A 131839-nucleotide genomic window follows, 5' to 3' on the forward strand; every position below is an offset into this window, starting at 1 on the left:
CCGCTGCTGCTGTCGCCGCACCATCTGCAGGTGTGCTTGCCTCTGCGGACGGGTTGTGCCAAAGAGGCCAATTATACGGTCTCGCATGGCTCTACCACGCAGGTAGGTCATGCGGGATCCTGTCCCCGCCAAGTACCCGGCAAGCAGAGGTGGTCCATTGTTGTCAGGGTCATCAGTAGTGTCGTCTTCGTCTGCAGCCAGGGCTTCTTCAAGACAGATGTTGTGCAATGCAGCACACGCTGCAATGATGACCACCGCCCGCTCCGGCTCGTAGTGGAGTGTCCGGTACCTTTGAAGGCACCGGAAGCGGCTTTTGAGAACAAAAATGCAGCGTTCCACAACACATCGCATTGAGGCGTGTGCTGCGTTGTACTGCCCTTCTGCAGTGTTTGCACCAGGATGCCCTGACACTGGTGTGAGCAGCCACGGCTCCAGTGGATATCCACTGTCTCCTGCACGACCAAAATTTGCAGTGAAGTGTGTTGTTGCCTATGTAATAAATGATTCGTATCAAGCAGCTCAAAGCCAGTATGCTGAACCAGAATTTATAGGCATGCAGAAGATTCATGACTAAGGGGTACCTCTGTAAGCACAGCCTTCTAGGTTAATGATGTACTGTGATATCCTACACGACAATAACGATGTGCACACCTCTTCTGCCTTGGTGTTTTACGCTTGAAATACGATTCACTTTATGACAATGTTTCTTGTGCCTCTGCACCAGCAGTAACAGTAAATACACAAAAATAAATACGATACATCATACTGTTGCATGTCATCCATGTTATAACCCGCCTCATTTAGGTATGAGCCACTGCTGTAGCTTAATACGTGCTGTCGAAGTGGCCCGATGATCAATAGGCTGCTTACCCAGAAGAAACTCTCCATCCTCCAGCAGCCCGTGCTCCACCTTCCGACGCAGCCGTGAGTAGCGCCAAGAAAAGGCATCGTGACAAGACCCCGGGCAGCGAGGGTCGACCGCAAGGATCTTCATGTCTGCGTCGCAGATCTGCGAGAAACACAGGCAGACAATCTTGGACGTGAACTTCCACTGTCGAGGTCGCGGCTTTCGAACCCATGCGGTCAGAAAGCCAGTCTACTCACGATCATGGTGTTCATCGCGTAGTATCCTTTGCGGCTCCAGAATGCTGCCCGGTTTGCTGGGTCTCCCCGCGGCGCTTTTATGGCAATCAGCGTGCCGTCGACGCAGCGGACGACGCCGGGGATGGTGCCGCGGGGAAGGAAGGTCGCGTCGCCTTCGCTGCCGCTTTTTCCTCGGGGTGCGCCGGGAAAGGCACCCATCCCTTCTGTGCGCCGACTTTGCAGATGGCCTCAGCCACACGCCGCACGCACTTGCTCACCGTCGGTTGTGCGAGGCCGACGGTCTGCTCGTTGCCGACGCACACTTGAAAGCCCCCGGAGGCAAAAAAACGGAGAGCGCACAGCGCCTGCCGCCGCACCGACAAAGCGCTCGTCCGTACGCCTCGCAGTTCGTCTGCAAGTTCGCCGCACAACCACTCCACTTTCTCCTTATCGAGTCGAAATAACCGATGGAACAGCTCGTCCGGCAAGTCATACGCGTCCTCGTACACCGCCCTTCGTCGTTGCTGGCGCCGACGTTGCCACCTCCGCCACCAATAAACAGCAGACGACGCCGCCGCCATTTTCCCTCTAAAACTCTGTAGACCGACTCTTCGCGGTCGCAAAAAACAGTCTAAAACCGCGGGCATAATTAGGTGTTCAACGACATGCGTTTTTTCTTGTCCGTGACGCCATTGCAGCTTCCCGTGACACAACTTTTCAAAATGGCGCCGGCGACCAATAGGAGCGGGCATTTTAGAGCGCTCTCAATTGTAGAGCGGTCGGAGCGAGTTCCGTAATCCGGGCCCTGGGCAACCTCCTCTTGGATGCTCCACCTGGAAGTGTTGCAGCTGTAGCGTATGCCATCCGGGACAAAATTCGGCGAGCGGTGCAGCCACCACCGGCCCCACAGCCGTAGCGGTACTGCGTGAGCTACAGCGAAGCCCTACGGACACCAGAGCCGGAGCTGTACATCATGAGCTACAGCGAATCCCTAAGAAAACCTGCGTCGGTGCCGCATCCATACCGTCATGCTTCTCAACCAATGCAGGGGTAGCTTCCCCCTGTCGATCTGCTGTACCAGCGCCCTGTTCTATGAAAAGTGGACGTGTGGCGCACACCCAACAACTGGCCGCTCTGCTACCACTGCGGGGAGCCAGGTCACGTCCTCGGCAACTGCCCATAACGACGGATGGGCTTAAGAGGATTTTTACAGGGCGCACCTTGACCGCGTTATGGTAAGAAACCGCGGGACATTGAACAGTACCAGGCCGATCATGTGCTGCCCTCAACGCCTCCGCGACGTCCGTCTAGGTCGCCGTCTCCAAGAAGGCAAGAAGGATTCCTTCACCCAGTCGCGTATCATCCTCCGACCAATTCAGTGCCACGTCCCCACGCCGAGAAAATTGAATACGGCGTCTTCCGAGGGTAGGACTGCCGCTTCCGCAGGGAGTGAACAGCCTCCATCCGACGATTTGATGCGACGACCCGAACGCCGACGGCCTCACACGCCGACTTGCTGCTGCTGTCGCGCCGTCAAACTTGAACATGGGAGCCGTATTGTTCGGACAGCGAACTGGCCTAACTGCCCTGAAGAATCCAACCGTCAAGTTTTATAGGAATGTGTTGTGGCCTGCGTTTTTCGGAGAGCGGTACATGGCAAACTTTCAGGTCTTGGAGTGCGACGATTTTTAACGAGTAGTTGGTTTCCTCGTGGCCACTTTGCTCGTCTCGTGATAGTTGATGGTGCTTTTGTTCTCTGGCGCAATCGCTATGGGGCTGTGGTGTCAGAACGTCGTCGCCGTCATGGGCACCTACGTGGAGCGCTGTTTTCCTTGGGGAGGAAGAGTTTCTTCGACAGTGGTCCTGCCCTTCCTTGTCCATTTCAGACTGGCGTTTAAGGGTCATTTTCCTGCCCGCCTGGTTCGTGTAGCGAGGTCGTAATTACTCTCTTTTACCGCATATTGTGATCACACATGATCGCTTTGGGAAGTGGAATCTCTTTAAGCCTAAACCTAATCGCTACCATAGCGATCACTATAGTTCCTTTGCATTTCGGTTAGGCTTCAGCGCCACTCTTCTGAATCGCTCTCACAGCATCATCACCATGCTACCTCTGGCGCGCTGTGTGCAGTAACTCTAGCCCTGTGCACACGAGAGCTCCGCCCTCTGCCTGAATTACCTAAACCGCGCAACCAAACTCATTTTTTTAATGAGTGTTTCACACCATAGAAGAGTTCGTATACATTTGACGGGACCTGTCCGGCTGCCAAAATTAGCAATATTTTCGTATTAACGGGGGTCGAATTAAGAAGCTTATAGACAGTATATAATTGTGTTAGCGCTTAAATATTAGTCATGCAACTTCCGGTTTCTACGTAACGAAATGTCCTTATTCGTCCATAAAGGTCATGTGGCAAAGTTACGTCATTACAAGCAGCCAATGGGGCAGGCGCCAACCTGGCCACCTAAACCTGAACTTGCCGGGAAAAATGACATTTTATTTAGGAACGGAAATAAAGAAGTAACTGCCTTACACATCTCCGTGGACACCCGAACAGCGCCGTAACGGATGAGATAAAGCTCCGAGTGAAAGAAAGGAAGCAGGACGATCTGGGAATCTTACGCGCACTGACACCGCACAGCACACTGGCGCCACTTGCGTTTCGCCTCATTCTCAACGCGGCCGCCGCGGTTTGGTTCGACACCGAGTACACCGGCTCGGAGCCGAGCGCTCTAACCGCTGGGTCGCCGCGGCGGATCTCCACCTTCGTCCGTTTTCTGACGGCGCTGTTGAGATTTCCAGTGGCTGTGAACCAGTTACTGTGTCCTTCTTTTCCTCGTGACCACGTTTTGACTTCACCTTTTCTTGTATTCCCGCATTCGCAGACTGCAATCAAAGTACACCTAATTGATTGTGAAGGAATTCGTCCTCCGGTTAGTCCTCGCCGGTATTTGGGGCCTTCATAAATTTCGGAATTATTCAGAAAGAAATGAAGTAATGAAAGAAGAGGAGAAAATTTTTTTGTGGAGTGAAAAACTAGATGATAATTTTAATCGCCCACTATACCCCAAACAACATTACGTTTCAGCACAATGACCGCTAGTGCTGAAATAACGGAAAGCAGCATTTCTTCGGCTTCCCAAAGCGCATGATAGATGTCTTGAGGCTGCTGTACACAGACCTATAAGCTGGGCTTGCAGTCAACAACCAGCTAACTGGCCCTATCCCCATGAGCCATGGTATACGGCGGGTTGCCCGCTGTCTTCAATCCTCATTGTCCTTTGCAAAGAACCTTTGTTTCAAGAGATGCAAAGTGTCAAGTCGATACGTGTTTTCCCTCTCCAATGCCTGGGCCTGGTTAGAGTGGCAGCTTATGTTGATGATATCCCCCTTTTTATTTGGAAAATTGTGAGTTTTAGATCACTCCTTTTCGCACTCACAGCTGCCTGTAAGGTGCGCGCCTCATCCGGCTAAAAGACAAGCGTTAGGCCTTGGATCCTATGAATATGAATTCTCTGATGGTGGCCAATGGGTGGACGGAGTAGAGCTTCTGTCAAGTTCCTACCCTCAGGAGGAGCATTCCGTACCATCTGCAACGAAATAAATCGCAAGGCTTAACAGCGGATCGCAGTCGCAAGAACTTTTCCCTACCTTTTTCTGAACGAACATACCATATTTGAACCAGTAATATAGCATCTCTTATATGTCGCCCAAAATTTCACGCCCTCCTCGCCCCGTCTTCCAGAGGTCACCCACCGCGTGTGGTTATTTCCTATGGGACACTCTGGCAGAGTGCGTAGTAAGGGATTTTGTTCACATGTCAACAAACATCGGTGGTTTCAGTATTCCAGACCTCGAAATATGTGTCGTGTGCTGGCAGTAGGAGCCATGTGGGATGTCATCTTGGACACAATGTACCGAGGCAGAGAATTTACTGCATACCTAATGAGAACGACGCACAGTTTCTTTGAACTATACCCTTAGAGGGCTCGGCGGCCAAGAACCTACCGGTGTTTTACACGTATGCGATGGGATCATTGCGTTTTCTAGAGATTACCCGGCCTGAATGTGAATCGAGCGAATTATCCGCGAGTGAAACTTGTGAATATGACGTGTCTCACATTCTATATGAAGACCAGCGCAGGAAAGCACGGAAAAGAAGGCGGAAACACAGAGTTACTGCCTCCCTCCCTCCCTGCAGATGTCTGAAACTTGACTTGCTTTCGAAATTGGGAAGCGCTGCACAGCCGACCGCAGGGGCGTGGCGCCCTCCGCCTCATGCCCGTTGTGCGGTGAAAATAAAATTTTAGGTCATGCTGTTTATAAATTACCGATCACACGCTACTTTTGGCGTTTGGTAACGCGAATGTTGGAAGGGCGTATGCAATGGCTGAGTCTGCCACAGAGATGTCTTTAACCAAAAAAATGTTTTTTTAGGAAAGCAAATGACGCAGTAACTGTCTCACATATCTCGGGGGACATCCGAACCTCGCCGTGATAGAAGGGATAAAGGTGGGAGTGAAAGAAGAAAGGAGGAAAGACGTGCTGTAGTGGAGGTCTCCGGAATATTTTATACCATATCAGGTTCTTTAGCGTGCACTGACATATCACAGCACACGCATGCCTTTGGCGTTTCGCCTCCATCGAAAACATTAAGGTGCATTGATGCATATTTGCTCTTTAAAAATAAGGTGCATTGGTGCAGATTTGCTTTGGAAACAAAGGGTTCGGCTTTCTTGCGGGGACGCCCGAAGATAGCTGCATTTCCCCCACTGCATCATCTATGAACGTAATTACTAAAACACTTGAAAAAGTAACTAGTACTAAGAGAAGAAGGCTGCCTACTGCACTGGTCGATGAGGTTCATTGTCAAAAATAGAAGAGCGACCACGCCCATACTCCTGTCTGGGAAGGTTTGTGAGCGTTTCTCTTTTTTCCCGGTATTGCACATAAGCACGTGATGCAGCTGCCTAGAGACAGCTCGTGCAAATTTACACCACTGAATTGACCACGTTGTGATGTGATTACAGGTAGACATGGGCCATAGTGCACATTTGTACAAATATTGGGAATGTTATATTGTGGTATCCATTGAAACCAGTCCAATCTTGAGAACGAGATGAGCATATGTCCATTGTGCTACGAATTTTTTGTAAGCGATAAATTCTATTAACGAGAGAGTCCGATGATGTGCCCGTCCACGAGCAGAAGTCTCTTCCAGGTTGCAGTCCCGACGTGCCCCGGGATCCCGCTCCCAGCGTCCCCGGACGATCCGCCTGCTGAGCCGTTGTCCTGCGCCGCGTCCCAGTCATGGCTGCCCGGAATCCCCCCTCCAGCATTGAGCTACATGTCCAGGCACAGCGCCTCACTTACAGTCTGCAGAAACCCGTTCCGGTCGACGCCCTCATCGAGGAGGTTGTCTGAGTTTGATGGCTGCAATACTTGCAGTTCCTAAAGGGCTAGTGTTTGCCTGGCCGCATCGTCCATGGTGCAGTGGACAATGCCTGTGGCTAGGGGCGTCCTGCTCTTTGCCGGGGAAGAGGTGCTGCTGGAGCAGATGGGAACTCCGGTGGTATACGTGACTGTGTGCCGTCTCTGCCGTTGCGTCAGCGACGAGGCCCTCGCCGCGGCGCTTTCGTGGTACGGGAAGGTGCGCTCCGTCTCGAAGGAGGCTTTCTAATAGCTTTCGAGTCCAAGAGCCACGTCCATTACGCGACACGACTGATCAAGCTCGAGATGATGCGGTCGCCACTCAACTTCCTCATGGTGACCGGGGCACACGCCATACAGGAGTACCGATGGATGAAGAGGGTGTGTACCCGGTGCGGCAGTGAGGGCATCCTCATCGCTGTGCGCGCGGCCGTGCGGTGCTGGCGGTGCGGCACTTACGTCGAGATGTCTGCGAGCTGCCGCGCAGTGTGCAAGCGCTGCGGCTGTGGTGACCCGACGGCGGACTGCGTCTTCCCACGCTCTTATGCGGCGGATGCCAAGACGCGTCCTCACAGCCTAGTGCGCATCCCAGGCCGGTCGAGACACCCGAGGCGCTTGGCAGCCCTGAGCAGCCCGGCAAGGAGACGGCGGTAGACGAAGACAAGTCCTCCAATTTCACTTTGGAGGCTATGTCCGATGCTGCACCTACGGGTCTCATCCCCGACGGAGGAGTCAGCGGAGAATGTGTCAGGCGCTAAGAAGGACTCAGAATCCTCTACTTCGGACACGCCCGATACCGAGGCCTACACTTCGCAGCCGGTCGCGGGCCAACACGCACAGCACGATGTGCAGCGCACGGTGTCCGCCCCCACGCGACTTTCAGCAAACCTCGAGGCCCTGCTGAACACTCCTCGCCGCCTGCACCCCGATAGCGTCACCCCGCCCTCCAGAGCAAGGAGGGCCCCCGCCGTTCACCGTCGTGTTCCAGGACCGGTCTTCGTTGGTCGTCCAGCCTCCCCTCCCCCCTCCTCCTCCCCACCAGCACCTCCGACGCCTCCCAAGGCGGATTACGTCTAACGCGTAACGCCTGAGGGCGCTCCCAGTCACCACGATGTCGTCATTGACACCATCGAGGATGCTACCGGTACCGACGGCGTGCTGCACCTGCAGGACCTCGACGGCTGCAAGTACTTGGTGTGTGTGCGGTGCCAGGTGAGCGCCAGCAAGTTGCCTATTTCTGGGGCCGTGAATCTGGGAAACCAACGTGTCGCCGTAGATCCATTGGGCCCGCCAGTCGTGTTCGTGACCATCTACCGACTGGCCCCGCGCGTACCTGACGACATCTTGGTTGCTGCTCTGGCCCCCTACGGCAAGGTGTGCGGAGTTCAACAAGTAACCTTCCGGGACAACAAGCGCATTTTTACTGGCACACGGGGGGTGCAGCTGGAGATGCGGAGTCCGGTTCCGAACTTTATGACCATCCAAGGCGACAAGGTGATGTTGAAGCACCAGGGGATGCAGCGCGTCTGCGACTGGAGTAACCAGGCGGGCCACATGTTGGTGGGGTGCAAGACGCTGAGGTGCAATCGTTGCGCGGTCGTCGGACATGCGACCGAGGGCTGCGCAGCGGGCACAAAACGGTGCGGTGGGAAACTCGACGCCATGAACTGCACCCAGCGTCGGTCCTACGCGACTGCAGCTCAAGTTCGGAACATCGCCCATGGCGACCAGACAGGTAACGCGAGCCCCATAGTCGGCACAGAGGACGCGGGGCGTACAACGCCTGCTGTGAGGGGTCCTGGCGCGGCTCCTCCATTCGCCACCGAGTCCCTTGATGGCCCAAGGCACAGAGCATGCCATCGGACGAAGGCTCCGCTGTCACGCCACCCGATGAGACAGCGCAAGCAGACAAAGCGACGGCTGTCTTATCTGCGACATCATCTGCTGGGCTGCCGGAGCAGCTGGCAAAAAATTAGCAGTCGCTTAGCTCGGCTGTGCCAGGATATACGTAGCGTGAGCTGCGCTGAGCCGCTGAGCAGCAATTTCGCTCTCCTCCGTGGCTATACCACACTGGCAAACGCCCAACTATATGTATACCCCCCAATGGTACCTCTGCGCATGCGCACAAAATGAGAGGCGCTATCAAGCGACTCCGGCGTAGCGTCAGACTTGGCTACTGCGCAACGGAGGCTCACAGCTGGGTACGCGCCGTCGCCAGTGCGTCTGCAGCGGCTATGGCGTCACTCCTCTGGAATGCGCAGACCTGCAGGGCGCGCGCGCGGCGGCGGTGGCGCCGGCGCGCCAGCTGTGCGCCCTGTGACGTAACTGCTCCTCGCGCACGCGCAGCACGGCTCTCCTGGAGCCACGCGAAACTGGTCAACCTCGGCCAATTAGCTAACGCTACAATGAGAAGCTTGCTTCTGCCCCAAACAACACCCCTGCGCAGCGGGGCTTGCCGCTGCATCACCGGTAACCGAGGCTGCAACGGCAGCCGGAGAGACGGACGTGGAAGAGAGGACCTATCGAGCATCTTTGGCGGAGAGAGTCTTTAGTCGTCCTGCAAGGACGACACATTTGCGGGGACTCGAACACCCTTTTTCCGGACTCTCACTTGCTAAGGGACGATGACCTCTTCAAAAGCCAGGTGACCCGCGCTCAGTGTACCCCACGGAGCCAATCTTCGCTCAGTGACACTGATGCTTCGTCACCCATACCAACAGGCAAGAAGCCCCGAGTCGGGCATCGTGAACCGGACACGGACCGCGGCTCCTTCGACGACGAAATGTACTTTTAAAATACTCGAGAGGCAAGATAGCTATCACCACGTTTTTTCTTTCAGTTCCCATTTTCTTAACCCTTCTTACGCTCAACGTTCAGGGCTTCCATTACCCAGACAAGCAGTGTGACGTAGTGCATTTCCTCAGAGCACAGAAAGTTGATTTATTGTTTCTGCAAGAATGGAAACTTCGTGCTTGCCGGAATGTAAACGCTTTTATCGACTGGTTCTCTGTGAAAGGTTATTTCTGTTTTAGTTCGCCTCGCAGCCGCTGCCTGTTCGACACTGAGGGACGCGTTGTCGCGTTTGAACTTTATTGTGATCAACACTAAATCCGCGTTTCCAATGTATATGCGCTGGCCGACCACTCTCAGACGAACGACTTCTTCCGTTCTTCAGCACCGTTTCTTTTGGATAGCCACCAGTTCTTTCTTATCGGGGATTTTAATTGCGTGCTTGAGATTGACCTCGACCGGGATTCGCGTTAAGTTGGCTAGGTGCGGCGGTCTTGAATGCACAGACTTGAATTGCGGTGCATCTTATGTCAATATAATTTGAGTGTTGCATGGAGCAATTTACACGGCGCCGCGTTCTCGGGCACTTGGCACGTTAGGGTGAGTAGCAAGAGGCTTGACCGCATCTAAGTTACGTTGAAATTTTTGCAAGCCGTCCTTCAGTGCCATTTCCTAAATTTACACAGAGAGGCAGGTTTCGTGTCGGACCACGCCCTCTCTCGCTTGTTTTCAACCTGCGCGGTCGGTCCGGAGACCGCAGCGATATCTGGCGACCAAATGTATTAGGGCTGAAAGATCCAAGTGGTCTGAGAGAAGTAAAAGATGCGGTAACAGAGTTGCTGGCGCGATCAGAGTTCCAGCCACGAGGCTGGGATTCTCTGAAAGAGTAGGGGCGGGGCTGTAAGGGGCCGATATTAAAGAATGTCGGCGGCGCGAACGTATTGTGAGGCTGGGAAGATCACGGACTCCGGAAGCGCGCGCGCACCTTCAATTTCAGCGCGAACGGTAGTCGCGACTGATGTCAGCAGTCGCGCACCGTGGTAGCTTCGGAGGCCCACCACCGCCCGATTTCCGACCCAGAATATCTTGCGCCTTGCACGTGATGCAGGTGCGACGGAGATAGTGTTATCACATGTTTCATCACTGTTCCGCGAGGTCGGATGGAAAGCTCAGAACGGTACGACATAGAGCGCATGTTTTGGAATTTATTCTAGGAACTGGTTTCCCGCCAGCATTCTGATCCTGGCCTCCAATTCGCAGAGCGCGTGGCAAGTTTCACTTCCGCTCTTCTGCGGCTTCACGACGAAGAAGCGCAATCAATCATGCGCCCAATCACAGGCAGCGAAGTTTGGGAAGTTGTGCGCGGGATGAACTCTGATGGCATCGCAGCAGAATTCGAAAGAGCGGTGTGGCCCCCATCCAACATGCTCTTGTAGTGACTTTGACTGCTGTGTTGAAAGGAGAGTTTATACCGTGCTCTTTTGACCGCGGATGTATAACGTTCCTCCAGAGATCCGACGCCGGCAGGTGCTATACGTCAGGCTGGCGTTCTATTACGTTGCTTAACGTAGATTATAGAATCCTCACAGCCCTGCTTGTAGCCCGAGTCAACCGCTTTCTTCCGAAGCTAATTAGCTTCCACCAATTTTGCTCGGCTCCGGTCCGCAGTATCTTTGCTCAACTGAGCCTATCCGTGACCTGATCACTTAATTACACCACGAATCATGAGGATAGCGGGATTATAATACGCGTAGACAAAGAGGAGGCGTTCGACCGGCTAGAACACGCTTTTTTTTCGAAGTACTCACGGGCTATAACTTCCCCGCTGCTTCATCACTCTGTTAAGACATCTATACGCGACAACAACTGCCACGCCGAGCTTTTCCGTCACGCAGAGTCCGTTCTGTTCACCCGTGCGATAGACCTACTGTTGCGACGCGTGCAGTGCTCTGGTGGGATACGCGGACTGCCGCTGCCGGGCGCTGCGCATGTAAATGTAGTTGCCTATGCGGATGACGTAACCCTGCTGCTACGCGATGCAGACAGCCTGGTGGGTTCCTCGCGCGAGTAGTCTGAGTACGCCCTCCTCTCTGGCGGCCAAGGCTCTGTTTAAGACGCCCTGATGGCTCGTCGCCGGGGGCCTTGCCCTCACCGAGCATGTTCCCATTCTTGTCGTGACTTTGTGGGCGGGCGGCGTTTCTCTGCGCAAGTAGCAGTGGATTGTAAGCACCGTACAATAGCAAGCGGGCGCGGTAACTGCGTCTCCCTTGCCGCTGGCGGAGAGCGCGTACTTTGTGAAGAACGTCCTGTGCTCTAAAGTCTGGTTTGTGGCACATGTGACAGTTCCTCCTTTTGAATGAGAAAGTCGCTCTACTTCTACAACACATTTCTTATAAAATGCGCTCTATTTCTCGTCTTAAAGGTTCCTGCATTATCTTGGCCAACCTGGCTCCGCTAATAGCCGTAAGTGTGTGCAATGCGAAAGCTGCGTCCTGGCACATCAAGTAAAAAAGCTGCTGCCCGGAACTACAAGCAGCCTGCCCCTTCCTTCGTCCATCTGTCGGACACTCAAGTAGAATGTGCCGCACTCTGAATTCCGAATGGTGGTGACAGGCACGACACTTCAGAGATTGCCTTCGACTTTCGTGTGAACGAGTCAGTTGCCAGGCAAATTGTGGTCGCCTTTTCCGGGAATGGAAGAGGACCGCCGACTATAGCGGAATTCATCTAGAACACGGTGAGACCAAGACTTCCGATGAAGAAGAAGGCGACAGGGATCACACGCGACGACGTGCAACTCTTCGGTAGCCAAGAGTTACCAGAAGAGATAAGGAAAGCTCTTCAACCAAGACCGAAATATGCCCTCCAGCCGTACCTTAGCGCAGCAGATATGATTGCTGTTTCCAGGTATCTCGCTAAGTTAGTACCGGAGGAAGACAAGAAGAGGGGCATCAACGAGTGTGTGTCCGTTTCTCAGAGTCACAAGGAAGGAACAAAGGAGCGCTGTCCAGTGAGTGTTGTTTCTGAGTGGATGTCTTCATGCAAGCTAAGAGTTGCATTATCCGACAAGAGGGCTACCTCACAATGCTCTATGGACATACGTTCAAAGCAAAGGAAACAGAAGAAGTCGAGAAGAATTTGAGAGCAGTATTCGCCAGAGAGACCGCGGTAAAGAAGCAAGCACTTGCACTGCTACCAAAACTAAAGTTGAAAAACTTTCGCGTACAAGTGAGCCGGGCCAGCGATCTTCACCTTGTAATTTTGTTTGCAGCCAAGACACATAAGGAACAATTCCCTTTTCAAGCAATTGTCTGCGAAAAGTGTGCATGGCAACTGAATGCCTCCAAGTACTTGTAGCAACACCTGTCAAGTTTACACACTGATGATCCTCTAGTCATAGCGAACTCGCTAGCCCTTGTTCTTAAGGACACGAAGCTGACGACATGCGGTCTTCAGCCTGAACATGGAGGATTTATACCATTCTCTGCCTCAAGACAGTGTTTGTGGTGCGTACGCAACTGAATCACAGAGGACAACGACGAGCACGCCTTTATTGGCAAGTGTCAGATTTCTACAGAGTTTTCTATAACTACTGCATTTTTATCTGCGTTGCGCATTCCTTGGCTGGGATGGGGACCTGTTCGCACAAAAAGCAGAAATTTGTGTTGGTTCAAGTGTAGCGCCAATCCTAAGTGCAGTTTTCTTTAGCTATGTGGATATATTCTAGGAAGTGGCATTGGATGGGCTTCACCAGAGGACGTTTAAATTTGTTGATGACTGCTTAATATTTACTGAAAGTTCATCTTTAAGCAACAAGATTATTAAAATTTTATAAGTTTTCAAGGAATGGGGCTCCGGGCTAAAATTCACATTTGAGACCACCAAAGACAATTTTATTCAATTTTTAGACATACACATTAAACTGGAGAAATATCATGTCTCCTGGCGTTACAACACAAGCTCCAGCAAGTCAATCCTAAGTGTTAAGTCAGGGCATCCCAAAATAGTAAAGAACTGCGTAGCCAAATTATGCCTCAAAAATACCGCAAAGAAGTAATTGTTCACATGATGAACACCAGCTTTTGATGCCTAGGTCACGAGATTGAGGCAGGACACAGGCAACAAATGATAGCGCGCATCTCCAGAGAACTGGTTAAAGCCCAGAAAAACAGCATGGATAAGAGGAAGAAATTCAAAGTCATTCCTTATGTTCGCCCCCCTTACATGGTCTAAAGAATATGGCTAAGCGATATAAGGTAGAGGTATTTTATCCGCCCCCATAAAATTGGCCCGCATCTGCCCATCCGTGCATCGCAGGATCGGCACATAGAATCGAGCTGCTCACAACGACTGCAATACACGCCATGAAGCAGCTTTTGCTGAGTGCAACAAAGGCGTCGTGCACCTGTTTCATTTTTCCTGTGGCGCTCAGTACATAGGACAGACTGGACTATATTTTAACGCACGCCATTTTAACGCACGCATATATTTTAACGCACGTCCAAAACAACGACAAAAATTCACACGCTGTAGCCCACTGCATCTCGTGCGAGGGGTGCTCGCCAAGCCTCACTTCAAGAAGAGTGTTGCACAGGAACTTCAATAAGACAGCGCGAGACCAAATGCCGAGGCATGTGCATCATCAAACTGAATATTTATCTAATTGATAATGAAACTGCAGTTCTTGACACCTAAAATTAGGACAGTGTCATGTATAATCGTGCGTTTTTGTAAACATTTCATTTCTTACCTTATCCTCGTGATTTGAGCCGCTCGTGAGTATAAATTGTGCACCATGGCGAATAAATTTTGTTGAGAGTCAGCGCTCGTCCTGTGTTGTCGTTTTTTCGGACTATTTTTTCGCGCTGTTTGCTCCAATGAATTTAAGTTACCATTGTGTCAGTGCCGTTGCAAGCTGTACTTGTCGTAAAAGGTTTAGGAGTCTCTTTTGAGCAGCATTTATTGTGGTCAATACAAGCCGATGCGAAAACCTGGCAAGTTATCAAAAATTGTCTGCATCTTGAGTTAACAGCGCTATTTTCTACCAGAAAACATAAAACTCGTTCTTTATAATTCGATGTTCGCTTCGGCTTTAGACTGCTGCTTTACTGACTAGGGAACTACAACACTCTCTGATCTAAGCAGGCTTCATGTAATAAAAAAAGCGCAATAAGAAGGATTGCTAACATTCCGCGCGACGTTACGACTTAACCTTTCTAATTCTTTCAACACAAAACCGATACCTTTATTGTATAAAAAAAGCCTAACAAAGCGGTATCACAGAAATAATACCCATCGAAATTTTCTTGAAACGTCTCACGTAAAACGCAGAGCACACAATCACACGCGACAAGAAATCACGGCGAGTGGTTCATTCCACAGATAGGAACCAATCACGGAGGCTAAATGCTCAGCCATTACTTGCCATAATTACTGAATTCCTTAAGTTAGTCTCGTGAAATCCTTATTTCCGTATTTTATTGTTTTAATGGTTTATGGGGGATTTAACATCCCAAAGCGACTCAGGCTATGAGGGACGCCGTAGTGAAGGGCTCCGGAAATTTCGACCACCTGAGGTTCTTTATCGTGCACTAACATCGCACAGCATACGGGCCTCTAGAATTTCGCCTCCATCGAAATTCGACCGCCGCGGCCGGGATCGCACCCGCGTCTTTCGCGCCAGCAGCCGAGCGCCATAACCGCTCAGCCACCGCGGCGGCTTAATTATTTTAATGCTTTTTTCTCTTCAACAGTGTCTCTAGCTTACTTTTCTCGAATACAATTACTTTCTTATGAATTTGCCAATGCATGATATTTAACAACATTTGTGATCTTGTACAAGGGCGCAGGCGCGCAATCAAACTCCAGAGTGAGCTTTTTGTCTGCGCCGCTGGCATCTGGATGATGTAAATAAAGACTTGATTGATAAATTTATTGATGTGCGAGCGACTCATTATGCGTCTGAGGCTAGCTGATGTCAGAAATAATTTCCTGCAACTAAATTAGCACCGTTCCGAGTAATTAAGACAGGGAAAACTCCCTGGTTTATGGCAACATACTGATTACCAAGCTTCAAGTGCGAAAATTCGGTACATAAATCATGAATATGGCCATAACAAGAGAGAGTTTTTCGAATGTTACACACATTTATGGACGAGAAATACAAACTCAAGAAAAAATTAAATGTGTAAAATTGTAGACATGGGAAGAAAAAGCACATTTAAAGAACCCGAAAAAATTTTGCGGAACTGCTTCGCGCACTTGGATGACATCCCGAGAAGGATTTTTCCAAGAAGTGCTCGTGCGCGCACACCAAAACAGGGCGTGCTCTCGAAGAACTCCTGGAGAAGCATCCCTGTTTGCACTCTCAGCGGCCGTCTGAACACAACGTCGACTACGGCGCATGCTGCCATTTGTGGAGACAGCGCATGATCCAGCCGCTGCAATCTTTTGAGGCAATCAGTGCGCCTGGTGTCGTCTGGTGGCGCAGTTGTCCACGCGGGAGATTTCTGCATGTGCCGCGCAGCCAACGTCGTCGGTCCCCACAGGCAGAGCCGGCGTACGGTCGGCATGACCTGGGAGGGCGTAGTGTCCCGGGCACGCCCTGCGAGAGTGTTGCGTAGCCAGTGTTGAGGCGATACTCCGCCGTCACTTTTTCTGGTGCAGCGAATTACATAAAAGCATGCGGTGAAAAAAATTGCCAGCTTTCCGTCACGATAGCCAAATTACTCAAAAAGAGCTTCAGCCTTGAAGTGAGTATACCCTCAGATATTCATTTTGGGAACCCCAGGAAAGGCACGCGTTTTGAAGACTGTAGTTTCAGGCCGTTTTGACTGAAGAAGGGCAGATTTGAAGCGTATACGTGTTTAAAATCCGCAGGGAGGTCGGGAAGAGGGAGAAAGAGCAGGACCTACACATTGGGTCGCTGTATGTGAGCCGCAGGGGTAAGGGAAGTACTGAAGTATGAGGTTAACAACAACAAAGGCAACAAAAACGCCAGAGCCACCGATCACGTAAAGAAGTTCTAGGTGTCGCGCTGTCTGAAATCTGGCTTGCATCTAAGCTGACGTTATGAGTATGAAAATATACATCACCATGGGGCAGCTCTCCGGACTTAATACGCCTGTTGTCTTACAGGACTGCAGTCACTAACTTCAGCTCCTTCGCTACGGGCCTATCCCTCGTTGGCGGTACATCTGTTTGCACTGGTCTTTGCAGCGAAACGGGAGGAAACAGAGATGAGCGAGCAGGACAGGGCTGCAACAGGCTTTTCAAAAGACTGCACTAACAAGTCCATTTTGAATTTGTGCTGTTTCTACTCACTGCAACCCGCGCATCATCAGAGACATAAAAAGAACTGCATGACTATTTCCGAAGCTGCACCTAGGCTTTACCCTAGAAAACTTACAAGGTGGTCCTTAGGAAAATAATGTAGTTCAGGACACCCCTATTACGAATATTATTGTCCGTGTTTTCTTTTTGGGTGCCGAAGTCGATATAGAAGCGGTAAAACGAGTATCCTGGCGGTGATGCCATCGCAAGTACCCATTTTATTTGGCTTTTATTCATGACACTAGTCACAACAGCGTCACTGCACGGCTTCAGCGCATGGCGGGAATGTCTTGCGGCGAACGTACAGGCCAGACTGAAAGTGTTTTGATCACGGTCGCCTTTTGCCCAGCAGGAAACTTCGCGCGCTTCCGTTTTCCGCCGCTGTCGCTCATCATGGCCTTGTGAAACCAGGGGGACGTCGATACTGCCAAGCTGAATAAACCCACTGCTAAACGATCACATCACGTGACCAAGCTACCGCGCGGCGTAAAAGGCGCCTAAATTTCAAATGACACTTTAGAAAACAACGCGCTGCCAGCCGACAGAACATACCGCGCTGCATCACATCGTTCGGCAGGATTCCTACTCGTTTCCGGCGAAGATGGGTGCACCACCGTCAGTATTTTGTCACGCCAAATCAGCGCCGACGAATCGTCCACGCGAGCCCCACTTCCCATGCTGGAAAAGCTGTACACATGTTTCGTGCTTGTTTTGGACAAGGCGGGTTATGCGCAATGCTTTCAATTCTCTTCTGCACATGGACACATGGAGTTGTTTCGCCGCATTACAAATTTTTATCTCAGCGCCAAATCGCCCGTGGGATTCGTTTGGGGCTCATTATGTCCCTTCACAGGAAGATTTTACTCCCTAAGAAGGAGATAACAAAGACATGGCCTTCTAAGAGAGCTTTCAGAGCTGTTCATTTGTTGTATACATTATTTCCTTATAAACCGTTTCGCCATAGCGAGGTTTGACTGTACATGCAGTCTGTGCTTACTGTGCACTCACCTTGGTCTGCATTGAAAGATGCCAACCAACTTCTGAGAAACACTTATTCTAGCTGTCATCATGGCAAAAGAGCACTGCTGTAGAGATCGGAACTAGTGTAAACGATTGCTGGTGTCCGGGAACAGTTTGAGAACTAAGAAAAAGTGTTTTTTTCCCGAGGAAAGAAAGAGTGTTGCAAGTGTGAGCCTTAGAGCACATCAGGGGTTTGCAAACTGTTACTAACATCTGGAGTACCTCTTAGAAATTGCTGAGCAGTTCTGCAAGCTTCCTCCAAGCGTGTTGAAATCGGCGGAGCTAAGGTGGCGCAGCATGAGCGCCTGAAGTGCTCCCTTGTAGCAACAGTAAAGTGTTTCCGGGCTTGGGATAACAACGACTCATGAATACTCCGGGATGATGAATAGCAGTTAATCAATATTCTTAGAAACATCGGGCGTTCGTAATTATTCGATACACGTATGTATTTCAGAGGCAATGAAAGATACGTTGGTGCGGTCTCTGCGGGTCATGCTGCAAGTGGATTGTACGGCATTGCGGTCATTATTTACGTGAAAGAGTGGAATTAAATGTTGATGAACTAAAATTAACTAACCAACCATTTAATATTTAATATTAGGTCAAAAGATAGCATTGGGCAATTGAAAGCCCTCAATATTGAAAGTAAGTACACGTAATAGAATATCCAAATCGACAACCTTGTTCGAGATATAGAGCATGAAAAATATGTATTGGAACACTGAATTGGCTTTCCCTAGTTGTACATTCATTAAATGGAGTGACTGCATGTGGTGACGGCATGGAAGTAAAGTTAACATCTTGAATGTCACAAAATACTTGAAGTGAATCAGCATTCCTGCATTAAAGAGTCAAGTAGCACCATACGAATAATATGTAATGTGTAAAAGTCAACAGGAGTTTCTCAAAACCATGTTTTTCATGTTCAATAACTCGAACCATAATCGCAATTTCGATAATTTAAAACCTGGCTCGCATTCCATGATGGCGGTGTAAATTTTCACAATATTGTAACCTAAAGACAAAAATTTTATAGTTGATTATACATTTTACTTGTTTATCGTGTTAATAACTGCGCTCAGTCACGCAAATAATGGCCGCCATGTCATATAATTCATTGGCAGAGATCCCACCAAAGTCATTTACAAGACTTTTATAGCAAAACATCGCTAGCAGGTAGTTTGAAACACCCCAGTATGTAATTCTGCTCTGTCAGTGCTCACATATGGATGGTGGGGGCTTGACAGAAGAGGCTTGATATTAAATGAAGGACAATGGAGCAAGTTATGTAAAGGCAAGTGATGAGGGCAACAAGACACAGGAAGAGGGGCGAATGGGTTGGAGCGGAAGGATGAGTTAAAAGGAGACTAAGGACAACCCTATAAATTGTTTTTTGTTAGCAAAATCCGATAGCAGAAAATTTCGTGGTTCCGTTGTCACTTGCACAGCGGTGAAAAATGCATTTATCGCAAAGAGATTTGGATTCAAAGTCGAAAAACTTTTCCACCTTTCTGACTCAAACTCAGGACTCTCTGATGACCAAATAGCCGAAATGTGGTGTAATATAACTACACCCGGTTGGACGTCGAAGGTCTCCACCTGCCGTCGCTAAGTCACTTCGTTTAGGTTTGCAGTAGCGTTAGGATGAATCCCGTTCCCAATCCTGACCACTAAGTTCTCGTAAAGACCTGTGCCCAGCACATCAGTTATCTCAACCCCGCACAGGGGGCTATGCTTATGAGGGACGAGGCGGCGGATCTGTGAGGATAGTCTGAGCGCCGAAGAGTCGACAGCGCCAGCAGCTGTCACCGCCGAGCCACGGTCATGGCTGATGACTAGGGAAGGGACGAATTTAAATTCCGTAATAGTATTCGTAGCGCTGGTTAAGCAGCTCGGCGTTTTGGTGCTTTGAATAAGTGAATTCAAAGTCGAAAAACTTTTCCACCTTTCTGACTCAAACTCAGGACTCTCTGATGACCAAATAGCCGAAATGCGGTGTAATATAACTACACCCGGTTGGACGTCGAAGGTCTCCACCTGCCGTCGTTAAGTCACTTCGTTTAGGTTTGCAGTAGCGTTAGGATGAATCCCGTTCCCAATCCTGACCACTAAGTTCTCGTAAAGACCTGTGCCCAGCACATCAGTTATCTCAACCCCGCACAGGGGGCTATGCTTATGAGGGACGAGGCGGCGGATCTGTGAGGATAGTCTGAGCGCCGAAGAGTCGACAGCGCCAGCAGCTGTCACCGCCGAGCCACGGTCATGGCTGATGACTAGGGAAGGGACGAATTTAAATTCCGTAATAGTATTCGTAGCGCTGGTTAAGCAGCTCGGCGTTTTGGTGCTTTGAATAAGTGAATTCAAAGTCGAAAAACTTTTCCACCTTTCTGACTCAAACTCAGGACTCTCTGATGACCAAATAGCCGAAATGCGGTGTAATATAACTACACCCGGTTGGACGTCGAAGGTCTCCACCTGCCGTCGTTAAGTCACTTCGTTTAGGTTTGCAGTAGCGTTAGGATGAATCCCGTTCCCAATCCTGACCACTAAGTTCTCGTAAAGACCTGTGCCCAGCACATCAGTTATCTCAACCCCGCACAGGGGGCTATGCTTATGAGGGACGAGGCGGCGGATCTGTGAGGATAGTCTGAGCGCCGAAGAGTCGACAGCGCCAGCAGCTGTCACCGCCGAGCCACGGTCATGGCTGATGACTAGGGAAGGGACGAATTTAAATTCCGTAATAGTATTCGTAGCGCTGGCTAAGCAGCTCGGCGTTTTGGTGCTTTGAATAAGTGGACGCGCCGAGCGGTGCGCTTGCTAACCTGGATGCTCGGGCATTATTAGCTGTAGCCACAGGTGTTTTCCTCGTCTCAAGGGTGTGCTGCAGGGAGCTCTTAGAGGCGCACTTGGAGGTCCTCTGCCGCACGGTACTTGCAAATCGAGGCGCGTCAAAAGCGAAACCACGCGGGCAAGCAAAGCGCATGGTCACGAAGCACCAAAATACACAGAAACTCAGCTGGACGCCTGCTGCGCCGCCAAGTATAGGTTTTATTGAGCGTCCTACATTCAGGGCGTCTTTTTTCAGTCTCCCTCACGTAATAAAAGTACACTAGTGGTTTGGAAACAACACTTATGCACTTAAATATCCAAACGCGAAACCTTAATTGATGCACATTTGACAGCTTCAGAGATCCATGGCTTCGTCTACTTTGGTGATCGCGCTTTTACTCGCGAGGTTTCCATGTGGCGGGGATGCCTGTATTTTAATTCTTGCATTTTTCTATCTTACAAGATATTTGTTTTCAAAAAGAGTGGCCTCTTTGTGGTTAGAAATTGATATTATATCGACACAAGCAAACTTTAATTTTTACTGAGTGTACCTATGAAAAAATCATTGCTGAAATGAAAAGCAAAGGAACATTGACAGGAGGTACGCTGTGCTGTAGAGCAAACCGATGGTTATTTAGGGTAAGGAAGGGGATTCTAAGAAAAGGCAAAATACAGCGGGGGACGGCAGAGTGTCGGTTGAGCTGCCGATATTAGGAAATCCAAGAGGATTGGGTAGCCTCAGCTGTGTAAGACTGTGCAGATCGGAGATAAATTCGAGATGTCTTTGTCCGTCAGTCAACGTAGATCGGTTTATAGAGATATTAGCTGTGCCGTATGTCTCTATTCTGCAACAGGGCTCAGTGAAGGCCCAGCTGATCGCGCGACCTCTACAGGAACATTCTTGAGAGGGACTGCAAGAGGCCGACCTAGACAGCGTCAAAAGCCATGGGTTGATCTGAGCGGTGGCATTCCATGGCAAAACCGAAAAATTCTCTCAGTTAGGCAAAATAATGCCTATTTTATGCGCCCGCTTCCCTCCAGGAGCTTGAAAACTCCGCTGATTTGAAAAAAATGTGAAAAGGAGATCAATTCTGAAAATTATCAAAAAAAAGCGAACAGTCCTACGAATGGAACATCACTGGGTCTGCGCACAGTATTTTTGTTACGACGTATCGTGGCAAAAAAAAGCCATTAGCCTGGAACAAATCTCGTGTTCAGCTATCGTGACGTCTTCTTTCCCTCGAAGTCGCTTTGCACGGCGACTGATGTTGATTTGTGGAGCGTAGATGGCCCGTTTACTGGCCATGAATGAAAGGTATCGCATGCAAACCTTTTGCACTGCTCTAAGGGTGCGACCATGGGGAAGAGCGTTCCTTGCTTATAATCTGCGTGGTCAAAAAGTGCCAATGGTTATGTGCCTACCGTCAGATGTTCTGTCAGGTGACCCACCTTTCTTCACTGCCTTTCCTCCTCGCCAAGCCAAACCACATCGCTCACCTGCTCCTTTTATCCGCCTTGAGCTATGCACAGTCATCTGCCTGGCAGGGCTTGTGCACCTGTAGGCGCCGATGCACTGGTCGCGATCTCTTCGTGGCCGTTATTCGCCACCAGTGTCTTGGCAGCAATAGTGCTCGTGCGTGGAGTCCAGAATTCACTGCTGCGTAGATGTTTCAAATGACACTCTCCTGAAGTAACTGCCCACCATGCATTTAAACGCGGAGTCAGCAGGAACACATGTTCCGAGGAACTTCCATGTGTTCTTTTTGGTACAAGGATAGCCCTGTTCCTTCATTGGGCAGTAACTCAAACGTACACACAAGCAGGAATTCATTGAAGACAATATTTTACTGCCCTACAGTGAAAGAATGTGTCGCGAAAGCACTTTTGCAGGAACAATCGGGAAGCAGAAGGCTGTCTCCCTAAAAGCGCGTCATACAAACAGGTGGCAAAATACTCGCAGTCGCACTGATAGATGTTTAGTTTTCAATCTGTCGGAGGGGACTGAGGAGCAATTAGCACCCTCTATCGTTTTCATTCCTTCCTCTCTCCCCCTCCCCCAACCTCGCATGCTCCTTGAGCAGAGAAGTACACAGTCGGAGAGAATATATATGTAAACATAATTTTTATTTGTTTTTATTCGAGCGAATATACTCAAAAGATTGAGCGGCATGGTTCTTACGATAGTAAATAAATAAGTGAACAAAACAAACAGAAAATACGTAAAGTCTTGTTAACATTCATAACGTTCTTAGTCGAAGTGAGAGAAAACACCAGGCCACCAAACATTTCCACAACAAGCTAACAATACGGGTATTATAAACTCTACGTTTGTAAAAACCATTGGGCAGTACTAGTATCTCCACAATAAGCTCTCAATTCATGAATTGATCTTTTCGGGTCTAAGAAACACTGAACAGTGGAAACATTTCCACAATAAGCTAATTCTTCAAAATTTAAGGACATAGGTACTTTGTCTTTCGAAAATGCAATGAACTATCAAAATCGATACAAAACAAAAAGAAAGAAACAAGAGTCACAGAACAAAGGTCAAAACGAGGAAGGGGCCACACAGGAAACCGAATGCCTATTTTAGGGGATAGATCAAGGTTAGGGGATTTGACAGCTTGAAGTAAGCTGGCGTATGTTACAGTGATGAAGTTCACTGCGCTTTATTTTATATGAAGGCTACTGCACAGTCAAAAATGTGGTTCTTCGCACAGTTCATCTCCCAATGAAATCGTACGCGATGTCAGACATTTTGCGGGCGTTGGGTCCCTGGAGAACACCTTTAACCTCACTTGTAGCATTGTTGACCTCAGGCACACTTTCGCGAGACGGAGGCATGAAAACCATTTCTCAGATTCGCATATATGACGTGGCAACTCGACAAGCTTGGTCACCTCTGGAAAAAGATCGCGCAGCTGCTCGCCGTTATCAGTGGGGATCCCTTGAATTGGATCTAGAACTCTTAGCGTTGTCATCCTTCACATTTGCTGGTGGGATACTAATAATTTGGTTCGGTTTAGCGGGATTTAACGTCCCAAAGCTCCTGAGGCTATGAGAGATGTCGTAGTGAAGGGCTCCGGAAATTTCGACCGCCTGGGATTCTTTAACGTGCACTGACATCGCACAGTACACGGGCCTCGAGAATTTCGCCTCCATCTCAATTCCACCACCACGGCTGGGATCGAACCCGCGTCTGGGTCATAACTACTTAGCCCAGTGTCATAACGGCTGAGCCACTCAGGGGGCAAGAAAGAATAATAGTCGAAGGTCTGAGTTGCTTCGAAGGCCTCCTACAACCCAACAGTTAAGCCGCGTTGTGCGAATATCAACACACACTGTTAGGCGTGACTAGTGACGTATGCACGTACTACGTGATGTTGCGAGGAAGTACGGCATGGTGGTAGGGACGACCAATGCGGCAAAGTCGACGGCGCAGGTAACGCGGTGCGGAATGTTCCAGCGTAGCAAGTGGTCACTAGCGCGCCAGATGTGCCTCGCAGCTTATCGAAGAGCGTGGATCGGAAACGGACCAGTGCTTTGTAGGCGCCGTGCCTTGTGGAGCGCGCACAGCTGCACAAGCCCATCGAGACAGATTACGCAAAGGGCGCGAATAACAAGTGCGGTTCACTCTGTGTTTCGAGTACTCTGTGTTGGCCCCAATGCTGGCTATCTCATGAGGATTTAGCCCTGGTAGCTGGACCCCTCTCGTAAGAGTGAAGGAGGAAACGTCATTGACTCCAGGCACGTACAAACACATTGTCAGTTTCCAAATTATTGTTACGGTGTCATCAAACCGACAACGTAGAGATGAAATGACGTTGAAACATTATGGCGATTACGAAAGGGTGAAGAGATACTGCTGGGCACCAAACTAATGCGGTGCACTAGAAAAGGGGCATTGTGATCCAACCAGGCACTTTGCATTTCTGCCGATGCGTCAGGGAGGGGAGGGGGGAAGGGGCAACTATCTTTCTATAAATTACGCAATCGTCAGAGAAGAGTTGTACTTTAGATAATATGTTAGATGTTATGTCATTGATATAAGTTAAAAACAGCAAAAGTCCTGACTCCTAAACATATCCCTGTGGAACTCCCGATGTGACGCGTGAACTGCTAGACGAACTCTCTTTAATTTTGACGCGTTGGGAGCGATTACTTAAAAATTCTTCAACCCAACGCGTGATGTCGTGGTGCAGTTTGAGGTTGTTAACTTTCTTCATTTGTCTTTTACAGGGAATGGGATCAAAAGCTTTTGAAAAATCTTTAAATATGGCGTCAGTGTGCATTAATTCGTGTGCCGATTCATGAAGATCTGTTATGAGCTAGAATAACAGTGTTTGACAAGACTTCTTTTGCCTAAAGCCATGCTGATTTTCAATAAGCACGCTATTGTCGTTTAGATTGATTATTATGTGAGAATAAAGATAATGTTAAAGCAGCTTGCAGCAAATCGACGTTAATGACATGGGACGATAATTTTCCGGATACGTGCTGTCACCGGATTTAAAAACTTGCTCACGTTTTCTGTTGTCCAGTCATCTGGAATGCATCCCGCATTTAAAGACTGTTGAAATATGAAAGTTAGTAACGTAGCGGACACGTGTGCGGTACTAGAAGATTAGTGTTGCTACCGTCCGGACCGGAGCTACAATTAAGTGGCAGTCGCTCAATAGTATGGGCAACACAATAGCTGCGTTAATAACGAGCAGCTTTGATGGGTAAAGAACTTACGGTTTTAGATGTTCAGGAAAATTAAATGTCAGCGATTCGGTTGTAAACTTTGCTGTAATATGCTTGTTAATATGCTGTAATATGCGCCTTAGCGTTTCGCTTCCATGGAAACGCAGTCACCCAGCATGCGAAACTTTGATGCGAATGGGGCGGCTGCCTAAAGTGAGTGAGGTGGGAGGGTTGGCGGAGTCGTGAGGCCTGGGGCGGTAGAAGTGTTCTTATTTAGAAGGGGAGTAGGCTAGGCTGCGCACGCGAGCGTATGAGTCGATGATGTTGAGGGCCTATTGTAGGTTGTGTTCCATGTTGGCATCACTGCATCAATTAGCCCAGAGTGTGATGTCGTCAGCCAAGAGGCTGAAATGTATTTCGGGTATTTGGGCGAGCTGGGGGGGGGGGGAGTTGGAGAAGGGCTATATAAAGAGGATAGAGACAGTACAGCACTCTTGAGAAGTTCCCGCGCTCTCTGTGAGACACCGGAAAGCCGCCCTCAGTCACCTGCAAACTAACGGCCGCGGAACCCCACTAGTGCCGGAAATTCGCTCGCGTATCGAGCGCCTCGCGCAGAGAGGATGTGCCGTGCGTGCACAGTGGGTGCCCGGTGACTGCGGCATCGCCGGCAACGAAGAAGCTGACGACCTCGCGACCGTCGCGCATCAACAACCTACCAGCGATCTGCCCCTTGCGCTGGAGGACGTGCATGCGGTCATCCACGACCATCTCCGAAAGCAGCACCCCGACCCACGCATCGCAGGAGGTGAGCGCTTCTACAGTATCACCGGCTGTCGCGCACTTGCACGGTCGCAACGTGTAATGATGATCCTCCGCGCGCGCATTGGCTGCGTGTGGCCCGGGGAACGACGGGAGCGTCACGGAATCGCGACGAGTGATGTGTGTGACGGACGCGGTGCAGTGGAAACACTAGAACACCTGCTCCTTGACTGTGCCGCGTTCGCCGATGCTCGTCGCGATATGCTTGCGGCCTATAGGGCGCTCGACATGCTGCCAGACTCCCTAAAGACGCTATTGTGGCCTCAGGGCAGTGCGCGCACTCGTGAGCGAACCTTGGTGAGCCTCTGTGCATTCTTCGAACACACGGGCTGGACGTGCCGTCTGTTCTCCGTCAGGTAGTTACACGCAGTGACCGAACGCTCCGCGAGTTCTACCTTGAACGATTAATAACTGGACGCCCAGTCCAGCTGTAGTCAACATAGTGCTGTGCGCGTGTGTTTTTATTGCTCCATCATGAACTAATCACGCGCACAACCTGGACCCATTTCTTATTGTCTAAATAGTTTGTTTTTATTACCTCTCCTCTGTTCCTGTCACCTTACCTCTTTCATTTCTCCATTCTGCCTGCTATCCTTTATTTCCGCTGCCCCACCTTAGGTGCTTCAGTACCGATGGCAGATGCCGGGGCTAGTAAAAATCTTTTACTTCCTTTTTATTATTATTTTAATAAAACCCACCCACTACTACTACATCCACTACGGCAGCTCTTTCTTCCTTTCTTCTTTCACTCCCTCCTTTATGCCTTCCCCTAAGTTTCGGTTTAGGTGCTCGCCGAGATATGTGAGTCAGTTACTGTGTGACTACCTTCCTCGAAAACAAATTTTTGCATTTCACCAACACCCGCCGCGGTGGCTCAGTGGTTAGGGCGCTCAGCTACTGATCCGGAGTTCCCGTCGGCTGCGTTTTTACGGAGGCAAAGCGCTAAGGCGCCCGTGTGCAGTGCGATGTCAGTGCACGGTAAAGATCCCCATGTGGTCGAAATTATTCCGGAGCCCTCCACTACGGCACCTCTTTCTTCCTTTCTTCTTTCACTCCCTCCTTTATCCCTCCCCTTGCGGCGCGGTTCAGGCGTACAACGATATATGAGACAGATACTGCGCAATTTCCTTTCCCCCAAAACCAATTGTTATTACTATTATTTGCCAACACAGCTTCAGTGTTGGACTTTAGTGCGTTAAATACGGGAGCTTCAGTTGTTTACATCGGCGTGCTCAGCAAATGTGGAGAAAACCAAATGGAAACATCCGTGGATGTTTGTCTTCCGGAAACATACCTTCTAAGTAGGGTGCCTGGATGCGCGCCCATCGAGGTATACCCTACATGGATGGATGGATGGATGGATGGATGGATGGATGGATGGATGGATGGATGGATGGATGGATGGATGGATGGATGGATGGATGGATGGATGGATGGACGGACGGATGGACGGACGGACGGACGGACGAACGGACGGATGGATGGATGGATGGACGAAAGGGCGGAAGGATGGACGGACGGACGGACGGACGGATGGATGGATGGATGGATGGATGGATGGATGGATGGATGGATGGATGGATGGATCTGAACCCTTTAAATAGGGCGGTGGCTCAAGCCGCCTAGCCATGACTTATGAAATTTTACTCTTGTCTTGATTTTAGCCACGAATCAGATAACATTGGCTTAGTTACTTCTACCCGCTTAAAATATACTTTCCCTTCAGTGTCCTTAAACCCCAATGCCTTGGGTAAATCAGCTCCGCTGCTTTCCACTGTAGGGTGTAGCCCTTTACAGAAAAGTATCAAGTGTTCAGCCATTTCCTCCTCCTCTCCGCACGTAACGCACATTGTGTCTATCTCGTGGTACCTGACTTTATATGTCTTAGTCCGCAAAACTCACGTCCTGGCCTCAAACAACAAAGAGCTTCCCCTACAATTACCATAGGTATTTTCTTTGGCAATTTCCTGCTTAAAGATTTTGTATGTTCCCAGTACCGATTTCGTCAGCATCCCTGTTTTACACAGAGCTCTCTCTGTTTCTTTAATCTTTTTCGTAACCGATATTTGCTGATTTGCCCCCTACTGCTGTCCAGATATTTGCTTGTCAGTTTTCTAATTCGGTTTCTGCATTTCCTGTCAACATTCCTTATATACAGCTATCTGAAAACTTTCCTAGCCCACTGCTTTGCCCCCATTTTTCTCAATCGCTCCTCAAATGCTATCTTACTGCTATCTTCTCGGCTATCGAACCACGCCCATTCCATATCTCCCTGTACCCCTTGATTTGGTGTATTGCCATGTGCTACCATAGCTCGCCTCCCTAAGCCACGTTGTTTAATTTCTAAGCTTGCTTGAACATCTGGTCTCATGTACAGGACCGCACTACCGAAAGTCAGGCTAGGAACCATCACCCCTTTGCAGATCCCTCTTACCACTTCATACCTTTTGTAATTCCACAGTGCCCTATTTTTCATGACAGCTGCATTTCTACTAGCTTATTTCATTATATATTTCATTATTTATTCATAATCGAGCGTCTCGCGCAGAGAGGATGCGTCGTGGGTGCACAGTGGGTGCCCCGTCACTGCGGCATCGCCGGCAACAAGAAGCTGACGACCTCGCGACCGCCGCACATCCACTACACGCCAGTGATCTGCCCCTTCCGCTGGAGGACGTGCGTGCGGTCATCCACGACCATCTCCGAAAGCAGCACCCCAACCCACGCATCGCAGGAGGTGAGCTCATCGAAAGCATCAACGGCTGTGGCGCACTTACGCAATTGCAACGTGCAATTATCATCCGCGCGCGCATTGTCTGCGTTGGCCCGGGGAATGACGGGAGCGTCACGTAATCGCGCCACATTCTCACAGCCGGCCTACTATACGGCGCGGCGGCGACGGAGCCGAAAACCGCGGCAGCAACGGAGCGGCGCGGTGTTCTGATCGAAAGAGGCGCCGGACACCGACAAACCAGTTGTGGCGGGCGCTGTTGTGCTCGCGCTTCCTTCCTGCTTGGAGTTCGGCGAAGTTGGGCATGGGGAGGATTTCCTGAAGACCACCGCGAGGGTGGGTGAGCCCTCTGGGGGAGACGTGGCTGCAGGAATGCCGAAAGCAGCGACGACAATAGCGTCCCCACGTGTTCGAACAGGAACGCCGGAAGCAGCGACGACCATAAGCGTATATGTTCCGGTCCTCAGACGACGAAGTGCGGTATCAGTGTGGTCCCCTTCGGTCACGCTGGGGTTGAACAATTGCCCGAGTGCCGCACCTTCGACAGAGCTTCCACGTTCCGGTCACCAGTACAAGATCTTTCAACCCCTGCTGGGAGACAGCCTGCATTCCTGTGTCATGCAGGCGCCTTCCGGGTCAACATGGGCACGGTGCGGACACGCGTGCGCGCCCACCTGGAGGCCGCGTGGACGACAACATGACCGTGTCTTGTTCCCTTTCCCTCGACCGAGCTGCGAGGAAACATCAGGACCACCATGCCGTGGGTGCTACAATCAGTGTCATCGTGTCATTGGACATCATTGTTCGAACTGTATTCCCTAGCTAGGGATGTGATAAATACGAAGAGTAAGGAGCTGCTGGTTTGGTACCAGAAGAGAGCCCCCTTCTTGAGAGATACCAGACTCTCCCGTCTTCTAAGAAGCTCTCTTTACTGTGAAGCACTCTCAGTTGCCCGTACTTGTACATTACGTAAATAGTCCTTGTATAAAGTTTCCTAAGTTCTCTTCCTCCGATCGTCCTCGTCTCTTCTCCGGCCCAGTCACGCTACCTGAATACCAACTGATGGCAGCGGTGGGATGCTGCTACCTGAATTCCAACAGCGCTATCTTCTCACAAGTGACTCTACGCCAGTGCCTTATTTTTTTTTCTCCCGCGTGGAAAAAAAATACTCAACAGCGGCAGCGTCGGCGGGGTCCCCGAAGAAGATGCCGAAGGTGCGGTGAAAGTCGTCTGCATGTGCTTGCGTTGCTTGACTTGACTATTATCGCAGAAGAAACAGTGCGATCTCGCAAGCGGTGGAAAAAGTTTGAAGTTAATTTAATAGCTTTGCTTAACTCCACAGTTTTTACAGCGAAACACCATGCGTAGAGCACCAAAACATATTTACACGATTATAGCAAGCTACTAATAAAGGGCTGCGCACACTGCAGTCACATTATTCTGGCCAATATGAACGAAATCGAAAGTATGTAGCGGGTAATGAACTCTGTTAACAATACAGGAATGATTTTCCGGGGCTTGCTAGATTTGTCTTTATACCAACGTTCGAGAATTAGGCTAACGAAACAGATTGCAGAATATCATACCAGTATCGGCTAATACACATGCAAATTTTCAGATTTTGCTCGATAGCAGAATTCAGTGAGTGTCTGAAAGAGATAAATCCGTCATGCTAGTAACATACATTACCGGATCGTTTTGCTGACATTCCTGTCTGTTTTAATGCACTTTATTCTGATATGCATCTTTGTGTACAACCATGTCTATCTCAAATGCCTGTATTTTACTGTTGTGTATTTACTGTCTTATCTCAAAACTTAGCCAATGTTATGTTGAGTAAAGGGATGAATTCTTGCCCATCATTTCCCTCTCTCTTTCTATGTAAATAGAACAGGTGTCCAGTTAAATGTAACCACGTTTTTAACAACTCAAGGAGTGTCCTACTGCTGTGCTGTGCGATGTCAGTGCACGTTCAAGATCCCCATGTGGTCGAAATTATTCCGGAGCCCTCCACTACGGCACCTCTTTTTTCCTTTCTTCTTTCACTCGCTCCTTTATCCCTTCCCATATGACGCGGTGGGCAACGTCGCATGTCCAACGATATATGAGACAGATACTGCACCATTTCCTTTCCTCAAAAAACCAATTATTATTATTAAGCAATATCCCTGGCGCGTAAAATTTGTTCAGTACTGCTGAGGGTCGTGTGGCCTTCTCTGGAGTATCTAGATATTCAAGGCATAATAATAATTGGTTTTGGGGGAAAGGAAATGGCGCAGTATCTCTCTCATTTATCGTTGGACACCTGAACCGCGCCGTAAGGAAAGGGATAAAGGAGGGAGTGAAAGAAGAAAGGAAGAAGAGGTGCCGTATTGGAGGGCTCCTGAATAATTTCGACCACCTGGGGATCTTTAACGTGCGCTGACATCGCACAGCACACGAGCGCCTTAGCGTTTTTCCTCCATAAAAACGCAGCCGCCGCGGTCGGGTTCGAACTCGGGAACTCGGGACCAGTAGTCGAGTGCCCTAACCACTGAGCCACCGCGGCGGGTAGGTATTCAAGGCAAAACTTGAGTTTCAGTCCGGTGTGCGTATATGACATTGAAGTGACCTTCGCACTTGGCTCATTTGATAGCAACAGGCTGAAGAAGTTGGCGCGGGAAAAACGAGGACAAGCGAGACAAAGACGAGCGCTTGTCTCACTTGTCCTTGTTTTTCCGGGCTCACTTCTTCAGTATGAACATCAACCAACTATCCAAACTTTCTGCTCTCAAAGCAACAGCTTTAAGCCGGATGACAAGGATATTTTGACTATGGCCTAAGCGATTGTGTCTCCAAATTAGACCCGGGTCGTTTCCGAAATGTTGCCCATCTCACCCCCGAAATTTGACATTCATTGATTTGGACCAACATCTATTTTCAGGCTAATTTCTATGTGCACGATAAGGTGGTAGTTTCTAAATGTGACCCGGGCCAGCCCCGAAATTTGACCTCGGCCTATTTGGACCAACCATAACTAAGTGTCCAACCTTATTGAGCGTGCAACCATAAGTGAGCGTGGCCGACACGATGACGACCTCGAAATCTGGTTCGGGCCATTGCCAAAATGCTTTCACTCGACCTTTGGTATAACCATGATTAAACCCTGCCTAACTTTCTTTTTCGCACTGCACAGTCGATTAATTCGTTTATACTCACTAACTAGCTTTATAAATATAAACTTCATGTTCGCAGCAAGGTACCGTCCGAGTAATTTTTTTCTTCGAGCTCTAAAAGATAGCGCGAGAAATCCAAACACACAACAGTGGTGCTACTTGAGCGCGACACATGCATATTCACTTATTGTATATCCCGCGCCCAATGCGAACACAAAACTCATCGGAGACTCGTTTACCTGGAACGCATCGTATAGTGCCAAATAAAATAAAACCGTCATCCGCTCTCTGTTACTTGGCAGCGGCCCTTTTCACGGGAGGAGTGCATCTCCGTTGGGAGAAAAGAACAAAAAAGGGGGGGGGGGGGCTTTTTTTTTTGCGCCCGCGCACCCACGCACCAGCGCACCACCGCCACCGAAGCCGCGATAGGGAAGCTGCGACGCTCGCCAGCGCCATCTCTCGCGCTCGCAGCAAACAAGCCATGGGTCACGTGAGTCGATTTCGAAACGGGTTGACAAGTATTTAAACCGTAAACAATTTTTCTGTAGCGTCGCCACCAATGTTTCAATACAGGATGCGAAACGACGTACCAACCGCGCAATGGTGCCGAACATTCCCGGCGACTATGCGGTTCTTTTTATTGCGCAGAACGCTCATAAGTGCACTAGTATTCTAAAGAAATGCAGCACTTTTTGCTCTACTTCGTGTTGAGCGTAAGTTACGAGTAATGTCACTGTATCTCACATGCTTCTTTTATTTTCAAATTAATATTTGCATATAATTGACCTTTTTCCTAAAGGAGCCAACATTGTAAGGGGAGCTTACAGCATCCCATTCCTACGTCGTAATTGAGAGCCGCCGCGGATTACTACAGCATAATAATAATTGGTTTTTGAGGAAAGGAAATGGCGCAGTATCTGTCTCGTTGGTGACCTGAACCGCGCCGTAAGGGAAGGTATAAATGAGGGAGTGAAAGAAGAAAGGAAGAGAGAAGTGCCGCAGTGGAGGGCTCCGGAATAATTTTGACCACCTGGGGCCCTTTAACGTGCACTGAAATCGCACAGCACACGGGCGCCTTAGCGCTTTGCCTGTAAAGCAGGAAAATAGTAAATATTTGTTGAAAAGAAGTTATGTGGATTAGCTCAGCTAATCCAGGATATACAAAGCGAAATACCTCGGCGTTCACTGTGTTCATTGGCGTTGGCGTTGACAATGTTCTAGATGGCGATGGCTTTGATCTAAGGAATGAGGGAATAACTGGCTTCATGGATATGCAGACGCCTCATTCGTACTTTGATATATGTGGCGGTTTTGAGAGAGATGTGGTCTGAATGCATTAGCGCTGACAGCGTTGTGGCCGACATGAAGTACTGCAGTAATAGCTAGGCCGCAGCGTTCATTTGGCGATCAATCTCGCGACCAACCGCTAACTGCATGCCACCTCCCCGGGTGGCAGGGAGGGCGCGCTGCCTGTCCAGTGTGCGGAACGCAATGAACGCAGGCTTTTGCAGTTGGACACCAACGCCACGTACATGAACGCGAGATTTAGGTCTCCACTTGCCCGCGGTGCCGATTGTGCGCCTTTCCTTTCGTGAAAATGAACGGCCTTTGCAAAGTTGCCAACGCCAATGAACTCTATGAACGCCGTCGGCTCACTTGTTTGGTTTTTGAAGAACTGACGTGTGAGTTGGTGCCCATATGAGGCTAATTTTCCTATCTTTCCTCCTGTTAGTATCCGCACCGCTTCTGGTGGCAATGAGGTGGCACACGCTCTGGCTCGAGATCTCTACTTCCGAGCCTCCGAGCCGGAGCAGAACCTCCCGACTGCAAAAAGCTAGACGACAGACTGCAGAATTACACGGAAATAACTGAAAACTACAGATTCCAAAGGAGTCTAGTCCCTCCACTGGACAGAGAGCTCGGAAACGAAGAGGCGACGATCTGGCGCAGATTACAGGCAGGAAATTACCTTAATCCGGTCGTGGCATCGCACGTCCTCAAAGACGAAGACATAGATGATAAGTGCAAAAAATGTGGACAGAGGGGGACCCTCGATCACGTAATTTGCGAATGTGTAGACTCCCTAGGGGCGAACGAAGGAATTGATAGTAGAGAAGCCTGGGAGACCCTTCTGCGGAGCTCGGACCCCGTCAAGCAGAAGCAAGCCATTCATCTGGCGGTGGAGGCCGCGAAGAGCCAGCAACTCTTTGCCTGTCTTTAATCGCGGGGGTCCCGGCCCCTACCCCCTAGGCCTGCGTGCCGTGGGTAGGGAGTAGGGGGCCTCCCTTCTGATGGAAATAAAGGTTTTTGGAATGGAAATGGTTTTTGAGGAAAGGAAATGGCACAGTAACCGTCTCACATATCTCGGTGGACGCCCGAACCACGCCCCGTAAAGGAAGAGTTAAAGGAGGGAGGGAAAGAAGACAGAGAAAACTGATAATTGAAAGTATGATTTTCAGGAAAGGCGCTGCGCTGCGCAGCGGCGGTACACCTGTGGCTCAGTGCTACTAGTGGCGCATGCGCAGTAGTATCTAGGGAGCGTGAGAGGGAGAAACGGCGCAGCGGCGAAAGGTCAAGCGACAAAGTCGGAGGCGGCCACCTGGTGCCGTGCGTCACGTCCCTCGTGCTCCGACAAACGCCGGCTCGCGCGAAGCGTGGTGTTGACTAGCGTAGTGAAGCTTTTCGCTTCAAAACTGCTTTTGCCGCATTCATCATCATCATCATCATAATCATCATCATCATCATCATCACCAGCCTTACTACACCCACTGCAGGGCAAAGGCCTCTCCCATGTCTCTCCAATTAACCCTATCCTTTGCCAGCTGCATCCACCCTATGCCTGCAAACTTCTTAATCTCATCCGCCCACCTAACCTTCTGCCGCCCCCTGCTACGCTTACTTTCTCTTGAAATCCACTCCGTTACCCTTAAGGACCAGCGGTTATCTTGCCTTCGCATTAGATGCCCTGCCCAAGCCCATTTCTTTCTCTTGATTTCGACTAAGATGTCATTAACCCGTGTTTGTTCCCTCACCCACTCTACCCGCTTCCGGTCTCTTAACGTTACACCTATCATTTTTCTTTCCATAGCTCGCTGCGTTGTCCTTAACTTAAGCTGAACTCTTTTCGTTACCCTCCACGTTTCTGCACCGTAGGTGAGTACCGGTAAGATTAAGCTGTTGTACACTTTCCTCTTGAGGGAAATTGGTAAACTGCCACTCATGATCTGCAAGAATTTGCCATATGCGCTCCACCCCATTCTTATCCTTCTAGTTATCTCCCTCTCATGATCCGGATCAACTGTCACTACCTGCCCTAAGTAGACGTATATTCCGTCACAACTTCTAGACTCTCGCTGCCAATTGAACTGTTGTTCCCTTGCTAGGCTGTTGAACATTACCTTGGTTTTCTGCCTGTTAATTTTTAGACCCATCGATCTGCTCTGCCTGTCTAACTCATTGATCATGATTTGCAGTTGACCTCCTGAGTGACTCAGCCAGGCAATGTCATCAGCAAATCGCAGATTATTTGGGTATTCTCCATTTATTCTTATTCCCAACTGTTCCCAATTCAGGCCTCGAAATACCTCCTGTAAACATACGGTGAACAGCATTGGCGAGATCGTGTGTCCTTGCCTGACCCCCTTCCTTGTTGGAATTTTATTGCTGACTTTATAGAGGACTATAGTAGCTGTGCAGTTGCTAAATATATATCTTCCAATATTTTGACATAAGGCTCTTCTACCCCCTGATTACGCAATGCCTGTATGACTGCTGAGGTTTCCACTAAGTCGAATGCTTTCTCGTAATCAATGAAAGCTATATATAGAGGTTGGTTCTATTCTGCTCATTTCTCTATCACCTGATTGATAGTGTGAATATGATCTATTGTGGAATATCATTTACGAAAGCCTGCCTGATCATTTGGTTGATTAAAGTCTAACGTTGCCCTGACTCTATTAGCGATTACCTTAGTAAATACTTTGTAGGCAACGGATAGTAAACTGATCGGCCTATAATTTTTCAAGTCCTTGGCGTCTCCATTCTTATGAATAAAGATAATGTTTGCATTCTTCCAAGCTTCTGCTACAGTCGAGGTCATAAGGCATTGCGTATACAGGGTGGCTAGTTTTTCTAGCACGATGTCACCTCCATCCTTCAACAGATCTGCTGTTACCTGATCCTCCCCAGCTGCTTTTCCCCTTTTCATTGCTTCTAAGGCTTTCTTTACTTCATCTTTCGTTACTGGCCGGATGACGCATTGCTGTGCACTGCTGTCTTTCACATTAACGCTCTGATTACATAGGCTACTGTACAGGTCTGTGTAGAACTCTTCGGCTACGTTAACTATCTTATACCCCTGTCACACGGGACGTTGAATGTCATTCGCAGCGAATGACATTACGTTTGAACGGCGTTTTTTCGCTGCTACACGGGCACAGTCAATGACATTCACAGCTAACGACATTCGCCCATTGAATGAGTTTCCCGAACATATGCACGCGCGACCTGTGTAATCTCGACGACAGCGGCTTGGCGAAAAATTACAAAACTGATTAGTGAGAACAAAACGTATTCAAAGAAAACTTTATTTTAATTGCTGCAATGAACTTTTGAATCATTTTTTGATGTAAAATAAGGTATTTGAAGCGATTTGCGCAACTACACTCTTGTTCCCAGTCGCCGCCAGTTACTGTAGAGACGGCCGCGTTTGTTTACAAACCGTCCTCCATCTTGCCTGAGTAGCGTGGTCGTCACTCCATTTGCATTCAGTGCTCGCAATGGAAAACAACTCTGCAGCTTCGCCAGACCAGCAGAAGGCGTGTGAACAAGCAATGTTCGCTTGCACTGTTGCTCAGTAGCGACTGTCAAGAATTCGGCACCAATTTCGCAGCCCTCCATAGTGCCGACAGCAGGAGGAAGTGCGAGAGGCATGTACGGGAGGGATCGTGAGCGGCTTTGAGCCTGTCTTGCTTTGGATATTTCAGTGGATTGCTTGTTGACTATTGCTGCCGCAAGGCGTTGCAAAAAAATTTTAAAGAGTCTATTAATGTGTAACAGTGTGATACTAGCAATAAACATAAAATATGTGTATGAAAAACATGATTTGTAACGTTCTGCTGTCATAGCAGTTAGCCGATGGACATCGCCATCATTTGCACATGCCGTTATGTGTACCCGTGTAGAACAGGAACGCCAGCAGGCAATGACATTCGTTGTGAATGTCATTCGCTGCGAATGACATTCAACGTCCCGTGTGACAGGGGTATTATCCATATTGCTAATGACATTGCCCTGCTTGTCTCTTAATGCATACATCTGGTTTTTACCTATGCCTAGTTTCCTCTTCACTGCTTTTAGGCTACCTCCGTTCCTTAGAGCGTGCTCGAATCTCTCCATATTAAACTTCCTTATCTCGGCTACCTTGCGCTTATTTATTAAATTTGATAGCTCCGCTAGTTCTATTCTATCGGTAGGGTTAGACGCCCTCATGCTTTGGCGCTTCTTAATCAGATCTTTCGTCACCTGAGATAGCTTCCCGGTATCCTTTCGAACTGTCCTACCACCTACTTCTACTGCGCACTCCGTAATTATTGATGTCAGATTATCGTGCATTGAATGAACATCAAGATCGTCTTCCTCAGTTAAAGCCGAGTATCTGTTTTGCAGCGCTATCCTAAACTCCTGTGCTTTCCTTCTTACGGCTAACTCGTTAATGGTCTTCTTCACTAGCTTCTTCCGTTCCCTCTTCAAGTCTAAGCTAATTCTAGACCTTACCATTCTGTGGTCGCTACAACGCACCTATCCGAGGACGACCACATCCTGAATGATGCCAGGTTTAGCGCATAGTATGAAGTCGATTTCATTTTTAGTTTCACCATTGCGGCTCTTCCAGGTCCACTTCCTGTTTTCTCGTTTGGGGAAGAAGGTATTCATGATCCGTAAATTATTTCGATCCACGAATTCGACTAATAACTCTCCCATGCTATTTCTAGAGCCTATACCATAGTCACCTACCGCGTGGTCGTCAGCCTGCTTCTTGCCCACCTTCGCATTGAAGTCGCCCATCAGTACAGAGTACTGCGATTTTACTTTATTCATTGCCGATTCTACGTCCTCATAGAAACTTCCAACGGTCTTGTCATCAAGGCTGGATGTGGGTGCGTAGGCCTGCACCACTTTCAGCTTGTACCTCCTATTCAGCCTAATTACTTAGCTGCTACCCTCTCGTTAATACTATAGAACTCCTCGACGTTCCCAGCTATATCCTTATTAATGAGAAATCCCACACCTAGTTCTCGTCTATCCTCTAATCCGCGATAGCACAGTATGTGTCCGTCCTTTAGTACTGTATACGCCTCACCTGTCCTCCTAACTTCGCTAAGCCCTATCACATCCCATTTAATTTCCGCTAGTTCCTCCAACAGCCCTGCTAGGCTAGCCTCCCTAGATAAAGTTCTAGCGTTAAACGTTGCCAGGTTCAGATTCCAATGGCGGCCTGTCCGGCGGCCTGTCCAATGGCGGCCTTGCCGCATTCGGCCGGCTGCAATCCACCGGCCGCGGTACCCCACTACTGCGGGACATTCGCTCGCTCATCGAGCGTCTCGCGCAGAGAGGATGCGCCGTGCGTGCACAGTGGGTGCCCGGTCACTGCGAAGAAGCTGACGACCTCGCGACCACCGCACGTAAACTACCTGCCAGCGATGTGCCCCTTGCGCTGGAGGACGTGCGTGCGGTCATCCACGAGCATCTCCGAAAGCAGCATCCCGACCCACGCATCGCAGGAGGTGAGCGCATCGACAGCATCAACGGCTGTCGCGCACTTACACTGTCGCAACGTGCAATGATCCTCCGCGTGCTCATTGGCTGCGTGTGGCCCGGGGAACGACGGGAGCGTCACGAAATCGCGACGATTAATGCGAGGGACGGATGCGGTGCAGTAGAAACAGTAGACCACCTGCTCCTTCACTGTGCCGCGTATGCCGATGCTCGTCGCGATATGCTTGCGGCCTATGGGACGCTGGGCATACTGCCAGACTCCCTCAAGACGCTATTGTGGCCGCAGGGCAGTGCGCGCACCCGTGACCGAACCTTGGTGAGCCTCTGTGCGTTCCTGGAACTGACGGGCTTGACGTCCCGTCTGTTCTCCGCCAGGTAGTTACATGCAGTGATCGGACGCTCCGCGATTCTACCTTGGACGATTAACAACTGGACGCCCCACTCCAGTTGTGGTCAACATAGTGCTGTGCGCGCGTGTTTTTATTGCTCCGTCATTAACTAATCACGCGCCAAACCTGGACACATTTCTTATTGTGTAAATAGTTTGTTTATATTATCTCTCCCCCTATCCTCTCTTCCTGTCACCTCACCTCTTTCATTTCTCCATTCTGCCTGCTATCCTTTATTTCCGCTGCCCCACCTCAGGTGCTACAGTATCGATGGCAGATGCCGGGGCTAGCAAAAATCTTTTCCTTCCTTTTTATTATTATTTTAATAAAACCCACTTACTACTACTACATCCACTACGGCAGCTCTTTCTTCCTTTCTTCTTTCACTCCCTCCTTCATGGCTTCACCTTAGGTTCGGTTTAGGTGCCCACCGAGATATGTGGGTCAGTTACTGTGTGACTACCTTCCTCGAAAACTAATTTTTGCTTTTCGCCAACACAGCCTCAGTGTTCGACTTTAGTGCGTTGAATAGGAGAGCTTCAATTGTTTACATCGGCGTGCTGAGCAAACGTGGAGAAGACCAAATGGAAACATCCGTGGATGTTTGTTTTCCGGAAACACACCTTCTAAGTAGGGCGCCTGGATGCCCGCCCATCGAGGTGCCCTTCTTGGATGGATGGACGGATGGATGGATGGATGGATGGATGGATGGATGGATGGATGGATGGATGGATGGATGGATGGATGGATGGATGGATGGATGGATGGATGGATGGATGGATGGATGGATGGATGGATGGATGGATGGATGGATGGATGGATGGATGGATGGATGGATGGATGGATGGATGGATGGATGGATGGATGGATGGATGGATGGATGGATGGATGGATGGATGGATGGATGAATGAATGGATGGATGGATGGATGGATGGATGGATGGATGGATGGATGGATCTGAACCCTTTAAATCGGGTGGTGGCTCAAGCCGCCTAGCCATGACTTATGAAATTTTACTCTTGTCTTGATTTTAGCCACCAGTCAGATAACCTTGGCTTAGTTACTTCTACCCGCTTAAAATCTACTTTCTCTGCATGTGTCCTTAAACCCCAATGTCTTGGATAAGCTGCTTTCCACTGTAGGATGTAGCCGTTTACAGAAAAGTATCAAGTGTTGAGCCGTTTCCTCCTCCTCTCCGCACGCAACGCACAACGTGTCTATCTCGTGGTACCTGACTCTATATGTCTTAGTCCGCAAAACTCCCGTCCTGGCCTCGAACAACTAAGAGCTCCCCTTCAATTATCATAGGTATTTTCTTTGGCAATTTCCTGCTTAAAGATCCTGTATGTTCCCAGTGCCGATTTCGTCAGCATCTCGGTTTTACACAGAGTTCTCTCGGTTTCTTTAACCTTTTTCGTAATCGATAATTGCTGATTTGCCCCCTAAGGCTGTCCAGATATTTGCTTGTCAATTTTTTAGTTCGCTTTTTACATTTCGTGTCAACATTTCTTATATACAGGTATCTGAAAACTTGAATTCCTAGCCCCCTGCTTTTCCCCCATTTTTCTCAATCGCTCCTCAAATGCTATCTTAGTGCTAGCTTCTCTGCTCTCGAACGACGCCCATCCCATATCACCCCCTGATTTGGTGTATTGCCATGTGCTCCACCCCGCCGCGGTGGCTCAGTGGTTAGGGCGCTCGAATACTGATCCGGAGTTCCCGGGTTCGAACCCGACCGCGGCGGCTGCGTTTTTATGGAGGAAAAACGCTAAGGCGCCCGTGTGCTGTGCGATGTCAGCGCACGTTAAAGATCCCCAGGTGGTCGAAATTATTCCGGAGCCCTCCACTACGGCACCTCTCTCTTCCTTTCTCCTTTCACTCTCTCCTTTACCCTTTCCTTACGGCGCGGTTCAGGGGTCCAACGATATATGAGACAGATACTGCGCCATTTCCTTTCCCCCCAAAACCAATTATAATTATTATGTGCTCCCAAAGCTAGCCTCCCCCCGCCACGTTGTTTAATTTCTAACATTGCTTGAACATCTGATCTCATGCACAGGACCGCATTACCGAAAGTCAGGCTAGGAACCATCACGTTTTTCCAGATCCCTCTTACCACTTCTTACCTTTTGTAATTCAACAGTGCCCTATTTTTCATGACAGCTGCATTCCTACTAGCTTTATTCATTACATATTTTTCATGCTTTGTCAGATTCTCAGCACCGTTATTTATCTACACGCCAAGATACCTGTACTTCTCCACTACCTCTAGCGTTAACTCCTGTATTCTATGCTCGCCGCCCTCATCATTAAATATCATGACTGCAGAGTTTCCCCTACTAAACTTGAAACCTAATCTATCTCCCTCTGTACCACATATGTCTATCAACGTCTGTAAATCTTCCTTGTTGCCAGCCATTAGCACTACATCATTCGCGCATATTAGTCCCTGTAATGACTGTTTAATCCATTCTCCTTGCTTGAAAAAAAGTAAGGTTGAAGCCTAGTCCGCTCCTCTATAGCTTGGTCTCCAACCCTTGCAGGTACAGCATGAACAAGAAAGGAGACAGAGGACATCCTTGCATAAGCCCCCGCTGTATCTCTACAGGCCCTGATACATTTTTTATTCATTTTATAAGCACTCTGTTACCTTTATATATATCTTTTAAAAGATAAATTACTCCCTCTTCCCCATCCAATGTGCCCAGTATGTCCCACAAATACTCTTGAATGACGTTGTCGTATAGGCTTCCCTAATATCCAGAAATGCTACCCATAGGTGCCTGTTCTCCTTTTCCGCAATCTCTATACACTGCGTAAATGAAAATAGATTGTCCTCCAACCTCCTTTGTTTTCTGAACCCATTTTCTGGTTCCCCTAGCACCCCCTCTGTAAGGCCGCGCTTCATCGACGCGTACATTTTTTTTATTCCCTTAGCTTGCGGTCACTGCGGGCCTCCGGTACATGTGGAGTGGAGAGCTCTCAGTGAAGCTCCGAGCTCCCCCTACCCCCGTGCCCCCCACTGCACCCCCCCCCCCCCCCCGCAAGCAGCGGCAAAGGCGCAGGAGGCACTGGCTGCTTGACAGCACCGCTGTAACGGCCGAAGACACCTGGCTTTGTTAAGCGCACCAAGAAAGCATACTAGGCGCACACAACGAGCACGTGGCGCCGCTTGGTCTTAGGAAGCATTCCCAGGGCGGCAGACCCCGATACTGCGCGTCTGCGGAAATGTGCGTACCACCTAGCAATCCGCGATGGGTCCCTTTTTTTTGGCATTCTCAATGGCACCGAAGCATCGCGGTTCTCGGCCGTCTGACATTCTTGCGGCGTGCCAGTGGATTAGTGGTCCCGCCAATTATGGCCGATTCACACGACGGTCGGTTCGCCCGCGGCCCGCGCATCACGTGTTCATGCGGCACCAAATCGAGAGGCGTGGTGTCGGCCCGCGGACTGGACAACCAAGGAAGTTCAAGTGCCTGTCCCCTCGCGGGAATTAGCGGCGGCTCGCGAAGATGCGCGCGCCAGCTCTGGCAACCACCGCTCTGGCCAGTATTTCAGCTGCTGCATTTCACTGAGTGGCGTTGAGCTGGCGCGCAGTGTTTACAAGCTGCACTGCGTTCGCTACCGTGACGAAGCGATCGACTCGGCTAGCAAGACCACTCAGGCCATTGACGAATTGGACAAAGGGCCGCACCTGCACCATTCAGTCGCAGTCATGGGTCGGGAGGAAAAACCAGTTTGACCAGCGTTGATAATTAAAAGCTTTAAAATAATCTGGCAACAGTGGTCGTGTGAATCGGCCATTAGCTGAAAAAAACTTTTCATCCTTCGAGAGGCGACGCGCGGGTGCGGCAGGGAAGGGGAAAGCATCTCGCAATAAGGGCGGGAACTCCCACCGGAGAGAGGGTTTTCAGAATGTTATCGGTATGTGTTTCTTTTTCTTTTTAGCCCAGCCCCGGGCTCGAAGTTGGGCCCAACCTTCAGGGGCTGTGGCTACCTCCATTGGTTATCGAAGCTTAGGGTGGGCCTTGAAATATGACCGCCCTAACTTCTTTGCAAAAGCTTTAAAATTGCATGTAAAATCATTGAAGGGCAGCCTTGTCTAGTTGAGCTAGAGGCTCCGTGGTGGCACGTAATTCTACAGACCTAGACTCTAACGTCGGGTCGATGAGTAAGGTCTTGTCGAGTTTCTCTGTGTGAGATCTTTTCTTTTACGTTACACTTTGTCTGTGTGGCTCAATTTGTAACGCAGTTTGCCATTGTACATCCTGTAAATATATTTTCTCTTTGTCTCCATCATCTCGCATCAATCATCGTTTGCTCCTTCAACACTCACATTTGGAGACGTCCTGTGCCCCTCCGAAGAAACGCAAAGAACAATCTTGAATTTAATCCCTCGTTCTCCACCGAAGCCTGCAATCTGTCCTTTATAATCTGCATCGCCACCCTGTAAACCACAGATGTCACTGTTATGGGACAGTAGTTACTTACGTCAGCTTTGTCCCCCTTTCCCTTATATATCATGTTCATTCTAATTAATCGCCATTCATCGGGGACTTTCCCATCCACTATCATTTTATTCACTACCTGCATTAATGTTTGCTTGGATTTTGGTCCTAGATTCTTTATTAACATAATCGGAATACCATCTGGTCCTGTTGATGTGCTACTAGAAACTTTCATCTCTGCTCTTTCCCACTCTCTTTGCTCAAGCGAAGCTATTGCAGTAACCGGTCTATCCTCCTTCGATAAATTATGTGCAATATTTCTTTCTTTAAATTTTTCTGTCATCCTTGTTCCTACGTGTTTTATCGCTTCATCCCCTTCTAGTCGAATACCCTGATCAGTAACAATAAGCCTTTGTTCTCGCCTAGTCTTATACTCATTGTATTTAGATGTTTCCAGAATTTTTGAGCTGCTTTTCTATCCTTTTTATTTACTTTTGACATCCATTGGGCACCCTTTCTTCTGATTTTCTCGTTAAAAAATTAGGATGCTTCCCTTCTACACTTTACGAAGGCATCCCATTTTGTGTCTACTTCAACTTCTGATTCCCCCTTTTCTTGGAATATCTGTGTTCCCTGGACGCTTCCTGACGTTTTTCTATCGCCCTCTTGACCTCCTGATCACACCAACTCTTGGGTTTGCATCTTTTCCCTTTTAGCTTTACTCGCACCTTAGCTAAAGCTAAGTTGCGTATACCCTCGCTTGGGGGCGGCGCGTGCGGAGACCACGTGAACATCTGCGTGGGTCGAGGAAACGTCGTTCGCGGAAGAACGCGTATGTAGCTAACTTTTCAGCCATTTTTCACTGCATGCCCTTCGGAAACGGTGGCGAGGAGGCTGTGAGCTTGTGAAGGACGTTACTGGAAAAAGGCCCATTCCAAAAGTTGTTAGAGGAACTCGTATCTGGTTCAGAAGATTACTCATGCTGTCCAGATATCAGTGCAGAGAGAATTGCTATGATTGATTTTGGCAAACAAAAGTTATCCCACTTACAGTATTCAAAATACAAAGATGAAATGAAATCGCGTTTCACAAGCCCTCTTGACTCGCCCAGATCCGAAGATTGGACGCTACCAATCAGAACTGCGCCTTGCACACAGGCAGCTCAAGCTTGCATGCAGTTGATGACTTGCCAGGGAAGCCCGCAGCTACAGTGTACTACCGAAGCCGTGCAAATTGCCGGCGTCATGGATCCGCGTACATGTCGCAGGCAAGTGAGGTACGAATGAAAGGTGGGACCACAATAGGGGGAGCTCCCCTATGCACCCCCGCTTACGGACGGACGACTGCGAGAACGCCGTGACTACGACAAATAGATAAGTTTTTCCTTTAATATTTTGAGAGTTTAGATTTAAGCTAGTTTTAGATCTATGCTAGTTAGGTGAAGTGCTCGCGAAAGAGCAGGAGAGGGACCCAACGGCCAGGCCTTTTCCGGCCGGCCGCTATAGATGAGTAGCGCTCATTTGTGAGTTCGCTACATTAGACAGGTAGTTAGTATTTCTTTCTAGGTGATTGGCTTTTGCGGTAGGCAGAATTTTGTTTGAGTACGTGGTTGCAAGTGCTTTTTTTCTTTTCTAACATTTTGTAGTAGTAATAATAGAGTGCTGCTAAGATGGTCAAGCAACTGAAGGTTAAATGCAAGGAGTGTTAGGTGTCGGTGAATCTGAAGGAAACGCGGTTCGAATCTGTAGAGGAGGCCGAAGGCGCGGATTTTATGTGAAAATTCTGCGTATTAAGTGCACACTTGGACAGGGCTGTCGAAGCGAACACCAGCCTAGCGCTACGTATGGATGTAATAGAAAAAGAGCTACATGTAGAGAGGGCAGAGAAGCGGAAACTTCATGAACAGCTTAGTCAATTGTTGGAGGCAAAAATGGCTGACACCACATTGGCGGACATTCCAGTGCCAGCTACGTGGATGGGGCCTGCACTGGCATAAGCAGCGATCAGGAAGTAGGTCAGGCAGGCTCAGACAGGAACAGCTACGCACACGTGCAAGCTGGGAAGTTTGGAGGCGATGGAGAGAAGGGGAACGAGCTAACTCTCAGGAATAAGGTCACTGTCACAGATAAGAGGCAGTATAATAATCCGGAAGTTAGGATGGAGGAAGGGAATAGCCTAGCGCTTATCTGTGCTGACTCGAACATAAAGAGGTGCAAAAGAACTATAATGGAGTTTGTAAAGAGTGATAAGCGGGTAGCAGTCGGGGCATTCCCAGGCAGGACAATGGGCGCAGTACCGAGAGATAAAAAAAGAACTTTCTCAGAATGTTGCAGAGTGCAATTTGGTAGTGGTTGCGGCGGGGCTAAATAATGTCCTGAATGGTGAAGCCGCAAAAGTAGTGGGAAGATTAGCGGAGGGAGTTGATGATTTAAGGGCGATAGCACAGGAAGTCCAGGTCGTGGTGTGCACAGTGCAGGAGGGGCAAGGACGGAACGGAGGAGTTGCCACGAATGTTGTGGCTGTTAATCGAGAGATAAGGAAGGTAAGCCAGGAGGAAGGGTTTGAAGTGGCAGTCATAAACAAGGAAGTGCATAGAGCAGGCTTTGGCGGAGGCTTTACACGAGATGGCATACGCTTTAATGGAAGGCTAGGAGCCGAGATCGGGGGGCGCCTGGCAGGCCGGGCAGTAGCTTTCTTAGGGGGTCCACTGCGGCTCAGGGCATAGGGGTAGGCAGAAGCAAAGTAGAAAGTGTAACAATAGAGGCTGACACCAATAAAATGGCCACTAGGAGGTCCGGGAAGAAAACTACAAAAAAGAAATTTAACACCAGGATCAGGTACATAAACATGCGAGGCGGTAGAAAGAGAGCGAAGTGGTTAGAAATAGGACAGCAGTTAAAGTACGAATAATTAGGTGTATACGCGCAATGCGAGACACATCTCAAGGATCTAGAAGACCCACCATTTATTGGTGGCTACGTCTGGGAAGGAAGCAACAGAACAACAACGGAGAGGAAGGGAGGAGGAGTAGGTATGCTGATACAATAAAGAACAAATTGGCAAAGAATAAAGTCAACTTGCAAAGAACATGTCTGGGTATCAGGTACAATTGCCGGTAAAAAGGCATGGCTAGGAGTAGTTTATTTAGGGACAGGGGACAAATGCAGGCAGGAGAACACGGATCTAGTTAAGCGTCTCAATGACGATATAAAGCAGTTTGGAGAAAGTGCCGATATTATTCTGCTGAGGGACATGAATGGCCACATCGAGGATCTGGATGGATACACTGATTATAACGAGAAGTTGATGCTAGATTTCTGTGAGTGACACAACCTACTTATTGTAAGAAGAGAAACTAAGTTTGAGGGACAAATCACGTGAAAATCTCGTAACAGGCAAACGAACATTGACTACTCTTATTGTCGCAGGGGATGTATAGCAAGCGCGCAATAATGGAAACAGAAGAAGAGGGGAAGTACAGCTTCAGAAGTGATCTTAAGCGTATTAGTATGCAGTTGGGAGTCCTACTCAAAATAAAAAATGTAGGGAAGTCAAAAAGAGTACGCAAAATTAAATGACGAACAAATCGCGCTAATAGCGGCCGGCATAGAGGAAGCAATAGAGTAATGTCCCATGGAAAAGTGGGATTATAATCAGTTAGAACTACTCATTAGTACAAAAATAAAAGAAATAAAAGGAGTAAACCGCTGGAGAGGTAGGAGGTAGCCAGGATGTTGGTGGAATAAGGAAATTAGGGAGGCCATCGAACAACGACGGTTTTCATCACGGGAATACAGAAAAGCAAAGAGGGCGCAGTTATGTGAAGAGAAAATATGCCGAAAATGGGTGTCGTATCGACAAAATAAACAAGTGCAGGTCCGCGTCCAGGCTCAAATAAAGCAGTCCTCTGATCGCTGGCTGGCTGAAGTTCACGATGCAACTAAAGGGGGACAAGAAATTTCTAGAACCATATAAGCTGGCTGGGCAAAGCGAATCACAGAAATCAGGAACAGATTCACGTTGTAATGTATATAGTAGCTTCTTCTGAATCTAGCGATAATGCTAAAACTTTGAACTTTAAACATTTGGGGTTCGAATAAGAGCGGATAAATTACAAGGGGACAAACACTGCTTAGCGATAACAAAAACATTGGCTATATTCAAGAAACATCACACACGTCTTCTTCCGGCGACTCTTAATTCCTATCGCACTGGCCCCGTCCACCCGCTTTTTCACCCTCAATGTCCACGAGGCACTCTATCTCCCCCGCACGAGCGCATGGTTTGGTGGCCGCGTCCCCACCCCCACACTTGTGCCGTGGCCGACATCTGGAGTTCGTTCGGGAAGGAGACCGCTTGTGGGCGTGTAGAGCTGAAGCGCCGTCTGTAGCCGACCGCGCGGCTCTCCCCTGTCGCTGCCAATTAAGGGCGCCGTGCTATTGGTGGTCTTTTGTCCACGCTCTTGGGGGTGCCGCCTTTCGGGTGGCTTCAAGGGCTGCTTTGTAGCACTTAACCACAGTTTGGCGTTTCTTTCCGTGGAACGGCTGTTTGTGCTTCTTCGTTTCCTTGTTTCTTTATATCCCCCCCCCCCCCCCAAAGTGAGTATAAACTCATTTTACGTTCGTTTCTAATGGATAGAGGAGCTGCACCGGTCGTCTTATGATCACCCCGGACGGCATCTTGGCGATGAACGATCGGACATGTCCATGTCGCCGCTTAAAGACCTCCACAACGCGAGCAGTCTGCCACATATGCCTTGGCGCATTTTCTTTGTGCGCGATCACCAAGTCATCCACGGCTATGACACTCGCAGGGCTAGAAGAGGCGAAGTGGGCTGACCGTAACTGAAGGAGCTACTCCTTCAATTGACCATCGCTTCCAAAATGAATTCATGATAGTTTGCCGATATTTCCATCTTCGACATATGTCTGTTGCAGTGGCCGAAGGAATGTACGCTGTCCTTGCTTCGGGCAAAGCGATCAGCCGTTTGCCCGTGATGAGATGGGAAGGCGTAAGGACCGATGGTTCCTTTGGGTCTGCGGAGGCGTATGCCAGTGGCCGGGAATTAATTGTTGCCTCTACGTCTGCCAGCACTGTGGCCAGCTCCTCGAATGAGAGGCTTTGATGTCCGAGGATTTTACGCAGCGTTTCTTTGACTGTCTTCAGCATTCGCTCCCACCAACCTCCCCACCATGCTGCTTTTTCTACGATGAACTTCCAAGATAGCTGCTCAGAAGTGGTGTAATATTGCGTTTCGCGGCTGCGAAGAATTTTCCATAGCATCTGCAGGCCTTTGGAAGCCTTCTCAAACGTCAGAGCGTTGTCGCTGTATATAGTGGAAGGCAGTCCCCGGCACGCGACAAAGCATCGTAGAGCCAGCAAATAACAATGTCGTTAAATTAGAGACTAGCTCCAGGTGAATTGCTCTTGTTGTTGGGCAGGTGAATAGGGCAGTCTAACTTTTGGAGCTGCCATCCTTCTTTCTTGTGTACAATGGACCGGCAAAATTAATGCCCACAACTTCAAAAGCCCGATTGCCGCTCACTCTGTAGCAAGGAAGAGGTGCCGTGGGTGCTATTGCCTGTTTAAGTCGTTGTCGGCAGCACACAGGGCAGGACGCTATGATTTTCTTTAAATGTCGCGGGGCGCAAGGAATCCAGAACGACTCGCGAAGTTCAGTCACACTTGACTCCCCCCCCCCCCCCCCCCCCCGGTGTAGGGCGCGGCGTTGCGCTGCATTCACCACAAGGTATGTGAAAGCGTTATCCTTCGGCAGGAGAATAGGGTTCTTCACTTCTTCTCGCAGCGTTGCAAACTGCAGTCTTCCTGTGACCCGGAGCAACCCCTCAGGATCTAGAAAGAGTTGAAGCTGAGCAGCTTGCGAGTTACGTACCGTTTCTCCGTGGGATAGCGTCATAATTTCATGCTCGAAGCCTTCTCTTTGGGTACATCTAATCCAGAAGTTGCGTGCTGTATGAATCTCCTCCGCGCTAAGGAACTCCTCAGCAATAACATTTCTTCGCCACCAGTTGTTTACAAATCTTCGTATCCAGGCTGTCACTCTCAGCAAGCGAGTAAGGCTGCTATAATTTTCTGCTCGTAGCAATGGAGTATTGGGCTCGGAGACGAAAAGTTGATTTGTTTGTCTCTTCCTTTCCTTTGCAGCCACCTTGTCCAGTGCTGGTGCCTTGGGCGTATCTGGGAAATCTTCTGTGCCTATGGCGTCCAGTTTCGCGAAGTTCTCCGGCACAGTGTGTACCTGTTCAACTATCTCCTAACCTATCCGTAATACGCAAACATTGTTTGCTAGTATGAGGTTGGAGGTCACATTGAACGGCCCCTGGATGGTACAACCAAGCCTGGTGTTAACGGCTGCCAACCGTTCATTTTCGTCGCTTCGCTGCACTTCACATGTTTGGAATTTCCAGATGTGATCGGCGCCAATTAATAATGCCATTTCTGGGACAGATGCAATGCCGGGATAGAAAAAATTGTCTGCTATTAATGCTCCTCCGAGTTCCATCTTTTGCACAAAACTGTGATCTGCGGGCACCTGCCGGACATCGTTGCATATAAAGGGCACCTCAATAGCCTCTACTGTGGTTTCTTGGCCGCTATACTGGCACCGAAGGCGAAGTTCGATGAGCCGGCATCTTTGCAACTGCGCGGCAGACTTCCCAAAGATGTTCAGATGGAAGTCGCTCTCTCCCAACGTCTTCAAATCAAATGTTTTTGAGATGTCTTCTCGAATTAACGTTTCTAGCTTCCACCGTCTATTACGCCCCGGATGTAGTCGTATTTAGTGTCCCCCACAGCGAAGGCGGGGAAAGTCTGCAGCGCTGTCTCTTGAGTCTCTTTTCTGTTAGCGGCTGCATGCACGTTCGTGGCAGTGACCTCCGTTGGTGCGTCGGTTTTGTCTATTGCCCAATTCGGATTGCACATTGAGATAGCGTGTGTTCTTTCGCAATGCTCGCAGCTTGTCTTTCTCCTGCAATCTTTAGATCTGCGCCCCCACTTCGTGCACCGAAAGCACCTTTTTGCCTTGGCTAACTTCTCTGTCTTTTCTTTGTTTGTCAGTGTAGCTGCGCAAACCTCTGTGCCGTGCTTGCTTGAGTCGCAGAAGGCACATTTCTCAGCCTTTTCGGATTGCGTAGAAAGCACAGCGGCACTGGCAGTATGCTGATTCGGGCGTTTTCCTAAGCGGTCCAAGTTATATGGCTTCTTCTCTGCCACAATGACAGGATCTTGTTTGCACCGCTCTCGGCACTCGATCTTCACTAGCAGAGACTCTAATATCTCATTTAACCTGCCGTTGTATCTGTTGCTGTGTGCGTAGAGGCGGACTCCTGCGCTGGCGAGGCGGGGCTGCTATCGCGTGGCGACAACGCACCTGTCTTTGTAGCTCGGCAGCGCTGTTAGTACGATGTCGCAAAGCATTGCGAGTAAGCATGCGTGGTCACCTCCAGGCCCGTGAGCCCGCAAATGTGTGCTTGCCCATAGTCGTAAAGCCGGCGGAGTCCCCTCACATCTCCTGAAGACGATACAGACGGCAGCATACTTAACTCGGCAAGGTGTTCCTGCTATACTCGTCCCTTGTCGCCAAAACGGCGCTGCAGTATTTGTACTGCGACGTCATAGCAGGCCTCTGTTGCCTGCAATCCTCTTACTGCCGACGAGACCGCCCCGGTGAGGAGGCTGTTTAAGTAATGAAACTTCTCCGCTTTCGACAAGCTCCGATTTTCATGCACTGTCTCGCGGAAGCATTCCCAAAAAGTCTGCCAACTGGCAACCTCACCGTTGAATGATTCTCGATGTGGCTTCGGGAGCATTATGCCACTGTACCTTAGTGTCGGCAGTGACGCTATCGTCTATTCGGCGCTGTGTACTGCAGGTGTTGTCGGTTGCTAAGATGCTGCCCGAGCCTTGAGTAGACCGATTGTGTTCATGGCCCGGTCGTCGTATTCGATGGCCTATGTGAATTCGGTCTCGAAAGCTTCCTCTGGTAGATGGTCCTCCAAGTCGTCGTTTAGCTTCAGCAGTTCATCGTTGCTTACTTAATTGTAGTGTGTGCAGCAGAGCTGTCAACTGATAAACGTCGGCTGTCGGCAGTACTGATGTGGCTTCGTGGATTGTGATGGTGTTCTGCCCTCGCCGACTTCTCCTGTTGGCCTTGAGCTTTTTCATGTTGTCGTTTCTTCAACTCAGTCTTTGGAGTCCCTCGTGATTCGTTCGGATTTCACCGCTGTCTTCTCATCCCGGCTTTCGGCACCATGCAATGTATATAGTAGCTTCTTCTGAATCTAGCGATAATGCTACAACCTTAAACTTTTAGGGTTCGAATAATAGCGGATAAATCACGCGGGGACAAACACTGTTTAACGATAACAAATACATTGGCTATATTCAAGAGACATTGCACACGTCTTCTTCCGACCACTCTTCTTTTCGCACTGACCCCGTCCACCCGCTTTTTCACCCTCAATGTTCACGAGGCACTTTGTCTCTCTAAACCGCATGTGCACATGGTTTGTTGGTCTCGTCCCCACCCCCACACTTGCGCCGTGGCCGACATCTGGAGTTCGTTCGGGAAGGAGACCGCTTCGGGCGTGTAGAGCTGAAGCGCCGTCTGTAGCCGACCGCGTGGCTCTCCCCAATGTCGCTGCCAATTAAAGGCGCCGTGCTGTTGGTGGCCTTTTGTCCGCTCTCTTTGGTGTGCCGCCTTTCGGGTGTCTCCAAGGCCTCCCAGGTTCCTGCTTTGTAGCACTTTACCACAGCTTCGCGTTTCTTTCCGAGGAACTGCTCTTTCTGCGTCTTCGCTTCCTTGTTTCTTTACACAAGATGCCGAGGGATAATGTTTAGAGGGAGATGATGCTGTGAACTACATTTCATCAGTTATAGCTGAGTCGTTTAAGAAAGACGATACGGTAAATACCGAGAGCAACACAGGACAGCACAATAGAAAACAGCCTAGAACTGACCAATCTTAACTGGAAATTCCAATCCAATGTACGATTCCAATGTACGAAATTCCAATCGAGCTAATTAATGAACTTGGCCGAAGAGGCAAGGAAACGCTGATAAAAGCATTGGAGGCAGTCATAACAAATAAGCAAATTCAGCACAGCTGGAAACAGAGTAAAATGAATTTGATATTATAAAGGGAAAGGCGATAAGACGAACATAAAATCTTTCCGACCGATTACGATAACATCAGTTATATACAGGCTGGCGATGCAGGCGGTGAAAATAAAAATGCAGTCATGCGTAGAAAGTAATAGAATACTTGGAGAACTTCAGAACGGGTTCAGAAGAGGTAGGCGCTTAGGTAGTAGCCTGTTCGTGCTTACCCAGAGCACAGAAATAGCTAAGGCTGAAAACAGACCTCTGTATTTAGGCTTCCTGGACATAAGCGGTGCGTACGACCGCGTGAAGAGGGCACCCCTGTGAAACATATTAAAAGATGAAGGTGTCCGTCATAAGGTAATTGATTTTCTACAGGAAATATATCGAGAAAATACAGTTGAAATATCATGAAAAGGAATTAAGAGTACAATAACTGTCGAGGTACACATAGGATAAAGGCAAGGTTGTCCTCTATCACCGCTGCTGTTCATGCTTTATATGAGAAGTATGGAAAGAAGACTACAAGGAAGCAATCTAGGTTATGATCTGTCGTACAGATTAGGCGGAAAGGTATTTGAGCAACAACGACTACCGGGTTTAATGTATGTGGACGATATTGTACTGTTAGAAGATAGCCAGGAAGACTTGCAAGCTTTGGTTAATTGCTGTGGAGATGATGGAGGCAGTCTAGGTTTCAGTTTTAGCGCAACTAAGTCAGGTGGGATGGTTTTCAACGGTACAAGTGATCAGGAGCTTATTATGCAAGGCCATGAAATACCCCGAGTGGCCGAATACAAATACCTCAGGGTATGGGTAAACGAAGGGCATATGTATACGGAAAAGCACGAGCAGTCTCTCATAGCAAAAGGGCGTAGGTATGCCGGAATAATGAAACATAGGGCACTGCGGGGGTACAACAGGTATGACGTTTTGAGAAGTATTTGCAAAGGAATAATGGTGCCGGGGCTCACTTTCGGGAATGCGATTCTCTGCTTAAGGGCTGAAGTTTAGTCGCGATTAGAAGTAAATCAGAGAGCTATTGGAAGATTACCACTAGGTGCCCACGGGAAAACCACAAACGAGGCAGTACAGGGGGATATGGGCTGGGCATCGTTCGAAGCACGGGAAGCTCAGAGTAAAATACTATACGAAGAACGCCTGAGGAAGTTGGGCAATAACAGGTGGGCAGCTAAGGTATTTAAATACCTATACAGAAACGTTGACTCACAAGGGCTGAAAAGAACTAGGAAGCTAACCAGTAAGTATGCCAGACACGAGGACGGAGTAAGACAGAGCGCTAAAAGGTTAAAAACGCGGAAGGTCAAAATTGGATAGAGTCAATAGAAAAGAAGCATATAGTGTATAACTGTATCGATACAGGAAAAGGCAGATAAGGAAGGAAACGTTTTATGGTAACTCAAGGGGCAGTGCCCTCCTCTTTGAAGCAAGGTCAGGGTGTCTTAGAACGCGCAGCTACAAAAAGAAATTTAACGAAGAAGATGACACATGTGCTGTGTGTGGTAAATCTGTAGAAACAATAGAATACCTCATTCTAAATTGTGATGGTATCCATCCCGATCTCGATGCAGGCTCAGTCACTCTTCCTGAGGCGCTAGGGATTATAGATAACAAGTCATGTAAATAAATATGCGGTGGAAATTAGCAAAAAGCGATTGGAAGATTGGTAGTTCAAAAGCGGAGAGGTGACATAAATTTAAAATTTAGTTCTAACAGCGTAGCTGAGCACCTACCCAAGACATCTTTCACCGCATCGTCGAAGCTGTCAGACTGCCTTCTTTTGGTCCTGCATATAAATATATCCGCACAATGTTTTCTTGCAATCACTGATTATCATTCAAATACTGCAGGAAATGTGAACCATGCCAGTACCGAGAGGAAGGTCCATTGGATGCTCGCCTTTTGGCAGACCTGCAGGACAGGCCACATCATTAGACTCAAGAAATGCACTGGAAAAGTATGTCTGCTTCCAATAAAAGAAAGTGCGCACAGCTTTGTTACCCTGAATCTGGGGCAGCGGCTCCTGCTTGTGAAGTTGACAACCTGCCTAAAAAAATGTTTGTTATGGTGTCTTATTCCGACACAAGAAAGTGAACACCAACTTACCCTGAAGAGCCAGCAGCAGATGCCGCACCTTCAGATGTGCGTGGGAGCCTATAGAAAAAATAAAAATGCTGCAATTTATGCCGTGCAAAAAACATGTCTACTTGCAATGCTATGAAAAGGAGCAAGACACATCACACTCATCTAGTACCCGAGAGCTTGGTTTCACACCTTGTTGCAGTTTTTAGACGTGCAGTCATTAAATAGAACACTTAAGTTTTCCCCGTACATTGCAATGCAGTGCTGAGTGTGTGATTCACTTGAAACTGCAGACCAGCGGCGAGTCATGACAGCAGCTAAGCCAAGATCTGTATGCACATAAAACTAATCCATTTCTATGGGAGTGCAGCATAACAGCGCATAATATTGTGGACGCACTCCTAAACGTGAAAGGCTGGTGAAAAGGGTGTATTAATATGAAACCTGCGATGCACCACAGCTAGGAAAACTGAAAATCACCACCCACCTCAAATCGTCTTCATCGGTAAAGTCATTAGGGCTGTCAGAGTACCAGCATTATATAAAGACATAGGATAATGCTACTATTGGTGGATAATGACACCACAGTTAGTACAGCTTACATTTCTTGAAAATGCGCAGCAGCCGGGCTTGATATACAGCTGCACAGGTGAATGAAATGACAATGCTGCACATAAACTGTTTCACTGCAGTAACCGTTATGGTAAGCAAACAATGAGGTGCACACCTGGCCACCAGTCTCGGACTGGAAGGGCTGTTTGATGACAGTGGAGATGCCAGAATGGAGCTGCACAAAAGCACAGATGCATAACAAGTTAAATCACTTGAAGCTTTACAAACTGAAGTCACACTTATGGAAACAAGACTTAACGTACATGCCCTCTTCTGGGGGCACATTTTATGAAGACCTGAAATGTAAAATTTGAGGTGTTTTGATGCAAAGCCTTGTGGGGATGAATTGGGGAGATAAGTACGTTCTCCCCACTCAATCGCGGCTGACACGGTTCAAAGCCGCCCGGACCCCACCCCGTGATAGCGTACGCTGCCGAGCGCTCGCCGACCACGGCGGGCCTTGCTCTGGGGGAACAAAGGAACGACACATTGGCTGCCACAAACAGGCATTTATTGCTACAGCAACAATAACGCCAGCTAGCAAAAGGTACGCTAATAAATCGAGGTCGTCCGACTCACCAGCAAGGTTCCGAGCGAATGTTCGCCCGCGCTAGGGCAAGGGATATATACTCCGAAGGCCGGACGGGACGAGTACGGGAGCCTGTCTCCCCGTCTCTTTCTCGCCCCGCCGGCGAAGAGCGGAGCCGCGAGCGACACGTCCGCTTGCGCCGACGATCCCAGCCGAAGCCCCCTTTCCCGCGCGGGGGTTTGGCAGTCTCCCCCGCAGCGATGCTGGCGCCCTCTCTTGCCAGTTAATGTAACTCACAAGGGAATGCGCTCAGCCTGCAGGTGAGACCGCCGCTTCACGGTGCCTCGCGGGAAAGCAAACTCAGGGGGCTGCAGGGCAGGTCCCCACATCCCCCCAACCTTAAATAGACCCACGCGCCTGAAAGTACATGCTATGGAGGAGTCTCCTGGTCTTCATGTCCTTGAGGCACGTCTTGCAGCGGAGGTCACGCCGACAGCCTCCACGCAGACTTCTGCGGTATTCCGAAGGCGGCGTGAAGGTCTCCACTGGGACGACTCGTATGGCCCGCGGACTTCCGTGTCCGCAGGCCCGCGAATCGAAGGCCGGTGGGAAAACTGCAGGCCAGGATCCTGCAGTAGTCGCCAGGGCAGCAGCAGCCTGAGGTGACTGCTGACTGGTCTCGCCACAGCTGCCCCGGACGGATGCGGCGAACAGGATACAGGCCGCTCCGTCGCAGCAGGTGGCAGCGAGACGATGTGCACCGGTCAGCAAGCCTGGGTGGCTCCACCGGATCGGCAAAATTGCCGAAACGCTCTCGGCGTGCCCTTAATGTAGGTCACGGGAGGGGAAACGGCATCCGCAAGGGCCTCGTGGCACAATGCCTAACTCGCTAGCAAAACGTGTCGGCGTCTGTGCAAACACAAAGTTCGAGTGAACAAAGCCATTTCTTGAGTTGAACGAGACTGCTCAGTTCGTGCGAGGTTACAAAAAAAACGGGCGGGAAGCAAAGTGCGCCCCCTCTCAACGACACGGTCCGATGGTCGTGTCTCCTTTAACGTGGTGCAGGCAGCTCCGAAAAGCCTCAGGCTCAACTACCACTCCGACAACGACCGTGACCACAACAAAGACCCGAAACGGGTTATGTGCGCGCAGACGTGAGGAGACGTCAGCTTTGTGGGGTGGTCCTACCCCGCTCACTGCACAAAGCAGCTTCTGAGCGGTCGGCGCCCACCGTATCGGACGGTGTCGGAGCGCCCGGTGCCGAGCTGCAATACCAGCGAGCTCGTAGCGGCACCCGTGGCCCCAGGCCACCCGGCTCCCGGAGCCGCGACTCCCATAGTCGAAAAAGAGACAGTAGAGAAAATATATACAGAAACTCGGACCACCCACGCGGCTTCCGTACTCACTGGCTTCGGGCTCGGCGACTCCGCGGGCGCTAGGCCTCGCGCTCCCTCGATGTGGACCAAGTGATTCTCACGAAGAAACTCCAGGGAAAAAAATGTGCTGAGCATGTCGAAAAGTTCAAACATGCTGCCGCGCAATACACCTCGCACTCAAGAAAGCATGCAGCAATTCCTAGCGTTCAAAATTCACTCTAGGCCTAGCACTTGTCAAGTCCGGACAAAGAGCGTTCCTCGAACCGAACCGACAGTCGTCCAATGTTCCAAGAGCAGGCCCCACGTTGGGCGCCAGATGTGGGGGTTGAATTGGGGAGATAAGTACGTTCTCCCCACTCAATCGCGGCTGACACGGTTCAAAGCCGCCCGGACCCCACCCCGTGGTCGCGTACGCTACCGAGCGCTCGCTGACCACGGCGGGCCTTGCTCTCGGCTCTGGAGGAGCAAAGGAACGACACATTGGCTGACACAAACAGGCATTTATTGCTACAGCAACAATTACGCCAGCTAGCGAAAGGTACGCTAATGAATCGAGGTCGTCCGACTCACCAGCAAGGTTCCGAGTGAATGTTCGCCCGCGCTAGGGCAAGGGATATACACTCCGAAGGCCGGACGGGACGAGTACGGGAGCCTGTCTCCCCGTCGCTTCCTCGCCCCGCCGGCGAAAAGCGGAGCCGCGGGCGACACATCCGCTTGCGCCGACGATACCAGCCGAAGCCCCCTCTCCCGCGCGCGGGCTTTGGCAGTCTCCCCCGCAGCGATGCTGGCGCCCTCTCTTGCCAGTTAATGTAACTCACAAGGGAATGCGCTCAGCCTCGAGGTGAGACCGCCGCTTCACGGTGCCTCGCGGGAAAGCAAACTCAGGGGGCTGCAGGGCAGGTCCCCACAGCCTGCAGATTTCTTGCCAGGATAAAGGTAATGTGAAAATACCAATAGCGAAGCTATCAGTGCAGCTGAAGAGAAAATAAATTCTTAAAAACAAAGACGCTTGGGCAGTCAAAGGAGGTAAAAAGATATTAAACACGAAGAAAGCGGCTTAAAAAAGAATGGTAGGACAGGTGACAGTAGTGAAGTTATCATTGCCAGGCTTGAGTTGGCGCAGATGGCTACGCAACTAAGTGCCTTTTTTACCTTTCGGCATAATGTGGTGTGCTCCTCAGCATGCCATCCACGATGTCAAAAAGTGTCCACTTCGTGTGGACCTTTCCGGCCTCTCCTCCGGCGCCACTTTTCCGGCTCCCCTCCGACGCCGACACAATTTTCAGCCAACGATGCTTCACGTTTTTAAATTTTGCGGCTGCTTGCGGTCCTACAGAAATGCCACTGTTTATCACCAAGAAAGGTTGAAAAATGAAAATATGAGCAATTTGTTTGAGTGCTTAAGCGGCGCTGTACGAAGCGCGCAGGCCGATACGACATGCGAACCGCTCAGGCAAAATCACCATGCCCATAGGAAACCGAGATTCCATATCATTTGCTCCGCAGCACACCGCTAGAGCACTCGAAACAAGTGTGCTCACCCCCGCACATTCCTGCCGACGTGAACATTCAGCGGAAACTCAGATAAAGAATGAAAACAACTCACCAGTCAGATCGAATGTTCTGCCGATGATCGCCCACCGGTTCATTTTGGCGTCCTTATCTTTGTACTCCGGGTGAGTTTTGTCGTACAAAAAGGGGAACACGCGAACAGTCTCCAGAACTTGTTCCATCATGTTCTCCCGGCACAAATTCATTTTGCCATGTGGATGTGCACGAGAAGAAAGCACTAGCGCTGTTTGTCGCGGCTGGCTCGGAGCGCTCGGTCGTCGATCGTGGTTCTGCCGCCGCCGCTGGAAATTAACTTCGGCAGTAGCCAAGAGGTGGCGCTAGGAGAAAGCCCGGACGTTTCTCATTGGTTCGCGGCACGCGGCAAGCCGCCTAAAATGTCTCCTCGACCCATCCTCTGCGCGGCAGACCAAACCGCCTCCGCGGCAGGTTTCGCGGCACGCGGCGCGCCGCCGGTCGGCGTGCCGCGCGCGTCTTGCCCACAGTGTGTTCGTACTATCGTTCCTCCATGCCCCATTTGTGACATTTCTCTCCCAGTCTTCATGGTGAACAAATCCAGGAGGGTTGTACGTTGTCCTTGAAAACACCGAATCTTTCATTAGAAAATTGTGGAGCGCCACACACGCCCTTACAATGTTCTCAGTGGTTTCTTCTGACGCTCGATAGGGTCTCTTCAGTATTCGCCACCTACTAGCCAGGATACCAAAACTGTTTTCTATGAGCCTCCTTGCACGACTCAGCCGGTAATTAAACACTGCCCTCATCAAGTACTCGCTGTACTGGCTGAACCTGTAGGCATGAAGAGCTGGAAAAAACAAAAGGTCAGAGCATTAAAATTGCAGCAAACACAGTACAGCTGCATTGATATTTCATCTCGGCAATGAGAGGAAGATGTCAGCGTTAAAAGTAATTGAAGCAACTTGCCACGTCGAGGATAAGGCCGCATGAGGTAAGGCTTCAATAGAAAGGCCTCGTCGCCCACCATCAATTATGGTATCAGTCTCGCTGAGCCCACTGTTGCTGCTGGGGGGATCCCAAATCTGCGCTCGCCCAATATGTGCATCAACTTCATTCTTAACAAAACTCCTCCATCCCTTTCTCCCCCGTAATGGTCAACGACCACATACACAAATCTGAAATAAAGCAAGAAGCTTCAGTGTAGCCCATTTAGCATCTGATGTAGCACGTGACTTTCTCCTTGCTCCTTCTGAAGTCACTACTGCGTTCAAGTCTCGTAAAGTCATTTCTGTGCTGCATTATAGTTTGACTAAATATACATGCCACACACAATCACAATTCAGATTACCATTTTAACATCTGCTGCTATTTGTGCAGAACCAAATATATTTACTGTCAACCTGCATGAGCAAACCATTGCAATCATACACCTGTCTACGCTATGCTCCTTAATTCGTCATGTAACTTACACCACTGAACTGTCCTCTTTTCTTTCAGTGCATACATTAGCACTCTCTTTCAATGAATATAATACACTGTTTTCATGATTCACAAGAAAAATGCACCATTAACGAGTAGTTTAACAAAAGTTTTGTTTTGCCATGAATTCACCATACCTACAATGTGCATCGCATGTTGCCATGAGGACTGTGCTGAATGACTTCTTGTAATTGAAGTTTCGTGACCCTGAATTTGCAGGACATTCAATGCTCACATGCTTTCCATCAATACATTCAATGCAGTTGGGAAAATTCCACTCGACAAGCATGTCTGTGGCAATCTGAAAGAGTGATCGGGAGGCAATATAATATGAGACTGTGTCAAAACAATAGCGTAGTAATGCATAAGACAACCTTTACTTGTCTTATGCGTTATGAGATGCAGGAGTTCAACACATTTGAAAAGTCGGTACGCAGGGGGCATTGGCAAAGTCAGTAGCATAACAAATGAGGTAAAGAAAGGCAAGCTGGACGCTTGTCAACACTATAAACCCTCTCCGCAGTAACAAAAATGGACTGCAGTGCACTTACTTTTTTCCATTCTTGTGCTGTTCGTGGAAATCTTACATAGATTGGCTGACGTATTTCCCATAATGCAGCACAAGTTTCCCTTACGATCATTCCAGCCGTTGATCGTCCTGCCAGGAAGTTGAACGACAAACTTCTCATTGTGTCGCCGGTTGCGAGAAATCTGAAAAGCGTATTCTAATCACATACGTCTCAAAGGATAAATGAGGAGGGGGGGTGAGTTGCTTCACAGTGCTCATGCGGTAAGTTTTACACAATATTTTCCGAGGGACTGCTGATCAGGCACTGTGACTGGACAGTACCGGGTCACGGACTTTCGGACTTACCTTACTGTCATGGCAAGTCGATCGTGTGCAGATATAGACCGCCTGAAAGGAGTGTCCTGCCGCTCAATCACAGGCCGAACTAGGTGGAGCAGTGTGTCGAACGAGCTCGGCGGCATCCGAAGGAAGCTATAATCAAGAATCGAAGACAACATCACTATCGCGTCACACACATGGCACACTACGCGTTTAAAAAGGTTGTAATCACTCACTCTCGGAAGAAGCCTTCATCTCGGGCGCGCAGCCGGGGAAGCAAATCATTCGCTTGCCCTTCAACTTCTCGGTAGCACAAGCAGGGGTGCACCCAAAACCTTCGTCTGCGTGCCTTTTGCGCGCGCCGCCGTCGCAACAGCAGAGAACACAGAATGACCAAAACGCTCATCGTCGTCAGAACATCGTCGTCTGCAGCTGCCATTGCAGAAGTCAACGCGATCAGCGCGGTAGATGACGAGGGACGAGGAGCTGGTATGTGGTCTGTTTACCGAGCAAGGAAAAAGCGCGCGAAAACCGCGAAATCGCGCCTATGCTCGCGCAGTTCGAGACAAGGCGAGATCAGCGCTGTCACGTGACTCCGCGGCAGCCGCCGCGCGCACAACCAATGTGGCCTCTCTGCCGCGCGGCGTTCTTGCCACCGGCGGCGTGCCGCGCGTGCTTTGCCGCCAGTGTGTCCGTACCTTTAGGTGCTCGACGCTCGCTGCAGCGGCGTTCCGCGGGCCCTCGCTCCTCTTGCTTGGTTCCCGCGTCGGGCTGCCACTGACGAGCTTAACTAACAGGCGGACACCGCAGCGGCTCCCATGGGATGACGAGGCGCAGAAAGCTTTTGATGAGGTGAAAGCTTGCTTGAAGAGCGCATCCTCACTTCATGCGCCTGACCCAAGTCGGGAGTTCGTGCTCGCAACCGATGCTTCGGACTACGCGGTGGGTGCCTGCCTTGCCCAGTGCGATGACGATGGCCGCGAGCAGCCTATCGCTTTTCTGAGCAAAAAGCTAAGCCCGGCTCAGACCCGCTGGGCGACAATCGAGAAGGAGGCTTATGCCATCATTTGGGCATTAGGGCGACTTGAAGTCTGGTTGTGTGGCGCACAAATTCGGGTCATAACGGACCACAACCCGCTCAAATATTTGACTCTGAGTAGTCCGCACAGCGCCAAGCTAACACGCTGGGCACTCGCTCTGCAGAGATTCGATATCCGGGTCGAGCACAAAAAGGGGGAGCAAAACGCCAATGCCGATGCAATGTCGCTACTCGTAGCTGCCAACTAGAGGCGTGGGGGAATCCTGGGCCTGGAGTTATGCCATTTATGGAGGTGTACCCTGAGGCTTTGGCAACGCATATGGTTCGGCAGCGGCAGGTGGTGCTTCTTCGGCTCCGGGCCCGCGGCACGTTGGTCTGTTCATTTTGCTGTGTGTGCTTCATTCTAAGATGTTATGCAGCACGCTTGGTAGGGAGGTGTCGTGCGCGGCTGGCTTGGGCACATCCGGAGCCCCAAGTAATCACGTACGGAACGCCGCCTGTGTGTGTACAAGAGTGCGTACGCTGTGATCCATTTCCTTTCGACTCCACATGGAACTAATGAGTCAAGCGGACGGCGACGGAGGGGAGTTCGGGGTGCGCAGGCGACGCAGCTTGGCCGGGCCCCATTGTTCGCAACCCCACTCCGAGAAGCAGCAACGAAGACGCTAGTCGCCTTTCATCCCAACCGCAGCGACGCGTCCCAAGGCCATTACCCGGGCGGCGGTCGTTCAGTGTGTGGCTAGGAGGCAATTTTGGAGACGCGTTCCTCATGTTCACTGTGAGCGCTTATCAGCTCCATAGGACTGCCAGGCACTTCCTGTGCACGTGGAGGCATCAGGAGGAATTGGGGAGCGGTGGCGCCTTAAGTGGCCCCTCGTCGGGGACGGCTTTCGACAATCTGTGCGGTCCTCGCATGCTCTTTAAGCGAATAAACATGCCGCCCCGCGGGGGAGGATGGAGTGATCCGAGAGGGGAATTGTTAGTATTCGAGACAATGACCTGTCCCCTCTCCCCAATCTCTGATTGGGCGTGTTTTATTCTCCTCTGTGTCCTTTTCAATGCGTTTTCCTTTCCCATGTGTTTTATTGGATGTGTTTTCTTTTCCGCGGTCCTTGATTGGATGCGTGTTTGTGTTTTGACCTAATTGGTTGGTGTCCCCACTGAGGGCGGGGACTTAGGGATTAAAAGAAGACGTTTTGGTGGGACCGGGGGTTGATTTTGTCTGGTCACTCTGCGGATCAATCATTATGTACATAGTTGTTCTCCTTGTTGTACCTTCCGTTCTGTCTTAACTATTTTATTTGTGATTAAACAGTTTACTTCCTGAAGTTCCACGAGTAAAGTGACTGAGCAAGTTTAGAACCTCAAGACGTCGTCATCCAACAACTTCTACCTTTCCCCTTCGGGCTGACATCAAAGAAGAGAAAGGGGTAGAAGGAACACAACTGCCTCATTTCCCTGATTGAAACTGGAGGTACTCATCTTTTACCTTCCTGTAGGACCTCGGGCCACTTGGAAGCACTGCCATATGGCCATGCGGAACCTGTATATGTTGTGCTCGAAGATAACTGCGACGACACGCCACAACAAAGTGCGGAGATTTTTCAACAAATGTACGCCAACGATTGTGCCTCTTTGCCGTCCAGTCCTGGGACAAGCTCAGCTCCAGCCCCAAATGCCAGTGTCGAGCTTGTGGCGGAAATGCCTAGCATAAGTTCACGTAAAGAAAGAAGCAATATAGATAACTACGATAGCCAATTAGATATGCTCGGAGAAATCCTCAAAAAAAAACCCGATGGCCTTGACCATTTTGCAGCATACCTGATAGACAAAATGATGCAAGTGCCAGAGAGGCCCCAGAATGTGATGCAGGTGAAGGTCTTGCAATTTATACCAGAGAAATGATTTAGTTGGTATATCCTGTCAACTGCTGGAAGCAATATGAGGGGGAACACAGGAGCATGGGGCCTCCATACTTCGCAAAGTGCAGCCACCAATAGACTACAACAGGTGGCATCAGGGTCATGCTCAGGGAGAGTAGGCGGTCATGCTTGCTTTGCGTGCGCCTTACATTGACGATTCTCGCCTTCTGTCCCTGGCAGTGCTTTGCAAAGCGAGGAGGCCATACGCTCTCATGTTCCCTCTTATATTACTTCTAGCTGTATATCATGCATGGAAGATCATATGAAGGAAGCTAACAGTCACCGAAAGCAAGGAAGGCATAGGGAACTAGATGCATATACATTTATTCTTATTGCGTTATTGCTCATTGAGAAATTATTACTGTTATATAGTTATGCCTGAAAGATAGCAGATTACAAATTGGAACAAACAAGCAATTGCCATCAGTGCGCTCCGAACCCACGACCTCCATGTCGTGTACGGCAGCGAGTTTGGTTTCCATTGCTGGCATATGCGTTTTTGATCCGATTTGTAATCAGTTACCTTTCCGGCATAACAATACGAAGAAATAGAGAACAGTATATATATAAAAAACTCACTATGCTTTCCTTGCTTTCGGTGACTGTTGGTGGCACTCGTTTTGAACTGCTTAGTATACCCTGTACTATCACACACAATTTTGAGCAATAATCAAGGCGTCAACATTTTGTATTTTCACAAGGCAATATAGTCCACCGCATCATTATACAGTGAAGCCAGCATCGCTTTGTGCATCAATTGTGATAATTCTGCAATGAAGCAGTCGCATTTCTGAGCAATGCTCATTGTTTCATGTTTCCCATTTTATTATCTTTGACATTATAGACGGATACAACTCAGAAGCTAAGCCGCAGGCACCGCTGAAAAGAGGCCCCTAGCCAATGACATCATTATGCGTTAATAATAATAATAATAATAATAATAATAATAATAATTGATTTTTGGGCAAAGGAAATGGCGCAGTATCTGTCTCTTATATCGTTGGACACCCGAACCGCGCCGTAAGGGAAGGGATAAAGGAGGGAGTGAAAGAAGAAAGGAAGAAGAGGTGCCGTAGTGGAGGGCTCCGGAATAACTTCGACCACCTGGGGATCTTTAGCGTGCACTGACATCGCACAGCACACGGGCGCCTTAGCGTTTTTCCTCCATAAAAACGCAGCCGCCGCGGTCGGGTTCGAACCCGGGAACTCCGGATCAGTAGTCGAGCGCCCTAACCACTGAGTCACCGCGGCGGGTCTTAGGCGTTGATGCCAAAAGGCATTTGCCGCTTTATTCTTGAGTGGTATCCAACTATAGCGATACTGTGATAAATATGAATGCTGCAGCCTTTACACATTTGCGCAGTAATCAAGGTTGCGTTACTGTATATTTCTTAAAGTAAAGAATCAAGTGTGCAGAGTTTTTATGGTATAAAAATAAATACACAACGACATATTCATAAGGTGTAAAGCGACATAATCTGAATGCCGAGGCTCACATACAAAATAAAAGAAAGTCTTCAAAGGCAATAAAATAATTTCCCGATATTTGCACACGCACACACTTCAGGCATTAAATTATTGAAATCCAACAAAGTTCGCTAGGGAAAAAGACAGACAATGTAATACAAAGAATGCAGATGGTCAAACATAATTGCGTTTTTGAACTGTCTGGCGACAACACTGGGGCAGCACAAACACTGGTGCACAAACTGTCAACTGAAGTTTATTGCGGTTTGCACACATATATAAGCTTCACATGTCAAAACATAAATAAAAACACATTTAAAGCAGCAACTTTTCTATCGTATCAACAAGCATTATAAAAAAAGTCTCTCCCAGCAGATCGGTATGCCTTTGATATTACTTTTCCAAGAATTGCTTTTTCTTGTTTGGAAAGCAAAAATGAAGGGTCACTTACACAAGTCCCCTCTTTTCCCGATTTCAAGCTGTAAACTTCCCACAGCTCCCTGATTGTCTTATCTCTGGCATTATGTTTGACCATGTTATCTACCAACTAGCCCAGTTTAAAACCCTCTCAATGTAGGTGTATTGCTGCATGGTACTGGTACCCATCTTTTTCGGTGACTTCAGTTAACCTATTAACTTCTCCCTTTTGTCTGTCCAGTACATGAGCACAATCCAGGCAATTTTTGAGCCTAGCACAGGATCACTACCTTCAGGGAGTGATGATATGGCCCTCCTGTGGACATCAACCCCTCCCCTGATAATGTAACAATTAACTATAAATCTTATATCTGGCATTAGCGATCACAAGCTTCTCAAATTTCAAATTCGAATTCACCGTCATTTTCAACATATCACAATGTTGACGGTGTTCGAGGCAGAAGGCTGCGGGGACAGCTTGACGAGGCCTGAAAGCCGGCGGCAGGCAACAGTGACAGCAGTACAAAAAAAAGGTATACATGTACTGCTATTTTGAAAAAGACACATTTTATCATAAATTTGCAAAAGTAAGAGCTTTAGTAAGAGTAAAAAAAAGACATCAAGATGTTATACAAAAACAAGCGTATGCATGCACACGAGATTACAACAAAGCCGATCATTGCACTCAAATTAGACATAAAGCTATCATTACTATGTTTATAGCACGCAAGCACAGGTCACTCTAGAAATACTGAATGCAAAACTTTGCGGGTTATTGCAGGGTTAATAAAACTGGGTACATTGAGCTCTTTGAGTAACAGTAGCATTGTATAGCTTAATGACTGTAGAAGGTAATTTGTTTGGCGGCGTGGAATCGCCCATTTTTCAGGCGTGCGTGTTTTAAAAATATTGCAGCGTAACGTTGCACCTAAAATTGTCAATAAGAATTGTTTATACTTTTCATTAGCAAAATGAAACGCATGTGACGTCACGTCACGCGTTACGTGGGTATTGTGCAGCACAAGCAGAGTTTTCCGCTGCATAGGAGCCTTAACGCTTTGGCGTTAAAAAGGAAACAAACGTGTGCTGTGCGATGTCAGTGCACGTTAAGGATACCCAGGTGGTCGAAATTATTCCGGAGCCCTCACTACGGCACCTCTTCCTTTCCTCTTTCACTCCCTCCTTTATCCCTTACTTTACGGCGCGTTTCAGGTGTCCAACAATATATGAGACAGATACTGCGCCATTTCCTTTCCCCGAAAACCAATTAATAATTAATAACGGATGCTGAGCTTTCGAAAACTAGGGGCGAGTTAGATGCATACACATCTGCCACGCGCAAGAAAGCGCAACCACGTGTATTTTTCCGGGAGAACCACTGCTCATTGCACCATTCACGGATGAAACTATGAAAACAGTAAAAGCTTCATAGGGAAGATTAGGAATGCAGGGAAAGAAAATGGGCAATAAACCACTACTACTACTGCTTCTACTACTACTACTACTACTACTACTACTACTACTATTACTACTACTACTACTACTACTACTACTACTACTATACAGCAATCTCTCATTATTGTTCGAAAAGGGAGGGGGATGTCACTTTTTTTGTGTGAGAGGGAAACTTGAAAGGACACAATAGACCACGGGTGCTAACGCGAGCAGCGGGTCGTAAAGGGTACTTGTTACATCTATGCAACCGTTCGACAACTTCCCTTTACACTCTCTCTCTCGAAAACTGGTGGTTACCGTCGGGGCAGCCCCCCGACCTTTTCGAAGAATGATACAGTGGAGGGCGACTGACTCAACTCCCGCGCCAGACCGCTTCAGTCAGCAGAGCAGGAAATGAAAACACGGTCTATGAGCGAGGGTTTTTAGTTGGAAGAGACCTTACTCTAAGCTTTCTTGTAATTCTGCAAGTTGCCCATTCAAAGGGAGCTTGAAGGCCACGCATCATGTGATGACGCCAGCGAGAGAACTGCCGCTGAACTTTCACAGGAGCCAGGGAGCTATACATATAATCTGTGGTCGTTAGACCTTTCAAGTGATGTGGTGGTTATTATTCCACTAGGGCTCGTTTACCAGGCGACACGTTCCGAAGCAGAACTGAGACTGCTTTCAAACTATGCACAGGGTTCTTAAAAGTTACCAGGGCACATGGTCTGCTTTTCAGCATAAGACGCCTGTGAAGCTACTATGGTTATCTGGGGTGAGAATAATGCTGCTGTTAACCTGTACAGAGATTTTCTGGTTTGCTGGTATTACAATTCTTACTACACGTCTTTTTGGCGTGGGGAGGATTGACGCACCCCACGGATTTTTCCACAACAGTGAAAACGATCATGCAGGGGCGGTATGGGCCACTCTTGAAGGGGGAGATTAGAATGTCGCCTCCCCCCCGCCCCCCACTCTTTTTGAGCTAACCTTCCCGCTTTTTTCATAGCTTCGCGATCGCAGAAATAAGGCAAAGCAAGACAAAAAGCTACAAACATGAGCACTGCCGTCACACTTCACTCTTCGGCATGCACAAAAATAACCTCTTTCACTGACTCCGGAGACCAGTTGTCAGTAAACTTTCCGACAATGCCACCACCGCCTTTATGCAAAGCAAAAATGCGAACGCTTAAGCATAACTTGTGTATCCGATAAGGCAACTGTAGCATGACTCCGCACCTTAAATGTGCAGATACTCTCGGCGCACGGTCCCGTGCCTATATAATCAAATGTTAGAATAAAGCAATCGTTCTTCTTGTTCCGGCCATCATGCTGTTGCGTCGTCCTTGCTATTTACCTGGTGTCAGAAATAGCCACCGCGGACCGAAGCCCGCGGAATGGACCTACTGAGGATGCCGGAGCCTTTGCGTCTATCGGGCAACCTATCGGAAAATTGGCAGCGCTTCAAGCAAAGGTTCGAGCTGTATCTGCAAGCAACGGCAGTAGAGAAGGGCCCGAAATGTGATGCTTCAAAAGCTGCACTCTTGCTGAGCTTTGCCGGAGACGAAGCGCTCGACAGCTTCAACAATTTCCAGTACGGCCCCGGTGAAAGCAAGGAAAGCTACGGAACTGTGGTGAAAAAGTTCGACGCATATTTCTCCGAGGTGGGCAACGAAATTCATGAAAGATATGTATTTCGTGCAAGTAGTCGGATGGAGAAGAAACCTTTTGAGAAATATATGCGCGACTTAGAGACAGGCAACCCAGTGCAATTCTGGGGATCAGCACGATTCAATGATTAGATACCAAATTGTGTTTCGTACAAATAACTCAAAACTTCGTGACAGAATGCTCGCCGAGAAAGACCTAACGCTACGAAAAGCGGAAGAATTGTGCAAGGCTGCAGAATCGGCGGCACAAAGGAGCTAAGTTTGGAATAAGTCCGTAGACTGCGTTGACAGTGTTTTAAGTCGCACAGTGTCAACGAAAAAAACAGCAGCAACGCGATAAAAAGCTGTGTCGCGATAATCAAGAGTACTGCTGCAGGAAATGCAACCGTAAAGATAGGCCTAAACAGTGTCCAGCGTTCGTTAAGATATGTCATTCTTGCCGCAAGTTCAACCACTTTGCAAGTTGTTGTCGGAAGTTGACCGCTGTCAGGGAAGTCGGTAAAGTCGACGAGAATGACGTTGAAATAAGCTCCCAAAATGGTCACTGGAAGGACTGGACAGTTAAAGCACGTGTAAGTGGCCGTGAAGCTGCCTTAAAGGTGGACACAGGTTCGCAGGCAAGCGTTTTCAATATACCGTAAGCTTCGAACCAAAGAATCATGGCAACCTACCTGCTCAGTGCTGCGAGCATAAAACGCGGGTGTAATTCAAGCTACGGAACAACGTCACAGAAAGTGTCCGTTGGAGCCGCCCAGATTACCATCAAATTTTCCGTCGTAATTAGAGACTGGGCGTCAAGCCATCCTAGAACTCGATGCCAATGAGTCGCTCGTGTTGGTTCAGTGATCGGTGGACACTGTGAATGCCTTCCCTGAGTATGAACTTTTGAAAGTTTTTAGGCATGTCTTCCAAGGGTTGGGCTGCTTGAAAATTTTGTACATCATGGTCCTGGAACCAGGCGCGGTTCCAGTCGTTCAGCCGGCCCGTAGGGTTCCACTGGCACTACAGGAACCTCTGGAGAAAGAACTTCAACGGATGACGCGCGGGGGAATCATCGTCAGAGAAAGGGAGCCCACAGACTGGGTAAGCCCGATGGTCTTAGTAACGAAAAAAGATTGTGCTTTAAGGGTTTGCATGGAGCCCAGAAGAGTAAACATCTACATCAAGAGGCAACAGTTCCCCTTACCAAGGCGCGAGGACTTGGAAGCACGACTAACAGGAGCTAGCTATTTTAGCTGTCTGGATGCAAGCGCCGGATTCCATCAGGAGCCCCTGGACGAGAAAACGTCCAAGATCTGTACGTTTGCCTCACCTTTCGGCAGATACCGCTTCTTAAGGCTACCCTTTGGTATCTCGTCCGCACCTAGGGTGTTTCAGCAGGCGCTTTATTAGATATTTGATGGTCTACCTGGCGTGCTTATTTATATAAGGAAGAGCACGATAAGCGCCTGGTAGCTGTGTTGAAAGCTGCTGAAACAGCTGGGTCAACGTTTTATCCTCAGAAGTGCAAGTTCGGCGTAAGAGAGCTATGCTTTCTGGGTGATATCATAGGCGGGAAAGGCATATCGCCAAGCCCAGGTCTCGTTAAAAGTTTGGTTCAAATGCCGGCGCCAACATGCAAGGCCGATGTTCACCGTATGCTTGGAGTGTTGAACTACTTCGGCAAGTTCATTCCGCAGCTATCTGAAAGAATGGCGTTATTAAGAACTCTTATCAAAGCTGGCAAGGAGTTTGAGTGCACGGAAAACCACGCCAAAGAGTGAAAAAGCGTCACGCAAATTTTGACCACCGCGCCCGTGTTAGCGATCTTCGACCTGCGAAGAGAAACAAACTTGCGACGCATCGCAGAACGGCCTCGGCGACGCTCTTTTGCAGTGCCACAACAACGAGTGGCGGCCCGTAGCTTACGCATCCCGAGTCCTTACTGAAGCAGAAAATCGTTATGCTCAGATAGAAAAAGAGGCCCTAGCAATTTGCTTCGGATACGAAAAATTTCACCAATTCGTCTATGGGCGGAAAGTGACGATCGAAACGGACCACAAGCCACTTTCAGCAATTGCTCAAAAGGAAGTCTATGACATGCCGCCTCGTCTTCGACGATTCCCGATCAAAACGCACGACAGAATTTTTAGTCGCGCATCTGTCGCGCGACACAATTTTGTGTCGCAAGACAAGCTGTCTTGTCGTGCCCTGTGTCGTGCGACAAGCTTCGTGTCGTGGGTTCTTTCGCGCGACAAAGTTGTTTGTAGTAGGTTCTGCCGCTCGACAGACATCTTCCCTGCATTTTGTCGTGCGAAGAAGGTCCCTGTCGCAGCATTTGTCGCGCGACAGGTTTCTGTCGCAGGTACTGTCGCGCGACAGTGGGAGTCGTGCCGCGCGACAGAGATTGCGTGCCTCAGCAAAGTTGCCTGTCGTGGGTTCAGTCGCGCGACAGACTTCTAGCGCGCCTCTTTTCACGCGACAAAAGTACCTGTAGTGCGGCCTGTCGCGCGACACAACAGCTTGTCGTGGGATATGCCGCGCGACAGATACCTGTCGTGGGATGAGTCACGAGACAGATACCTGTCGTGGATTGTGCCGCGCGATAGATACCTATCGTGGGATGTGTCATACGACAGATTCCTGGTGAGGGTAATTATTTTACTGCAGAATTCTAGAAATACTGTCGTGCGGTCGTGTGACAGCGATAGGATCAAATTGACCAAAGATGCTTCAAAGCGCGTTCACTGTGGCGAGTCGCGAAGAGGATGCGAGGTGCTCTGGTCTGTTGGTGACGGGCACCGAGCGAAATTAAGTGCTCATTCACATTGGCGAATCGAGTTTTCAACTCCCTTCCCGCGACCTGGCTCTCTCACAGAACGAGAATTGGCTTTTAGGAGAGGCACTGCTCGAGCACTCACCTAATTCCCTTCTGTTCCCACATGACAATGTGACGAAAGTAGTGCATGCTCAAGAGTATAATGCGGCTTTGAAAGCCCAAAAAGCTTTATGCACAAGCGGCGAAGCCAGCGGTGCCTGCGTATCCGCACGCTCTTGCGGTGGCGGCATGTAACTGCAGCCACGACAGCGCCTGCACACCAATCGGTGTGCGCAAGTCGAATGGCGCTACTGAAAGTCAGTGTCCTCTTAGCTTCTGTGACATGTTCAAGCCATGTAACATAATGTACCGCTACTACTATATGCGCAGAAAAAACCAAGGACACTTCTATGCGTCGCGGAAAAGAATGTCGTTAATCGTCAATCAGGGAAAATTACTCGCCATAACCATCCGGCTACACAAAGGCAGCATGTGTGTACATGCACGCAGTTCTCTGTATAAATGTTCAAAGCAACCCCGATATCATTTTTCCGCGCGTTTCAGTTTTAAGAGCGTCAGCTCTTACTACTTACATTCGTCAAGGACACGTCTGTCTGCAGGGAAGGTCAAATTAGCCAAGACAGTTACCACACTATATCACATAGCAACAGCGGGCGCGTAGAGCCTCAGTTGTCACAGATACCTTCGATCCGTTTTGCATATGCCAGTATAGCGGCTATCGAAGTGGAACCCCGGGGACCCCCATTTGCATCAAATTTGGGGGCCGTCCGTTTGACGCATAACGATCGAAGTGGTGTCATTTGACTTGACATGTTCCTGAGGATAAAATAAATATTTAGATGAAGCCCAAAATATGTGTGGAATTCGCACCGACGACCTTTTCGCCCCCAAACCGTGCATTCCGGGGACTTCCAGACAGCCATAAGCCTAATCGTTTGTCGCAGAGAGTTCCGGATGCAGTCAAACAATTCATCTTGTTGTAATGCACACGTTTATAAAATTCGTTAACTGATATATAAGGAGGAAACATACCGGATATAGCGAAGGTGGCTGTAAATCGCAATAGTATTGCAAAATCTTTAAAGTTGATGACGCTGCGTGTATCTTAGAACGACTGTTTCCGAAACGAAATGCCCTCAGATGTTTGTATTTTGTCTTCTCCACGTTTGCTGAGCACCCCGATCTAGCACCCCGATCTAAACACTTGAAGCTCTCGTAGCTAACGCTCTTAAGTCCAACGCTGATGCAGTGTTGGCGGAGAATTTTTTTAGCGGCATTGACGTGGTGCTTATCATAAAATAGCAAAAAAATACTTTACGATGTCGTTCATTGCCTTCACTGAAAATTTCATGACGGGGACACGAAAATGTCGCTAAATATAGACAGCAGCGTATGCAGCCGAAGGTGAAATGCGGCGGCCGGCGAGTTTGAACCGATTTGATTCTCGGTCGAAATGAGAATAAAGTCTTGGGGCTGACGTCAACCGCGCGCTTTAAAGAGTTTCGCCTGCTTTGACACAGTCTAGCTCCTGTGCACCCGCGCTCTGTCCTCTAAACTACTCTGGTCCCAGTGTGACTGTGTGCTATGACAATCTGAGCGAAAAGGAGGATATCTGGGGGTTTTGATGTGCACCACGGCCATACAGTTGAGCGACAGGATAACGTACGGGCGCGGCATGCCAGCCTGAATACCGGCCGCCAGCGTCAGAAAAATGCGACAGTAATGTTTGTTCAAGTCCATACTAAGCCGCCGGATGGAGTATCGTTGGCCAATATCGAGTCGTTGGTAGAAGCGATAACAGGAATACAAACAAATGTCTCCCCACGGCGCCTTTAATTGCTGCTGCTCAATCGCGGCTCCCCTGGCCTCAGCTGGCTCCGCTCCTGAAGGTGTCGCGGAAACCGAGCATATCTTTGTTTTACTATGAGACGAGGTTCACAGTAAAACGATGACGAGAGCAGCACCTCAGCGCTAGCCAGTTTCGAAGTGCACTCAGCTGCTGCATCGATGCGAAACCGCCTAGGCTTAGCGACGACTAGGGAAGCCAGTGGGTAGCGCGTAGTTCATTGCCCGGCGCACCCGCGGGCGGCGTCGTTCCCGAAAGCTCGCCTCGCTCACTCCCGCTGGCTCACTGATTGGCTCAACAGCTTGCGACCTTCACTCGGAAGGCTGGAAAATTGAGAAGCGAGCGACTGGCGCTGCGACTGATCGATACTTCATGCCCACGCTTGCACTACTGGTGAACAACCTTTAACGCACATATGCTTGGGTTATCGGCTGCTTTGCGGCGAGTCTTAGTTAAGATCGTCCGCGACGCCATCGTCACCGTCCGTGACGCACAGGCTGAGAACTTCAATTCCAGTACGTGCCGAAACAACTCGTATTTTTCGTAACGATACGAGCTCGAAAACACGCCTGCTTCGATGCGCTAGTGGGCTCTTGCTTGTTAAACTACACGCGATCAGGATGCGGCGAGTGCTAGCCACTGTTGCCTATTAGCTAAAGTGAGACGCAAGTATCGACGTAGTTTCTTAACGCAGTTGATATCAAAGCACTCCGCTTGTACTGGTCACCGATTAAGCTGTTAAGTTTCATGATCTCCGGTGAGCGTGCCAGTGTCGCGCAAATTAATGCATCGCAGCTACTCTCCATCGTGCCAATTGCGTTCAACTTATCCACGATATTCGCCAGCTTGAGATACGGCGCTTTTCTTCGTTGTTTTTGTCGCAACTTAGTGATTTTATCTGGCATCAAACGAAATTGCATTCTGTCAACACCGTCGTCTGCTCCGTCGTCTGCTAGGGCATCCGGGTCACTTCAGGGGATCACAGGATCGCAGCTTCTACAAACGACATGCCAGAAAAAAAAACTGAAAGCGCTTTAGTATTCTTAAATAATCTAAAAATAATTTAAAATAAATGCAGTGTCTTTGTTGTGAAGATAATATAAGCATTCATGGTTTAAAAAACGAATTTTTTTGTCGGTTTTAATTTTTCACCAACACGAAAGCGCAGCCGTCGGCGCCATTGCAGCGCAACCGACACGTCGTGTTTTGTATTATTAGCCTCTTTGAGGCATTGCTTGAGTACTTGTACGGCGGACACGTGTAAAGAACTCATTCAATAGGAAGGTAAGCAGGAGTGTGTTTTGGAAGCACACGACCAGGATTTCGGCCTGTCAACATTGGCGAGTTTCAACGGGTAAGCCATGGAGAGTGCTGCGACGTCTTTTTATCTGTTAGGGGAACGAAGACTCCTGCGCCGTTTTACTAAGCCTGGATGAATCGCATGGCCGGTGAGTCCCACTCTGCGTTTCTTTGCTAATGATCTGTATTCACACGCGCTATTTCTATGCGGCTATATAGGGATGTGAGTGGAGGCAGTCCGCCTGCGGTTGCCGCAGCTATAATGCGGCGCCAAAAAAGCAGGGCTTATATCCTGCATGACAAGTGTTGTTCTCATTGTCTTTATGTGCATTTATTACTCGCGTGCCGTGGTAAATAAAAATGTCACCAGATATCACAACAGAGTTACGCTTTCGCTTGCTAGCGCTTCGACACTCGGTGCAAAAGCATGGATTTGCACTGCGTAGAAGACGATGAGCGAGAAGTGCCGCGCGGCGGAGCGCTCGCGCTAGGCCAGCTGCGATCAGACACCGCACTATTTTTCTCAGGGTTAGTACTCATCGGATTAGTGCTTGTGCCTTAATATGCGTCATACTAAATTCTGAGACAGTGATCGCATGCGAAAGGCTAGTTCAAATTGATCGCCTTGTCATTTGTAAACTTGTCTGTGCTTCCCCAGTGGAACAGGATTTGAGGCAGCGTTATGTCAAAGTTAGATCAATCTTGCGTCTCCTGAGCTGTAAACGTTGATGCTTCCTCTCCTTCTGAGCACTGCGAGCTGTCGGATATGCAACTGCACAATTATTTAGGATTTCTACCTTTTTGCTATATCCCTCGCTTTTGTGGCCCGCATTCAAGTCGTTCGCCATTTGTCGATTGTTTTTTTGGTTACTTATTTTCGCTTTGTTATTTATTCTTGGTTGCGTGCTATCAGCTGTGGTGCCGGCGATTCTCCGAGCTCGGAACTCTTCCCAGGCACGGGATCCTACCCACCGTTGGGGACGAGGGGTCCTTGAGTGAGCTGGCTCTTTCAGCGCCGCAGGTCCCTTCTCCGAATGACGTTGTCGGACTTGGTTATGAAGGAAACTGTACAGGGGGTTTATTTTACATTATTTACAAGATTTTGGAACCCATTGGAGGGTGATGGGGAAGGTTGGAGGATCTGAAAAGATCTGAGGATGATCGAGGATCCCTTTTCTCATGGCACTCGTCGTCCGGTTTAAAAAGGGTCCGGTCCCTAGGATTCCCCAGGTCCGAGAATGTCTTCGCCAGGTTGGGCGTGGCCTAACTTGCGTTGTCGTACACACACACACGCACATACCACTTCACATAGGGACACGGCCCCGTCACATGCCTCGCCGGAGAGAGGGTGCCGCTGGACAATCGCCCCCACTAGAGAGAGTGGTGTCTTCGCTTTCGAACGACAGTTCTCACGCTCCAGCCGGACACGTCTTCCGGGAAGTGCGAATGGGCGAGGCGCCGGCGCGCAGGCATAGTTGAAGGGGTGCTCCGGGCCGCACGATCTTCCGCGAACAATGTTGTTTTCAAACGGCAGTGGAATCCTCCGTCTCGAATCCAATAAACCTCGCGAGGACCGAGCGTGGGAACCCAGATGCCTATCGCCGTGCAGGGACCCCGGCTGCAGGTGTCCTGGCTGAATACGCAGCTGAATCAGACCACCGGCTGTCGCCAGAAACCTTACACCACAGACCTCTCTTCGCCGCACTCACGAGTGTTCTTTGGTATTTTTTTGTTTCTGTTGCCTTTACTTGCATTGCCAGTCGATAAATTTGTGCAGCTTTTAATTGTATGCAGATTTGTTAAATGCGCTAGCAATTTCTCTATGATGCCAAGCTGTGCTGTGAGATATCAAGCTTCTTGCTAATGAAGGCATGCTTTTTTCCATTCTCTCCTCATTTAAGCAAGGCAGACTGGTTGCAACTTTCAATTTAATATCGAGACATTGGTGCAAGGCACCATGATAGGAATTAATGAAAACCTGCACATCCTATATTCAAATTGGTGTGCGGTATTTCAGACAGCTCATCTTTCAGTGTGGTTACAACAGTCATTGTGACTCTTCTCAAAGAATGTATATGGGTGCATTACATAAAATCTGTTCATTTGTTTTGTCATGGGCTGGCTCATTGGTTTTTTATTTACTTATATTGCGTCTAAGTTTAGTTTTTAAAGCAGTAGACGATTTCCTCTCTTGTCATTCATGACATGGCTACAGCCACTGACAGCTGTTGCTCTGGATGTATTTATTTGCAGTTGCCAGCGGCCAGACTCTATTGGGCCATGCGTGCTTCCTGCCTTTGCTGTGTCATCCCTCCTGATCCATTCATAGTAGTTATTCTTTTTCAGTGATGCATATCTTAGCTGCAATTTAGAAAAACATTTTCAATATAGGCTTGCAGCTAGGTTTAGAAATGAATGAAACTCTACATGCACTTCTTATGTCCTCGAAAAGGACCTATGTGTTCATTTATCCCTTTAAAAACATTGTGCTCTACAATGATGGTTTACCAGTATTTCTGACACAGAGACCAAATTGTCAGTCACTAATGTAACATTGCACGATGACACCAATCCTTGTATGGTATAGCATCCTTGTAATGCACTGGCAAGCTGCTGTCAGCACAGATTTATTGCTGGTTTATTGCCATAGCATATGGTTATACTGCACAATTTGTACCTCTACCTTCTTAAAGCTGTATACTTAAAAAATTTAAAATTAGTTGAAGAAAAATTCAAGGAAATGTAACAGTAACTGTCACACATTTTGGTGGACCCTTGAACCGCCATATAAGGGACGGATATAGAAGGGAAGTAATGAAGAGCTGATGCCCATGTTAGATGCCCCTCTTTAGTTAAACATACCTCGCAATTAACACATTTGGTGCAAAACAAACATGGGACTTGCACGCTCACAAGCACCCTCATGTCAGTAAAACAAAGTGCCAATGTTGGCGTACTTTAGAGCTTTTGCTCCTAAAAGCGCAGCTGACTGCTGCTCAAAGTTGAGAGCAAAAATATGTCTACTTTTCCTCATGTGCAGTCTGCGGTGCTGGTGCCATTTGCAATGGTGATTGACATTGAGTTGCATGATGCTCAGTCTGTTCCTGGAGTTAGTGATTTTGTCTGTCGTGTGAATGTGCTGTTAAAATTAGGGCAGAACAATGGTTCTCTAGTTCATTTTAGGTAACACTCTCCTGTGCCACATGCTACCACCCTTTTTCCTCAAATTTCCTAATCTCATTTAGCCACCTGATTGCCACCCATTCATGCATTCACCTACTCTTGGAATCCTCCCAGTGTTTTAGTGTGGTATTGCTTATATCTTCTCTGCATTACACATGCACTGCACTTCCTCTTTTTTGATTTAGTCAAGATATCTCTGTTCCTGTTTCTTGCATAAGCATAAGAGGCGACTCAAGTGCACCATCTGGGCTTGTGATGCAATGTGTAGGGTGCTTCGATTTTGAGTAAAACCTGGTTTCTTCCTACTGTTGCACCAAAAAAGATTCTTAAAGATCAGGTTCAACCCAATTTCTGTGCAAATGTGCCTGTAAGAAAGTGTGGTTTGAAGGTGCACAAAGCGAAGAACTGCTGGAGTGTAGTGGATGTCACATAATTCTTCTGACAGATTTTTTAAACAATTCTGGTTATTTTATTTATCTTTTAATGTTTATTGTTTGTCGGTTGCTTATAATTTTTGATAAACTGAAAACTACATGTACTGACTGGTATTTCATTTCAATAATTATACCCATTATTATGAAGCTGTGTTGGAAGGTAGGTGCGCATTTAGTATGCGTGCTTTGAATTTCAGTGATTGTTTCTGTAATGCAAAATGGAGGACAGCTCTCTGCTGTGCGAGTTTTTTGCAATGGAATGAAAGTAGCAGGAGAAGCATTTGCTACTGTGTCACCCAGCCAAAAGTTCTCCCACAGACCACTGAGCTTCTGAATACCTATGGCTTAAAGCTCGAAGCTCTGGTTGCCCTTTCCGGTTTTCAGGTTTTCTGCATTAACGAGTGCAAGCCCAAGGGCTCAGAGCTAACAAGCATTTGAAACCATAGAGCTATACACAGTAGTGCTAGGGTCGTGCAGCAAGTCAGTGTGAATTAGGTCGCGATAAACATAATTTACTGTAGAAAGCTAGTGTGAAAAAATAGTTGCGCTCACAGAAACCGCTGTTTCTTTCTAAGTCGGTCATTGAAACAAAGCAATGCATGTAAAATTTTAAAGCTCACTGATCCCTCAATTTTTTTCCAGCTAAAGACCAAGAGTTGCATGGAAGTTGTGCAAGCCACCAAGTTGCGTGTGATTTTTGCCAGGAACCTGGAGCAGCTGGGAAATTAGTGGATGGCCAGTGGTATTCACTCAGTAAGGCAAGCTTTTTCTGTAAGTACAGTTTTTGGCATGGCATTGCTTAGGAACGCATGCACTAATCTTACTACTCTATGCCCGCCCATGCTTCAAGAATAATGAAGTACATGAAAAAAATTGATTGCCGAAAAAAAATTGCCGCTTCTGTTATGTTTTTTCAGGAAAGTATTTGCAATTTAAAGGGCTGTGAAAACCTTAAAAATTATTATGTGCTTGTTGTGGCTTTTTTTCAAATTTCTTCCACGTCTATGTTGGCCTGACCTTGTAGCTTGTCTGCATGAGATTGGCTGCTACCTACAGTTTGCTTTTTTGTTGCTCCTTTATTGCCTGTCACAATATTTACTTTGCGTGGCGGTGTCATGCAGTTTGGGAAGTAATCTGATCTTATTTCTGCGTTGGCCTGTAGTGCAAGCTTTTGCATGTGGGGCAGGTTTATGGTGTCCTTTTGTTTGCTGTAACTGCAGTTTGGCCATGAGGGTTAGAGGCTTAGTCCTTTTTTATTTTGATGCAGTGTCATATACTTCATGCATAAATTAATGAAGTAAGTACTATTTTTTGTAATAAATGAACATTCATTATAACTGTGGCCGTTATAAGTGCACTTGACTCTAAAATGGCTTTCTTTCGGCATTCAGTATTACATCTTAAAACCAGCCGGAAGACAAAAAACAGGAGAAGAGATGAGCACAAGATGAGGCTGGTCTAACAACCTAAATTTTATTGAAGGAAAGTGGCAAAAGAAGACCTGCAAAGAGATTCAAGCACGCAAGACCCCAAAGCAGTGAGAGGGCAAAAAATAACCGAAAGGCACTGACGTACTAGTAAACCATCTAAAAAACTAATTCCTTACAGTGAAGGTTCACCGACGGTTTAGCCAGGCACTTGTTTTAAGCCTTACTGATGTAGTAAGCCTCAACTATATCAGGACAGATTTATCACTTCCCTAAACCACTGATGTGCCGCAGAAATCAGGCGTGCAAAGAGAAAGGTCGTCCTCCAAATGCATTCACGAGATTGAACGTGCAGTGTCAGGTGAAAATTCGCCTTCCTCTCTATACAGTGAAAGTGCTCTCAGCCAGGCGCACATTCAGATATCTGCTTGTCTGCCCATAGTAGTTTCAGCTACGAGGCAGTGGAATGCAAAAAAAAAACCGGTTTACTTTTGCAAGTGGTAAACATTTTTTATCTGCCACTGTGCATAGCGGACGATTACCCGTAGTTGTATCAAGCCTAGTTTGAACGAAGAAGCAAAGGGCTCCTACCTTACTTTTAGCGGTCAAGACAACAGCAACATCATACTTTGATGCAACTTTCTTGGGATGGTGCGAAATGGCGTGGAGGTAAGGTATAGAGCCCGTCTTTTTGTGCTGCTCAACTACGTCAGCATCATGTGAACGGTGTTCCGTTCCCTCGAGAGAGTAAAAACACTCTGACAGGTGCGCAAGATGGGCAAGTGGGAACCCAGGAGCCATTGGCTTGGAAACCTGCTCCGAGAATGCATTCTAAACACTGTGATGACATGACTTCCATAAAGCAGTCGTGATGCATGTGATTGCCAAACTGTCCTTCACCAGCCTCGAGTGGTTCAACTCGTAGCTGAGAGGCTTCCTGATCTTGGGCTTTGGGGCCAACATATGTGGTCGTCCGCAAAGCGCAGGTCTAAGTCAAGAAGCTACAAACGGTTATGCTTAGTGAAATTCAGACCTAAAAGATAGGCTTTGACCACATGCCTAAAGATTTCTAAAATGTCTTGTGCCAACTTATCTGAGCCCTCCTTGTGCAAAAAAATTAGGTAGCTATCAACATAACGAAATGCTACTATGCCGAGGCCTTCCAAACAGGGCTTTGATGCGGTATCGACTCTGGACAGAAGAATGTCGCGGAGGAACAGTGCAACCTGGGACCCTCTGCATATGCCTGATTTCTGATGTAAATACCGCCTTGCCAACTCACAAAAGTGGAGTTCTGTGGAGTTCTAGTTTCTTGTGGACAGCAACCTGGGCAGGTGCTCTGCAGTGAGCATCGACATGGAGGGCCTGCACTATTCATTGCACATACCTCAGAGGTCTATCATGTGACAAACTGCATCAGGGTGAACAATGAACATGCTTTTACAGATGATTGCGTGATTTCGGTTGCTCGCTTCTTGGGGCTGTTGTCCTTTTACTGCAAATCCGCGTTTGTCAGTTGGCAGGGCGGTATTTACACGCAGGTCGTACCTTTGCTCAGCAACATTTTTTTGTCTAAAGTGAATAAGGCATTAGAGCCCTGTTTGGAAAACCTTGGCATAGTAGCATTTCGTTATGTTCATGGCTGTAATTTTTCTGCACATAGAAGGTTCAGATAAGTTGGCACAAGATGTTTTAGGAGTCTTTAAGGCATGCGGTCAAGGCCTGTCTTTTACATCAGAATTGTCTAAGCAGAACCGTTAGCAGTTTCTTGATGCAGACTTGCGCTTTGTGGACGAATATGTTTGTCGGGGCTACAGCTAAAGATCGGGGAAGGCTCTTTTTAGCTACGAGTCGGACCACTCGTTGTTGGGGAAGGATGGTGAAGAGGTGTATTTGTCACTGGTTAAGGTAAGTAAAGATGGAAACACTTGATGGGTGTGCAATCGTGTGCATGACATCAGCTTTAGATAAGTCATGCCATCTGCTGAGGACGCATTCTTGTAGCAGGTTTCCAAGCAGCTGGGTTCCCACTTGCCCATCTCAACAACCTTTCATAGTATGTTTTCACTCGCTCGAGGGTAAGGAGCACATACTCCGATGATGCTGATACACCTTACCTCCACAGTATTTCACAGTCTCAAGAAAGTCGCGGGAAAGCGTAATGCTGCTGTTGTCTTAACAGCGAAGTGCAAGACAGGAGGCCTTTGCGCCGCCATTAAAAAGGCTTGATAAAACTGGGTACTTGTCCACAATGGACAGTGTCACAAAAAAAAGGTTCACCACTTGCAAAAGTAATAGAGTTTATTGCGTTCCACTGCCTTAGGCTGCAACTAATATGGGCAGACAGGCAGATATTTGAATTTGCACTTGACTGAGCACTTTCACTCTATAGGGGGAAGGCAAATTTTAATCTGGCACTGTATGCTCAATCTTGTGAATGCAAATCTGAGGATGACATGTCTCTTTGCACGCCTAATTTACACGACACATCAGTGGTTTATGGAAAGAATAAATCTGTCGGTAGATAGTTGAGGCTTACTACATCGGTAAGGCTAAGGATACGTGTGGCTAAGCCATCGGAAAACCTTCACCGTAAGGAATTTGCTTTTTTAGATGATTCATTAGTATGCCAGTGACCTTTGATTGCACTTCGCCCTTTCACTGCTTTGGAATATTGTGCGCTTGTATCTCTTCGCGGGTCTCCTTTTGCGGCTTTCCTTCAATGATGCCGCCGCAGTGGCTCAGTGGTTATGGCGCTCGGCTGCTGTCCCAAAAGACGCAGGTTCGATCCTGGCCGCACCAGTCAAATTTCAATGGAGGCGAAATTTTAGAGGCCCGTGTACTGTGCGTTGTCAGTGCACGCTAATGAACCCCAGGTGGTCGAAATTTCTGGAGCCCTCCACTACGGCGTCCCCTCATAGCCCGAGTCGCTTTGGGACGTTAAACCCTCACAAATCAAATAATCAAAATCTTCAATTAAATTTTTGTTAGTCCAACCTCTTGAGCTCATGTCTTCTTGTGTGCTCTGTCTTCTGGCTGGTTTTAAGGTGAGTCAGTACCAACTCGGCCAGTCATAAGCCTTGTTCAGTATTACAACATTTTGAATAAAGTGAGAAGTTTACTAGGCTATGTTGCGGGGATCGTGTCCGCAGCAGTTGTGGGCAACTCAGAAGAGATAGCGTCATACGATTGGTTGTGTAATTGGCAGAGGATAATGTGAGGATGCTGCTCGAAAAGAAAATTTCATAATCGGATAATTATTTACAGCCAAAAATGTCCAAAAAGTGGCTGGGCCAGAGAAAAAGTGCCGCGAGATTCGAAAACGCTGAAAGTAGGTGGAGCTACAGCGTAGTGCTAAGTTTGAAAAACTGGAAGTATGGACAAAGCCAAAGCTTGGCGCCAAGTTTGAAAAACTCGAAATGAGCAATCACGTGACCAGTGATAAGTGTCCTATACTTAACCAGGAGATAGGAAAAAGAATGATAAATTAGAGGCAATAGGTAATTATTGAGAAGCGAAAGGCAATGAACGCGTGATTAGACTGGGCGGGTATTCAGTGAGTGGGCAGGAACGATCCGTGGAGGGAAATCTGAAACTCGAAATCGTTGCTGGGATGAAATGAGGGTAAAATAAGAGTTAATTGATAACCAATCAAGTCAACGAGAAAACAACCATGGCGCCAAATTTGAAAGGCGACCAGTGTCGAGGAAGCATCACGCTTTCACATTTTTTTGCGCAGGTAGCAGCGGTGATCTCTATTTTTTGTTTTTTTTCAGCCAAGACAAAAACCATTTTTGGCTCATGGGCGATGTATCTAGGAACCTGCGGCCAGGACAACGCTGGACAGCATGCATCAGCAAGCTCGAAAAAAAAGCACGAAACAGTAAATAAATATTGATCATTTTCATTTCAATTCTAGTGGTTTTGTGCACGAATTACTCTGGAATGCACAAAGCTTGTGTTAATTGACAGGCGTCCATTAACAAGCTGTGCATTTTTGTGCATAGCCTACTCCAGAACACAAATCCTGTGTTAATTGACAGGTGACAGTAACGACTGTTACACAGTGTAAGAGCACTACACAAGACACACTACCGAAGACAAGGCAAACTACAGAAGACAAGACAGACTACAGAAGACAAGACAGACTACAGAAGACAAGACAGACTACAGAAGTCAAGACAGACTACAGAAGTCAAGACAGACTACAGAAGTCAAGACAGACTACAGAAGACATGCCCAAAATACGACAAGACTACAGACTACAGAAATTTTCTGTCTTAGAATCCTGTAGTGCGTTTTGACTGGGTTATTTTTGAGATTGCTCAAGTATGATGTTGCCTGGCAGTATATTCTGGGAAGCACCTTGTGCTTGCTTATTTGCGGTTCCGGTCGACTGCTGACAACAAAGACATTGCTGGTGCCACAGACGACGTCGAAGTTCACGCAGTCCAGCTACTAGGCAGCAGAGTCACGGCAGAAACGCAGAAATAACTGCAGGCGGAAACTGCTCGTGACTGCTACCTGCAGTCTGTAATCACTAGTTTGTCGTTGTGGCTACCGGCACAATGTCACCTCAAGCCTTTTGAGCAAGAACTCTCATTTGTCAACGGAATACTTATAAAGGCATCCAAAGTGGCTATTCCGAAAAGCATGCGTCAAACAGTGCTGCAAAGAATTCATGCAGGTCATCTCAGCATGGCAGAAATGCAATTAAAGATCCACACGTCTCGTATTTTGGCCAGGGCTCAACGCTGCGATCACTTATATGCTGCAACTGTGTCCCACGTGCCGCAAGTACGCTTACAAGCAGCCGCAGGAACCGCTTCAAATGCGACCCGTGCCAGGTTGTGCATGGTATAGAGTTGGGGCTGACATTTTTTTTCGTTTGCTGGGGACTCGTACATAGTTGTTTTTGATGCCTTATCAAACTTTTACCGAAGTCCAGAAACTGCCACATTGGCGCGATCAACCATAGCAGCCCTCAGTGCTATCTTTGCAAGATTTGGCGTGCCAGTTGAAGTATGTACTGATAATGGTCCGCAATTTTCTAGCTATAAATTTCCTGCATTTTCAAAGAAATTCGACTTCGTTCACATTACATCCAGCCCTCGTTATCCGCAGTCTAACGGGCTTGCGGAAAAAGGTGTGCAGATTGTGAAGCGCATCTTGACGAAAACTGCAGACTCGGGGGATGATTTCTGGTTGGGCCTGCTGGCTTACCGCACTACCCCACTGGGGGACGGGCGATACCCTGGTGAACTCCTGCAAGGAAGGCGCCTTCACACCACCTCGCGGACTTCAGTGCTGTGACTGCAACCGACGTCAATAAGCACAGTCAAAAACAAACTGGAAGGCCTTTGCCTCCCCTCCAGAAGGGTACCATCGTGAGGCTCAGCGATACTGCATGGTCCCGGAAAGCCCAAGTGATGGGTATGCCCTACCCAAGATCGTAGCTGGTGAAAACGGAGGACCAGAATAAGCTCCTCAGGCGCAACCGTCGTCACCTACTGCAAACCGGCGAACGGCTCGTAGAGGCAAGCGATGACTACATCAATACCACCACTGCGGACAACGACGTTATCTACCACTCAACAGCGACAGCTCCAATCTCGCAAACGGGCGACCCCGGTTATACCACCGCCAGCTTTGAGAAGGTCGACTCGAACCGTGAAGCCACCGCAACGTCTTCAGTATGACGGACGTTTTAATCAAGTGTCTGTATAATCCGATAAGGCAACTGTAGCATGACTACGCACCCTAAATGCGCAGATACTCTCGGCGCACGGTCCCGCGCCTATCTGTTCAAATTCTTCAATAAAGCGATCGTTCTTCTTGTTCCAGCCATCATGCAGTTGCGTCGTCCTTGCTAGTTACAACGTGCTGCCCCCACACTTGGGCGGAGCAAGTACGCGAAATCCATCATCAACGCTATTTCTGTCTGCTTGCCCCATGCGCTTTTTCGGTCTCAGGACGACCATCCAAAGACCTGGCGTATTTTTAGTTCATTTCGCGTTTCAGTTTCTTTTGTTTTTAAACTACACGGCTGGATAGCAGGGCTGCTGTTTGCAATCTAACGCAGATAATGACAATTTTTCGTGACGATTGCGTATTTAGCGTTACCGACTACTTGTTACAGTTAAATATATTGTCAGTGTCTTACATGCGTTGGGAAGGCAGCCAAGCAACGGCCCAAGCGAGCTGTGCTCGAGTTCCGGGAGCAGTGACAATACCGCTCCAAACGCACAATTGCACTACTCAATCCTATGATCTTACTATCTCACCGAACCGCTGGCTTGTGCATTTCGTTTTTTTTTTGTGTTGCTCTAGTGGCAAAGTATCTAGTACTCTAGCCAGCTAGCTGTGACGTGTACTGCATATCAATGTTAATGACATTAAAAACATCAGTTGGCGTACTTTTATGGTGTTTTTCTTTCGATTTAAATTGAAGACTCTTCGATTCCTACTCGTAGCCTGTGTGTCGCTTAGGAACAATGAACCGCGATTACCATATCATACGACACCATACTATACCGTGCCATACAATATTATACAAATAAATACAATACCATACATGATGCACCAATACATTTACTTTATTAGAACTTCTGTGTACGCTGGCTCATGCCTGTGTACCGGCCACAAAAGCCCTCCTAATCTGAGTTAATGATAGTTGTTAAAAAGCAGTTTCCAAAACGAAATTAGTATTTTATTTACAATACACCCTGCAGCGCCGAAACATTATGGCAGGGGATTGGGTACAGCATAAAGTGACGAATATGTGAAGATTACCACACCAGGAGGCAGGCATGACAAAGGAACAATGCATCAACATATCAATAGAACAGAAAAAAAACTAAAACATGCATGCGCCTCCGGACAAAGCGTACAGTCAATGGTTTAAAAGAACAGTGCAATTAGAAATCACTGATTAGACTTAAATATAAATCTCGTGGATAAACCACAACTTCAATCGGCAACTTATTCGATTCAGAAATACTAAGGGTAAAAAAAAGAATACTTCGTGTAGTTCGTTTCGCAGGCAATTTCGCGTATTTTGAAACTGTGGTCTCTTCTGTTTGAAATATAATGGGGTGGTTTGAGGCATGTAAGCTTGTCAATGCCTGTCGAGTCAGTGTGTATTGCATACAGTAGTTTCTGGCGGTACTTCTGGCGTCTTATGTGTAGCGGCTGTAGTTCGACGTGTTTCTTTATTTCTGTAATGCTTAAGTGTCCGGAGAACTGCCTTGATATAAACATGGTAGTGCGGTTTTGTATGGCTTCTATTTTATCAATCAGGTACGCTGGTGGGGATCCCATAATGCGGACGCAAAATCTAACTGCGGCCTTACCTGCGACTCATGTACCCTAAATTTAAGAATATAAGGGGCAGTCCTAAGGGTTCGTACAAGTAGGCTGAGCTTTTTTCCGGATTGTTTTTTATAGTTGTGTCAATATGGCTAGAAAAGGACAGATCTGCCGTTAAAATAACACCGATATGTTTAACTTCATTTACCGTTTTGAGTATAGAATCACCCAGTCTGTAGGTAGGTTCACTAGTGATTTTAGATTTAGTTGCCTGGTAACATTTGTCTGTATTCAGGCTAAGTTCCCAGTTTTGGCACTAGGAGGCTATACTGCTTAGGTCTTGCTGGAGTGCATCTAAATGATGTTGATTGTAAATGGCTCTGTAAGCAACGCAGTCGTCAGAAAATAGTCTCATTCGTGAGGAAATGTTATATCATTAGCGATACCACTGAGGTAAAATAAAAAGATTAGCGGTCCTAGCACAGAGCCCCGCGGCACTCCCGATGTGATGTGAGCAAAACTAGAATAACTACGCTTTGTGTTGTGTCGTTCAGGTAGGCTTCAATAACCTTGGGTACTTTTGTATCCAGGTTAAGAGTACTCATTTTGTGTATTAACAGATCATGACGTCCTGTATGCAATCTAGGGCAAGTACAAATCAAGATATTTAAATGTCATGTTCTGTTAGTTTGTGCGCATCGTTTTTTTTAAAAGAGGTATTGAAAAATATCTGCTGCAGAGCTTGAAGAAGATGATTGAAGTAGAATTTTTTTTTGTCTAGAGCGTTTTTTTTTTTGGCGCTGCACCAGTCTTTGAACTTTATTAGTCAGTGTTCCATAAACATTGCCTAAATTGTTCAGCGAAGTGCTAATAAAGGGAAAGTAGCACTGATTTCAGGCTGTGAGGGGAGGTGCTGCTCTATGTTTCATGCATCGTGGTTGGTGCTGGGAAGCTTTCTTTTTTTATCAGAAAAGTTAATACAAAAGCTCAAAAATTTATGATGTTGGTCTCGTGCAAAGAACACAGCAGTCTTTTGACAGTAATTCCTGATGGCCGAGTATAATTACATATCATAATGGTATCGCAAGTTTGGTATCATTTCCAGTAAGGGTAAGAAGCGTGGTGGGCGCCACTTTCTGTTTTGTCCAGTTACGAATGGGGGGGGGGGAGCTACTCCTCTCACCCAAACCTCTGTGTTGGGAGTTCATCGGCGTGTTGGCATGCTTGGCGCGCACCCAGCCGAGCAACGCTGACGACGCCTTTAGCACGGCAGGAGACGAAGCCTCGTTAATAGCGCAGCGCACGCCGAGGCACCCTACTCTTTATTACCAAAACAGAGCTCTCGCAGCCATTTCGCTCCGAGTTGACCAATCAACAATGAGAACGGGCGCATCCAATAAGGCAGGAGCCGCTCGTTCCGCGCCTTGCAGCTCCGAGTTTCTGAATGCGGTGCATGTATTTAACTTTGTGAATGCAAGCGTGTGCGCTTTGGTTAAGAAGGCAGTGAGGAAAGAAGGTCAGAACAAAACAAGTTAAATATTATGTTAACTGCAAGTTCAAGAATAGGGCGGTCGGCTACTGATCCGGAGTTTCCGGGTTCGAACCCGACCGCGGCGGATGCGTTTTTATGGAGGCAAAACGCTAAGGCTCCAGCGTGCTGTGCGATGCCAGTACACGTTAAAGATCCCCACGTGGTCAAAATTATTCCGGAGCCCTCCACTACGGCACCTACCTCTTTCTTTCTTTCCTCTTTCACTCCCTCCTTTATCCCTTCCCCTACGGCGCGGTTCCGGTGTCCAACGATATACTAGACGATATACTGCGCCATATCATTTCCCAAAAAGGCCAATTATTATTAGAAGTTCACCTTACCCTTGCCCCAGCAGGAACGCCTCTGAAACTGCAAATTGAAACATTTGGAGTCACGCTACTTCTCCTACGCGATTAATTTAGCAGCTTTGTTGACTAGCCGCCGCGGTGGCGGAGTGGTTACGGCGCTCGGCTGCTGGCCTAAAAGACGCGGGATCGATCCCGGCCGCGGCGGTCGAATTTCGATGGAGGCGAAATTCTAGAGGCCCGTGTGCTGTGCGATGCCAGTGCACGTTAAAGAACTCTAGGTGGTCGAAATTTCCGGAGCCCTTCCCTACGGCGTCTCTCATAGTCTGAGTCGCTTTGGGACGTTAAACCCCCGTAAACCAAACCAAACCAACCAGACTTGTTGACTTGTTTGCTAGCTTGATGCAGAACAACTTGTCTGAATGTATGCCAAGGTCAACTTTATTGGCCAGCGAGCTTCGGCTCTTTAAGGTCTCAGGGTCACCGCACAGCATTACGCGCATGTGTCCAGGCCGAGGTCAAGGGACGATTATTTCTAGTGAAATGCGTGCTCGTAGACAACGCCTATACCATGTGCTATCTGGATGTGTACGCGACGTCGCAACGTGCACACTGCAAAATCGGCGTCCTGGAAGCGTGTAGAGATCATCGAGGTATTCCTGTGAAAACTTACATGCTTGCTAGATGCTCCAAAAACAAGCATTTTTCACGCAAACTACATAAGTCCCTCTTACATCCAGTGGTCTCACATGCGTCCGCCTCTGTTGGCGCAAAGGTACAATTTAGTTCACATAGGCCTTTGAGTGTATCGAAGCAGAGGCATAATACGCTTTCATGGCCAACTTTACGTAAGGTCTACGCTTGAAAATATGTGTGTGCATTAAGCGTTCATGTGCCGGCGTGCCCATTTACAGCGCGGATAGTCGGGGATATGTTGAATAGAATGTTGAAGAGCTGCGGGTAAAGAAAACAAAGTTGCATGAGTCAGTCGTATCGTTGCTCAACGTTTCGCAAAGCAGCAAATAAATTGGCGAGGATACTTAGGCTCCGCTTTGAAAGGTATGACTAGTTGGCGTTAGTCGGTCCCGGCAGCGGCTCCTGTCGCTCGCGCAGATGCGGACACTCTTTCCACATTACGTGAAAGACCACACGACATACATACATTTAAAGTGCAGCCTTAACCGGGCTGTACGTGAATGCCTGCGTGGCCTATGAGAATCGTGTCTCACTCGCTGCCGAGGGGTCAGGGGTTCGATTACCGACAAATTGCCGAACTTTTCCTTTTAGCGCAATTCCTTTACTTCACATACTGACATGTCCTAATGACGTCTGATTCGTATTGCCACTTTGGAGTCACATGTTCTCTACTGCTTTAATCACTTTTCAAGGCATCAACTTCACGCGTGACGCAGCCACCTTTTCGACGAATCCGGATTTTTCGCTCACGGGGACCACAGCTGGCGCTGTCGGATTTTCTGCAGAACAAGACCCTTAACGCTATCGCTTTAAAAAGAATTGCGGGGGTGAAGGGTTTTGGGCGGTGCTGTTCTCGCAACATCCTTAGTGATGCGCACTGCATTATATGCCAACCAGAGCCTTCGGTTCACCTCACCATGCAAGCTAAATCATCATTGTATAAAAAAACAAAAGTTTTTTTTTTTTACTTTCCGCTATTTCTTTCATGCGGCTCCGTCTTTCTTTTCCTTGCCTAGGTGAGCATTACCTTGAGCACTGTTCGAGACTCTTTGATGACTAACCACTTTGTTTTTGAAGTTCTTTGTTTCATGAGCGTAAATTTCGCCGTTCTGTACAATGCCACGTCGTGCTTCATGTATTTGTTTTCCTGTGAATGTGCACATGCTCTGTTGCTCTGCCTTTTTATTATTTTTTAACTTGCCCTATTAGGCCCCAGGCACCTCTCAAGCTAGCTACCCTTGTAGCTTTTCGTCCGAGGCCTACTTTCTGTATTTCAGTGCAAAAAATAAACATTCAATCAAACTCAAAAAGTTCACTTCCGTTGTCTTTTGTGCCGAGCAGATGGCGTCGCCCTAATTCATACTGACGGTGGGTTTTAATCTTTTTTTCCGCATTACGAGCTTTGCGCATAATGGTCTTAGATGCCTATGTGCCATAAAACCCAGACCAGCACAACAATCTTTCTGCATTGCGAAACAAGAACAGAAAGTTTGAAAACACGTCGGTCATCTGCGCGCAAGCCGCATTCAAAACTGTCGAGTCGTTATGCGGGCTTTATTCGACAACACATATCTCGTCCATTTCGCTCTTCGTAGACCTACGGCCAGAGCGAAAAGCTTCGGAACAATTGACACGATACCTGCCTATGGCATCAGCTTCTCTTTCCTCGTTTTCTTTTTACAGCCGCTAGCTAGCCAGCTTTTACCGACTAGAGTAGGAATGACGTAATCACACTGATGTGCAGAGCCTTTCACCTAACTTAGACTAAGGTTTATATCTGGTTCGATTGTGTGCAAATCAAACACAAGTAGTCTTTAAACATACATGACGCTTGGCTATATAGCTACTACTCTAACGTTGTCTGCGAAGAGCCACACACACGAGGGCAAGGAACATTACAGGTTCATTTTTTTAACATTTAGACATCTTTATTTTATATGTCGGAGCGGTTTGTGCTCGTGGATCGTACAGCAAGGCGGACATTGCGTGTCTGATATGAATCAATAATCAGGCGGTTAATTAACTGAAACTAACAAACTTTCTTATTTTTCATTTTAGTGGATGAAGTTATATTGCGAAACTAAAGGCCGTCGCTACTGAAGGTGAACCTTGTTTTTAATATTTGTTAATCGGGAATGGGGTTGGAAACATCGAACGTCAAGACTACTCATTTGGAGGCTCGTTGAGGCCACTTGGCCGCGTAACATATTTATAAAAATGCGTTGCTGCACGTGGTATCGCTGCCAAAATCAAGCCAACTTCTTCTACGTCATCAAATAGTCAAACAGCATTCGTATTTGATGGATAAAAAAGGCTAGTGACGCATTTTCTAAATTTACCAGGCGGGAAAGCCAGCTCTACGAGTCTTCAAAAGCCTACCTTTGGCGTTCGACATTTGTAACCGTATTGCCGATTAAGAAAATTTAAAAACACGGCTCGCTGGTGAAGCCCTTCAATTTCGCAATACAATGCTGCCCCCTAAAGTTTAAAATTTATTTATTTATTTATTTATTTATTTATTTATTTATTTATTTATTTATATACCCTGAAGGCCCAAGTGGGCATTACAGCATTACATGGGGGGGGGGGGGGGGGGGAGCATAAAAACAGCACACTGCATAATCTTGACATACGTAAGTCAGTGAAGCTAGAAGCTAGTGAAGAGGAAGACGATTAACGAGTTACCCATAAGAAGGAAAGCACAGGAGTTTAGGATAGCGCTACAGAACAGATATTCGGCTTTAACCGAGGAAGACGATCTTGATGTTCATACAATGCACGATAATATGACATCAATAATTACGGAGTGCGCAGTAGAAGTAGGCAGCAGGACAGTTCGTCAGGATATCAGAAAGCTATCTCAGGTGACGAAAGATCTGATTAACAAGCGCCAAAGCATGAGGGCGTCTAACCCTACCTACAGAATAGAACTAACAGAGCTATCAAAGTTAATAAATAAGCCCAAGGTAGCCGACATAGGGAAGTTTAATATGGAGAGAATCGAGCATGCTCCAAAGAACGGAGGTAGCCTAAATGCAGTGAAGAGGAAACTAGGCATAAGTAAAAACCAGAATTTGCAATTCGCTGATAACATTGCCTTGCTGAGTCACTCAGGAGATCAACTGCAAATCATGATCAATGAGTTAGACAGGCAGAGCAGAACGCTGGGTCTAAAATTAACATGCAGAAAACCAAGGTAATGTTCAACAGTCTAGCAAGGGAACAGCAGTTCGCAATTGGCAGCGAGAGCCTGGAAGTTGTGAAGGTCTACTTAGGGCAGGTAGTGACAGCTGATCCGGATCATGAGAGGGAGATAACTAGAAGGATAAGAATGGGGTGGAGCGCATATGGCAAGTTCTCGTAGATCATGAGTGGCAGTTTACCAATTTCCCTCAAGAGAAAAGTGTACAACCGTTTTATCTTACCGGTACTCGGGCAGAAATATGGAGGCTAACGAAAAGAGTTCAGCTTAAGTTAAGGACAACGCAGCGAGCCATGTAAAGAAAAATGATAGGTGTAACGTTAAGAGACCGGAAGCGGGCAGAGTGGGTGAGGGAACAAACACGGGTTTATGACATCCTAGTCGAAATCAAGAGAAAGAAATGGGCTTGGGCAGGGCATGCAATGCGAAGGCAAGATAACCGCTGGTCCTTAAGGGTAACGGAGTGAATTCCAAGAGAAAGTAAGCGTAGCAAGGGCCGGCAGTAGGTTAGATGAGTGGATGAGATTAAGAAGTTTGCAGGCAAAGGGTGGATGCAGCTGGCAAAGGACAGGGTAATTGGAGAGACTAGGGAGAGGCCTTTGCCCTGCAGTGGGTGTAGTAAGGCTGGTGATGATGATGATGATGATGATGGTGACGTTAGTTTACAAATGCAGTAAAGAACGTAGATACAAACAAATGATAAGTACACAACACTGCATTCGCTAAGGGATACACAGGTTGATTACATAGCACATAAGCCTTAATAAGACAATACTATACTACGGTGAATTTAGCAACCAAGATGCGCTGAAAGTTTTGTTTGAAAATGGGATAGATCAGTTTCAGTAACTATGTCAGCCGGCAACGAGTTCCAATCTTCTATAGATAATAGAAAGGGTAAGGTTTGACATTTTAGCGTTCGTGCGAAGATGGGTTGTACTTTACGGGGATGATCCGTCCGGGAAGACATATGATATGCAGGAGTGATGCGATCAGCTGTAAATGGGCAGCCACTGTAGCATAAAGAATGAAAGAACGCCGAAACGAGAGAACTTGCGTCGAATGATAAGGTCGGCAATACTGAGAGCTTGCTTTAGTAGTGACACACTTTGATACGGTGAGTATGACGAAAGGATGAACCTGACAGCTTTACTTTGCACGGACTCAAGACGGTTAAATAATGAAACGCTGATTGGATTCCATATTATAGAGGCATAATTTGAAGCTGACCTTATGACAGTAGTATACGCGTGAAGCTTTGTCTCGGATTTGGCAAGATATAAACGACGTTTAATGAGTCCCAGTTTCTGAAATGCTTTGTAAGTGGTGTTATTTATGTGGGCGCTACAACATAAATCAGCACTGAAACAGACACCGAGGTACTTGAAAGAATCCGTTCTATCAACTATTTTCTCCTTAATTGTGTACACATTTGAAGGCGTATTAGTACGCGTGGAAAAGGTCATTAGCTTTGTTTTTGTTTTGATGTTAATCTCCATCTACCATAGCTGACGCCACTCATTTAGGTGCACTAAGTAAGACTGCAGAATAACTACGTCAGATAGGAGGGGGGGGGGGGGCAACTATCTTTCTATAAATTACGCAATCATCAGCGAAGAGTCGTACTTTAGATGACATGTTAGATGCTATGTCATTGATAGAAATTATAAATAGCAAAATCCTAAGATGTATCCCTTTAGAACTCTCGATATGAAGCGTGAACTGCTAGACGAACTCTCTTTAATTTTTGCGCGTTGGGAGTGATTACTTAAAAATTCGTCAATCCAACGGGTAATGTCGTGGTGCAGTTTGAGGTTGTTAACTTTCTTCTTAGTCTTTTATGCGAAACGCAATCAAACGCTTTTGAAAAATCTATAAATATGGCGTCAGTGTACATTAGTTCGTGTACAGATTCATGAAGTTCTGGTGTGAGCTAGATTAACTGTGTTTGGCAAGACTTCTTTTGCCGAAAGCCATGCTGATTGTCAATAAGCACGTTATTGTTGTTTAGATGGGTCATTATGTGCGAATAAAGTGTATGTTCAAGCAGCTTGCAACAAATCGACGTTAATGACATGGGACAATATTTTTCCACATACGTGCTCTCGCCGGATATAAAAACTTGCTCACGTTTGCTGTTGTCCAGTCATCTGGAATGCATCCCGTATCTAAAGACTGTTGAAATATGAAAGTTAGAACGTAGCTGACACGTGAGCGGTACTAGAAGATTAGTGTTGATGGCGTCCGGAACAAGGCTACAATTAAGTGGTAGACGCTCAATAGCATGGGCAACACTATAGCTGCGTTAATAACGACTGGCCCTTATGGTTCAAGAACTAACGGTTTTAGAGGTTCAGGAAAATTAAAAGTCGGCGATTCGGTTGTAAACTTTGCTGTAAAATGCTTGTTAAAGAAGTCGGGCATTGCCTTCGGAGGTACCACACATCCATCCACATATTTCAAGGACGCTCATGGTTATTCTTAGGGTTAATCACATCCCAGAATTTTGCAGGGTAGCTTAGCAAGTCTGGTAAGGTGTGGTAAAAAAATTGTTTTTAGCCTCCTTAATGGTGATTTCGGTCGCAGAAGATACGTCTTTGTACTGTTGCCAGGCGTTGACAGAGTGCACTTGCTCTGGCCTGCGGTACAGTCTTTTCTTTTTGCTGAGGCATTTCTTAACGTCTTTTGTGAACCAGGGGGCGTCAGTTCTCGATTTTTGGGATGCTCGCAGGTTTGATTTCCTGCTCCTTTTACGGTCTAAAAAAAAAACTGCTCTCACAAAAGCAACGTCATTTTGGAATTTTTGCCACAGAATTCTAATTATAACTTTTGTCGTATCTAATGGTTAAATTGGTAAAATGAGACAAGGAATTAAAAATATTTTCAGATGCGCTTGGCAACTAGCTACCGGCAATATTGCGTCAGCTTACTTCAAAAATGCATACTACTTGTTTTTCATTAATGCCGCGTGAATACAATTCGAAGCCAACAAAACTGCGTGCCTTTTGCGCAATCCGATGATCGGGTGATAGTGTAGTTTCCGTAAAATCATATCCTATCTAAATTGATTGCGCAGATTAATTTTATTCTCTGATAACGCCACAAAGAAAAAGAAATTAATATTCGCAGGTCGTTTGCAGTGCTGTCATGACTGCGTGCTTTTCCTTTTTATTAACTGCGTTCAGGTGAATAGCCACCCGATTCTTGGCCGATCCCCCAGTGTGGGTATGTGCCATCTTTTGATAGGCTAACAACAACAACAACGACTGCGGAAACCTGAGCCAATCAGAACGGCGTACGCTGCAAAACGTGTTCCTCCGCCCCACGTCACTGCAGTGACTGCGATGTCTCACACAGTGCAGACGGTAGCATTTGTAAATGAACAAAAACATAGCGGCCATGGTAGTGGCATTACATTCAGTACGTGCATTCGATCCACTGCTCAAGAAACGGACGGAGAACGCAAGGCGCCGTTGCTCCGAGAGTGTGCGGGGAAAGCGACGACACAGTGTTAGAGCGGGCGTTCGGAGGAAAAGCCCTTGCGCGTTATCTGACGGCACACGGACGTCGAGGTGTGGAATAAAAATGATTAAAACTCAAATTATATTGTGACTATGTGGTCGTAGCAAGACTGAAATGACATTATGAGATATAAGGATGCAAAGTAATTCCGCTGAAATGAAAAAATCATGTAGTTAGTTTGGAATAGAACCCATGACCCAATTGGGTAGCCAGTCAGATGTGTTAGTCTGTAAGACATTGAGGTGCGTTCGTTCAACAAGGTTCAAAGAGGAACTTTTGTGTCTTGTGGTGTACCACATAATCTAGTATGCCAACTGATGTATGCTAAATAGGGCGTGTTATTAATAAGTACCAATTAAAAGAAAATATAGCAAATGATCATTAACACCGGCGCATAATACATTTAAGGGAGAGCTTGAGTGTCCCCCTAAATTTGTTCTTGCTTTCCACCTGTAAACACGATTAAAAATCTGCATTCGTATGTATCTACAGTAGCGCATATCGCCAGTAAAATTCATGAGCGCGAAACCACGCAAAACTGGGGCCTCTAGAACTCATGCGGCAGTGGGAATGTTTCTCGCCTATTTTGTTCAAAAGCTGCATGGCAGTCGCTGAGCCTAGCTTACCTGTAATGATACGCCAAAAAATAGCGCCTCTAGAGTTCCGCCGTTAACTGTCTGTACAAGTCTCCAACGTCGACGTTATTTGCGTCTGTAATTTCTTGACGCACGTAAGGAGCATGCGGGGACCTTTTTCGCCGATCGTACCATCACAGAAAAGAAGGTGGAACATTTGATGCAAGGTGCTAAGGGCGCAAACTTCGCCGGTGCGGCCCGCAATCCACCGAAGACCGTCGCTCAATTCACTAGCGAAGAGGCCGCCACTCAGAAAACAAAGGAAGCAGGAGCCCGCCATTACCTTCGCCCGCTGCACGTGACCTTGGCAACCCTCTCGGAAGACACAGCATGCGGAGACAACCTGCGGTATGTAATCCTCGACATTGTACAGGCAGAGCTGCGTCACCTGTTGCCGTCTTCCAACCAGCCCCAAGTAGAGCCCCTCGTGGAAACTGTCCGCGAAGAAGTGCAGCATCCGCTTGACTCCCCATCATCGACGCCTCCAGCGGAAGCTCAAGCCAGGACTTACGCCGCTGCAGTACCCAGTCCTCACCACCGAGGACACTCCCTAAGTCCTCATCGACGTGAACCAGCTGTTTTAGAACGCCGCCCCTAGCCCACGCCCGCCCAGCCTACGACAAGGAAATGCGACAACCACCCGCTGTGCTTCAGTTGAGGAGATGCCCGCCATATATTCTTCGTCACTGCCCGTACCGACCAATCGGTCTTCGTGGTTTTGCCAGCGACCACGACCACGCTCCGGCCAACGCCCGCGGGCAAGAAATCGACGACTATATATCTGCGTAGAGAGGAGTATGCGCCAAGCGGTCTTTCCCGTTCACCACCGCCGTCAACCTCGCGCTTCGTGTAGCCACACCGCAGCTACGCAGCCGCGGTGTGAAGAAGGTCCACGTTTTGTTTTGTTCTGAATGTCGGTTCTGAGTGTAGGAGGGATAATGCCCATGAGACATATTCGACTCTTGTGCAGGTCCCCCAGCCCTCGTTCCGGAAACTAAGGAGAGCAGCACGCTTAGGAGATGAGGTTGCTCACCAGCGAAACGGCGAAGATCCTCCACCGACCACGCCACATGAAGATGTCAAATCCACTACATCAATGTCGCATACAAAGACAAGCTCGACCATGACGCGACCCGATTTCAGAATGACGCCGGCGCCCAGCGAAATCACGACGACGCATCGCAACCACGATCACAGCACAAGACGAAGCCGAGATCGGACTTCGAGGCCAACGCGCGATGCCAGGTCACGAGCAACCGCCCTTGAAGTGGACGGTCGCACAGTTACTGCCTTTGTGGACAGGGCGTCGACTACTCGGTCATCAGTGGACCTTTCGCAGCTCAGCTCAAGAAAGCAAAGACCACATTTGATGGTCCCCAAATCTGCACCGCGGGTGGCCACCTTATTACGCCGCCGAGGCGATGCACTTCGAGAAAAAGAGTAATTGCACGCACTTATCCTACCAGCTTCGTGAACCTGAAACAGTGTTCCCGCGGCTTGATTTTGGCTATGTACTTCCCGAGTGATCACCGAGCGATCACCAACCTTCGGTCGAAGCTCATCATGTCTTCGACGGACGAAGTAATACCTTCTACGACAACACTGAAGCATCACGTTGTTCTGATTGTCCGATCGATCAAGAAGTGAGCGTCCCACCCAGGTCAAGTGTCAGCAGGGACTCCGGAACGGGGGGCGGTCCCCCCCCCCCCCCCCCTCCCTGCCCCCGTCACCCACGGTGTAGTATTGGATTCAACAAACGCTTAAAATATATTTTAATTCAACTCCAAAGACTCCTCAACACTTTCCTGCCCGGCCTATTCCCATCGATATTGATTGTAAAACATTTTATTCGCCGGGAAGAGCTTGGCAAGAGGTCGCGTTAAGTGGTCGAGAGTACATAGCCCTCGACGACTTTGTCAGCCCACTCCACCGCCAAAACTTGCGTTCTGGGGTCAGAGCTAGCCAGCACGGTCTCCCACCGCTCGAGAGAAGGAGCTGTAACTAGATCACCCGGAGGTGGCTCTATTTTGCAGTCCCACAGGATGTGATCGTAGGTAGCACGTTGGCCACAGTGTTTGCAGTTTGGGTTGTAAAGATCTGGATAAATGTGCGCGAGGAGTGATGGGGTGCGTATCGATCTCGTCTGTAGACGACGCCACGTAACCTCTTGTTCTTTAGTAAGTCTTTTGTCTGGAGGGGGGAAAATTCTCCTCTCTAGTTTAAAATGATTGGTGAGATCATGATATGTGATCATTGAGCCCTTCGTGAAATTCAGGGAGCCAGACTCATCCACTGCCCGGTCGACAAAACCTCGGGCTTTATTGTGGGCTGCCTCGTTCCCCGGATTCCCCGAATGGGCTGGGACCCATATCAATTCGGAATAATTTGGTGAGAATTTGGTTGCGTTAAGGTTTCTAAGGGAGGTGTTTGTAATTCGCCCTTTAGCGAAATTATTGATACCCATTTTGGAATCGCTGAGGATGATGCTCCCTTGGGTATGTGCTAGGGCGAGGGCTATAGCCGCCTCTTCTGCCGTTTCAGAGGATTTCGTTTTGATTGTCGCCGAGACGATGTGGTCACCATTCTCGTTCACAACCACAACTGCAAAGGCATTGGTATTTTTGTATTCTGCCGCATCTACATAAAGTGTTGCAGCGCACTGTCTGTATTTCTTATGTAAGGCTTTGGCTCGTGCTTGTCTTCTACCCTCATGGTGTAAGGGGTGCATGTTTTTGGGGAGTGGTTTGATTAGTAGGGCCGTCCTATAGGCGCGGGGTAAGTCTACTTTAGCATCGTTATTCGTAGGTTGAAAGTTAATTCCGAGCCTGGTAAGAATACTCCTGCCAGTTCTGGAATTGGCTAATCGCGCTGTTTGAGCCATTAAATGGGCTTCTTTCAGTTCATTGTAGGTGTTATGTATTCCTAACCTCATAAGCCTTTCATAACCCCAGACGTGAATGCATTGCAAGAAGCTAGCGGCAGGGCTACACTGCCAGGCTATAAAGCATATCTGCCACCTCATTATGATACTAGTAACGCAGCCGGCTCCTTCACAGCCACTCTGGTGCATAGAAATATCACCGCAATTCAACATTTTATAAATGATTCGGAAGAAGATTACACCCTACTTGAAATAGTACCAAGGCAAAAAGGAGGCTCAAATCTCTTCATCCTTAATGTATACAACCCTCCCAGAAACAAAGGCAATGGACTCCCACACTTGTTGATAAACACAGTAAAGCTGGCTGCTAGGGCTCAACTATTAATTGTGGGAGACTTCAACGCTCAACACCCAGCATGGGGATATACCAAAGCAACTCCGAAAGGGAACCTGCTCTGGCAAATCATACAGTCACTAGGGCTCACAACGCTAAACAACCCGAGCGACCACACACGCATGGGTAACAGTGTATGTGTAGACACATCTCCAGACTTATCCCTCTCTAAAAACGTCAAGGACGCAAAGTGGGTCAACACCGGGCAAAACCTTGGTAGTGATCACTTCATCCTTAGCATCACCTTCCCCACGACAAAACTTAAAAACAAAGCAAAAGAAATACGAACCACGGATTGGGACAAGTTCAGGCAACTTCGCGACAAAACAGCTCCAAAGGAGATCTCTAACCTCAGCGACTGGGTTATCTCCCTGAATGAGGATGTCAGCTCCACTAGCGTTGTGGTGCCAGTTGAGAAGGAGGAGCAGATTGCAGACTCAAAACTGTTACACCTGTGGCAGGCACAAAAAGGCCTCCAAAAACGCTGGAAGCAGCAAAAACACAACAAGCGACTACGCAAAAAGATCGCTGAAATCGAGAGGCGAATCGAGGAACATACACTTACTCTCCAAACACAACAATGGAACCAAATATGTGAAAGCGTCAATGGACAGCTCGGAAATAAGAAGACATGGCATCTTCTAAGACACCTGCTCGATCCAGAACAAACACGTCCCGTGCAACAAAGTCAACTGTACAGACTCATACATAAATATGAGGGTACAACTGAAGACCTAATCAAAGAGCTAGCAGAACGTTATCTAAACACGGATGATAGTACCACACAACCAGACTACCGGGGGACTCCTAATCCAAATTTAGACGCAGACATCACAGACGCAGAGGTCTGGTACGCAATTGGAAAACTGCGGACAACATCTGCGGCAGGACCAGACAAAGTAACAAATAAGACTCTCAGGAACTTAGACGCAACGTCGATCGCGGCGGTTACAGACCTTATGAACAAATACTGGCATGCAGGCAACATACCACCAGAGTGGAAACACGCGAAAATCACTTTTATTCCTAAAGCGGGTAAGAAACTCAGCACTGAGAATCTACGCCCAATTTCATTAACATCATGCCTAGGCAAACTCATGGAGCATGTCATCCTCAATAGGCTCCAAAACTATGCGGAGGACATGAACCTCCTACCTGAAACAATGTTAGGATTCAGGGCCCAACTATCTACCCAGGACATTCTCTTGCAGCTTAACAAGGACATAATTGAAGCTGACGAGGGAACAGGAACGAAAGCAATATTGGGTTTAGACCTTGTTAAAGCTTTCGACAACGTCACCCACAAAGCCATCTTGACAAACTTGTCAGAAATCAACCCCGGAGAAAGGACGTACAACTACATCCGATCCTTCCTCACTAACAGAACAGCAGTGATAACGGTCGGAACAATAGAGTCTGCCCCAATCAAACTAGGAAGTAAAGGAACGCCACAGGGCTCCGTCCTGTCCCCTTTCCTTTTTAACCTCTCCCTCATCAAAATTCCCCCCAAACTGGCACAAATACCAGACCTACATCACACGTTCTATGCAGATGACATCACACTTTGGGTAACCAAAGGATGCGAAGGCTACATAGAAAACACACTCCAAGCAGCAGTGGACATCATCGAGGCATGCGCATGGGATTCCGGCCTCACTTGTTCTGAGCAAAAATCTGAACTCTTCGTGATCCGTCGTAAACAAAGAGGTAGGCGTACCACGACATCCCCCCCCCCCCCCCCCGCATATAAACGTCTATGTTAATGGACGATCTGTCAAAGAGGTACAGACCATGAGAATACTGGGGTTGTATTTACAAACAAATGGAAAAATACTGACACACTCACTAAGCTAAAACGCACGGTAGAAGCGACGGCGCGATTACTCCGCCGCATAGCTAACCGCAGACAAGGGGTGAGGGAAAGAGATTTATGCCGCCTAGTGCAGGCCTTTGCGCTGAGCAGGATACTCTATGCCACCGCTTATCTGAAATTTTCGAAAGCAGAAAAGGACAAATTGGATAGCATGATACGGCAGGCCTATAAGGCTGCGTTAGGACTCCCACTAAATGCCTCAGTAGAAGCAGACGAAACTACAGGAACGGCATATTCAAACGGCCCGCGCTCCTTGCAACGCTCTCCTCGACGGCCTTGACGTGAGGCTTTGCGGTACCGCAAACAGATGGCGCCACTGCCGCCCTTTAGCGAAAAAGCGTCGTCTGCGGATTTTGGTTGCCGATCTCTACGTAGACGATTATGTTCTCGCATCATGCACGGCTCAACTAAGTAAGTACCGTTGTCAAACTTCCTACGATACAAAAGTTACCATAATACGCAAGCTGTGTGTGCAGTTTCACCGCAAACGAGCCAGCGGTTGAGGCGGGGAAATTTTTGAAAAAATGTTTTTTTTTGCGCAAATAAAACGACACACAAGAAAGGCGACACACACACACACACACACACACACACACACACACACACACACACACACACACACACACACACACACACACACACACACACACACACACACACACGCACACGCACACGCACGCGCGCACGCACACACACACACACACACACACACACACACACACACACACACACACACACACACACACACACTTGTGTGTTGTGTGTGTGTGTCGCCTTTCTCGTGTGTCGTTTTATTTGCGCAAAAAAACATTTCTAGATCAAGATGAACAACCAACTCGCCCAACAGGATGTTTTAATGTCAGCGATAAAAACGCACAATACTGTATAAGCGCGCCATTAACAGAGTTATAGAGAAGCACAGCAAATTCATAGCGCCATTCGCGTATTTGCGCCCATGCTCGCGTCTTTGACGTCGCAAAGGCACGCAACGTTATGTTATTAAGCAAAGTTATGTATTTAATTTTACGGTAGCTATTTAGCCTACAACCTTAATGGTTTGATACATTAAAATTTTTCTTTTCGTTGCATGAACGTTGTTACCATCACGGCTGCGGCTTAGCCATAGCAAAGTCGAAGTGCTGGCCAAACCCACAGTCGGAACGCAGTGAACAGGGACAGTGCCTCTGACAGGGAACAGCATGGGGAACAGGTGCTTTGGAGCAGTTTTTGTTCTTCTGTGTTCGCTTCGTGTGTCCCGTCCGTTGTATTGTCGTTAGTGTGTGTGTGTGTGTGTGTGCGGCCCGTACGCCGCATTGAATTGGTGTCCCATGCGGCGTCGATGCATAGTGGAACGACCGTGCAGAATGTGCGTTACAATTTAATGTCAGTGGCCCTGCACGAAAGAGTCGACTTGAAGCCGACGGAAAAGCTGCTCTCCCTCGTGGGTCTGCAAGAATCTGTCGAGAACAGTTGATGCGCGTTGCGTAGGGTGGTTCCGTTTATCACGCTAAAAAAATCAGCACTGGCCAACAGCACTGATGAACTGCTGCTGCATTATGATATAAACACCTGTCTAATGTTTGATACAAGCTTGTCAGGTGTGAACGTGGCCATGAGTGGTATTCGTTGAGCAGGAGGTGTCACCAGACGATACCAGAAGACGATTACTGTTTGCCCGCGCCCTGGCGCCTCGCATCCAACCGCATGCATGGGCGTTAATTATTTATATATGAATTTCACACGTAGTTGATCTGTCGCAAATATTACAATCGCATCGTTCTAACGCACCGTCTGAAGAACACCCTTTTTAATTTTTTTAGGGAGGGGGTGGGGGAATGAGCGGCTGCTCAAATGTCATTCTTAATTATTTTGATCTTGAGGGTCGACCATACTCGCCTGTTGATTGCACTGTAGGCTATCATTCATTGGGCAGAAATTTATTTACTGTTGTGTTGGCACAGGGTTAATGATTGTCATTGTACTGTGGTGCCATGTTCAAATAAAACACATTGTTCACTCTCCTTGCCGGGTGTCTAATGGGGTAATAAATTACTGAGCAGAGAGTATGCACTGTGATAAATGCGAGGAACGTTACTGAATTACTTCACACTTGGCACGTTCTGTTGTCGTTAGTGGTTACGTATGCCTTGGCGCCCGCTGTTTTCCAGTGTAGGGGTGATAGGCATGTCAAGCTCAACTTAGCAGCTTTAACAGCTCTTTACTGGTCAAATGGTAAAATGAACATAATGCGTGCTTGCTCAGGGTAGACTACATTTCATTTCATTTTTTTTTTACTCTCAGGGCCAATTGGCATTACAGAGAGGAGTGGGCGACTAACAGAAATGCATGTGTAATAGGCAGCTTGATTAAGGTCATTATACACAGCAGACTTGAAGGCGTCTGGTGCAGAGGTGAACATGACGGAGGCAGAGACAGTTGGAAATGTAGAAAAATAGAGGTCTGCGCGAGTTGGTACACGACTTAAGCTAAACACTAGCAAAAAAACTAAGAAGGTGCAGAGGACTGAGGCCAGAGTTAAAACTAGTTTAGCACAGAAAAGCACCTCCAAGCAAGCAAAAATGAGCACACGCAGGCAGTTATGTGAACATGGAAAATGAAACCACTTTAAGGTCAGAAGAAAAGCCAAGGCGCATTGCTCACTGTGATGCTGCTTAAAAACGATGTCTAGTTCCCCTTCATATCTGGTCCTTCCATACCCAGCAACTGAAGTGTCATCAAAAAGGAGCATCTCCAATCACTCTAATTACATGGAAGGTACACATCTCCAGATGTCACAGGCTTGGTGTCTCCTCACATTATAGGCTAGCTAGTTTGGTCGATATAAACTCTACCGCATGTAAGAGGTAGGAGGAGTATTTCGTAAGTCTTGCAGCATGTTGTACAGTGCAGGTATTTTTAGTTATTTACATTGCAGTGATACATTAGCACAGGCTAGAAAGTTTGTAATTGAGCAGAAAAAACAATCTTCATGCCATGTCTTAGCTGCATTCTTAGTGCCATATAAAATACAGTGCGAATAAGGAAATGCCTCATTTTTTGTTAGCTTTTTGTTTCTGAGCCTTAATCTTTTGCAAGTTGGCAAGGTGCTACAGTCTTCTGAGGCTGTCAGCTGGCCCACATGTTTGTCAAAGCTGCTGAGTACAGAAATAGTCGTGTCATTTAATGCCAGCTAAGTAAAAGAGGGACAGAAAATTCATGCTTTCGGAGTACTTTCCAAAAAAAATGCTATTATTTCCTATTCAGGATTCTGAGTGAACACTGCATTCTGGCATTGATGGTGCACATCATCCTTGTCATTGCAGCAATTATGACTGCTTGCTGCTTTTTGACAGCGTTTCATTTATCTGCAGGAAGAGCAGGTGTGACTGGGTGGTAATAGGTACCTACTGAAATAAACATTGCAGTGAGCAATATTTGATTGTGCCTTCGCTTTTCTTATCCATGAAGGAGTTTGCGTTTTTGATTGATGGTTGTGTAGCGAAGATGTGACTGCTGCATTGCACTGCGTTCACAGATTTCTTTGCGCATGCTTTTGGTTTTCTCAGTGGTTCCTTTCCTTACCAAACAGCAGCTGGAAGTTTGGCTTTCAACCTGTGCATTTCACATTTTAAATGTATTTTCAGCTGGTGTTCAATTTCGATTCGAAATGTTATCTAACCATTGTCCAACTGTGTCTAAATATTTCCTAATGCTTGACCTCATTACGTTGCAGTTCTCACAGACAGAAAATGTTGCCGTAACATTTTCATTAAACGTTACCTTAGTATGTGGCGAGCAACATCGTCAAAACATTTTTTATGGACACTACATCAATGTTCGTGCTTTAATATTGTATCAACGTAAAGCATCCTGGCTGCTTCCCCGAGGACATCGATCCCAAGGAGCCCTTCTGCTAGAAACCCCGCGCGTTTGTTATTTAACGTTGCGCACACTTTGTAACAATCACTCAAAGTTTAAACAACATTATACGTTACTTGGGTGATGTATCGAAACACATGGTAATAACGTGCTGCAGATGACAATAACAATGCAGAAGCGCAGAATATCGGTCACATTGAACAATATATGGACAGCATTTCAACAGAGGTAGAGAACAGAGGCACTAAAACAGATCAACCGCGAAACCGGTGATCCATTGAACTACACCGCACGCAGCATTAAAACCTTAGGAGGATAAACATCCTTCTAGACACCATACCATGAAGAAAGGAAAAATTAGAAAAGAGGCCGTCACGTGACATTTTTTTTTAGCCGGAAACGAGCTCGACGCCATATCGTCTGGGCACGAATTTCAAACTATGCGAAGGGGCCGGCCTAAAGAGACTCTAGTGCGAGTGGCGCTTGGTTTCTGGCCGTTGTTCATGTACGGGAGACGTCGGAAGCGTTCGTGCGAGACATTTGGCTCCTTCCAGTTACTGCTCTTTGCCGCATCATATCCACGCCATCCCCGCTCTCTCGTTTGAATGAAACAGTCTGGCCTTGCATGGTCATAATCAAGTAGCATTGGGGGCAGGAAGGCACTTATCGCAACAGCGGTAAGCGTGGGAAGGAACTTTTGCTTACTACGCTGACCCACCATGGTACGCAGTGTCTTTCGCCGCTTTTGGCTGTGTTGTTTTGCGACGGCGGAAGCATGTGTGCCTGGGTTGCTTGCAGGCTGCACTTGGCGATATACTCTGGCATACTTACATCCGGTTCATCTAGTCTCGTGTTAATCGCAGAGATGGGTTAATTTCACTACATGGTGTCAAGGCCACAAAATTTTAGTTCATTGAAATTGTGTGTAAATATGGAGCTGCTGCCAAAATATAGCAGAAAAGAAAACCAAATCTAGAATACACTTCGAAGAGCATGCTTGTTTGTGTTCTCTTTTTTTTCTGATATAAACTGTTACCCGTGGTGCCACAGAAATAGAACTTGTTACTTTGTGCCATGTATCATCTTTCATTCCTTTTTGATGCAGTGTCTTGGATCGCGCTGTGTCATAACGCTTGCGAACTAATTACTCCACCTTAATGCAATGGAAAGAACGGTGCTGTGTTTTATTGCACATAGGCAACTCAGGCTGTCATGCGCCACTCAAAGTAAGGAAAATTGCTTTCTGCAGGCTTCTTTGGAAATATTAATTATTGGTGGTGTAGAGGGCATAAACATTGTTTTGTATTACCTAATGATGAAGGAAGAAAGAAATTTTATAAATGGTTAATATTAAGAGCTTTGAAGAAGGTCGGGTAGTCTCAGCAGGCATCCTTGGAAGGGCAAGGATGTTGAGCCTCCCAACCAGTAAAACAAAACTGAAGCCTTCTTAGAAATAAGAAGGTGGCTGAGGTGTATCCAAAAAATGAAGCGAAGCAGCAGTTAAAAATTCAGAGTTTGCTGAGAAACCCTGCTTCTCTTAAAAAGCTAAAAACAGATGTCGTGTCGACAATTGCATCTTCACTCAAAAGAAACATTGGGTGTGAAGGAATGTGTTCATTACAAAACTAAATAAAATATTTTTTCCTAAGTTTTTCAAGTTTTGTGCATGAGTATGAAATATGATTAACTGTTAGGTCATCTCCACACTTTTCACAACTTGGTTCGTCTCCAATTGTCAATAGAAAACTGTGCGTGATGTGCATGAAGCCCTACATGAAGACATAAAATAACTTCAATGAAATGCTCCTGGTGCAAACATGACTTCCATTGACCTAGAACTGGCAGTGTTTTGTTTTCTTTATTGTTCCAAGCTGTCTGCCATTTTGTCCTTAATTTACTTTGTACTAATTTAATGCAATCCTTAAAGTACATACGTACTTTTTTTATTTCCTTGCCACGAGATTGAGCAGCACACAAATCTACTCTCTTATTGCCTTTTATTCCTTTATGACTTGGGACCCAGCACAGTTTTATGCTTTGTCCTAGAGCTGTGGCTGTTACAATGTTGTGTATGATGTCACCAATAATAGGAGTGATTGCATTTCTAGAGTGGAGAGCAGTAAGTAAACTTAAGGAGTCTGTATAAATAATACTGTTTGTGAGGTTCTCGTATACTATGTTCAATGGCTACAAAGATGGCGTAACATTCGGCAGTAAAATCAAAAAGTGAAATCAAAGATTGTAGGAAAATGATACCATGGAGGGAGTGGATCTCGTCTTCGAGCAATTTCAGGTAATGGCAGTGTAAAGTACTGCCTTTAAACTAAAGCTCCCTGAAAAGTTTTAGTACATGGCTCTCCCTGGAAGCTTTCTGCGTCCAGCTTGCTGGCACGAGGCTTATATTTAAATGGCCCTCTGCAGCACTTTGTATTTGAGAGCATAATGATTTTTGAGTGGACAGCTGTCAAGTGTGCTCATGAGGTAGCAAAAAAATCTTTCTTTGCTAGAATGAATTTAGAGCTTCGTGCATGACATCCCTGAGCAAGGTTTTTGATGTCAGGTTGTTTGCATGCTGTGCTCGTACAACAGTTGCCCACATACTGGCCACACTTTAATCTGGCTCTGTGGTAGATAGCACAACCTTCTCAGTTTTATGCTAAATGAGTGTGCACGTGTGCTTTTGGCTGAGTCGTGAACAATGCTGCTACTAGTGAGGACTAGAAAAATCCTGCAGTATTTTGTTTTTGATCTTGAATACTGTATTTATCTTCATAACATGTTTTTGTGCAGCTGGCCATGCCAGGAGTGCTTTCTCATACAGAAGTGAGGATGGGCAAATATACTAAAATGTTAGTGTTCTTGACCCTGAATACAAAATGTAGTATCAGAAAATGTTCATAAAGGTGGCTGTGCCAACAATGACTTTTGATTCACAACTCCAAGAGCCACTCATAGAGGTGACAGAACCAGAGAGGGCCGAAGTGCCTATAGTAGCACGGCAGGGGAGGTTATATTTATTTATTTATTTGAAATACCTTACAGGCCCGTAGGGCATTGTGTAAGGGGGGCGGAAAAACATCAAGAACATTTAAAAGGGGACAAACAAAAATAAGGAAACAAGGCACTATACATGATCAGTAAAAAATTTTATACACTTCAATATAATACAGAACAGTTGACATAGGAACACAGAAATAGGAATGCATGATAAGTAAAGGTAAAGTTGACATAGGAACACCGAAATAAATAATAATAATAATAAGACCCAGGGTACATCACACAAAAAATAAAATTAAAAATCGCATGGCACATTTACTAGTGTCAACAAAATTTGGAAACAGAAATACAAACAAAAGGAGAGAAAAAGTAAACGAAATATGTAACGGAAAACGTAAAAGAGATTGAATCAACATGTTAAGATGGCTTCAGTGAAATGTGCAATGAGTTGGTGATGGAAGGTATCAGGATTAGACAGCGAGGCAATGTTGTCTGGGAGGTTATTTCATAATCTGATGGCTCGCAGAAGTGCTGATGAATTGAAAGCTAATGTGTCACCATAGATGCATGTAAAACTGAGATGATTGTGCAATCTTTTGGATGTGCGAGTAGTTTTTAGAGATGAATCAGGCTGCCCTATATTGAATGGTTTTTAATTTGGTGACCATGTTGTTGTAATAAGGAGACCAAATGGAGGAATCGAACTCAAGCTGTCGTCGAATAAATGTTAGGTATGCTAGTTTCCGAATATTAGCAGGAGAATTTCGTAAGTTACGGTGTATGTAACCTAATGACTTTGAGGCCACAGTGCATATGGATGTGATATGAAAAGACCATGAAAGATCGGACATAAGGTTAACACTAAGGTATTTGTAATGGGATACATGGGAGAGTAACTCATCTTGGATATGATATGTATAGTTAGAATTGTTATGTTTCTGGCTGAATGAGATGATTTTACATTTTGATATGTTAAGGGTCATTAACCATTTATTGCACCACTCATTAATAAGATCTGTTTGGAGTGCCAGATGGTCGTTAGCAGATTTAATAGGGCGGTAGATAATACAATCATCTGCGAATATTTGCATAGAGGAAGATACGTTATTAGGTAAGTCGTTTATATATATAAGAAATAATAAAGGGCCGAATACACCGCCCTGCGGCACACCGGAGGTAACTGGGGAAAGGTTAGAGGACAAATTATTAACAAATACGAACTGTTGGCGATCTGTGAGGAAGTTACGAAGCCATGATAAAGTTAACGAGTCTAGATGGAGTGATGATAATTTTGTAATCGTGCGTTAGTGAGCTACGCGGTCGAAGGCTTTGGCAAAATCAAGAAATATACAATCAGTTTGCAGGTTATCGTTCATATTAAAATGCAAGTCAGTGGTTAGTTCGAATAACCGTGTTTCACAGGAATGACCCTTTCTAAACCCATGTTGAACGGTAAAAAAGTTATTGTGCTCAAGATGACAGAAAACATGAGATGCAATTATATGTTCTATCATTTTGCAGCAGATGCACGTGAGAGATATTGGGCGATAGTTTTTGACTGAGGTTTTCTTTCCAGTTTTAAATATAGGTATGACTTCAGCTATTTTCCAGTCAGAGGGCAGAATTCCTCTAGTTAGTGATTGCTGAAAAATATAGAATAAGAATTGACTACTTACTGAAATGGTATTTTTTAATATTTTAAAATTAATGCCATCAATACCAGCTGAAGTAGATACCTTAAGATTATTTATGAGACACATAATACATAATTTCAATGGCTTTCATGTAGCGATAATTGAGATCGAGAACTTTGAAAATAGAGTGGTCCTCAGAAGTGAACACAGATGAGAAGGATGTGTTAAATATTGCGGGGCACTCATTGTTTGGAATGGAGCGGTTGTTAGTTTGTAAGGAAAGGGAACTAGTGTCACGAATAGGGAATATCTGCATGCTTCCAAAACTTTTTAGGATTAGTTTCCATAAGTGATGCAAGATCGTGTGTGAAAATATGGTGGTGGGGGTGTCGCCACCCTCCCAAAGCCAGAAATTTTACTTAGGAAAACCATGCTGAACCCCCCTTTTTTAATGAAAACAGTCCAAGAAATACATGTTTCAAATAGGACTGGACGTATTTAAGAATGATCCATAAATCCACCCATTGTAGCACTGCAACTGCAACACAGCATGTTTCACATCCACAGATCTAGTTTGGTGCATAATATATATGACTGCAGCTTTTCAGTCCGCTTCTAGAAGTTTAGAGGTACCCAGTGGCTGCAGTATGTTCCACAGTGCTGTGTATTATTTCAGTGCTGTATTTCATGGTTAACGTGCAGAGCTGCAGCTGTACGCACCAATTTTCACTACTTGATGAAATACTAACTTGTACTGTTACTGCATAGTAGCACACTTTACTTGTGATCAACAATAGAGGCAATGAAAGTGAATTTATTGTACGTAATGAATTCATGGAATTATTTTTCTTCAACATAACCACAGGCATCATTGAAATTCGATGCACATGTGGATCCTCAGTCCACTTAGTGCTTTTTACAACAAATAACACTACCACGAAACATGGGCACAATAAACACATGTGAGAAAATGCCTCCAAATTCAGTTAGAGATTAGCAGTTTTCGCACTTCGTGATGATGGTCTCAGCCAGTAAAGCACTTGCAATACCTGCTACAGGAAATTGGTCTAAAAATAGCACGCGATCAAAAATACAGACTTGACCTCGATATGAACGAGTACACTTGAGCCCGGCATGGCACAGAGGCAAATAGCTCCCAGACGCTTCAGACGTTATACACTTCAAACGGGCATGCAACAAAGTCTCACTGCCGATGGAAACGGGATCGCAAATCACACACGCACACTGCACGCACAAAACACGAAACGTTCGCACTACGCGCCGATGGAAAATTTGCAGCGCACGAACGGCGCGAATGCTCCTCAGTGAACAGCGGCGGTCTCCCGACGTCTCCGTGCAGTGTCGCAGTAGACGAAATGCCCGTGCTATCGTTGTCGCCGAGTGCGCTCAAATCCGGACACGGAAAAAAGATTTTTGCGCTGAATTCCGCCTCAATTGTCATAAACGGATAACCGTTGAACACCATCCATACCGTTGAATCTCACCAATACTTTTCTACATCGCAATGATCGGACTGGCTGGAAGACTCAGCAAGATTGATGGCATCCAGCATGCAATGTATGCTGACGATATCACGGTCTGGGTCAATTGTGGCTCCCTAGGACAGAAGCATGAAAAACTGCAGGAAGCGGTCAAGTGCGTGGAAGATCGAATATGTCAGAGAAAGGGGCCTGGCATGCTCCACAGAAAAATCAGAAATCCTCCCTCCTTTATCCCTTCCCTTACGGCGCGGTTCAGGTGTCCAACGATATATGAGACAGATACTGCGTCATTTCCTTTCCCCAAAAAACCAATTATTATTATTGAGAGTGGGAAGAAACCCCACCAAGGAAGACATAATAGTAAAACTAGAAGGGCAAAACATACCTTAAAGGAGCATGATACGCATCCTAGGCATGTGGATTCAGGGAAGCAAGAAATGCAGCCACACAATCAGCTTACTCAAAAAAATCGACAGAACAAGTAAGCCGAATGATAACGAGGGTATCTCAAAGAAGCGGAATGAGAGAAGGAGACACAATCAAGCTGGTCAGAAGCCTGGTGGTCAGCGGAGTCACGTACTCGCCCCGTACCACAATATGACCAAGAAAGAAACAGAACAGACGGAAACGCTACTAAGGAAAGCGTATAAGACGGCGCTACATCTGCCAAGAAACACACCCAACGATAAGCTGTTACAAATGGACCTAAGCAACACCTTCGAAGAACTCGCGGAAGCGCAGCCCAATGCACAGATAGCCAGGCTACAGCAGACTGCCACCGGCCGCAAGCTCCTAAAATGAATAGGGCATAACACAGTCGGAATAGATGATCGGACAGCTTGCACCCCAGACAGCGTTCGCCAGCCACAGGAGATTCGCCCCCTACCGAGAAACATGGACCCGAATCTCCACACCGCCAGAAGGCAGGCATGAGCAGATTACGTGGAACCACACCTAGCCACACTAAAAAACACAGTATGCACAGAGGCGGCCCTATACCCATGGGACCGCAACACTAGAATGTTTAGAGTCGCGGCGGCAGTGGTAGACCACACGGGAGAACCAATTAGCTTCGCGACCCTGAGAAACTGCACGTTAACGGAGGGGGAAGAAGTCGCCGTAGCTCTAGCGGCGGCTGAAGGTTACCGCAGGAACAAATCTCTGATAATTCTAACAGACTCCAAAGCAACATGTAGGAACTACACACAAGGCAGAGTCAAGGAAGCATTAAGAATCCTCCTCGAAACAGAGCCTCCTAACAAAAACATAAAACAGGATATTCTGGATACCGGCACACGCCGGGATAGAGGGCAACTCAAGGGGGTGGACAGCCTAGTTCGCGAACTCACGCACCGAGAAGGGCAGTCGAAAACCCTAGAGGCCCCCTTAACGATGGAGCCGACGTATGCAGAAATACTTAACCACTACAGAGGACGGAGACTTAAATACCCCCCACCCCACACATCGCTCACAAAACACAAGGCAGTCAGCTGGCGAAGACTGCAAGCAGGTACATTTTTCAACGTGCACACACTACGCAAAATGTTCCCTACCCAGTACAGGATATATGTCCGTGGTGCGGGGCAACCCGCACGTTATACCACATCACGTGGGAATGCAAGCGTAATTTCGCATTCCATAAAGTAAATAACCCAAGTGCGGAACAAAGGGAAGGTCTGCTCACCAGCAGCGAGCTCGCAGCCCAACGGGCAATTGTGCAGCATGCCTGCGAGGCAGTAAGACTCAGCGGTGCCCTGGAATAGGGGCGCCGACCTTGTGAAGCGGCCAGGTCTCACGACATGAGACACCGGCCCACCGCCAAACTCTCTGAGATATAGAGCAATAAAGTTTTCCATTCCATGAACCACATAGGAGGATAAACATCCTTCTAGTCACCACATTGACCATACCAGTGACACCACCACGAAGGAGGTTACGGCTGTACTGATACCCTCTGTACCGTACCCTCTGCTAGCATGCCCGTTACAAAGGGGATTGACCGCAACGGCGTACTTCCCCCATTAGTCTATGTTACGGCAATCACGTGATATTGAGCCACAATACCATGATATTTTGAAAAAACACAACAAAATCACTTTAAAAAAATGAAGTTAATATCTGGAACTGTTGGGTGATATAGCATACAGAATTTCTAAAATATATTATTACAGTTTGACGAATAAATATAACCCCCCGCGGTAGCTCAGTGGTTAGGGCGCTCGGCTACTGATCCGCAGCTCCCGGGTTCGAACCCGATTGCGGCGGCTGCGTTTTTATGGAGGCAAAATGCTAATAAGGAGCCCGTGTGCTGTGCGATGTCAGTGCACGTTAAATATCTCCAGGTGGACGAAATTATTCCGGAGCCCTCCACTACGGCACTTCTTCCTTTCATGATGAAAAAACAGCGCAAGGAACGAGACGAAAACCCGAAGGAAGAAGACACAGACACGAGCGCCCGTGTCTGTGTCTTCTTCCTTCGTGTTTTCGTCTCGTTCCTTGCGCTCTTTTTTCATCATGGATTACCAACTAGCCCGGCATCTTGCACTTCTGAACTTCTTCCTTTCCTCGTTCACTCCGTCCTTTATTCCTTACCTTACGGCGCGGTTCAGTTGTCCAATGATATATGAGACCATGGAGGAAGGTATGAGACATTTAAGACAGAAATATTTTGAGACGTACTCAAATACGAATTTGTCGATTAGCCAACTGAATATTGCAGTCCCTTATGCATCAGATATTGCGCCATTTACTTTCCCCAAAAACCAGTTAATATTATTATTATTAATGGCGATTTCCACTGGTCGTGCTGGAGCAGCTTTTCTTGCTCTGCGACGATGAATTCGAGTTCTACTGGTCGACCTGGACCGACCGCGCGAATTCCGCTGGTCGTTTGAAGCAACTCGGTTCCGCTCGCATCGCACTAGGTTGATCTAGTGTTCCTATATATGCTCCCGCGCGGGAGCATATACAGGAACACTAAGTTGATCCGCCGACCGGCGGCGGTTCTTAACGGAACTTGTAGTCGACGATGTCGTCACTTCCGAAACACACAAGTGATTTTTGGTTATTTTTAGCGCGTGCAGGAATTGGTCAGCGAGAAACACTGAGTGCTGATTCGCGCGCGCGCGTATGTCGTCTGCGTCATCTGCATCGTAGCGATTACAGCTATTTCGTCCCAGGTATTGTGCACTCCTATAGAGAGGAGCTTCTCTGTGGAGGTGCTAATAGCGGAGGCTGTCAGAATTTCGCAGCTCGAAAGATTAAGCCGAACGACCACGGGCAGAGCTATCCTCGAAATGGTAGGCCTGCAAGCAGATATGGGACTACGAAGCAAATCGAGCATCCCGCAGGACTGCCGAGCAAATCTAATCATTTCCCCCCTCCCTCGTAACATGCATCCCATATTCAACACGGAGAGGAGGGAGAAGAGAGCAGAAGCACTAATCAGACGCTTCGATTCGATGGACAGAAAGTCGGTTGCGTACGTGGACGCGGCAAGTGGCAAGTCGGGTGCGGCGGTCGCCTCGGTGGACGACGGCCGAGGTGCCCCCGTATCGGCTGCCACCATTAGAAGCCGAAACACGGAAACGGCGGAAGAAGTTGTGATAGCGCTCGCTTGCGTTGGAACGGAAGCCAATTTCATAATCAGTGATAGCAAAACAGCCATCTCGAATTTTGGAAAGGGTAGGATCACGCCGGAAGCGGCAAGGATTCTGGCCGGTAGACGCCTCAACAGAAAAATCAGTCTAATTTGGACCCCCGCACACGCCTCTGTTCCTGGCAACGAGGCGGCCCACGAGTTAGCCCGAGCTCTCTACTTCCAGGTGGCTGTGGAGCCGCCGGAATATGGACGAGCGTCTGCAAAGTTACACGGAGATTGTTGAAAATTATAGGTTATGCAGGAGACTGGTGCCACCACCGGACAAAAATCTAAACAATAGGGAAGCAGTTGCATGGCGGCGCTTTCAAGCTGGGAACTTCGTAAACCCGGTCTGGGCTTATCGTATTCAGATTGGTGATAGTAAAAACGATAAGTGCAAGCACTGTGGGGAGAGAGGGACCCTAGACCACATAATCTGGGAATGCGCTAGCTCCCCAGGGGCTAAAGTAAACATAAATTGTAGAGAAACCTGGGAAGCCCCGCTGCGGAGCGAGGTCTCTTCTGCTCAACAGCAACAAGCCATCCGCCTGGCGACAGAAGCCGCGAAGAGTCAAGACCTCTTTGCCTGCTTGTGATCGCGGAGGTCCCCGCCCCCGTCCTCTAGGCCTGCGTGCCGGGGTCGGGGAGTAGGGGGCCTCCTTATCTGGTGGAATATTAGTTGTTATCATCATCATCATCAGCGATTACAACTCTCCATTATGGCATCATATGGAATAGCAATAGCCCCCGCGTTGTCTGATGAGAGCTCGTCGGAATCTGAGTCCGCGCACTCAGACAGCAGAAGCGACAACGAAAAGTACCTCTTCCAAGCATTTTTCGAGGAACATTTCGCAGAAGTCCCTGCGAAGCTCCCTAAAGTGATGGACTACATCACTAATGTGGTGCGCCTGTACTCTGACGAAGAGGTAAGAACGTATGCTGTTCTGTACATGAAAAAAAAAATATGCGGCGATTATGCACTGATGCCTTGTACAGCAGTTCATATATATGTTTTGTACAGTTCCGCAGGAACTTTCGTGTGTCCAGGACAGTGGCAATGTTACTCACCGAAGGTTTTGAGGCGTCCCCCGTAAACCCTCGTTCCGACAACGGCGGTTCGCCGGCCAAAACAGCTGAGGAACACGTCCTGACTTTCCTTTGGTAAGTGTGCGACGAACTTGATAATTCAGGTGCATTGGTGGTGAACCAGCGCGCGCTTCAGCTCAGTTAACTGTATAACCATGGCTTTAGCAATTAAATGCAGTGCGAACCATGTTTATTCGCGATGTAAACGTAGTGCCAAATAACAGCAAAAAAAAGCTTCTGTGCCCGCAGCCTCAGTGACCGAAGTGAACAAAGCGCGGCAGTGTTTTAATTCCGATATTTTGCACCTGTGACTATTTCAGTCGCCCACGCGTTTGTGTTCTCAATCATAGTTATATCTGAACTTAACTGCACATGCATGCATAATAAAGATTGTGAACTTCACAGCTATAAAGCCGATTTTTGAAATTCCGGCAATTGACTGAGATTTGTACATTTAATTAGCATTCATATCATAACGCAAATTTTTTTTCCCTGCTTTTCAGGTATGCGGCAAATAAGACGTGCTTAAGGGACGTTGCTGAGCGTTTTAGTCTTGGCGAGACGACCGCGTTCCGGATTATTGAGCGCATGATCGAGTACCTGCGAGAAGTGCCCAAGACAGTTATTTTATTTCCAGCCGACTTGGAACAGCTGGCGAAAAACTTTGAGCAAGTAAGACTACTCCTCAGAATGTCTTTTAGAATGTATGATTGCAGGTACATTGGGTACAGTACAGCTTCTTTGCACAACCGCCCCAGTAACTCCATACCAAGAAAACAAAAATTCTCAACAGTAGCACAAAAACAAGTTGCACTTCTCCTAACTGTAATCAACTGCAGACAGAATATCTAGGTTACTGCATGTATAATAGAATGGCATATGCTTAAGATACTGATCAGCACACACTGTTCATTTGCAGCTATCACAGTGCAGTTAGCAGTCAGGTAAATGCATTGTTCAGTAACAAATGCATCCAAGATTCTATTGCCTATTCAGGTACAAGTAGTAAAGTAAAGCGACATGAAAGAAGTATGTAAACAATGACTGAGAATAAAACACAAAATAAGCATGCAAGATATATAAGCACTCAATAGCACTATGAAGTTGTACTCGAGCAGAAGCATGATCAAGCAGATCAAATTAGCAGACAGGTAACGTACCCTGATCTGCAGTGGTTCACCTAGCTTGAAAATGCTGTGAATAATATGCAGCTTGCATATTATTTGCTACAAAAACATTACGTATACGTGCCACTAGTGAGAAAATAAAAATATTGCAAAGGCAAACAAAAATACCACTGAGTGCAAAAACTTATTAAATCACAAATTAACACTTCAGCAAGTTGATAAAAATGGAGACCAGCTTTCAAAGTGCCAAGTTAGTGGCCACAGTATAATAACAGTTTAATGTGGAAAGCCCTGGGGAAGCAAATCTGTTAGGGCATGTATATTGAATTTATATCATTGCATGTCAAAACACATTTTTAGCCAGTTGGTTGTGTCTGGAAATATTGCAGGCTTAGAATATGGCCTCATATCGAACAATTCACTAAGATGAGCAACATATGAACCTTTCAGAGTTGCGTCTCCTTGCTATTACATTTTTGGTAAGGAGAGGCATACAAGAAAAATGCGCCTGTGGGTGGTTAAAGAGGTAAACTGAGCTCGACCTGAAGTTTTTTGTTTTTTAATGCAGGTTCTGGTGTACCTGGTACCATTGGCTGCATCGACGGCTCCTATATTAGCATTCGCTGCCCGGCGAACAAGATCCGGTCAACATATATCAACAGGCACATGAGCATCTCACTGACCTCACAGGCATGCTGTGACAACAACAAGAAATTTGTGGAGGTTACCGTAGGAAACCCCAGCAAGATCCATGATGCCCGAATATTTGAGAAATGAAGGTTCTCAAAAAAGCTTGCACAGGTCTGTGCGGATGGAGGATTTCATGTGCTCGGTGATGATGCCTACCCACCCAAAGAGTTTCTATTGACTAAATTATGGATACCTGACTGGGAGAGAAAACACATTTAACATGATGTTGTCTGCTACACGGGTTCGGATAGAGAATGCTTTTGCTGATTTGAAGGGTCGGTTCTGCCAGTTGCTGCATGTTGACTTTTTTGTTGTAGACAAAATGAACAAGTTCATACTGGCATTCTGTGTTTTGCACAATTTCTGCATCGACTCAGGAGAGAATACTGTGCTACCGATTACGGATGATGGGTCATCGAATGCAGAGTGGAAGAGTGTGCCTCCTGATGACAGTTAAAGCTGCAGTCCATTTACAGCCACAGAAGCTACACTCCACCGTCAAGGAGAACTGAAGTGAGAGGAAGTAATGCGAGCCATGAACCTGTGAACAAGAAAAAAACAAACCTTTTCCCACATTTTCTGTCAAAGCTTTTGCAAATATACTCTCAATCTAAACTGAATGCCTAGCGGAGTATTTCCATTTTTTTCTGAGCATTTGTTCTCTTCTTTCTTCCTTAGCTTTTCTTTCTTTCTCTGCTTCTGCTTCTCTTGCTGCTTTCCTCTCTGCTCTTTTTTTGGCTTTCTGCTCCTCTAGTTCTTGAATTTTTTGAAAAAATAATTCCATTTCCATCATTCAAGCCGTGCTCGGCCTGTGTCGTCTTTTCTCAGGAACCCCATCTTGTGTGGCTCCTTGTTGATTAGTGTCCACAAAGGTCGCTTTTGAGGGCTCAGGGGGCAATTTCTGGGAAACAATGCCTTGGGCATCTCTGACAACCTCGGGCTCAAGGCTGTCGTCGAGCCACTTAATTTTCTCCAGTTCATCGTCAAAGGGTACATCTTGCGGTGAATTGCCCGACTTGTTGTTGCTGGCTATGGCAGTTCTTTCTCTTTTGCACACGGTCTTGTACCTGGTGCAGCACTGCTCTCCTGTTCTCAGTACTCCTAGAGTTTTTTTAGCTCCATGGCAATTTTTTTGAACATTGCTTTTTGTTCCTGAATTTCTTCAGAGGCCCAGCTTGTGCAAAGTATGTGGCGTATAAATCAAGAAGTAATTTAGTTTCTTCTGTCCATTCGCAGGTATGAGCTGGAAAAAGAGGCACTAATTAATGTCCAGCCATGCTCACAAGCATCAATGTTTAAGCAGGCTCGTTACTATCATGTACAATTGCATGGAAATAAACTATTATTATTATTGTTATTATTATTATTAAGGAAATACAATGTCCACATACTACATGTTCCTTGAAAGCCACTTGGCTCTGCCCCCTGAGTGTGGCCATGCAAGGGGCCAGGCCGTCCTTCCACACCAGGAACTGCACTGGTGCAAGAAGTTTTCTTTCTTGTTGATTACAGTGTAAATCTTAAATGAACTAGCAAGAGGTTGGGTGCTTCAAGATTTATAGTAGCCAGTCTATGACTGGCCAAACAAAGTAGATTGCTAAAAGATTGAAGGACACAAACAGTGTGAAATAAAAAGTTCTATGTTTGTACTTAAAGTTAAATCAAATATCTCACCAACTGTAAACTTATAAATTAAAGAGTGGAATCTGGTACAAGGCACTAATCTATAAAATCTATCGCATCAAGCAGTGAGAGACTTAGTTAGCACCCTTCAATCAAAGTAGGTTAGAGCACACTAATTTCTGGTGACACCTCCGCATTACCAAGCTCTGCTCCTACCTCTGCAACAATATTCACAAAAAAGGTTGAAAGGGTATTCTGGACGGTCCAAATATATAACGCTACGATCGATGCGATATGAAGGGGTGTCTATAGTAATATGAAGATGCCTTAACGACAAGTATTTCGATTGTGACCGCTGATAACTTTAGCGTCGCACACCGCACAAGCAGCGCCGCAGATAAGGGGCTGCATCTGTCAGTACCACAACGACGTAAGCAAACCAAAGGATAGAGCCTCAGCGGCTACCCTGCTCCGGCCGTTGCCCAAAAAAGAAGCTGACATGCAGGGTCTGCTTGCAATCGTTGCGCAAGGAAAGCAGTCGGTACACACTTCATGCCGGCTGACAACATATGACTGAGTAAAAAATCTAGCTGGGCGAGTTGCTAAACCGTCGCACCGTAAGCCGTACCGTACCGTAAGCACTCAGCAGACATGCGATATATATTCATTTATGAACTTACCTAGAGCATAACTGTGCTTCTCGTTGCCTACGAGGTTCACCAAAATTCGGTGCACCTCAGGTGTGACATAAACAAAGCGACTGGTAGGTTCCATCGCGAAAGAAGTGCCTGCTCACCGCTATACTCGCCGCATCTCGTCGTCTGCTTACGTGTATTTTGGCGCCGGAATTGACAGACCTCACCTTCCGGAACCAGGACTTCCGCTGCGCCCTCTACATGTTCCGCTGGTCGACAACGGTCCGATATCTTCACAATATCAGCTTCTCCCCTAAGGGCGACTGCTTCTCCACATAAATTCGTAAACCACACACTTTTCAAACAACTTGTGCAATCCTCTTTCTCCTCCATTGCATCATCTGATAACTTCGATCGCGCTAACCAAGTTCTCGGTTCCGTGTTAGGGGCCTCTGAGCGTTCCGTGTTCACGGTGCAGTCTGCCGTCAAGAACAAACAGCCCTCACTGTGGTGGAATGATGAATGTGAGAGAGCATATCGACTTAGACAAGCTGCCTGGAAAACCCTCTCTCATAACCACTGCCCGCGGAATTGGATAAATTACAAACATTTAGCGGCTTCATTTAAAAGGACATTTGGTAAGGCGAGCTAGGGAGGAGTACAATGCGAATTTTAACAGTTATCTATCAAGGCCTAATAACCGCAAAGCTTTGTACCGATTCATTGAACGCAGCCATAAAACGCCGACCTCATGTTACACAGTCAGTGGTGTTAACACCCGAGGATGCAAAAAAATCAACTTGACCAGATAGCACAAGGCCTTGCTCTGCGCTTTCAAGCGCGGTCGGTGGTTCCATTCGTACTATACCCCCTCCGCACGCAGACCTCACTGCGGTTACACCCTCTGAATAATTTTCCAATGTTACTGGCCTCAAACCTGCAGCTCCCGGATGAGATGGGATCTCTATCGGTATGTTGAAGTCTCTTGTGGAAGACTTTACCTCGGATGTATTGCATATGGTTAATGTGTGTGTCACAAAGTTCATGCCTGCCCAGTCCAGCTTTGACCTTTGTTTCCCAGAAACATGTCGCGTAGCGGCGTCGACTTTTTCCCCCTCCCCCGCGGGGGAACGGCATTCTCACCATAGCGCTGGAGGGGTCACTCAAAACTACTCCCTCCCCCCCCCCTCCTAGCATTGTTGCCATACAGGTGGCAAGCGCTTGCACGTGTTGGGAACAGCAGAAGCGGACTGAATGCCCCGGCACTGTTCGCGGCCCCCAATGACTCCTCGTGGGATTAAGGCATTGTGCCGACCGAATTCTTTCGACATTCCTTCATGTGTTCTTTTTCTTTCTTTTTGGGAGCTGCATTCCTCTGTGCGTGGCTCCTGAAGAGTTTTTTTTCCTGTGTTGTTTTTTTTTCATTCTTTGCCATGCGAACGGGTCGACGGGAACGCCGCGCGCTGGCAGTTGGTCTGGAGATTTCGATGCGTGCGGTCGTGAGTGAGGTCAGCCAGGGAAGTGGTCGGCAAGGAGCCTAGGCGGAGATCTGACGCGTAGAGCGCGGCGACGGTGGTGCCAAAGACGCGAGGCCCAAGTTCGCCCGTATCCGCAAGCCACCATCAGCCCCGCGACGAGCAACCGCAGCCCGACGCTCCCTGCGACCGGACCTTGCCACTCCGCAGCTAAGCCATCGTTTCTCACCACTCACTTCAACTCTTTTATTTTTGTATTTTTGCTTTCTGTGTTGCTCGTTGTAATCCTCTGTACTGTATTTCCATCTCGTGACATTTTTGTATAGCAGTCGCCCTGATGTTTCTTTGTGTTAATTGTTGTGTTAACGTGTTCAATTGGTGCTTGTGTTATTTGCGTCACGTCAGTGTACGGCGCTACCTTGTCGGGCATATTGTAATACTTGGTTGTTGTTGCCTAATTAAATTAATTCGCTACGGAACTTGCCTACGCCTCATGCCTCCGGTCAACGACTAATCAGGCGTGGCTCCTATCGCCGGTCAGCAGTCGAATCACAATCTTTCGCACGCGGGGTGGAGAAGTTTGTCGCTCCTCCCCCTCCGAACTTACGGAGAGTGCAGTGGTGGGCAGGTTGGCCCGATTAATTGTAACTTCGGCGCCGACCAACACCACAGCCGCCCACGATATCTTGACAAACTGGCGTCCGCGACAGGACTTGCTGACCACGATTGGCCGTGACCGCGAGGCATAGCGTTCAAGTAATATCTCACGTACTGTCAGAACTGAGAACAACGAACCGTTGGTGCAATGGCAGAGTTAGAAAAAATAATTGCTCTCGGGAAGCAGCTAGGCTTCGAGGCGGTCGCCCTCCAGGAATTCCTCAGAGATGAGCGCGCGAAACAGCGCGAGCAAATGAAAGAAGAGCAGCGGCTGCGCGAGGAGGAAGAAAGGGACAAGGCGCGCTCCGCTCGTCGAATGCTCGAACTGAACGCTGAACTACAAATTCTCCACGCGAGAGGCGAGGGTGGCGGGAGCGCTGGTTCAGATTCCGCTTCGGTTCAAAGAGAACCTACATCGCGTTTCACGGTCGTCAGTCCACATAAGCTAATGGCGCCGTTTAACGATAAAACGGACGACTTGGAAGCCTACATGACACGGTTCGAACCAGTCGCAGAGGCGCAGAAGTGGCCGCGAGACCAGTGGGCTACTGCCCTTAGCACGTGCCTTGCGGGAGAGGCGTTGAGCGTTTTTGGCCGCATGCCGGGAGCGGATGCGGTAGACTATGACAAGGTCAAGCGAGCTCTTCTGCTTCGCTTCCGCTTGACGGAGGAGGGATTTCGACAGAAGTTCCGGACAGAAGCCCCCCACGAGCACGAGACCCCGTCCCAGTTCTCCCGTTTATAGAATTGCTGGGAGCGGTGGGTACAGCTCTGTTCGTGCGAGCAGACCTACGAGGGTATCAAGAACCTCCTTTCGAGGGAGCAGTTTCTAGAGAACTGCACGCCGTCGGTGGCTACCTTCCTGAAGGAGAAAACGGCGGGCGATCAGAATGAGCTGCTACAAAGGGCAGGCAACTATGCCACTGCTACGGGGTCCACATACTTTGGCCGGCGTGAACTGAAACGTGAGGACCGGCCCGTAGACAAGTCCTCCGACGCTGGCCGCAAGGGCCACCAGGGAAAACCACCACCCGCGGCAGTATCATCGACACCACGCTGCTACATTTGCGCGCGACCGGGGCACGTCGCGGCGCATTGCAAGGAGAGCCAGAGAAATCCTGAGCAGGGCAACCGGGCACGCCCTGGAGCAAAGGACCTGTCGGCCTGCATTCAAAACGGCTATCTAGAGCTGAAAGATGGCCAGTTCCTGCCAGTGGTGAACCTCGGCAGGGCCCAAGAGTCCGGGGTCCTTCCCGTCGTCGAAGGCCTCATTGCTGGGCAGAGGATAAAGGTGTTGAGAGACACGGGGTGTAACATTGTTATTGTCAACCGAGACCTTGTAACAAAGTCCCAACTTACTGGCCGACACCGAGCCTGGTGGACCGCTCGGTCAAAACGCTACCCGAGGCGCGAATTCAAGTTGACATACCTTACTATAGGGGAGAGGTGCTGGCCGGATGTATGGAATCGCCACTGTTCGACCTAATTCTCGGGAATATCGACGGCGCCAGGCATCCGTCCGAGCCCGACGCGACTTGAATATGACCAGGCTGATGGCCACCATGAAGAAGTTGTAGCCAACCATGACCCATCGCAACTGCATGGGTTCCCGGTTCTTCATCAGAGACGGGCCCAGCACCTTGACAAAGTAGGCGTGCGACAGGCAGATCGTAAGTGCGGGCCAGGGACTTTGCATGAATAGCCATTCTTGCACCCGGGAGTCTCCGCTCTCCAAGGTTTTGTTGTAAAAATCCTGAATTTCGTTTAGCAGGTGGTACATTTTGAGACACTGGATGGCCGACGGACAGTCCACAGTGTCAGAGGTGAAACACCGATACCGGGTGCCACTTCACGAGTCCTTTTCCCAAGCATCTCACCCAGAAGAGCCGAGCACCAGGCCGGGAGAAATCTTGTACCCATTAAAAACCGGTGGGTACCCGGTGGCACTGGGGATCGAACCCAGCACCTCCCGAATGCGAGGCGGATGCTCTACCACATGGCCACCGCTTCGGTAAAAAGGGGGCCACAAATGGGCTTCTACCGCACGAGGCGGATTGAACGTTGTTGACGGCGGAACTTATCGCTGATCCATCAGAGCAACTGTGGTCAAGACCCTTTTCCCAAGCATCTCACCCAGAAGAGCCGAGCTCCAGGCCGGGGAAAATCTTGTACCCATTAAAACCGGTGGGTACCCGGCGGCACTGGGGATCGAACCCAGCACCTCCCGAATGCGAGGAGGATGCTTTGCCACAAGGCCACCGCTTCGGTCAACTGTGGTCAAGACCCTTTTCCCAAGCATCTCACCCAGAAGAGCCGAGCACCAGGTCGGGGGAATAGCCCTGAGTGTCGAAGGGGCCGAAGCGGGTGCATCGGATCCCGTACAGGGACAGCCAAGTGCCCCGGACGAGGTCGCACCCGCGGCGACCGTGACCACCCGTCAACAGTCCAGGCAGCAATCGTCGGAGACGTTCCGCAAGTTACGAGTACCAACCGCGATGGCAGAAGTCACCCCGACGCAGATTAGCCGAAACCAACAAGCGGACGAGACCCTCCGGCGTTGTTTTCAGATGCAGAGGGAAAGGTCCGGTGCAAGGGAGGGGCTCGTACACCTTTCTACTAAGAGATTACATGCTCTATCGCCAGTTCCTACCAGAGTCAGGCTCGGGTACTTTACAGCTGGTTGTCCCCTTTCAGCACCGAAACAAGGTTCTCCGCCTCGCGCACAGCGGACTGATGGCAGGTCATTTGGGGCACAAAAGGACTTGTGACCGCATTCTGGCTGATTTCTTCTGGCCCGGCGTGCATGGTGACGCTAGTCGGTTTGTGGCGTCGTGCGACAGCTGCCAAAAGACAGCCCCACGGGGATCAGTCAAAAAGGTGCCCCTTGAGAAAATGCCTCTGGTTGACACGCCGTTTCACCGGGTGGTTATCGATATTATTGGGCCCCTCAAGCCCACAACTCGGAAGGGGAATCGCTACATCATGACGCTAGTCGACTATGCGACCCAGTTCCCAGAGGCCGTCGCCCTGCCCAGCATCGAGGCCGAGCGGGTGGCCGAGGCTCTCTTACAAATTTTCGCCCGAGTGGGTGTTCCGGAGGAGATGTTGAGCGACCGAGGGTCGAATTTCACCTCGGAACTCATGGCAGAAGTGGGCCGTCTGCTGTCTCTTCGCCTGCAGACCACCTCGCCCTACCACCCGATGGCCAACGGCCTCGTGGGAAGGCTCAAAGGAGCGCTTCAATTTCTACCTCTACGGCAAACGATTCACCGTCCAGACAGATCATCAGCCACTGAAATGTCTGAACGAGGCTCAGTTTATGAATTCACGGCTGCTTCGCTGGGCGCTGCTCCTACAGGAGTACGACTTCGGGGTCGAGAGCATTGAGGGAAAAGATAACGTCGGCGCAGACTACCTCAGCCGGGTGTGAATAGCCATGGGGTGAACTAAACGCGTTGCGACGGCCCAGTTTCACCCTTAGCTAGACATTTCTTTTTATTGTTATTTTGTGCATTGTTGGTAGTGTTTTGAAATGTTATGCAGCGCAAAATGTTTGCGTGTGATCGTATTTCAGTGTTGGACTGTTACGACCGAATGTGCAATGTCGAACTGTTTTGACTAACTGGGACGTGACTGCGTGAGGTGTGGCAGTGCGTGAGGCGTGTGTCGGTGCGCTTTCCTGCCAGCCTTCGTGGAAAACTTGTGATACGACGAGGTGGTGCGCGCCGGTGACAGTTATGTGCGCGTCTTTCATCTGAGGTGGCTTGTCCGCCAGGAGCGTGTGTGCATGCACGAAATATGTGTTTTGTTTGTGAACGTTATTGAGAATATCATTCTTTTCGTGGGGGTTGTGTCACAAAGTTCATGCCTGCCCGGTCCAGCTTTGACCTTTGTTTCCCAGAAACATGTCGCGGAGCGGCGTTGACGACTTTTTCCCCCTCCCCCGCGGGGGACCGGCATTCTCACCATAGCGCTGGAGGGGTCACTCAAAACTACTCCCCCCCCCCTCTCCTAGCATTGTTGCCGTACAGGTGGCAAGCGCTTGCACGTGTTGGGAACAGCAGAAGCGGACTGAATGCCCCGGCACTGTTCGCGGCCCCCAATGACTCCTCGTCGGATTAAGGCATTGTGCCGAATTGTTTCGACATTCCTTCATGTGTTCTTTTCTTTTTGGGAGCTGCATTCCTCTGTGCGTGGCTCCTGAAGAGTCTTTTTTTTCCTGTTTTTTTTTTCATTTTTTGCCATGCGAAAGGGGCGACGGGAACGCCGCGCGCTGGCAGTTGGTCTGGAGATTTCGGTGCGTGCGGTCGTGAGTGAGGTCAGCCAGGGAAGTGGTCGGCAAGGAGCCTAGGCGGAGATCTGACGCGTAAAGTTCGGCGACGGTGGTCCCGAAGACGCGAGGCCCAAGTTCGCCCGTATCCGCAAGCCCCCATCAGCCCCGCGACGAGCAACCGCAGCCCGACGCTCCCTGCGACCGGACCTTGCCACTCCGCAGCTAAGCCATCGTTTCTCACCACTCACTTCAACTCTTTTATGTTTGTATTTTTGCTTTCTGTGTTTCTCGTTGTAATCCTTTGTACTGTATTTCCGTCTCGTGACATTTTTGTATAGCAATCGCCCTGATGTTTCTTTGTGTTAATTGTTGTGTTAACGTGTTCAATTGGTGCTTGTGTTATTTGCGTCACGTCAGTGTACGGCGCTACCTTGTCGGGCATATTGTAATACTTGGTTGTTGTTTGCCTAATTAAATTAATTCGCTACGTAACGTGCCTGCGCCTCATGCCTCCAGTCAACGACTAATCAGGCGTAGCCCCTATCGCCGGTCAGCAGTCGAATCACAATCTTTCGCACACGGGGTGGAGAAGTTTGTCGCTCCTCCCCCTCCGAACTTACGGAGAGTGCAGTGGTGGGCAGGTTGGCCCGATTAATTGTAACTTCGGCGCCAACCAACACCACAGCCGCCCACGATATCTTGACAGTGTCCCTGGAGAGAGCTTGACTCCCTCCTGAATGGAAAATTACGAAAATAATCTTAGTTCTCAAAGATCCAAAAAAGGGTTCTGTAATTAATAACATTCGGCCGATTTCCCTCTTGTCTAATTTAGTTAAACGTATTGAACGCATTGTGCACAGCCGTCTTACAGATCACGTTCTTGCAATACAAGCCTTCAGTGCTTCTCAGATAAGGTTTCGTCGGGGGTGCTCGATTTGGACCGCCCATTTAGATTTGGAAAGCAGAATTACGATTGCAATGGAGAAGAAAGAGGTCGCGGCTTTAGTCACCTTGGATATCGCTAAAGCATATGACAGCGTAGAGCATTCGATACTATTGAACAAGCTGGCCGAAATTCGGCCGCCTTTTTACATTCTTGCATGAGTTCAGGAATTCCTAAAAGAAAGGAATTTCTTCTTTTCTGGCGGTTCCTTTACTTCCGAGAGGTTTTCACAGACTAGGGGTGTGCCTCAGGGTTCCGTACTGTCTGCGTTACTTTTTAATATACTTGTGCGAGATATACCAATTCAGGGTGACGTCAAAGTGTATGTGTATGCGGATAACATCGCCTTTTTCGCTTCTGCTAGAGACATTCAATCACTTTACCAGCTTTTGCAGGCCTACGTCAATGCACTGGAAGTATGGCTGGGCAAGTTACATTTAACTCTCAACGTGAACAAATCTTCCGTTCTCATTTTTCCTCCAGCGTCCCCTCTTTATATGAGTCTACAGTATCGTGGCGCCCAAATCCCGCAAGCTGAGTCCTTAAAGTACCTAGGTGTAATTTACGACCTTCATCTAGACTGGCGACCTCATATCAGAAGTATAGTCTTAAATGGTGAGCGAGCTCTCGGTCGCCTTATGCGAATTAGCAATAGGAAATCTGGTATGCGCAGACACTCTATTATTTCTCTATAAGACTTACGTAAGACCAATTTTGGAGTTCGGTTGCGTTCTGTTCTCCGGTTGCCCTAGATATAAAATTCAACCTCTGGTTCTTTTGGAGAGGCGCGCTCTACGCCTTTGCCTGGGATTACCAAAATCAGTGGCGAATTGTGTCCTCTATCTGGAAGCTCGCATACGGGACTTGAACTCTCTCTTCCAGCTTCTCACAGTGCGCACCTTCTTACGGGGACTTGAGACAATGCCTGGAGTGGCTCCTCCAATTTTTTTGACTAACCCAGCTTTCTTTCTAGATAAACATTGGCCGATTTACAAACTGCCTCAATTTGTGTTTACCGACCACCTTTTGTCTAGAATTGCAGTCTCGCTCAGGTCTGTGCAATGCGTCAGCAGTTTGCAGGCTGCACCAGCTGTTTGCTTCGACCATATGCTGCCGCTTTATGCAAAGCACTTATCTGCCAACGTGCTAAGCGGTCTCCTGGAGGAATATCTGTTGCTGTATCCAAGCCATGCTGCAATTTTCACAGATGCCTCTCAACAAGGCGAAAAGGCAGCAGTAGGGGTTTCTTCACACACACTAGATTGGAGTTAATGTTTCCGGGTCCCTGACTATACACTAATTTTCGCTGCAGAATTTCTCGCTAGTGGTTTGACCCTTCAAAACGTTCCCAGCAATATTTCTCAACTCATCATTCTCTCGGACTGCCGCTCAGTCTTGGCGGCACTAGAAAGCTCGCAAACTACTCTCCTGTACCGATCCCTAATGTACTTTGTGCCATGTCATGTCCTAGAGGTGCGCTTTCAGTGGATCCCAGGGCACTGTGGCATTACTTCAAATTCGATGGCCGATTTCTTATCGAAATCAGCCATCAATGGCCCTGTTGCCCATGTCATTCCGAACCTCGCCCTTCTGATCATGTCCCGTTATGAACGTTACCAAATTCACCATTACCTGAGCCATGAGCCCATCCTTGGTACAGCGGATTTCGAACATTTGAAATTCCCATGGAACATATGTACGTTACTGCGCATCAAGACAATGTGAGGTTTCCATGACGCTGCTGCGCTGTAGGATTCCTCGCCTTAATCTATATTTATGCCGTTCTGGGTTCACGCCGTCGAATCTATGTGCGTCATGCGGTGACGTTGAAACGATAGATCATTTCATCCTCTAGACCTACTGCCGGCGGTTTGCATCGGCAGAGAATTCAGTTTTTTGGAAAATCCTCTCGCTCAATTAGGACTGCCGTTTACTCTTCCCGTCCTCTTCTCCTTCGGCGCAACTGTCAAAGGACATGCCATTTGGCCGGTGTGTCAGCTACTACACAAGTATAGGAGGTATTCACTGAGGCCGCGCTACCAGATGGCGCGAGCGTCGCCGCGGCAAACGCGCCATGTTTGTGGTCGTTTCACGAAAGCTCGCGCTGTGTCACGGTACGCCGTGAGGTACCCGGCCTGTATTGTTAGTGATCTGTAACATCTTTGCACGTTGTTAAATGCGCCAAAGTCCACTTTTCTTTGTGGGACGCTTATTGTGCATCAAGTTTGCAGCAGAATTCTGTGCCGTAATTTAACCGAGCTGTGTGCCGCAACTCGGCAGCAAAACTGGCCGGCTGCATTGCACGCAAGAATGTACACGACTTGCCGCTTTTAATATCAGTTCATAGCTGTCAGCTACTCATGCAGGACACATGGTGGATAACACAGCACATTATTGATTACCCATATTCCTAAACGGACGCTGCAGAACCTCATATTTCCAGCGGCTGTAGTCCGCGAACTGCCGAAGCCTCATTGTTTCAGCAAAAACGCATATTGCGTCATAGCTGCTTTATTTACGCGATAAAATGGTCGAGCGAATACTGTCATGCACTCGCAGCATGAATGGCAGACATAACAAGAATGTTTTACAGGTTTTATTGTAGAAACGCAGCGTTGCTTCCAGTGCACAAGACCTGGAATCTGTAGGCCGGTTCGCAGCAACGCGATGTGCAGCGATTCCACTACATTCAGTAGTAACACGTCACTTTCAGCAGACAGAGATGACAAGTTAAGCTAGCTAAACGAACAAACACTTTTAACTACTCACCTATGTGAAAAACGGCACTTCGGCTGTCGGCACTCTCAGCACGGATGTGGGGTCGACCGCTTGTCAAGCAATTGCACACTCTTATAGATATGCATGCTTTAATTCCTCGACCTGTCGGCAAAATTACGCCGTGCACAAGGCGGACCTTAATATGGGTGAATTCAACGCACGGCAGCCGTCTTGTAGTACGTCGCACACCACGCCGGCACCTGCACATTCCTACGCGTCGACGTTTTCACAAAGTGTAACATTTTCAGCGTGCCCGCTCTTTTCTGCTTCGCGCAGTTCACGGCGTATCCACTCAGTCACACGGTGTTACCGGTCGGACAGAAATGATTTGCGCGAGACGCTAAATACACTCACATTTCACACATCACAAGCGAGGTAAATGCTGAGGCTGCCGCGCGCGCGACCACCAACATGGCGAATGCCGCGCCGGCCACTAGCGCCCCTTGCGGATGACGTCACGTGAATACCTCCTATATCATTGAAACCGGGAGATTTTTGTGTTAACTTCTC

The 131839-nt window shown here is 47.9% G+C and overlaps 1 protein-coding gene, 1 long non-coding RNA gene and 1 pseudogene across 2 annotated transcripts; all 3 read left to right on the forward strand.

Annotated features, from left to right (window-relative positions):
• The first annotated feature begins 68763 nt into the window (after positions 1-68763).
• On the forward strand, positions 68764-69376 carry LOC144112842 (uncharacterized; annotated as a pseudogene).
• A 9892-nt stretch (positions 69377-79268) lies between these two features.
• On the forward strand, positions 79269-83956 carry LOC144134518 (uncharacterized). Its single transcript, XR_013315143.1, has 2 exons — positions 79269-79387; positions 83820-83956. It is a non-coding gene; the product is annotated as an uncharacterized LOC144134518 (long non-coding RNA).
• Positions 83957-103547: 19591 nt separating this feature from the next.
• On the forward strand, positions 103548-120254 carry LOC144113357 (uncharacterized). The gene is made up of 5 exons (XM_077646403.1): positions 103548-103600; positions 109060-109118; positions 117072-117203; positions 117632-117800; positions 118824-120254. The coding sequence occupies exons 2-5, from the start codon at positions 109066-109068 to the stop codon at positions 118923-118925; spliced, it is 456 nt and encodes a 151-aa protein (XP_077502529.1). The 5' UTR covers positions 103548-103600; positions 109060-109065; the 3' UTR covers positions 118926-120254.
• Positions 120255-131839: the final 11585 nt, after the last annotated feature.

The sequence above is a fragment of the Amblyomma americanum genome, chromosome 1, assembly GCF_052857255.1.
Source record: "Amblyomma americanum isolate KBUSLIRL-KWMA chromosome 1, ASM5285725v1, whole genome shotgun sequence".
In the NCBI taxonomy this organism is placed as follows: domain Eukaryota; kingdom Metazoa; phylum Arthropoda; class Arachnida; order Ixodida; family Ixodidae; genus Amblyomma; species Amblyomma americanum.

Bases quoted from the DNA above. Each gene is read 5' to 3' on its own strand.
- LOC144113357 (XM_077646403.1), top strand. From the start codon at position 109,066: ATGCCAGGAGTGCTTTCTCATACAGAAGTGAGGATGGGCAAATATACT. The intron at 109,119-117,071 runs GTTAGTGTTCTT...ACAGTTCCGCAG, and splicing joins ATGGGCAAATATACTAAAAT to GAACTTTCGTGTGTCCAGGA. The intron at 117,204-117,631 runs GTAAGTGTGCGA...CCTGCTTTTCAG, and splicing joins CACGTCCTGACTTTCCTTTG to GTATGCGGCAAATAAGACGT.